The sequence below is a fragment of the Populus trichocarpa genome, chromosome 19, assembly GCF_000002775.5.
Source record: "Populus trichocarpa isolate Nisqually-1 chromosome 19, P.trichocarpa_v4.1, whole genome shotgun sequence".
Taxonomy (NCBI): Eukaryota; Viridiplantae; Streptophyta; class Magnoliopsida; order Malpighiales; family Salicaceae; genus Populus; species Populus trichocarpa.
This window is the reverse complement of record NC_037303.2, coordinates 205,060-349,238: the sequence shown is the minus strand read 5'-3', so window position 1 is coordinate 349,238 and position 144,179 is coordinate 205,060. Positions and strand designations below refer to the sequence as shown.

The 144,179-nt window shown below is 32.5% G+C and overlaps 9 protein-coding genes and 1 non-coding gene across 22 annotated transcripts; 5 read left to right on the top strand and 5 right to left on the bottom strand.

Annotated features, from left to right (window-relative positions):
- Positions 1–11,363: 11,363 nt before the first annotated feature.
- LOC18107961 (disease resistance protein Roq1) lies at positions 11,364–59,152 on the top strand. Of its 5 annotated transcripts, none has more exons than XR_008058163.1 (4): positions 11,364–11,524; positions 11,767–12,262; positions 12,373–13,465; positions 58,935–59,152. XR_008058163.1 is itself a non-coding variant. In XM_052449377.1 (3 exons), exons 2-3 carry the CDS (start codon positions 11,772–11,774, stop codon positions 13,409–13,411), a joined length of 1,530 nt encoding a protein of 509 aa, XP_052305337.1. In that variant the 5' UTR covers positions 11,364–11,524; positions 11,767–11,771; the 3' UTR covers positions 13,412–14,153. The 5 variants fall into 5 exon arrangements, 1 of the variants encoding a protein (XP_052305337.1); XR_008058162.1 differs by lacking the exon at positions 58,935–59,152 and adding an exon at positions 14,221–14,778; XR_008058161.1 differs by lacking the exon at positions 58,935–59,152 and adding an exon at positions 14,178–14,778.
- LOC7494229 (disease resistance protein RPV1) lies at positions 49,851–61,867 on the top strand. Of its 6 annotated transcripts, XM_052449368.1 has the most exons (8): positions 49,853–50,154; positions 50,443–50,938; positions 51,082–52,180; positions 52,279–52,554; positions 52,662–53,558; positions 53,850–54,396; positions 60,979–61,044; positions 61,727–61,867. In XM_052449368.1, exons 1-8 carry the CDS (start codon positions 50,049–50,051, stop codon positions 61,747–61,749), a joined length of 3,510 nt encoding a protein of 1,169 aa, XP_052305328.1. In that variant the 5' UTR covers positions 49,853–50,048; the 3' UTR covers positions 61,750–61,867. The 6 variants fall into 6 exon arrangements, with proteins under 6 accessions (XP_052305329.1, XP_052305331.1, XP_052305328.1 ...); XM_052449367.1 differs by lacking the exon at positions 60,979–61,044 and having other exon boundaries at positions 49,854–50,154; positions 53,850–54,462; XM_024591937.2 differs by lacking the exons at positions 60,979–61,044; positions 61,727–61,867 and adding an exon at positions 54,748–55,015 and having other exon boundaries at positions 49,854–50,154; positions 53,850–54,462.
- Positions 61,868–73,576: 11,709 nt separating this feature from the next.
- On the top strand, positions 73,577–77,782 carry LOC18107959 (disease resistance protein RUN1). The gene is made up of 6 exons (XM_006370802.3): positions 73,577–73,699; positions 73,988–74,483; positions 74,595–75,690; positions 75,790–76,065; positions 76,172–77,068; positions 77,363–77,782. The coding sequence occupies exons 1-6, from the start codon at positions 73,594–73,596 to the stop codon at positions 77,666–77,668; spliced, it is 3,177 nt and encodes a 1,058-aa protein (XP_006370864.3). The 5' UTR covers positions 73,577–73,593; the 3' UTR covers positions 77,669–77,782.
- Positions 77,783–82,628: 4,846 nt separating this feature from the next.
- On the top strand, positions 82,629–91,432 carry LOC7484082 (disease resistance protein RUN1). Of its 2 annotated transcripts, none has more exons than XM_052449366.1 (6): positions 82,629–87,171; positions 87,487–87,982; positions 88,112–89,204; positions 89,297–89,572; positions 89,680–90,651; positions 90,760–91,432. In XM_052449366.1, exons 1-6 carry the CDS (start codon positions 87,093–87,095, stop codon positions 91,354–91,356), a joined length of 3,513 nt encoding a protein of 1,170 aa, XP_052305326.1. In that variant the 5' UTR covers positions 82,629–87,092; the 3' UTR covers positions 91,357–91,432. The 2 variants fall into 2 exon arrangements, with proteins under 2 accessions (XP_052305326.1, XP_024447701.2); XM_024591933.2 differs by having other exon boundaries at positions 82,629–87,198.
- Positions 91,433–96,977: 5,545 nt separating this feature from the next.
- Positions 96,978–101,609, bottom strand: LOC7484083 (phosphatidylinositol 4-phosphate 5-kinase 1). Of its 2 annotated transcripts, none has more exons than XM_052449375.1 (8): positions 100,234–101,609; positions 99,983–100,147; positions 99,680–99,822; positions 99,353–99,369; positions 99,064–99,257; positions 98,811–98,938; positions 98,641–98,722; positions 96,978–97,506 (listed from the first exon to the last, which is right to left on the bottom strand). In XM_052449375.1, the coding sequence occupies exons 1-8, from the start codon at positions 101,319–101,321 to the stop codon at positions 97,194–97,196; spliced, it is 2,130 nt and encodes a 709-aa protein (XP_052305335.1). In that variant the 5' UTR covers positions 101,322–101,609; the 3' UTR covers positions 96,978–97,193. The 2 variants fall into 2 exon arrangements, with proteins under 2 accessions (XP_052305335.1, XP_002325695.2); XM_002325659.4 differs by having other exon boundaries at positions 99,353–99,463; positions 99,657–99,822; positions 100,234–101,607.
- Positions 101,610–106,359: 4,750 nt separating this feature from the next.
- On the bottom strand, positions 106,360–111,801 carry LOC7458868 (oxysterol-binding protein-related protein 1B). 2 transcript variants are annotated; one of them, XM_024591963.2, is made up of 10 exons: positions 111,142–111,797; positions 110,670–111,029; positions 110,489–110,579; positions 109,240–109,691; positions 108,573–108,728; positions 108,200–108,367; positions 107,988–108,128; positions 107,132–107,350; positions 106,896–107,009; positions 106,360–106,754 (listed from the first exon to the last, which is right to left on the bottom strand). In XM_024591963.2, the coding sequence occupies exons 1-10, from the start codon at positions 111,598–111,600 to the stop codon at positions 106,587–106,589; spliced, it is 2,328 nt and encodes a 775-aa protein (XP_024447731.2). In that variant the 5' UTR covers positions 111,601–111,797; the 3' UTR covers positions 106,360–106,586. The 2 variants fall into 2 exon arrangements, with proteins under 2 accessions (XP_024447731.2, XP_024447732.2); XM_024591964.2 differs by lacking the exon at positions 108,573–108,728 and having other exon boundaries at positions 111,142–111,801.
- Positions 111,802–113,374: 1,573 nt separating this feature from the next.
- On the top strand, positions 113,375–113,446 carry TRNAG-UCC (transfer RNA glycine (anticodon UCC)). Its single transcript has one exon. It is a non-coding gene; the product is annotated as a tRNA-Gly (tRNA).
- A 2,741-nt stretch (positions 113,447–116,187) lies between these two features.
- LOC7458869 (flavonol synthase/flavanone 3-hydroxylase) lies at positions 116,188–119,282 on the bottom strand. The gene is made up of 3 exons (XM_002325661.4): positions 118,699–119,282; positions 118,057–118,384; positions 116,188–116,584 (listed from the first exon to the last, which is right to left on the bottom strand). The coding sequence occupies exons 1-3, from the start codon at positions 119,163–119,165 to the stop codon at positions 116,372–116,374; spliced, it is 1,008 nt and encodes a 335-aa protein (XP_002325697.1). The 5' UTR covers positions 119,166–119,282; the 3' UTR covers positions 116,188–116,371.
- Positions 119,283–123,079: 3,797 nt separating this feature from the next.
- On the bottom strand, positions 123,080–126,011 carry LOC7458870 (G-type lectin S-receptor-like serine/threonine-protein kinase At5g35370). The gene has a single exon (XM_024591894.2). It carries the CDS (start codon positions 125,806–125,808, stop codon positions 123,211–123,213), a length of 2,598 nt encoding a protein of 865 aa, XP_024447662.1. The 5' UTR covers positions 125,809–126,011; the 3' UTR covers positions 123,080–123,210.
- A 1,234-nt stretch (positions 126,012–127,245) lies between these two features.
- On the bottom strand, positions 127,246–133,123 carry LOC18107958 (probable disease resistance protein At4g27220). Its single transcript, XM_024591922.2, has 5 exons — positions 132,958–133,123; positions 129,526–132,749; positions 128,960–129,106; positions 128,452–128,771; positions 127,246–128,230 (listed from the first exon to the last, which is right to left on the bottom strand). The coding sequence occupies exon 2, from the start codon at positions 132,741–132,743 to the stop codon at positions 129,576–129,578; it is 3,168 nt and encodes a 1,055-aa protein (XP_024447690.1). The 5' UTR covers positions 132,744–132,749; positions 132,958–133,123; the 3' UTR covers positions 127,246–128,230; positions 128,452–128,771; positions 128,960–129,106; positions 129,526–129,575.
- Positions 133,124–144,179: the final 11,056 nt, after the last annotated feature.

Genomic DNA, 144,179 nt, shown 5'->3' with positions numbered 1-144,179 from the left:
GAACGGAATGAGATGATTTTATTGAGCTGGACTGATATGCTTTATATAGGCAGATCAGTTACGTAAAAATAGAAACTAACAGTTGCTTCCATTATTCTAGCCACAGAATACTAACAACTTCCTATAATTAGCAAAACAATAATTGAAACTAACGAACTGCAAAAGAATAGGACAACTTTGCTGACTTGGTCAGTTTATTTTAACAAGTCTGGTGTTGATATTTTAACAGTCCTTCCGTCCATTTGCGACCATCTTTTGTATCTCTTCAATTGCTTTTTTCTCTGATATATCATATTGTTTTATGTAGCATTCAACACCGGATGCATCCCGTCTCTTTTGTTCATCCTTCAAATATATAAAGGATGTTATAATTGTTAGAAAAGAAACTTAACATGAAAAATTTATAAACACAAAAAAATTTAGAAGAAAGACAGTCATGAGTTGAACCTTGGTTCAATTTTTTTATGCACGAAAATAATTGAAAAATCTTGTAAGCTATTATAAGTATATCATAAGCTAAACTAATACTTTTGCACTTAAAAGATAAAATTTGTAAATAATTTTCAAAATTGGTTCCTTGCTTATATAAGATATGAGAATACAATTCTCGATGTATCTACTATGCTAAAAAGAATAAATTTATATTAAAACTAGTTTTTTTCCAAATTCTCATCTTCCTATTTTCTTAAAGATATTTGAAGGAATAAGATAAAAGTTATGAAAATAATATAAAAACAAGATAAATTCCAAGTACATGAGTTAAAGTCACCCATATTTGTTATTATTGTGTTAGGATTGTTGAATTTCAATATCAATTAGGATTTAAATTTATAAAATTTAAAATTCGTAAGAATTCTAATATTATTAAGACTTTACAGTATTAAGATTTGTTAAGTAATATTTATCTAGTTTTATTTATTAAGGGTAGAATAGTATTTTCAGTTTAACCTATATATAATTCCTTTGTATTTAGCTTAACTTAAGCACTCATAATAAACATATTATTGAGAATTCTAGCCTCCTTTTATGTTTGATCTGAATTACTTTAACATGGTATCAGAGCCTAGTTGATCGAACCCTTGGCTTGTTAATTTTATGGAACTCGCTGCCCTTGTAGAAATCATGTTCACCAATGTCAGAGCCGCTGCTCGTATCAAAATTGTTATCATCATCCACTTCATTCCCTGTAGGATGTTCCAGCACGCTCAATGCATTCCTTTGAAGCTTAACTTCAGATTTATTTTTCAAAACATCAGACATGGGTTGTTTGACCTATTAAAAGATGGAGGATAAAGATCAAGTTTTGTGCTTGCGGCTGAAGAATTAATATCTGAAACTTTATTTTAGATTCTTCAGCTTCTGCAATTTGGTATTTTTGTTCTGTCTCTGCAATTGTTTTGATATTTCGTCTTCTCTTCAGCTTCTGCAATTTGGTATCAGCTTCTGCAATTTGGTATTTTTGTTGTCTCCGCAATTGTTTTGGTATTTCATCTTCTCTTCAGTTTCTGCAATTTGGTATTTGAGTTAAGTTTCTGCAAAAATAATAATAATAAAAAAAAAATTGGAGTGATATTTTGTCTTTTGATTCTGTAAAATCTGGTATTTCGACTTTCCTTCAACTTCTGCAATTTGGTATTTCTGTTCTATCTCTGCAATTGTTTTGGTATTTCTTCTTCTCTTCAGTTTCTGCAATTTGGTATTTGCGTTCAGTTTTCGAAAAAAATAAAATAAAATTTGAGTGATATTTTATCTTCCGCTTCTGCAAAATCAGGTATTTCGACTGTCCTTCAGCTTCTGCAATTTGGTATTTCTGTCTTTCTCTACAATTGTTTTGGTATTTCATCTTCTCTTCAGTTTCTGCAATTTGGTATCAGCTTCTGCAATTTGGTATTTCTGTTTTGTCTCTGCAATTGTTTTGGTATTTCGTCTTCTCTTCAGTTTCTGCAATTTGGTATTTGAGTTAAGTTTCTGCAAAAAAACATTTTGAGTGATATTTTGTCTTCCACTTCTGCAAAATCTGGTATTTCGACTTTCTTTCAGCTTCTGTCATGGCATTTACTACCAAAGAGATTGTTTGGTTACGTTGGTTACTTGCTGATATGAGAGTTTTCTTTTCTCGTCCTACTCCTATGAATTGTGACAACCAGAGTTCTATTCAGATTGCTGACAACTCAGTTTTTATGAGCGAACTAAGCACATTAAGATCGATTGTCATCTTACTCGTCATCATCTCAAGCATGGCACCATTACTTTGCCTTTTGTTCATTCTTTCTTGCAGATTGCAGATTTCTTTACCAAGACGCATTCCATATCTCGTTTTTGTTTTCTAGTTGGCAAACTCTCGATACTTGTAGATGCCGCATCGTGAGTTTGAGGGGAGATGTTAAGTAATATTTATCTAGTTTTATTAAGGGTAGAATAGTATTTTGAGTTTAACCTATATATAATTCCTTTGTATTTAGGTTAACTTAAGCACTCATAATAAACATATTATTGAGAATTCTAGCCTCGCTTTATGTTTGATCTGAATTACTTTAACAAGATTATTATCGGTTGGAGTTTTAACAATTTTTGGTCATAGACTTGCAATTTGGAGTTTAGGCTAGCTTCACTCATGGCGTCCAACTTGCACATTACCTTGGATACAAGTAAAGCCCGCCCAAAACCCCTAGGAAATATATGTTTTTTACAAAGAAAGTGCTTTGAGTATTTCGAGATGATTGTTTGTTAGAAAATATTTTTTTGTGAAAAATAATTTATATATAAAGTGAATTTCTAGTGAATTATTTTATGATGTTTAATAGTATCATGAAAAAATAAATTGTAAAACATTTTCTAGTATTTAACTATGTCATGAAAAATAACTTATTAATATTTGTTTTTATATAAAGTGAGTTTCTAGAAAGTGAATTATTTTCTGATATTTAGTAGTGTCATGAAAAAATAAATTGTAAAACATTTTCTAGTATTTAACTATGTCATGAAAAATAACTTATTAATATTTGTTTTCAAGTTTATTAAAAGAATGGTGAGTAAAAATTTGACTGATAAAAAAATTAAAGGATGATGAAATTGAAAAAAATAATCTAATTTCATAAATTATTTTAAATAAAAAATAGCAATAAAAAATAGAGACTAAATCTTATAGATAAAAAAAATAAAAGTGGATGAAATTGAAAAAAAAATTAAATTAAATTTTATAAATATTTCAAGTAAAATACACAGCAATAAAAAAATATGGATCAAATCTGATAGATAAAAAATTTCAATTGACAAAAGGATAAGATAAAAATAAATAACAATAAAAAGAATGAGTATCAAAGTTGTTATAAAAATTAAATTAAATCAAATTTTAAGGGATAAAATTGAAAAAAATTAATTCAAAACAAAATATACAACAATAAAAAGACTAATAATCAAATTTAATATAATTAAGAAATAATAAGATATTTTTTAAATTTTTTTAATTCTCTAAAAAATATTTTCTACTCAAAGTAAAAAGAAAACACTTTCTTGAAAATCACGTGCTAATTAAAGTGCCAATATTTTAAATTTAAATATGTTCATGGTTATACATAGGATAGTTTATATGTATTTTTAAGAGGATAAATTATTATATATACTTAGTGCTTCAAATCAGTCATAAGTTATGCTAAAAACAAATAACACATGGAAAAAATTACTCAATCATAAATAATAAAATAAAATGATCGAAAATTAATTATTTGATAATTGAAATTTTATTTTAACAAAGGAAAACAACAATGTTGGAATTACTATTAGTTATTCTAGCTGTTGTTACTCATTTTTGGACCCAACGTGATGGAGACGTTGTATACCTCTTTTGAACTGAGTGTAGGAGTTTAACTCATGTTTGCTGGAAGATTGACAAAAGCAGAAAAAGAAATATTTTTTTCGAAACCCTGTTTGAGTTGTTTTCTGCTCTCTTTATCCTTCCCCTTTGCTGCCAAAATCATTAGGTTTCTTAGATTGACTAGGGGTCTTCATAATGCTAAATTCGTTCCTTCGTTATCTTGTTTTTAAGGTTGGATAAATCCCTCAGAATTTGCACTAAGAAAATGGTTCTGCTGCTGTCGCAATTTTTTGTTCTAACTTAGGCTCTGATTCTGATTTGGTTTCGTACGATATCTGACCATCCTAGCTATATTCTGTCACTCATGACATGTTGAAAAATTGACCTACACCTTTATTAGGTCCTAGGGTTTATTGTTCTTAGGGCAGATTCTCAGTTAGATTTGAATTCTTAGCATTGTCAGATCAAGAACCTTTTTGACCAACTAGATTACTGCCAGATTCTATTCTCTAAATTTTTTTATCTCACTTCGAATCCTTCATCAAAGTTGTATTCAGGGAAACGTAGATGAATTTGAGCTTTTGAATTGCTTGATTTCGATATCAGAAGCTCAAGATATTCCCATTTGAAATCTAGCGTGAAAACATAGAATCCTGCCGCGAGAAGGTTTGCAGCCGAGTTTGGTTGCAATTATGTTATTCAAAACGAATTTATCTCACTTTGAATCCTCATCAAAGTTGTAGTTCGAGACACCTAGATGAATTTGGGCTGTTGAATCGCTTGATTTCAATATCAAAAGCTCAAGATATTCCCGTTTGAATATCTAGTGTTGAAAGCAGGGATTCCTGGCCGCGAGAAGGGTTTTTGCCCAAGTTCGCGGGACTAATTCGAAGGATTTTTTTTTGGACTAAGGACTAAATCGAAAAGTGCTAAATTGAGGGATTGAATTGAAGAAGGACATTGAAAGCTGGAGAGGGGGGCTGGATCATCATAAATGACAAGATTTTTACCACACCGAATAAGGAAAATAAGACTTTGTAGTTGCACCCTCCATCTGACTTCTTTTCTTTTTTCTTTGCAAATTCCTGCTGTTTTTCCTTTATCATCACGCCTGATTTTTGGAGCTGCAACCACGTTTTTATTGCCTCATTTCAAATGGAGCAGCTGGCCCTATGGAAGGATAGAAAGAAGCCACATCATCCTCTAAAAAACAGGAAAGAAATCAGACATCAAAATCAGAATATGGCAGTTTCCTTTTTGCGTTTTTTTACTGCAAATCAGTAGGGATTTGCATCCTAGAATTATTGCATTAAATCTTTCCTAAATAGAGATATGTTAGACTATATATAAGCCCCTCTAATGACCTAGGAAGAGGTGAAAAAAAAGGCAGAAGGAGAGAGCATAAAAGGAGGAGAAAACCGGAGAGAAAGGAGCAGAAAAAAACAGCAAAGAGAAAGATAAGAAAAAACGCAGGAGAGGATAATGCAGATAACAGGGGAACAGGAGGTTTTCTTTCCTTGATCCTTTCGTCACTATGTGATATAAACTAAAGAAGATGTGAAAAGATGAAGAAGGAGAGAATTTACATGAAGGATGAAATCTTCACTGTGTATATAAAAAATAATTCACTGTCTTACTACCTCTTTACATGAAGCACTACTGTATTTATATACAGCTTTGTCGCACGTGTGCGGCGTCGCGACGAATATTCCACTTTAAATCTAATGTAATGTGTGTCCCTACTTATCTATCTTTATTTGGCAAATATGGGGGGACAAGAAAATCTAGTCTTCTATTGGTAGAAAATGGAATGGGAGTCGCCATCTAGTATTTTGGTCACTAGGAACCTTAACTGGTCTCAGAGATCGGGTACGGGGACTGGTTGCGTAAAGCGAAGGTGTTAGCACCCCAAATACGCCTTACCTAAGGTAAGCTGCATTGTTTGATTGTCTGATAAAAAACTAAGGTGTTATCCTATTTCAATTGTTGGTCTATTTACGGTTCAAGAAAAGTCCTCCTCAATAAGGAGGTCCTTATCTTATTGGGTAAAATCGTAACTGTTCTAACGTCTATATAAAAACTATATTTTTAATATCAGGAATACGTTTTACGTATAAATTCATAATTCCCAATACTAAAGGAAGACAAAAAGATTTTTTTAGAATTTTTGAAATATTGGCCTAGTTCTCGTGGTTCTAACAAACTTGTTGTTAAAGCCAAAGTGCATGCTAATACATATATTTTTTAAAATTTCTTTTGTTCTATGAAAATATTGATGATGTTTTTTTAATTTTGGAGAAACTAGGCAGTATGCATTAAAACAAAAACATCCTTTTTTATATATATATTTTTTTGATGCCTTGACAAAAACCGGGTATTTTAATACTGGATTTGTATCTTTACGGTATAAAAATACAAACCAATATTAAGCCATTTTGAAAAAAATATGCAAGAAAATCAAAAATATTTTTCAAGGATTTTTCAGAATTTTTTTAAATTTTTTTTGGATATATATCTATATATAAATAATATAAAAAACATTATAATAAATAATATATAATATTAGGTGGGCTGGGCTGGGCCGGCCCAACTAACTGGGCCGGACTCAGCCCAAAAAAGGTTGGGCCAATCTCAGCCCAGCAGGGATTGGGCCGATATCGGCCCAACAAAGTCTCCTATTTTCGTCTGGGCCGGACCTAGCCCAGAAAGTAGGGATGGGCCAGAACCAGTCTGGCCCAGAGAAGAAAAAACCAACAATGCTGGGCCAGAATCAGCCTGGCCCAGCAACATAACATCAGGGGGGGAATTATTTCCCCCTTCCCCTCCTGCTTGCAGAACGCTGTTCGTTTTGCATCTAGGGAAAAACAACGAAAGTGCAATCAATTAGGGGGGAGAAAAGTTACCTGGCGTGGAGGAGGTGGTGCGTTGCTGGTCTGGCTGCTTCGCTGGCGGTGCTGCGGTGGAGGCCGGTGGCGGTGTTGCGGCTCATGGGCGGCGGCTCCAAACAGTAATGTTACTGCTTCAGGAGGTGGAAAAAAAGGCTTTTGTTCTTCCCTTCTCCTCCGTTCTCCTCCTCTTCTTCTGCTGCGTTTCCTTTCCCCTTTTGTTTGGATTTAGATGGTGTTTCTTTCCAAGACCTGACCTCGTCTAGAGTCAGTATCGTTTTTCTTAACCCTTACGGTCCACTCTCCTTTACCTCTCACTGTCCCTCTCGGTCTGTTTTGTTTTTTTTTTGGTTTGCTTTCCCTTTCCTCTAAACCTCACAGTCCCTCTTCCGTTTGTGTCTTCCCCGGTTCTTTCCTTTTTGGTCAGTTTTCCTCCCTCTCAGTTTGGGTTTACTGGTGGTTCCTTTCGTTTCCGGTTCTCCTTTCCTCTATTCACTTCCCCTTTTCTTTTTTCTTTTCTCTCCCCCTCTCTCACGCGTGCCGGCGTTGGGGGTATTTATAGGGCAAAAGGGAGCGGGGGCGTCCCTATTGCCACCCTATGGCAGCGCATGGGGAGCAGGGCTTTGCTGCCCTGCCACAGCGCCGGTTTGGTTGGCCAATGGGCGCGGCTCCCTCGGTTTCTCATCATGAGAGTGCGTAGGGGGTCGGGTTTTGGCAAGCATGTGGCGTGTAGGGTTCATTGAAGAAAGAAGAAAAAACTGCCTTCCCCTGCTGCACGTCCAGGGGAAGGAGAAAGGGGAACAGTGTCGTTCAAAACGACATTGTTCTGCCCTTTTTTTTTAACATGAAACGGCGTCGTTTTATACAAAACGTGTCGTTTCATTTATAACATTATCGACATATATCATTAATTATCGACATCCTCTTATAACAAACACGAAACTTCATGTCACTTCATGATATACCCATGTTTTTAACATTTTACACTGCTTTAATAAATTGTTACAATAATAGCACAGAGAGAAGAATAATGGAGGGGAATCAAAATCTTTGCTTGATTTTCTGTTGTGCCCTTTCCCTTTCCCTTCTTTACATGGCAAACACCCCATTTTGATTTTCAATCAGTATGGAGGGGTCCTCTTTCTCTTTCCTTGCTTTTTTTAACGCGTGGAGGCAGCAGTTGTTGCCACCAAATTCCTTGCTCTATTTGAAAATTTTCCTAATTTTTTTTTCCTCTACGTACTGTTACCTTTTACCTCTTTTATAATTATTATGATTATTGCATTCCTAATAATTTGCAATAAAGATGATGAACACTTTTTAGTCAATTCAAAATAACAAGATAAGGTTTGTTGAGGCTTTTCTTGGAACCTTGCTCATGGATTAATTAGCGAGAATAAGAAAATGCTGTCCAAATTATACAAAATTTATTATTAATCATCAATATTTATTCTTGATCATCAATATTGAATAAAGGCTTATTTTCTAGTATAAACTATGATGAGATTGTTTATAAAAATAACTAAATTGAGGTTTTTCAATTACCTTTAAACATATCATAGTTTTAATAGGTGGATGGAACATTTTTTGAATTTATTAGAAAAAACATGTAATGTAAATTATAAAAAATATTTATTTTTCTGATATACATAGTAATAATAAATTAGATGATAGTAACTAGAAAATAGAAATTAGTTTAAATAAGTGGTTCCAATTTCTATTCTATATATCTAGGGAAGAAGTTCAAAGAATAGAATGGAATCAAATATTCTTAATAAAAGAGGAAAAAAAACACAAAAAAAAATAATATATGTTTTTAATAAATATAAAATATGGATAAAATTATAGAACAAGAAAGAGAAGTTAGATATTTCAAATTTTAGTAAGGATCAAATTGGATTGTTTAAAAGAGGAAAAACTGTCATTGACTGATTTAATTGGAAAGTGTTTACAAGAAAGCTAAAAGAATTAAAGTTTTTTAATTTTTATAATTATAATTTAAAATGGCAAGAAAAAAATCAATTATTTTTAAAATTGTTTTAAAAAATAAAACATCAACTATTTATATAATAGATAAATAAATCTATTAAAATAAATAAAAAAATAACTAGTAAAATCAAGCAAATAATTCAAAACTAACAAGAAAATAAATATATTTTCTAGGTCTGGTTTGAGTATGTTTTCTATCTTGATTGACTGGCTGACTTGATAAGTCTTTATGAAGTATAGATCAACTTTATTCTAAAAGTCTATTTGATATTTTTTTATTTATTAATAAAATATTATTTTTACTATACAGTTATTAGATCCCGGGTTAATCTACTAGGTCGGTCTAAATTTAATAATTTTGGTTCATAGTCATATAGTTAGTAGTTGCACTAAAGCTAATAATTAAAAATAATAATTAAATATCAATAATTTGTGTTGGCATCAAATAATTAAAAATGAGAATTTCATAGCAGAGGGTTTAAGAAATTTTAAAAGAGAAGGTTTTGTGTAATTATTAGATAATTGAAATCATCACTAATCTCCTTTGTTCATTTTCTTTTTTTATTACTCCTACCATGCTAAATATATAAAAAATATAGCATCAACTATTTATATAATTGCTAAATAAATCTAATAAAATAAATCGGAAATAACTAGTAAATAATTCAAAAATAACTAAAAAATAAATATATTTTCATATGATTTGAGTATGTTTTCTATTTTGATTCACTAATTTGCTAAGCATAATCGAAAGAAATTATTTGCTAATCACTCACTAATTCATCCATGATATGTTCAAAAAAGTTGGTTAAAAATTGGATAGCAACACTAGGTCTGTTTTATTGAAAACTAGGCCTGTAATTGATCAGGAGAAAACCGGTCAACCCACTAAGTAGATCTGGAACCTGGGTGACCCAACAAAACCTGGTAGAAATCTTTTTGGAAAGTATTTACAAGAAAGCTAAAAGAATTAAATTTTTTTAATTTTTATAATTATAATTTAAAATACCGATAAGTAATTGTGTTAATTTAAGCCATTATTCAAAATAACAAAAAATAAGGTTTGTTGAGGCTTTTCTTGGAACCTCGTTCTGGGATTAATTAGCGAGAATAAGAAAATCCTGGGCAAATTATACAAAATTTATTATTAATAATCAATATTTAATATTCTTCATCATCAATATTGAATAATGGCATATTTTCTAGTATAAAAATAAATAAATTGAGGTTTTGGACGGTACATCTTTTGAATTTATTAGAAAAAACATGTAATGTAAATTAAAAAAAATATTTATTTTTATGATATACATAGTAATAATAAATTAGATGATAGTAACTAGAAAATAGAAATTAGTTTGATAAGTTGAAATCCACGATCAGTGGAGATATCAAGTTTTTTTTATATAATATTATAGTTTTATTGATGAAGTGAGACGAGTTTAAATTTTATAATTTTTACACTTATACTATACTATAGGAATGCGGTTGTGTGAAAACAAAAAAAAAAAGTTTAGTGATAACTGCTTTAGCCCAAGAGCCTTTCATGGTTGCCACAGGTTAATTATTTAATCTCATGCTCATTGCCTGCAGCTAAGCTTCGGCAGCCACCAAGTTGCTATTAAGGTAAGTTCTCCACCTGCACGTTCTTCCTTTTCAAGCTAAGCGTGGGCATCTTTGGCTACATTTACTTATTCCCTGTTATTTATAAAGCTTATCATTTCAAGACAATAAAAGCTTAGCAGTAATTTGATATAAAAACTCATGATTATAAGATTAATCAAAAAACGTATAAGCTGACCGAACATTAATTAAAAAAAATAAAACCAGAATGCTTGAGTCCTTTATGAGTGGAAAGTGGGAACTATCCACTTTCCCATTCTCCACTGAGCGTGAAAGAGGGAACTACTGTGAGAGCTTTATGCCACTTTCTATCTTAGATGTAATGGCTTTGGCAAAAAGAAACAAAGAAAAGTTAGTGTTCGCACTGCTTTAGCCCAAGAGTCTTTCATGGTTGCCTTGGATTGCTTGACAGGAAGAAGTCTGAATGTTTTTAGAAAGAAGCAGTCTTCGTTGCCTTTCAAAACCAATCTCATGCCAGATTGGTTTGTCTGTCCAGTACTTGAGCTTGCACACTTCGTTTATATTCAAACAATATTCTACCGTTGCTTTTATTATTTATAATAATGTGATAGGAATAACATTATTATAAAGAATATGTTATACTCGCTCATGCCAAATTGGATGACAATGAGCATCCTTCTCCACGTTAGCTCATGCCATATTGGATGAGCTACCGTGGAGAAGGGAAAATGTTCATTATTAGAAAAACTGTCATTCACTGATTTAATTGCAAAGTATTTGCAAGAAAGCTATATCAATTACAGTGTTTTAATTTCTAAAATTATAATTTTAAATTGTAAAAAAAATTCAATTATTTTTAAAATTGTTTATTGAAAATTTTGCTTCAGGAGCTGTCAAGATTAAGTTAAGTTAATCTTTATTTTCAGTAACAATAAATAGCTAAATAAATCTATTAAAATAAATAAAAAAATAACAAGTAAAATTAAGCAAATAATCCAAAAATAACAAGAAACTAGGTCTGATTTCAGTATGTTTTTTTTTTATCTTGATTGATACTTGCTAAGTATTTTCTAAGTATTTGCTAAGCATAAATAGCATTAACGAACTTCAGAGTCCGTTTGATATTTTTCTAACTTTTACTATTTTACGTATTCCCGCAATAAATAAAGCCAGCAAAGGCAGATGTGTGTGTCTATATATACATGAACTGCTGATTCGATTTGAACACCCCATTTCTACGATTCAATAACTTCAGGTGCAATAATTTCTCTCTCCGATTGCTGCAATTTCATAGCTAACTCTTCTTTGCTTCTTTCTTGTTTTAATTTCATGTCTTTACCAATAACAACAATGTGAAAGCTTTGTTTGTTTCATGTTTAACTTCAGTTGCTATTGTCTTATGCTCTCTCATTATTAAGCTTAAATTGCTGTATTTTCTTCGATGATCACTTCACATGTATCAGCAATTGCTAATTGATTGTTCCTTAATTTCTGCAGCTGCCATGACAGAGCCAGAGTCTTCTCGCAGTAGACCGGTAGGGGCCTATGATGTCTTCTTGAGTTTTAGAGGAGAAGATACTCGCAAGACATTTACAGATCATCTATATACTGCCTTAGTCCAAGCAGGAATCCACACTTTTCGAGATGATGATGAACTTCCTAGAGGAGAAGAAATCTCCGATCATCTCCTCAGGGCTATTCAAGAATCAAAGATATCCATAGTTGTCTTCTCAAAAGGATATGCTTCTTCTAGATGGTGTCTCAATGAACTTGTAGAGATTCTGAAGTGCAAAAATAGGAAAACCGGTCAGATTGTTCTTCCTATATTCTATGACATTGATCCTTCAGATGTGAGAAAACAGACTGGCAGTTTTGCAGAGCCATTTGATAAGCATGAAGAGCGTTTTGAAGAGAAGTTGGTGAAGGAGTGGAGAAAAGCTCTCGAGGAGGCTGGAAAGCTATCTGGATGGAATCTCAATGATATGGCAAATGGGTATGCCTTTTTTCCAAATTTATGGAGTCAATATACTTTACATTTTCAATGTGAAACAATAAAATGCTTAATTGACTCGCTATCAATGACTGGCTTTTGTCTATGAGCAGGCATGAAGCAAAATTTATTAAAGAGATTATCAAGGATGTGTTGAATAAATTAGATCCCAAGTACTTATATGTTCCTGAGGACCTCATAGGTATGCATCGGCTTGCTCGCAATATTTTTGACTTTCTAAGTACTGCAACAGATGATGTACGCATTGTGGGCATACATGGGATGCCAGGAATAGGAAAGACGACTATAGCACAAGTTGTATTTAATCAACTCTGCAATGGATTCGAGGGAAGCTGCTTTCTTTCGAATATCAATGAAGCATCAAAACAATTCAATGGTCTGGCTCTTTTACAAGAGCAACTTCTTTATGATATTTTAAAACAAGATGTTGCAAACATCAATTGTGTCGATAGAGGAAAGGTTCTGATCAAAGAACGACTTTGTCGCAAAAGAGTTCTTGTTGTTGCTGATGATGTGGCTCATCAGGACCAGCTAAATGCTTTGATGGGAGAGCGAAGTTGGTTTGGTCCCGGAAGTAGAGTAATTATTACAACAAGAGATTCAAATCTTCTTCGTGAAGCAGATCAAACAAATCGGATCGAAGAATTGGAACCAGATGAGGCCCTTCAGCTTTTCAGCTGGCATGCCTTTAAGGACACCAAGCCAGCAAAAGATTATATTGAGCTTTCAAAGAAAGCAGTTGATTACTGTGGAGGACTTCCTTTAGCTCTTAACGTTATAGGAGCTCTTCTGTACAGGAAAAACAGAGTTACATGGGAAAGTGAAATTGACAACTTGAGCAGAATTCCAAACCAAGATATTCAAGGAAAGCTTCTAACAAGTTATCACGCACTTGATGGTGAACTACAAAGAGCATTCCTTGATATTGCATGCTTCTTTATTGGTAGAGAGAAAGAATACGTCGCAAAACAGCTAGGAGACCGTTGCGGTTACAATCCAGAAGTTGTTTTGGAAACTCTCCATGAAAGGTCTATGATTAAAGTATTGGGAGAGACGGTAACCATGCATGATCTATTACGAGACATGGGAAGGGAGGTCGTTCGTGAATCGTCTCCAAAAGAACCTGGATAGAGGACCAGAAATTGGAATCAAGAGGATGCATGGAATGTGCTTGAGCAGCTGAAGGTAAAAAAAAAATAGTCATGGAACACTTGACTGATCAAAGAAAAAAAATTATTTATTTTCTCTTATTGAGCTCCATAGTTTAAACTTTCTCTTTACACATAATTTTTAGTTTGGTATATATATTCTACTGTTTTTTATAATCTTTATATTTATATTTTTAAATATAAGTACACATAGCATCATTTGAATCTTTTGATTGAAAGTAAAAGCTTTATCTCGTAAAATCATCTCTAGAAGGTTTTATTTGGTCAATCTTCAAAAACTTAGGGATTAAAAAAAAAAAACTTCTTACTTGATTCAATTTGGAAACCTCAAGGAGAAAATTGAAACAAGTATAACCTCACGGGGAGAAGTTGAATTCTCCCCAAACTCAGGGGTTAATTAAAATTAACCTTTAAATTTCTATCCATGCCCAGTTGCCCACGAAAGAGAAGAGGTACATCCACGTGAAGCTCATTTTGGGTTTGGGTTAGTTGAAAATATCTAGTGGGTGGGCCTTTTTTTTCTTCTGTTTTTCTGTTTTTTTTTTGTTTTTATGCACAGAATACATGAAATAATAAATTTAAATCCAACAAATCCAATAGAGATATAATATTGTATACGATCAACATGAAAGAATTTTACGAAAAGAGATGAAAATATCATATATTATGAGTCTCTGCCAGTCATAATTGTATTGTTTTGTGTATTATCAATTATCTTTCTTGTATAGGAAATATCAGGTTGGATTTTGCTGATGACAAACTTAATCCTAGAGATTGCATCTGCGGTTTTTGACCAGACGGGTGATGCATTAATTGGCATGGTGTTGGCATTTGTAGCTTTGCTTCTTGCTGCCGTTGAACTCATTCACATGGCTCGAAAGGAAAGAACTAAACGGGAGGGCATGAGCCTATTGCCACGTTTTCATCTCCATGCAACTTATACTTTCGCAACTAGAAAGCCTGTTGGCACTATTGTTGAGTATTTTGGATTGGCTGGTGCTGTCTGGCAATGTGTTTATTCGACTGTGGAGTATATGTATACTCGTCAGAAGAAAGATAATCCAATTAAGATGTGTCTTCGACCTTTTATTTTCTTATTATGCGTGGTGATTTCCAAATTATTAGTCGACAAGAGTTCCGTTGTAAATAGTTCTTAGCAATAGTATTTTCTTTGAACTAGAAGGAATTGCTAGTATTGTGTTCTAAGGACTCTTTTTAGTGGGAATGAGTCAAAGATTTTGATTCCTAGATTTTCTTATCGAAGACCCAGACTTGTAATGCAATTAAGACTCTATATTTTAGACAGTGAGCATGAGTTGACGTGGACAATCTAGCTATTATTGATATGCGGTTCAGTAACCTCAAATAACTATGAAAGGGAAAAACTGTCATTCACTGATTTAATTGGAAATTATTTGCGAGAAAGCTAAAAAGAATTAGAGTTTTTTAATTTATAAAATTATAATTCTAAATTCTAAAAAAAATTCAATTATTTTTAAAATTATTTTAAAAAATAAAACATCAACTATTTATATAATAGCTAAATAAATCTATTAAAATAAATTGAGAATAACTAGTAAAATCAAGCAAATAATCCAAAAATAATAAGAAAATAAATATATTTCCTAGATCTAATTTGAGTATATTTTTTATCTTGATTGACTGACTTGTCAAGTCTTTATTCAGTATAAACAAACTTTATTCTAAAAGTCTGTTTGATATTTCTTCACTTATCTATGAAATATTACTTCTACCATAATAGAAATAAAAATTAGATGATAATATTTATTCTAAAAGTTTTGTTAAGGATAAATGAACTTTATTCTAAGAGTTTATTGTTTGATATTTATTTATTTATTAATGAAATATTACTTCTACTTTATAGTTATTGGATTCCGAGTCGATCCACCGGTTCGATAGGCGAACAATATATTCTTTGAATTTATTAGAAGAAATGTGTAATGTAAATTATAAAAAATATTTATTTTTCTGATATATATAATAATAATAAATTAGATGATAGTAATAAGAAAATAGAAATTAATTTGAATAAATGGTAGGAGTTTCTATTCTGATAAATCCAGGGAAGAAGTTCGAAAAATAGAATGAAGATAAAAAAAAAAGAAAAAATTTGTGTTACATTTTTATCTTTTATAATTATAATTATTGCATTGCTAATAATTTGCAAGAAAGAATATTCTTTCTCTGAAAAGGGCTTGAGAAAACCCTAAGCATAAATAGGAATCTCTTATAGGAATCTCTTTATTAAATCATCAAAATATCAAAGTCTATTTCCAAAAACTATTACTACAGTTTATACACACACACACACATATAGAAACAACTAAATAGAAAAGTTATTATTTTTTAAATAAAAAACTAGAAAAGCCTGATAATATTATTGAATAAAAAATAAAATAGAAATTTAATCAATTAAGAGTTAAAAAAATACTGTTTAACTGTTTTGTATAAATTCTAAAGTTAAGGAGTCTTTTGTGCTTGGTAAAATACCTCACAATAAAGTTAATAAATAAGAACACAAGAAAGGACCAAAGTTAATAAATAATAGCATGCACGAAACTTCATGATACCCATGTTTTCCACGTTTTACACTGCTTTAATAGATTGTTACAGCAAGAGCACAGAGAGAGGAACGGTACAAGACAGAACAATAAAGAGAGGAACGGACATCCTCCAGCTCATCAGATCCAGCTCAAGTTGTTGCGACCACCGCGAAAGGAACGCATTGATGTTAACGCGTGGACCCAGTCGCTGCAACCAGCACGAAAGTACCACTCCAAATTCCAGCTCATTTGTTTTATATATAGTAATAACAAATGGTTAGAATGCTTTAGTCCTTTTCGAGTGGAAAGTGGTGTGAATATGGAAAGTACTGTGAGAGCTTTATGCCACTTTCTATCTTTGATGTGATGGCTTTGGCAAGAAGAAACAAATAAAAGTTAGTGTTCGCACTGCTTTAGCCCAAGAGTCTTTCATCGTCGTTGCCTTGGATTGGATTGATTGATAAAAGAAGAAGTCTGAATGTTTTTAGAAAGAATTGCAGTCTTCATTGCTTTTCAAAACCAATCTCTGTATTTATTAACAAAAAGTCTAAATCGCGAGTAAAGTCTGAATGTTTTTTTTAGAAAGAAGCAGTCTTCATTGCCTTAATAAATTGTCACAATAATAGCACTGAGAGAAGAATGGGTAGACCCTCGAGCCGGGCCGAATTTTAAAATTATAGTTTATATATAGAAACAACTAAATAGATAAATTATTATTTTTTAAATGAAAAAACCAGAAGAGCTTCATAATATTTAATAAAAAAATAAAAATGAAAAAATATTCCTTTTCAAGTACAAACAAAATTATAAATATTTAATAATACTGTATAAAAAATTAAAAATTCTAACCTAAATTTAAAAAAAAATTGTCATTGGCTAATTGACTAATTGACTTGTGCTCTCTCTTGTACATTATTAGAAAAATTGTCATTGACTAATTGACTTGCAAAAGTATTTGCAAGAAAGCTAAAGAATTAGAGTTTTTAACATTTTTAAAAACATCCAATTATTTAAAAAAAAAATAAAGAATAAAACATCAACTATTTATATAATTGCTAAATAAATCTAATAAAATAAATCGGAAATAACTAGTAAATAATCCAAAAATAACAAGAAAATAAATATATCTCCTCAATATGATTTGAGTATGTTTTCTATTTTAATTGACTGACTTGCTAAGTATTTGTTAAGCATAAATGAACTTTACTCTAAAAGTCTGTTTAATATTTTTCTTACTTTTACTATTTTACTTCAAAGTTTCAATTTCATATTTTTTTACAATGTATATGTTATTTGATTAGTCTGATCATAGGGTATGTTAAGCATTGACTCGAAATTAGCACTTGAAATTATGGACTGGAAACTAGCTTAAATGCTGGCCACCAACCCTTTTTTGCTTGTTCCATAGGAAGAGTAGAAAATGTGATTTCTTATTCAAGATCGTGGATAATACGCTCAAGATTATGGGAAGGTGTTTTTTGTTTACTAGGAGGATTGGGTCGAAAAGAGGGGAAAAAGTGGCAGCCTTCCATATACGTTTAAGGAAACCCAGATTTTTGTAGATTTTAGAGACAAAACGACGTAATTTTCGTTTTTCTTTCAATATCAAAATTTTTTCTTCCCTTTTCCAGGCAAAACGCACCATTTCAATTAGTGTGAAAAGGTGTCATTTTGCTTTAGGTTTTCTTCATATGAAATAATGCTAAACACACCATGTGGAACTATGTTAAACGCAACATTTTAGCACCTTTTGTGCTCCGATCCCTAGAATTTTAATTCTTTTATTTTGATCAATTTTCAATTCTTTTCCTTTAATTTCTTTTAATTTGCTATTAACTGAATTACAATATGACCTTTAATTTCTTTATTTTTTTCATTTCAGTCACTGATTCTTCCAATCTTCATTTTTAAGCCAAATGAATTGCAGTTTCAATTTTCTTTTTTAATTAAATCTCTAATTGATTTTTTAAATTGGTTATTCATTTCAAACTCATTCTTGAACTGCTAATAATTTTAATAGATGTATGGTACATCCTATGAATTTATTAGAAAGAATGTTTAATGTAAAGTATGAACCACTTGCCATTAACTAGCTTTTTCAATTGGATCTTTTATTTAAATGAAAAGGAATATTTATTTTAATATGAAGAAAATATTTATTTTTTTGATATATCCACTACAACATTATCCAGTTTTACCGACGGATTAATTCCGTCGGTGACAGCAATGAAATCCGTCGGTGAAAACAATACCGACGGACTCACCGACGGACGTGATCCGTCGGTATAACAGTCGTCGGTAAATCCCATTTCCGTCGCTAATTCTGTCGCAAATAAAAAAACCCACCCACCGACGGAAACACCGACGGTAATACAGACGGATACGCGCGCGCCAAAAAAATTCCCCGCGGGAACATTACCGACGGATTTTCCGTCGGTAATGTTAAGGGTAATGACCGACGGATTTACCGACGGCTTTTCCGTCGGTAATTATGGCATGGCTTGTAATTTTATTGCAACTTTCTATGTAATACCGACGGATAATATCCGTCGGTAATGCCGTCGGAAGTTAATCACCGACGGATATTATCCGTCGGTGATGCCGTCGGTAAAGATGGCATGGATGGTAATTGTTCGGCAACTCTCTGTTAAATACCGACGGATAGTATCCGTCGGTATATCCGTCGGTAGGTATTTGAAATATATATAAAAAATAATTTATTAATTGTAAAAAACCTTAATAAACAAATAAAAATGCATTAAACATTAAAAATGTAAAAGTAATAATATTCATTACAAATTTAATGTGTTTAAAAAACAAAATTAAACTAGAATAGCGGCGGAGCTGGAGGAGGAGGCGGAGGAGGAGGAGGCTGGTTGTTCCCGGGACCAAACGGCCAAAAAGAAGTTGCACAAGTATCGTCACCCATCTTTGATCTCATCTCCATGACTATTTGACGGAGCTCATCATAATTCGTCGAGAGTTGTTGATATTGTTGTTTCAACGCAATGAACTCCTCAGACTGGGTGTTCAATACTGATGGAGAGCTTCCAACAGTTGAGACACTACGAGTCGAACGCAAGTTGTCAGCCGTAGTGTTGGAGAGCCCGTAGACCCTGTTTTTATCGGGTCCACCAGACGATCCCGCCTCCATCCACAAATCTGGATCGAAATCTGGATGGGTCGACGGATTGTCCCCATATCTCTCCCTCAACCGGCTATTATAGGTCTCCTGAAAATTCCATCGGTAAAAAAATCATCAAATGCAATTCAAGATGCAATTCAAGAAAATAATAACTTACAAAACAAAATGAATGAACGAACATACCACGAAGTGCTGAGCACGGTTGTCCACGAACTGTTGCACCCCTTTTTGGCGGTCTTGACTCCGCACATGCGTCTCTAGAAACAGCTCCATTGGACTCGGTTCACGTCCAAGAGACGCAGCCTGTAAGGAAAAAATAGGTTGAAAGTTAAATATATTATAAGGAACGAAAAATTAATTAACGATATATTTCAATAAAATTAATCTTACCATCCGCTTTGCATGTGCGCTGAATGGGACGGATCCGCCAGTGTGCGTGGTCACCGAACCATAAATTTGCCGGTTCCGGTTGTCGGCGCCAGACTGTGAGCGCCGTGAGAACCGCTCTGAGGTCACGTGCTCAATATATGCCATCCATATTTCCCCCGAGATGAATGGCGGTTTGAATTCCTGCCAAACCGCCACCTCATTCCATCCTTCAAGACCGTTATCCCTCGCATGTCTTTTTGATTTTTTTTGGGTGTCATACCAAAAATCACGCAACCTACTTCCATAGTAACAAATTAGAATTTAAAACATTAAATTATAAAACAAAAATAAATATTATTTTTGATGTTACCTAGTTGCCGCGAGATTCTCCCATACCCTCCTCACAACATTGTTGTCCGCCCTATCCCACTCAAATTTGTTCTGTGTATATAAATAATTCATATAAAATAAAAATAGTACAAGATATAAAATTATAAAAATCATTTATTAAAAATAAGTTGGAAGGGAGAAGAGGAGAAGAGGAAGGGAGAAGAGGAGAAGAGAAGTGAAAAGGAGAAGAGGGGGAGAAGAGGAGAAGAGAAAGGGAGAAGAGGAAGGGAGAAGAGGAGAAGAGGATAAGAGGGAGGAGAAGAGGAGAGAAGAGGGGGGGAGAGGGAGGAGACGGTGCGGGGGGGGGGGGGGGGGGTGGGGGTGGCGGTATATATAGGTAAATTCCGACGGAATTACCGATGACACTTAATTGCTGTCGGTGCAATTAATTTCCGTCGGTAATTCCATCGGAAATTAATTGAAATGCGCACCAAAAAAGTTCGAAAATCCCGCCAAACTTTTCGATCCGTCGGAAATTCCGTCGGTGATGGTGCAGACGGACACGTGTCAGACATGCGCGGTCCGTCGGTAATGCCGTCGGTATGGGACGTCGGTAATGCCGTCGGTGATGGTGCAGACGGACACGTGTCAGACATGCGTGTGGAAAACCCGTCGGTGATGCCGTCGGTATTAGCGTCGGAAAATCCGTCGGAAAGACGTCGGTGAATGTGGCAAAATCCCGTAATTTTTTTGCAACTCTCTGTGAAATACCGACGGGTTATAGTCCGTCGGTGAAAAGGTAAATTTTTCTTATGTTTTATATGTAACCCTCTCAAAAAATCTTGAATTGCAAACTAAAAAACACACACAACACAATAACAACGGCTGACCCTTAAAGAAGAATAAATATTTCATGTTTCAAATTATTACATTATAAAAATAAGGCTTTATAACATGTTTAGTTAGTCGGAATTTTCATCTTCGTTCTCCATTGAATTGTTATCATCAGCTTCATCGCACTCTTCAATTTCGTTATCATCTTCTTCAACAACATTCTTTTTTCCACTAGTGGAGCTCAGAACAACATTCAACTCCTCTGCGTCAACATCAACAAGACTATCGTTGAAAACACGAAAATTCGAATTTTCTTCTAAGTCAATCGACGGAGCAACTCGGTATGGTTCAACCAACTCACTAGCTTGAAAGACTTCATCTATCACACTTGTGTCTTCGTTCTCATCCTGAACAACCTCGACACGACCCTTGGGTTTTGTTTTTAAAACGGATAACCAATCAACTCTTGATCGGTCCTTTCTAAAGGAAGGGGTGTATGTGTAATAAACTTGTTGGCATTGCTTTGCGAAAACAAAGACGTCGTTTACGTTGCGGTGTCTAGCTTTTGAATTGATTTCAACGAGACCATAGTGAGGATCTACTCTGATTCCTCTGTCAGTTGTGTCATACCAATAACATTTGAATAAAAACACTCTATTTTGCTCGCTATGATATTGCAGTTCGATGACCTCTTCCAATCTACCGTAGTAGTCAACTTCAAACTCACTAGAAGTCGATCCCTTAATACAAACACCGCTGTTGTATGTCTTTCTTTCATGCCCGTATTCTTCAGTATGAAAGACATATCCATTGACAAAATATCTATTATAGCACTTGACTTTTCTTTCAGGGCCCAGACATAGTAAAGACAGTGAAATAGCAGCACTACCTCCCATTTGATAAACCTAGCTTGTAAATTAAATACAACAATAATCAATAAACGGATATTATGTAACATTGACTACAATTAATTACATTGCAAGAGATAATGAGTTTGTGCTAGGACTTACATGTTTTCTAAACCATGTGGCAAATTGTTCATCTTGTAATTGAAAGATCTGGGATTCGGTCAGCTGTGAGTTATTGGACAGTAAGTATCGTCGATGTTGCCTGCAAGGTTGTTCCAAAGTATATGAGCGTATGGTATCACAAAACATAAATAGTACACTCTTGACAAAGTTTAAGTCGAACATCTACTTACTTAATAAAAGGTCTTAGCTCATCACAGTTAAATAGGACATAATTGTGTGCTTGTCTGAACTCTATTTCAGACAAATATCTTCCCCTCACGGCATTTTTAGGTGTGGGTCGTCCAGGATTGGAGAATATTGACAAGTTCCCACTTGAATGCACTTCACCACCATCATCATGCCGTGGAACACAATTTATCCTCATTCTCAAATGAGGTTCGAAATAGTATGAGATAAATGTTGAGATCTCCTCAACAATATACGCCTCACATATTGACGCCTCAACATGCGCCTTGTTCTTAACCTTTTTTTTAAGATTGAACAAGTACCTGCATATATATATATATTAATAAAAAATTATCAATTAAAAACATTAAAATAAAAATAAAAACATTTAATTATAAATGTCATAGCAACTGTAATATCTAACCTCTCGAATGGATACATCCATCTGTACTGGACCGGTCCTCCAACTTTTACCTCAAACGGTAAATGTACGGGTAGATGCTCCATTGAGTCAAAAAATGATGGAGGGAATATCATCTCAAGTTTGCATATTGTCTCGACGATATTCTTTTCAAGCCTCTCAATGTGATCAACATTCAACTTGCTGGAGCATATATCTCTGAAGAAATGACTAATCTCCGTTAGTGCATCTCATATCCCCTTTGGCAACAAATCACGAAAAGCTAATGGGATGAGTGTTTGCATAAACACATGGCAGTCATGACTCTTCATTCCATATAATCTGCATTCCTCCGTATTAACCAGCCTTGATATGTTCGAGGCATGTCCATCGGGGAAACGCAGACTCTTAAGCCATTTGTAGACTAGTAGTTGTGCGTTTTTCTCTAGCACGAAGCTTGCTCTTGGTTTTGCGACCCGTGACCCATCACAAACCAACTCCATATTTTTACGGTTACAGAACAGCGCTACATCCAATCTAGCCTTGATGTTGTCCTTTGTCTTCCCCTTCACATCCATGACGGTGTTGAAAATGTTCTCAAACACGTTCTTTTCAATGTGCATGACGTCAAGGTTATGGCGGAGAAGATTGGTCTTCCACTAAGGAAGCTCCCAAAATATACTTCGCTTCACCCAATTATGGGTCAAACCAAAACCAGGAAACTTCTGCTTACCTGATTGGAGACCAAACACAATTTCACCGTACTCTGACACAACATCAAACAATTCTTCACCGGAAAGACGCGGGGGTGCAACATCATTTTCAACCCTGCCAACAAAGAAATCCATTCTGTTCTTTCTGTACCTGTGGTTATGTGGCAAGAAACGACGGTGACAGTAAAAAAAAAAAGCTTTACGCCCGTTTGTTAGCGTGAATGCCTTGTTGTTCTCCATACAATATGGACATGCTAGCTTTCCATGCGTGCTCCAACCAGAAACCATTCCATAAGCTGGGAAATCATTGATAGTCCACATCAAAGCCGCTCTCATAACAAAATTTTGTTTCCTCGAGATGTCATAAGTCAAAGCTCCAGAGGACCACAACTGCGTCAACTCATCAATCAACGGACGAAGACAAACATCTATATTCCGCCCCGGACTGCTCGGACCTGGTATGACCATAGATAAAAACATGAACTCCGGCCTCATACACATCCCCGGTGGCAAGTTATAAACCGTCAGTATGACCGGCCAACAAGAATAAGGAGCAGCAAATGACCCGAATGGATTGAATCCGTCTGTACACAACCCAAGACGCACGTTCCTTGATTCAGCTGAAAAGGGAGGATGCATACTGTTAAAGTGTTTCCAGGCTTCACCGTCAGAAGGATGAACCATCACTTCATCAACCGCATGGTGTGATTGGTGCCATGTCATGTGCTCAGCAGTCCTTAGTGACATGAATAACCTCTGCAGTCTAGGTGTGATTGGGAAGTATCTAAGTTTTTTATATGCCACGAGAGTCTTCCCTCTACCAGTTCTGGGTTTGTAACGGGAACGCCCGCACGTCATGCACTCGGTCATCTCGACATTTTCAAGGTAGTATAACATGCAGAAGTTAGGGCATATATTAATTTTCTGGTATCCTAAACCGAGGGGTTTCATCATGGACTTGGCAGCATAGAAGTTCTCTTTCAGCCTGTTCCCTTCAGGTAAAATGCTTCTCGCCCATTCAATAATCTTGTCATAACCGGCCTCACTCAACCCGTGATCTGACTTGATGGTGAACACCTGTGCTACGGCTGATAATTTACTGTGGTTCGTGCAGCCATCCCATAATGGTTCGTCAGAATCTCTCAACAGATCAAAAAACCTTGCTGCATCTGCATAAGGTTCTTCTTCTACGATTGGACATCCCCTGACATTATCTTCACTCATTCTCATTGCATCCATAACCATATTCCTGTAAGGATTACTGTTCTCATTTCCAACTTCATGCATGTTACTAGCACTAGAAGTTGACCCAACCACCTGTTCTTCCATGCTCTCATCAGGAACAAATAGTTCTCCGTGAGCATACCAACACAGGTAATCTTCCATGAACCCTTTGGTTAGAAGATGCATCGTTACAACATCTTGATGCAGAAACTTTAAATTTTTACACTTCCTGCATGAACACCTAATACCGCCATCAGTAAAATTCCTCGGAATAGATGTTGCGAAATTAATAAAACCCTGTACACCGTTACAATAATCCATCCTCCGCAATCCTTGGGGTGAGTCCCGATACATCCATGAACGATCATCCATGACTTCTATTGAACCTCTATAAAACATAACAAAAATATTGGTTTTCCCCGACATTATCCAACAAACTAAAACAACACTTATGTTAAATATTCATTATCAATTATCAACTATCAACGTTCATACATACAAATTTATACATATATAAATTTACAGAATTAATCACAACTTTGAAATATAATTGATAACAATTAAACAAGACACTTAAACAAGCTATTAATTATTTATTTCATCACAACGACACATTTAATTCGGTGTAATTCAAACAAAATTTCAACAATTTACAAACAAATATAATTTGACAAAATCTAAAACAACCTATAACAACTACAAAATTATACATTCATACTACCAGTTTCTTTGACAAATAACAATTAAACAAGTACAAACGTTAACAAAATACATATACTAAAACAATAAAATTCACAATTAAATATTAAAACTAAAAAGGATAGATTTACTTACAAAAAAATAATAAAATCTACAAGAAACGGATATTGTGACCACGTACAAGATATAAGAAACTTGAGTGCTCGTGTTGAGAATAGTGGAGAGTTTGGGATGGGTGTTTGGCTGCAGTTTGGGAGGAGTTTGGGAGGGGAGAGGTGGGATGGGAAAGAAGAAGAAGGAGAAACAGAGGATGAGAGTGTCGGCAGATGGGTGCATATAATGGTTTTTTCCGACGGAATCACCGACGGATTCCTTCCGTCGGTGATGCCGTCGGTGACAGCGCCACGTCACTGTACGGCTATCACAGTTTGAATCCCTCGGTACTTTTCGTCGGTAAAATCGCCTGACGTCACCATGCCGTTGCGTATTTCCAGACGAACTGTATATTCCGTCGGTGAAACCGACGGTATATACCGACGAAAATATTCCGTCGGTATATACCGACGGCATTACCGACGAAATTATTCCGTCGGTATATACCGACAGATTTTGAGACGGAATTATGTCCGTCGGTATAAATTACCGACAGAATGTTTCCGTCGGTAATTCCGTTGCTTTTCTCCGGTTTTCTGGTAGTGATCTAGTGATAATAAATTAGAGGATAGTAACAAGAAAATAGAGATTAGATCGAATAAATGGTACTAATTTGTATTCTGATATATCTAGTAATAATAAATTAGAGGATAGTAACAAGAAAATATGAATTAGATCGAATAAATGGTACCAATTTCTATTCTGATAAATCTAGCCAAAGAGTAGAATGAATTAAAATATTCTTAATAAAAAAGAAAAACAGAAAACACAGAAAGAAATAAAAAAAAATGCTCTTAATAAATATTAAAGATAGGTGAAATTAGAGAACAAGAAAGAGATATAGAATCTCTTTCTTAAGATTTCTAAAAACTTAATTACAATTACATTATAATTTCTTCCTTAAAATTATTCAAAATATAGTATTGTAATTACATAATGCTAGGTTTTAATATATAAGTTTTTATATTGTTGAAGAGTCTCTCCTAAAACAAATAATAAAAATATTGTTATGAACTGTTTTGAATGAATTGTTAATGCACGGACTATTTTGGGTCCTGACTTGGCTGATTTAACTTGAATGTATTATTTGATTGGTCCAAGTAAAGATCAACTCGAAATTTCTATTAATTTACAAAAGAAATTTCCTAGTACTTTATACTGTATATAATTTGAAAAATTGTGACTGACCAACTTACTTGCAAAGTATTGGCAAGAAAGTTAAAGAATTAGAGTTTTTAAATATTTAAAATTATAATTTTAAATTCTAAGAAAAAAATCAATTATTTTTAAAATTGTTTTCAAAAATAAAAGCATCAACTATTTATATAATAGCTAAATGAATCTATTAAAATAAATAAAAAAATAACTAGTAAAATCAAGTGAATAATCCAAAAGTAACAAGAAAATAGAGATATTTCCTAAATATGATTCCAGTTTGTATTTGCTAACATAAATAGCATACATGAACTTTATTATAATAGTATATTTGATATTTAAATAAAAACTTATAGATATTATATGGGTTGGAAACCCATTTTTTATTAAATTTTAAATTTTATATGTTTAAAAATATCTTTTTATATTTTTTAATTATTTTAATGTGATAATATTAAAAATAAATAAATAAAATTTTTCTAACTTTTACTACTTCTGACTTGCTTTGACTCGAAATTCGCGGTGCTTTTTCCTGCAAATGAATAGAAAGCATATCCTTTCTCTTTCTCCTGTATGAAGAATACAACTAGAAACCTCAATTAAATTTCCTTGGTTTACTCTTCAGATTACTTCTCCTAAACTCCTTTGTTCATTTTCTTTTTTATTACCCCGCTTCATGCACGAAACTTCATGCCAATTGTTAGATACTAAAAACAGCAAGAACTGTACTCAATTAGCAAAAAATAGATTTTTGACTAGAAAAATTCTATCAAATTCTCTACTTTATTAGTGTTCATTTTCATTCTTTTTTAACATATATTTTCCAATTGTTTAGAAAACTTTTATGTCAATCAATATACACCTACTTTCAACGTTTTACACTGCTTTAGTGCTAAAAAATAATTCTAGATATAGTTGTATTGTAATAGATATTATATTTCAAACTATTTTTGAAATATATTAAAATAATATATATTTTTTTTAAAATAATTTTAACATCGATACATTATAATAATAAAAATAATAATTTAAAACAATAAAAAAATTTAAAATATTTTTAAAATATGATTTTACTGCACTCCAAAACATACCATCCTCCCTCAGCAACCACCACGAAATTACCACTCTAAAAACTCTTTGACAATTATTGCTTGCTCTTTGACTATTATTGCTTGGCTAATGATTTGCAAGAAACTTTCTCAATTTCCTTCTATTTTCTTTTTATCATGGAAACTTTAAGTCACATCTACGCCTACCACGAAACTACCAATAAGTAAATTTCAATATGTAATTGTGTAGGTTGAATTAAAAGTGCTTTTATGTTAAAAAATAATATAAATTATATTTTAGATTTTATTTTAATAATTTAAATTTCTAGATGAATAGATTATATAGTTTTACGAAAAAATGCATTTTTTGAAATGAAATTATATTAAATTAAACATGCTCGAGATTGTTTGAATTATTAATTAATTATAATTAACTTTATGTTTTTAGAGGAAACAAATGGGAAGGACAAAATTAGCTACCCCAAACGATAGACCTAGCCCACTTTTCAAACCAATCCCCTGGTAAATAGAATGATGGTCCCATAAGTTGCTTTTTTTCTTTCTAGGCCGCCAAGCAGTTTGGTCTCCCTCACTAGACCACTTTAGCACAAGAATCACACTAGAGGATTTAAAAGTAGTTTGAAGTATCATTAAACCTGATAAAAATAAATAACTGATAATAATATAGTTGAGATTTAAAAAACAATTCATAAAAAAAACTATGTAAAAAGCAATTTAAAACCAATTAATCTTAAAAGCACCAAAATGAAACATGCCATGAAAAACAAATAAAAAATAAAAAAAATACTTGAAAAAAATTAATTCAACCCTTTTTTCATATAAAAAAAAGTAATTGGGTATTAATTTACGGTAAAAAGAGTTTATTAATGCAAAAAAAAAAAAAGAGTTTGAGGGTATTGATTTTATATTTTTTATTAACGTGGGTGTCCGAGTCAGTTTACATACACCTCGACTAATTCTACGGGTCCTGAAGCTAACTACCATGTAAGTCTCCAGTGATCCTGAGATTTATGAGACTCGAACTGGTAATCTTTAGGAAGCAAACTCAGGAGCTAGTCAGTTAAGTTACCCTGAGGATTGGATCTAGATTTTATTAAGAAAAAAACCGGTCGATCCACCGAGTCAATCTGGAACCCGGGTGACCCGACAAAACCCGGTAGAAACTTTTTTTTTTCAAATGTGTTTTTTCTTCTAGCTAGAGATTCATCTTTTTTCATACATGAAAATAAAAAAAAAATAAAAATTTAAAACAATAAAAATTTTAAAATATTTTAAAAATATAATTTTATTGCAATCCAAAACACACCCATGCTCCCTCAGCAACCACCACGAAATTACCACCCTAAATTCGGGCTCAATAATTTATTCCTTAGCAATTATTGCTTGCTCTTTGAAAATTATTGCTTGGCTAATAATTTGCAAAAAACAATTGCTTTTTTTCTTTCCAGCCAGCCAAGCAGTTTGGTCTCCCTCACTGGACCACTTTAGCACAAGAGATGTCGTTAAAAGAGTACCATAATGCAAAAAAAAAAAAAACAAAAAGAGGAGTTTGAGGGTATTGATTTTATTATTTGTTAGGTAACGATGTAATCTAATGTGTTGATATGGAAAATAGCACAAAGTTTTTGGCATGGCCATTGATGAGAAGTAAAAGCAGTAGCAGTCCATCAGGACCATCACCATCCTAACGCCGACATTCCATGTGTGAAAGTGTATTATTGTCATAAAGTTTTTCAAACTTTCAATACAGAGAGAGAAATAAATAAATAAATAAATAGAAAGCGCAAAAGAAACAATACGATAAATTTAAACTATACTAAAGGTCAGTTTTTCACTCTGTGTGAATCTACAGTGAAAGTTTGATTTTGCACATGGTAGATAAATTTAGGTTTAGGAGGATAAATTTTTTTTATATAATTACACTAAAGAAGAATATTAATTGGTAATTTTACATTTTTTTATAATATAATTATCAAATAACCCTTAAAAAAATTCCTTTTAGTTTAGGGTTTTTTTTTTCATCTCAATTACTTAACTGTCCCTAAAAAATAAACTCCTTTACTATGGATGTAAGGTCATTTTAGATTTTTGGCTATATTTTTTTTATTAACGTGAGTGTCTGGATAGTTTATACACACCTCGACTAATCTCATGGGCCCTGAAGTTAACGATCATGTAAGCCTCCAGTGACCCTGAGGTTTGTGGGACTCGAACCAGTGATCTCGAGGCAACAAACTCAAGGTCTAACCAGTTGAGCTACACCCCTGAGAATTGGGTCTAGATTTTATTATTTATGAGGTAACTATGTAATCTAATCTGTTGATATGGAAAATAGCACAAAGTTTTTGGCAGTCCATAGTCTTACAGCTAATACTAAAGTTTGTTTTTTTTCTAAATTAAAGATGAATATTTTTTGTTGGCATCAAATAATTTAAAATGAGAATTACAGAGCAAAGGGTTTAATCAAATATTAAAAGAGAAGGTTTTGTGTAATTATTAGATAATTGAAATCATCACTAATCTCCTTTTTTTTCATTTTCTTTTTTATTATTATTATCCCTGGCATGCACGAAACATTGAAACACCGCAATTTTTCATTTATTAATGCTCTTCCATCCAGCATTAATTCTTAACTATAATTTTTCATTTATTAGCTAAAATCCAAAGGATTGGTACACCAAAGGTGCGTACTTTGATGTGTATCACGTGTTTGTGGGGCTGTTATTTCATTCAAGGTGCGTACTTTGGTGTGTATCACGTGTTGGTTGCATTTACTGAATATGATAGTGGGAACTTATTTATCAAGAATTAAAGCAGTAGTTGCTTATGGATAATTAGCTCTTCCATCCAGCATTAATTCTATTATCAATTATAGTTCAGTCATAAAGTTTTTCGAAGAGAGAAATAAAAAGGAAAAGGAAAAGGAAACAACCACCGCTCCATCTTTCCCTTCTTTCCATGAAAAAAGGAAACACCCCATATGATTTTGATTTTCAATCAGTGTGAGTGAGAAAGAAAGAGAGGATTAAATTTGATTTTGATTTCGAAGAGAGAATTAATTAAATTTAGAATTAATTCTATTATGTATTTAAATGTGTTTAGTTACCTTGTAAACCGTATGGTAGAGTCCCTCAAATATTCTGGCCACAGCAATATTTTAGGTGGATTGTATGGGGCTTGCAACCACTCTATTATGCCAAGCAATATTTTGTCATAGAACCCTTTGGCCCTCTAAATTACCCAAAAAGGACAATAATTGAGCACAAGTGGTACAGGTCAGGGTTAAACTCAGCTTGCTAGAGCCAGTTCTCAATTTTAGGCACCAGTTCTCAATTGAATTTTAGCAAAATCAAGGATCCAAGAATTGGCCTCTGTAACATGGTTTGTATTCTGAACCAATCTGGGCTAGGATTTGAAACAAATGTAGCTATTTTTTCTCCTTTTATTATTAAAAAATATATTCATGGATTAATTTTCGTATAATTTAAGAAAGTAAGTCCTTTAATCAAATTTTAGATGTGGCCATCCTCAATGTGTTAAAAGTAAATGTTAATTACCAAGTTGTTGCAAAAAGACATTCCCTTTCTTGTCATAAAGTTTTAAAGAGCTATCAAAAACGTACTTCGTGTATTATTGTCGTAAAGTTTTTCAAGCTTCCAATATAGAAAGAGAAATAAAAAGGAAAAGGAAAAGGAAAAGGAAACAACAAGGAATCTTTCTTGTGCGCTTTCCCTTCTTCACATGGCTTCCTCGATCGATGTAAAAAAGCAAACGCCCCATTTGATTTTCAATCAGTATGAGTGAGAAAGAATGAGAGTCCTCTCTTTCCTTGCTTTTTTTAACGCGTGGACCCAGCAGTGGTTGCCACCAAAATCCTTCCTCAATATTTACCAGTACTACACGCTTGAGAAATTTCCTTGCTTTTTTTCCTCTACGTACTGTTACCTTTTACCAGATTTCCCAGAATAGCCCCTTCGTGGGCTACTTTATTCTTCACGGGTTCTTCTATTGCCAGATTCTCTCATGCAATTAAGTTTTTCTTTCCGTTTCCAAATTTGATAGCCCCAAAACCTCATCATTGAGTAGGTTTTGTTTTAGTTTAAGCGTGATGGAGACGATACTAAAAATAACAACAACAAAAAAACAGTTTTGGTGTAAATATCAATCGAAGGTTTGGGTGCAGTCCTGTTTGTTTTTGTATTTTAAAAATATTTTTAAAAAAATTAAATTTTTTTTATTTTTTTACTTCAAATTAATATATTTTTTAGCCATTTTAGATCATTTTGATGTGGTAATATCAAAATAATTTTTAAAAAATAAAAAAAAATATTATTTTAATATATTTTAAAATAAAAAACACTTTAAAAATAACTCCAACAATAATCTCAAATATTCTTTAAAGACACAATTTAAGTCACCGTAGGGTCAAATAGGTCAGGCACTGTGCTGCATGGTTATTACTACTTTTTAGCCTTTTTTTTATATATATATATATAAACATCTTTTATTTTTCTTATCGGTTTCTCTGTTTCTCATTAGCTTTATGACACCAATTAACAATAATCAAATTTAAAAAATAATTAATTTGTCCTTTTAAAAAATAATATTTAATCCTTATGTTTTAATATAAAGTTAAACATGTGGCAGTAGAAATGAAGAAGATGCCACACCACTTAAGGGCCCAAAGCCAAATTTAAAAACAGGACCATCAAACACGTGTTAACCTCTCAAGATAAAGGATGCAAAACTTGGAACAAAATGAAAAAAGTGCAATGCTGATGAGTTCATCAAACCATGACCGTTCCAGGTGAAATACAAAGTTTAGATCAGTGCTTGTCAGTTGTGTGTTGAACTGAGAAACAATAATTTGATTGTTATTTCAGTACAAAAGTAAGAGCAGAAGAGGCTTTTATATATATATATATATATATATATATATATATATAGCCTATACAGAGACTAATAAGGAAAAACTCATTACACTAATCTAGAAAATAATCATGGACGATTTACAATCAAGTAAGGCTAATTAGAAAACTAAATATTCTATGATTCCTATTCTGTGATTTCCATATTTATTCTTCACGTTAACACTCCCCCTCAAGTTGGTGCATAGATATCAGCAATGCCCATCTTGTCAAGTGATTTATGAAAGATTTTGCCCGAGACAGCCTTTGTAAGTATATCTGCTAGCTGATCTTCTGATTTTACAAATGGAAATTGAATCACGTTGTCTTCAAGCTTCTGTTTAATGAAATGCCGATCTACCTCAACATATTTGGTACGATCATGTTGAATTGGGTTGTGCGCAATTGCTATGGCTGCTTTATTGTCACAAAACATGTTCATTGTATCTTGAGATGAACATCCAATTTCTTCCATTAATCTCTTTAACCAAAGTAGCTCACATAGTCCTTTGGTCATACCTCTGAATTCAGCTTCTGCACTTGATAAAGTAACTACCTTCTGTTTCTTGCTTCTCCAAGTGACTAGATTCCCGCCCACAAATGTGAAGTAGCCGGATGTGGATTTCCTGTCAGTGATGTTCCCTGCCCAATCTGCGTCAATGTAACCATTGATGTGCAGATGTTGATGTTTCCTGAACATCAGTCCTCTGCCTGGAGAAGACTTCAGGTATCGTAAAATGCGAATCACAGCACTCATATGATCTTCGCTGGGGTAATGCATAAACTGACTTACCAAACTCACGTCATATGCAATGTCTGGTCGAGTATGAGATAAGTATATTAGTTTTCCCACAAGGCGTTGATATCTCTCTTTATTGGTGGGAGCCTGATTAGGAAATTCTCCCAAACCATGGTTTTGAACTATTGGTGTATCAGCTGGTTTGCAGTCAAGCATTCCTGTTTCAGACAGCAAGTCAAGCACATATTTCCTTTGGGATAGAAATATGCCTTGTCTCGATCGAGCCACTTCAATCCCCAAAAAATACTTTAATCCTCCGAGGTTCTTCATCTCAAACTCGGTTGCTAACTGCTCTTGTAATTTTGAGATTTCTTCTCTGTCGTTTCCTGTAATTATCATATCATCAACATAGATTATGAGAGCTGTTACCTTTTCTCGTTGGTGCTTCAAGAAGAGAGTGTGGTCTGAATTACTTTGCTTGTAACCGTATCTCCGCATGGCAAAACTAAATCGTCCAAACCATGCTCTCGGGGATTGTTTTAAGCCATATAACACCTTTTGTAGCTTGCAGACCACCTTCCCTTGCATTAGGGAAGTAAGGTCAGGTGGAACATCCATGTACACCTCCTCCTCAAGATCTCCATGGAGAAAAGCATTTTTCACGTTAAATTGGTGTAGTGGCCAGTCCAAGTTTGCAGCAAGAGATCAGTACTCTCACAGTATTTAATTTCGTTATCGGTGAGAAGGTTTCTTGATAATCTATCCCATATGTCTGAGTATATCCCTTCGCCACCAGCCTTGCTTTATATCTTTCTACCGAACCATCTGCTTTGTGTTTGACAGAGAACACTCATCTACATCCCACAGTTTTCTTTCCTTCAGGTAGTGGTACGAGGTTCCAAGTATTATTTTCCTGCAGTGCTTCCATTTCTTCATATATTGCTTGAATCCATTTAGGATTATTCAAAACTTCATTCACTGTATTAGGGACATCTTCTGTAGATAGTTTATGCGCCAATGCCTTGAGGGTTCAGACAGCTTCTGAGTTGAGACATGGTTGGCAATTGGGTACTTGGATTTGCTCATTCCATGATCAGGTGAATATCGTTTTGGAGGTTGTCCACAATTATGTCTGAAAGGCAAGTTATAGCCAGCAGAAATATTTTGAGATGAGTTTAGAACTTGTACCTCATAAATATTCTCAGGAGATTGAACTGATTGTGGTACTGTCACGGCATGGAAGGGTTGTTCATTGGAGACTTCTCCAGTTGCTTCCATTTGCTCACTAGTTTCTGCACTCTTCTCCACTGTCTCGGTCTCAACGTGCTCATCATTTTCTCCTTGTTCCCTCATTAATTCTGTCTCTGTATCAATAGCAACATGCGGCTGGATAATATTATCTGAGATATGCTCACTATCTCCCCCTGCATTCTTCACTGTACTGTCAGTAAAGCCCGGCCAATATTCCCAGGCCTGCTCTGCACTTAGGAGCTCCCCCTGACAAGAGGAGCTAGAAGATAGGGAAGTGAATAAATGCTCAGATTCAAGGAAGGTAACATCCATGGAGGTATAGAGTCGTTTTGTAGCTGGATCATAGCATCAGTATCCTTTCTTATGAGCTGCATACCCAAGAAAAACACAGCGGACAGCACAAGGGTCGAGCTTGGTTCGTTGGTTTTTGTGTATATGAACATATACAACACAACCAAATGTTCTGGGCGGAAGCATGAGAACTGACGGTAGGATCACATGGTGGCCTAGAACTTGAAGCGGGGTCTTATAGTCCAGAACTCTTAATGGCAGTCTATTCAGCAAGTATACTGCAGTCACCACTGCATCAGTTCAGAACCGTTTGGGCACATTAGCAGCTGTCAAGAGAGCTCTAGTGATCTCCAAGATATGTCGGTTTTTACGTTCAGCAACACCATTCTGTTGTGGCGTTTGTGGACAAGATGTCTCATGATGCATACCATGTTCCTGAAAGTATCGGTGGAATTGTTTGTTATCATATTCCCCACCATTATCGGATCATAGAATCTGTAGTGTTGCAGAAAATTGTGTTTGAATCATATTATGGAATGAGCGAAATATGTCAAACACTTCATGTTTCGTTTTCATCACATACAACCAAGTCATTCGTGTACAATCGTCAACAAATGTGACAAACCAGCGAGCTCCAGAAGAGATAGTAATCGGGGCAGGGCCCCAAACATCAGTATGAACAATTGCAAATGGAGTGGCACTCTGATTTAAACTTATTGGGTACGATACACAATGACTCTTAGCTTTAATACAAGTTTCACACTGAAAATCTGCTTCACGAAATTTCGTGAATAGTTCTGGAAATAAACAGCGTAAATACCGAAATGAGGGGTGTCCCAACCGATTATGCCATAACCAAATCTGCTGTTCCTTATTGTCGACGATGTGTATGTTATTTGCTCGACCACAGCTGAAGTCATCCATGTAATACAACCTTTCCCTCTTAGTACCACGACCAATAATCTCCTTGGTGAGAATATCCTGAAACAAGCAAAAACTAGGATACATTAGTGCACAACATTGTAATTCCTCAGTCACTTGTCCTACAGATAACAACTTATTGGACAGTGATGGAACTAGCAGGGTATGTGGTAATGAGAAAGAAGGAGAAAGTGCAACTGTTCCAGCCCCAGTCACTGGATATGTCACTCTATTAGCATTAGCAATGCATAGCCGTTTTGGTTGAGTGGTGTCAGACAAATCACAGGGATCATACGTCATGTGGTCTGTTGCTCCAGAGTCAATAATCCAGCCATCATGATCATGTCTTCTCTTCTGAGAGCAAAAAACATAACCTTGATTACCTGGGTCATTCTGATCAGTCTGTTCTTTAGCCGAGATAGGAGATTCTTGTGCAGGTACAAGTGATAGTGTAGGTTCCATGCTTATAAGGGCTGCACGACCAGGATGTTCACTACGCCTGGCTTCTGGTTTTTTCTTCGCCTTGAGTTCGTGCCACCAATCTGGATAACCATGTATTTTGAAACATGTATCTTTGGTGTGTTTTGTATTTTCACAGTGTGTGCAACCTGCCCCTTCCCCATGTGATTTTGTAACTGGCCTTCCATTCGCTGGCATTAGAAAGGATAAACGATGTTGAGGTTTCTGTCCTCCCCTTGACAGCATAGCACCTCCAGATATGACTTCTTCATTTTTCAGCATCACAGATTGCCTTAGGTCTTCTCTCCTGACTTGCGCATAGGCTTGTTCTACTGTTGGAAATGGCTGCATCTGGAGCACATCTGCTCTAATATTGTCAAGTCTGTTATCAAGCCCGTCTAAGAATATATAGACTATGTCCTCTTGCAAAAGTGAATTATATTTCTGTATGTCAGTATTGCACTCCATAGGGTTTGGATGCCGGAAATCAATTTCTCTCCATAATCCCTGCAGATTGTTGTAATATGTTTCAATAGATCCTCCTCCCTGTTTCAGCCTAGTAACTCTTTTTTTGAGTGTATCAGTGCCATCAAAGTAGGTTGTTGCAATGTTATCCCAAACAGCTTTGGCTGTTGAAAATCTGATGAAGTTGCTTATAAGTTTTGGGTTCATAGAGTTGATCAGCCATCCCTTCACCATTGCATTTTCAGTTCTCCACTTCCTGAATGTTGGATCTGTTTGCAGAGGTTGTGGAAGGTCTCTATTTATGTATCCCAACTTGTCTTTTCTTGAGATATACATGTCAACAATTTGGACCATAATGCATAATTGTTGTCATCTAACTTGATTCCAATCGGTGCAGCAGGTTCATGGCTGGCAAGTTGTGTCATCCCTGCTGTCAGATCTGCAAGGATTGAGTTCTCCCCTTCATAAGTTTTCACCCCAGCAGAAGGGGTTTCCATTCTTTTCCAGAAAAAATTCTATGGCCCTAGAATCTCTGTTCTGATACCATGTTGAACTGAGAAAGAATATATTTGATTGTTATTTCAGTATAAAAATAAGAGCAGAAGAGGCTCTTATATGTATAGCCTATACAGAAACTAATAAGGAAAAACTCATTACACTAGTCTAGGAAATAATCATGGACGATTTACAATCAAGTAAGGCTAATTAGAAAACTAAATATTCTATAATTCCTATTCTGTGATTTCCATATTTATTCTTCACGTTAACATTGTGCGTCCATGGGAAGAACCTTTCATTAAGCAGACTTAAAGATAGATGCTTCAGTTGTCCATCACATTAATAATTTATTTTTTTGTGCTCTAAAACGGACTGGAATAGAACAGGCAAAAGTTTGTTTCTGATGAGAAATAATTTTTTTATATAATATCAAAGTTTTATTAATTAAGTGATTAATTATAAGTTTAAATTTTACAATTTTTATACTTGTACTATATAATAAAAATTAAACATAAAGTATTGATGTTACATGAAAAAAAAGAAGTGATAATTGCTTTATCCGAGGAATCTTTCATAGTTGTATTGCCTAGGCCACATTGATTTTTATCCACAGTCTTACCACTACATTATAATTATAAACGAAACTAAATATATATATATATATATATATATTATAGCTCCTTTGTCGCTTTACTGTTCATGTCACTGCTTATAGCCATTGTTGTTTTTCTTGGTCCTTGAAACTTTTACCTATTTTCGTTTTGGTCACAAAACTATATTATTTTTCTTCATTTACATCCTTGCAAGTTCTATTAACACGGTTCCGTTTGCTGTTATCTACTTCGATTTTCATGTTCTCGCCTGTATCATATATCTTTAAATATTACTACAATGAATTAAAAATCAATTTTTCTAACCCTCCTACCCATAAACCGATCCTTGCCACAGGTTAATCATATAATCTCATGCTCTTACCTACAGCTAAGCATCGGCAGAACCAAATAGTTGCTATTAAGGTCAGTTCTCCACGTGCATGTTCTTCCTTTTCAAGCTTAGCTGTTTTTTAGAAAGCTTCTAATTTAGTTCAAGTCAATAAAAGCTTAGCAGGTTGATACAAAAGTTCATGGCCAAGTAAAAGATGTTTATTTTGGATGAAATAAATATTCATATTGGAACATAATATTCATCTCTCAAATCCCTAATCCAGTTGGTATATTCATGATAAAATCCAAAGGATTGGTACTTTGGTGTTTGTGGGGCTGGTAAATGGAAGAACAGATCAAGAGATGAAATCCCTCTATACCGCTGTTATTTCATTCAAGGTGCGTACTTTGGTGTGTATCACGTGTTGGTTGCATTTACTGAATATGATAGTGGGAACTTATTTATCAAGAATTAAAGCAGTAGTTGCTTATGGATAATTAGCTCTTCCATCCAGCATTAATTCTATTATCAATTATAGTTTAGTCATAAAGTTTTTCGAGGAGAGAAATAAAAAGGAAAAGGAAAAGGAAACAACCACTCCATCTTTCCCTTCTTTCCATGAAAAAAGCAAACACCCCATTTTGATTTTGATTTTCAATCAGGATGAGTGAGAAAGAAAGAGAGGACAAGCCGTATTTTGTCCTTGAACCCTTTGGCCCTCTAAATTACCCAAAAAGGACAATAATTGAGCACAAGTGGTACAGGTCAGGGTTAAACTCAGCTTGCTAGAACCAGTTCTCAATTTTAGGCACCAGTTCTCAATCGAATTTTAGCAAAATCTGGGCTAGGATTTGAAACAAATGTAGCTATTTTTTCTCCTTTTATTATTAAAAAATAATATTCATGGATTAATTTTCGTATAATTTAAGAAAGGAAGTCCTTTAATCAAATTTTAGAGTGTTGCAATTACTACGAAAGGAACGCAAAAAGACATTCCCTTTCTTGTCATAAAGTTTTAAAGAGCTATCAAAAAGTACTTTCGTGTATTATTGTCAGAAAGTTTTTCAAACTTCCAATATAGAGAGAAATAAAAATAAAAAGGAAAAGGAAAAGGAAAAGGAAACAACAAGGAATCTTTCTTGTGCGCTTTCCGTTCTTCACATGGCTTCCTCGATCGATGTAAAAAAGCAAACGCTCCATTTGATTTTCAATCAGTATGAGTGAGAAAGAAAGAGAGTCCTCTCTTTCCTTGCTTTTTCTAACGCGTGGACCCAGCAGTTGTTGCCACTTGCCACCAAATTCCTTGCTCAATATTTATCAGTACTACACGCTTGAGAAATTTCCTTGCTTTTTTTCCTCTTACGTACTGTTACCTTTTACCTTTTATAATTATGATTATTGCATTGCTAATAATTTATTATTAATCATCAATATTTATTCTTGATCATCAATATTGAATAATGGCTTATTTTCTATTATAAACTGTGTTTGAAATATAGGTTGATGTTTTTAAATATTTTTTAATGATTTTAATATGTTGATAGTAAAAATAAAAAAAAAAAAACTGGTTTTGTTTTCCAAAAGAAATTGACAGTCAATTACTTGTTTACTATGTTTTTAAGAACCAAAATAAATAAATAAAGTTTTTTCTTTCCGTTTCCAAATTTGGTAGCCCGAAAACCTCCTCATCGCTGAGTAGGTTTTGTTTTAGTTTAAACGTGATGGAGACGATACTAAAAATAACAACAATATAAAAAAAATTGGTGTAAATACCATTTATTTTTGCATTTTAAAAATAATTTTTTAAAAAATTAAAAATAAATTTTGTTTTTTATTTTAAAATAATATTTTTTTAATATTTTTAAATTATTTTAATATACTGATATTAAAAATAATTTTTAAAAGATAAAGTTTTTAAAACATAAAGTTTAGCCTGCAGATCTTCCGCTGATCCCATCTCATTGTTGTATGCATCCAAGCTAAGCCAATTCAAGAAAGAAGATTTGAAGAATACCAGCAGCAGCAGGAGTAATAAATTAACATAACAAACCATCTAGGTGGTGGCCAGTGATAAAAGCCTGAGACCAAGAGATTTGTTTCTTTTGTGGTCTCAGATTCGAGTCCTGTGATTGCTCATATGATTGTTACTGGAGGCTTACATGGTCGTTAACTTCAGGGCCCGTGGGATTAGTCGAGGTGCGCGCAAGCTGACCCGGACACCCACAATAAACTAAAAAAAAAAAAATTAACATAACAACATTATGGCAGAAGGAGGGACGACCTCACTGCAAGGGCGGAGGCATGTTAAAGGCTTGAGTGCGCTATAATTTAGATCAAAACTTTATTAATATATTTTGATTAGTTTTATGTAAAAAAATTTGTAATTCTTGATTGAATTATTAAAAAAATTTAAAATTTACCTGTAGCCTTCTAATATAATATTTTAACTTGGGTTAAAATTTCAGAATATTTTGAGAAATTCAGAAATTTGATGAAAAATCATAATTTAGCCAGTTTTATGTTATTGAACGTAATTTTCAATCCAATCATCAGATTGAACTGAAATTTTACGAGGAATCTTAAAATATATTGAATAAAATATAGTTAAAATTTTATGATGAACAGAGCTTGATAGTGCTAACAAAAAAAACCATCAAATAAAAACAAATCAAGAATAAAATGATTATTTCCATTAAAAAGTAAAATAAATTAACTCTTCCTTCATTTTATACGTTGCCATCCTTGCATTAGAGTACACTCCCACATGCGTTGTGGCAGCGGTTTGCTCTGTTATTGTTCTCATTTCTCTTATTGTTGAAAGATCCTTGGGAAAGACATTCCAAGGGTGCCGTGTTTCTTGTTCCCTTTCCCTTCTTTACATGGCTTACTCAATGAAAAAGCAAGCACTAATGCACCTTCTCCACAAACTACCCCCTATTTCGCCACTATATAAATATATTATGGAAAACAAGATAAAAAGAAATCTTTTGGTACATATATAAATATATTATGGAAATTAACATGGTATCAGAATATCTGTGAAGTATTGCTGGGAAGTCATAATTTTTGACACGCCTAATCACAGTCTGTTTCTGGAAAAAAGAAGAAGCGGTTGGTGGAAATTTACATCATTTGATCTTGACAGTATCAGATTAGACAATTGCATGGAAATGGTCTTCTTAGTTTACCGTGTGAAAAATCATGTCATTTACGGGACTGCTGGAGAGAGTGTCTATTGATAATTTTACCTTCTTTTCAAATCTTTGACACTACTTGCATTGACCGGTAATTTCGCTCGAAAATTTCTAGTAATTTATAAAGGAAATTTCTACTGTATATGAATTGAAAAACTATTATTGACTGACTTCTTGCAAAGTATTCGAAAGAAAGCTAAAGAATTAAAGTTTTTAATTTTTAAAATTATAATTTAAAATTGTAAGAAAAAAATCAATTGTTTTAAAAAATAAAAAATCAACTATTTATATAATAGCTAAATCTATTAAGATAAATCGAAAATAACTAGTAAAATCAATGACTTGTATTGACGAGTGTGTCTATATATACATATAGGAACTGCTGATTCGATTTGAATATGTTATTTGATTAGTCTAATTCATGACTTGCATTGACTCAAAATTACCACTAGAAATTCATAGTTTCGTGGTGCTTTCTCGGCCTGCAAATGAATATAAAGCATATCCTTTTATCCTATATAAAGAATACAATTAACCTTTTTATCTTTTATAATTATAATTATTGCATTGCTAATAATTTGCACGAAAAAATATTCTTTCTCTGAAAAGGGCTTGAGAAACCCCTAAGCATATATAGTATATAATCTCTTATAGGAATCTCTTTATTAAATCATCAAAATATCAAAGTCTGTTTCCAAAGACTATGACTACAGTTTATATATAGAAACAACCAAATATAAAAATTATTATTTTTTAAATAGAAAAACCAGAGAGCTTGATAATATTTAATAAAATAAAATAAAATAGAAAAATTATTCCTTTTTAGGTAGAAAAAAATTATAAAGATTTAATAATACTAAATAAGAAAAATTAAAATTTCTACACTAAATTAAAAAAACAAAAAAAAACTGAGAAAATATTTATTATCCCAATAGTTCTTATATTAAAATCTCATTTATCATATGTTATATCTATCAAAATAATAATAATAATAACTTGTGACGTGAACTAAAGCTATATGCGAAAACTAGAAAAACCCGGTAGAGACCGGTTCTGTTTTTTCAAATATGTTTTTTCTTCTAGCTAGAGACCCCTTTTTTTTATATATTTTTCTATTGGTTAGTAAACTATTTCAAAGTTTATTATATAAATACTAGAAGAATATTTTATTTTTTCAATATGGAATAAAAAAAATTATTTTTGTTTAAATACCTCAATTTAAAAGAATTAGATAATATCTTTTTAATATGAGATAAAAAAAAACCTTTTAAAATAATCTTTTAAACTTTATTATATGCAACATGTATAATCTATATTCATATGAATTGTTTCTTTAATTTTTTTCATATGAAATATTAAAAATCAAATATTTTTTTTTTAATTTTTTCGGGTTAATTTAGATCAATCTGTGTAACCCAAGACTCTATTTTTTAGTCGGGTCAAATTCAGCTTGGGTTCCATAACTATCAGTAAATTTATTGAAAAAAACGTAATTTTTTTGCTTTTATAAAAATGAAAGGCAAAGAATTAAATTAGGACATATATCACTAATTATTTACATACTCTTATTACAAACACAAAATTTTATGTCACTTCATGATATCCATGTTTTCAACGCTTTACACTGGTTTAATAAATTGTTACAGTAATATCACAGAGAGGAACGGTTCATGAAAAAACAATAATGGAGTTGAAGCAGAATCTCTGTTTGATTTTTCTTTTTTGTGTTTTCGGTACACTGGTCAACAATAGCTTGGAAGAGTTTGGAATCAGTAACACATGGACCCAGTTATTGTGGAAACTTTGCAGAGGATCTGCACTCTGCAGGAAGAAAATGATTTTAATAGATGTACTGTACATCATTTGAATTTATTAAAAGTAACGTGTAATGTAAAGTATGTACTGTACACCTGCTTTCAACGTTTTACACTGCTTTAGTCGTCCAAAAAAAAAAAAAAACCATTAGATGCTATAAAACAAGATATATACAATTTAATTTGAGAGTGTAATAGATATTATATTTCAAAATATTTTTGAAATATATTAAAATATTAATTTTTAAAAAAATAATTTTAATATCATATATTAGAACAATAAATAATAATTATAATTTAAAAAAATAAAAAATTTTAAAATCTTTAAAAAAATAATAATTTTACTGGACTCCAAAACACACCCATGCTCCCTCAGCAACCACCACGAAATTACCGCTCTATATTACAGCTCAATAATTTATTTTAGCAATTATTGCTTGCTCATTCACAATTATTGCTTTGCTAATAATTTGCAAGAAACTTTCTCAATTTCCTTCTATTTTCTTTTTATTATGGAAACTTTAAGTCACATGTGCGCCTACCACGAAATTACCGATAAGTAAATTTCAATGCGTAATTGTGTAGGTTTCAATTAAAAATGCTTTAATTTGAAAAATTATGTTAACAATAATATAAATTAATTTTTCTTCATAAAAAAAGTAATTGAGTATTAATTTAGGCTATAAAAATAAAATAATAATAAAAAAAGAGTTCGAGGGTATTCATTTTATTTCATTTTACTATATAATCTAATTTGTTGATGTGGAAAATAGCATAAAGTTTTTGACATGGCTATTGGTGAGAAGCAAAAGCAGTAGCAGTCCATCGTTATACTAAAGGTCAGTTTTTCACTCTGTGTGAATTTACAGTAAAAGCTTGATTTTGAAAGTGAGATGAAATTGGAATATTTTGATTGAAATTTAATTAAAAATTCAGAACAGAGTGAGATTTGAAATGAGACAAAAAATCATTCTGTTTTTTAAATTTATATGAAATTTTTTAGCTATTCCAGACAGACAAAATGGAATGGAATTGAGAACCTTGGATGCAATATGCTTTTTAATTAAAGATATATTTAAATAATAATTTTTAAAAAAAATTATTTTTTTTATTTTAGTACATTAAAAATAAAAAATATTTAAAAATAGTAATTTAATATTTTCTTAAAAAAATATTTAAAAAACACTTTTAAATTTTTTTGAACTGTACTATTCCTTGAAAAAACTCAAACTCTAAATAACATCTACTATTTTCAGAATATCTGTAAGAGATTGCTGGGAAGACATAACGTTTTGCCTAATCAGTCTCTTTTGGAAATTTATACCATTTGATTTTGACAGTATCAGATTAGACAATTGCATGGAAATGGTCTTCTTAGTTTACCGTGTGAAAAATCAATATTATTGTCCGGGAGGGAAGTAAGGTTTTTTTTTTAAAAAAAATTATTTAAAAATATATTAAAATAATTTTTAAAATCAAAATGATTTAAAAATACTTAAAAAAAATCTAAGACTAAAAATTAATCTAAATGTTTTTGAAAAATAATTCAACCAAAGTGCCAAATATGATCAATATCGATTATCTTTTATGTAAGATTATCTTTTATCTTTGACAATTATTGCATTGCTAATAATTTGCAAGAAAACATACTTTCTCAATTTCCTTTTTTATTATGTTAGTAGATGCTAGATGCTGTTTATTTTTGTGTTTTAAAAATATTTTTAAAAAAATTTAAGATTTTAAATTAATATTTTTAGATATTTTAAGGTGCTGATTTTAAAAATAATTTAATTATTTTTTTTAAAAAAAAATCATGACACGGGTATAAAAAAAAAATTATGGTAGATATAGCCTCATCTTCTCTGCTTGTAAAATTGGAGCAGATTATGGACTTAAGCGAGCAATTACCGCTCGAAATTCCTAGTAATTTACGAAGGAATTTTCCTTGTTGTTTCTCTGTACAGTATTAGAAAAATTGTCATTGACTGATTTAATTGCAAAGTCTCTGTAAGAAAGCTTAAAGAATTAGAGCTTTTTAAAATAAAAAATATAGAGAGAGAAATAAAAAATAAAAATAAAAAAAGGAGCAAAAGGAAACAACCCCCATCTTTCTTGTTCCCTTTCCCTTCTTTACATGGCGTCCTCGATGAAAATAGCAAACGCCCCATTTGAATATATAATTAAAGAAAGAAAGAAAGAGAGGAAAATTTTTTTAGTGAATTCAAAAGCCCTTCGCCCCGGAAAGAAAGTTTCTTTTAACAAAATAAGGTTGTTGAGGCTTTTCTTGGAACCTCGCTCAGGGATTAATTAACAAGAATTAAAAAATCCCCTGCAAATTACACAAAATTTATTATTGATCATCAATATTGAATAATGGCTTATTTTCTAGCATAAACAAAAATTGATAAAAGATATTTATTATTGATCATCAAATTGTGGTAGCTGTTGTGGTTGTGGAAAAAATTATTTTATAAAAAATATTTTTAGTTGAGGTTGATTTGAAAAAATAGGTGTTTGGTTAAAACTGTGGTTGAAATTGAAGTTGAAGAAAAAATAGCTTAATGTGTTTGGTTAAGAATGCTTTTAAAATTGAAGTTATAAAATAATTTTTAAAAAATATATTAATACTGATGATTTTTAATTTAAATATTATGGATTTAACTATTGCTATTATATCATGAAATAAATCATACTTTATATAAAATATTTTTTTATTATTCCATGAAACCATTTATAATTCCATTACGTATACATCCGACAAAAACTACAGTTTTCATAATATTTTTAGCATATAATAAAATTAGATAAAATATTATCAGGTATAAAATTCACTATAAACTAGTTTTTTTAAAAAAAAATGTTAAAAAAATAACACACTAAAAAAAATTAACACACTAAAAAAAAAAAGGTTCACGCAGGCAAATGAACATTGCAAGAGAATTGCACTGTTCACTATTTTTAAGTGAACAGTGCAATTGTGTTGCACTGTTCACTTGAATAGTGTACATTACGTACTGTTCATGTTAATTGCACTGTTCATTGAACGGTGCAATTAACATGAACCGTGAAAAAAAGAGTAAGAAATGGCTGCTTTTCCTTTCCTGCGTTTCTAACATAGAAATTAAGTGAGGCCCAGTGAACAGTAAATTAATTTTTTCATTAACCAAACAGCTGCGAACTGCGTTTTAAATAAAACGCAGCCGCAGCTACAGAGCCAAACGGGCTCTATATTTTGGAGTGACGTAGATATTATGTTTTAAAATCCTTTTTATTTATAAATGTATTAACATTTATTTTTCAAAATTTATTTTTAATATTAATATATCAAACTAATATAAAAATATTAAAAAAATAATTTAAAACAATAAAACATTCAGCAACCACTCTAAATTCCAGCTCAATAATTTATTCTTTAGCGATTATTGCTTGCTCTTTGACAATTATTGCATTTCTAATAATTTGCAAGAAAACATACTTTCTCAATTTCCTTGAACTCATTTGACCCAGCTATCGAGTTATTTTTTCCGCTCATCTTTTTTTCCCACAAACTCACCAAGACAGCACCGGATTATTTTAACTCAGTGATCCTTCCAGGTAGGCCCAGGCCACATTGATTGTGTTAAAAAAAAAATCTAATTCAGCTTAGTATCAACTACATTATAATTATTTAGGAGGATAGTTGAACCATACTTTTTAAAAAAATTAATTTTTTTTTATAATTATACGCCATCAGCAACTACCTCGAAATTACCACTCCAAATTCCAGCTCAATATCGATCAACATGCGGCTAAAATTGATAAAAGACACATAATGATGGTATTGTATATTTTGAGACTAAATTGAGGTTTTTTAATTATTACTTTAAAATATATCATGGTTTTAATAGTTGGACGGTATATTATATAAATTATTAAAAAATATTTATTTTTATTATATATGTAGTAATAATAAATTAGATGATAATAACAAAAAATAGAAATTATTTTGAATAAATAGTACCAGTTCCTATTATGATATGTATAGAGAAGAAGTTGGAAGAATAAAATGAAGTCAAATATTCTTAATAAAAAAAACACAGAAATAGTTAAAATATGTTTTTAATAAATATAAAAGATGGATGAAAATATTAGAAAACATGAAAGAGATACATAATCTCTTTGTAAGATTTCTAAGAACTTAATTACAATTACATTATAATTTCTTCCTTAAAATTATTCAAAATATATATTATTCTAGGTTTTAATGTAATTAAAAAGGAAGTATTTGTAAGTGTAAGAATTTTTGACACGCCTAATCACAGTTTTTTTTGGAAAAGAAAAGAAGCCAGGCTATGAAAATAGGTTTGTGGAAATTTACGTCATTTGATTTTGACAATTGCATGGAAATGGTCTTCTTAATTTGCCGTGTAGAAAATCATGTCATTTACGGGACTGCTGGAGAGAGTGTCTATTGATAATTTTACCTTCTTTTCAAATCTTTGACACTGCTTGCATTGACTGGTAATTTCGCTCGAAAATTTCTAGTAATTTATAAAGGAAATTTCTACTGTATAAATTGAAAAACTATTATTGACTGACTTCTTGCAAAGTATTTGCAAGAAAGCTAAAAAATTAAAATTTTTAAATTTTTAAATTATAATTTAAAATTGTAAGAAAAAAATCAATTGTCTTAAAAATAAAAAAATCAACTATTTATATAATAGCTAAATCTATTAAGATAAATCGAAAATAACTAGTAAAATCAATGATTGACGAGTGTGTCTATATATACATATAGGAACTGCTGATTCGATTTGAATATGTTATTTGATTAGTCTAATTCGTGATTTGCATTGACTCAAAATTACCACTAGAAATTCCTAGTTTCGTGGTGCTTTCTCGGCCTGCAAATGAATATAAAGCATATCCTTTTATCCTATATAAAGAATACAATTAACCTTTTTATCTTTTATAATTATAATTATTGCATTGCTAATAATTTGCACGAAAGAATATTCTTTCTCTGAAAAGGCCTTGAGAAAACCCTAAGCATAGTATATAATCTCTTATAGGAATCTCTTTATTAAATCATCAAAATATCAAAGTCTGTTTCCAAAGACTATGACTACAGTTTATATATAGAAACAACCAATTATAAAAATTATTATTTTTTAAATAGAAAAACCAGAGAGCTTGATAATATTTAATAAAAATAAAAAATAAAAAATTATTCCTTTTAAAGTAGAAAAAATTATAAAGATTTTAATAATACTAAATAAGAAAAATTAAAATTTCTAAACTAAATTTAAAAAAACAAAAAAAACTGAGAAAATATTTATTATCCCAATAGTTCTTATATTAAAATCTCATTTATCATATGTTATACCTATCAAAATAATAATAATAATAATTTGTGATGTGAACTAAAGCTATATGCGAAACCTAGAAAAACCCGGTAGAGACCCGTTTTGTTTTTTCAAATATTTTTTTTCTTCTAGCTAAAGATCATTTTTTTTTATATATTTTTCTATTGGTTACTAACTCATTTCAAAGTTCACTATATAAATACTAGAAGAATATTTTATTTTTTTGATGTGGAATTAAAAAAAATTCTTTTGATTTAAATACTTCAATTTAAAACAATAAGATAATATCTTTTTAATATGAGATAAAAAAACCTTTTGAAATAATCTTTTAAACTTTATTATATGCAACATGTATAACCTATATTCATATGAATTGTTTCTTTAATTTTTTTCATATGAAATATTAAAAATCAAATATTTTTATTTTTATTTTTCTGGGTTGACCTGGATCAATTTATGTAATCCAAGACTCTATTTTTTAGTCTGGTCAATTTTAAGTTGGGTTCGATAATAATGATTAAATTTATTGAAAAAAACATAATTTTTTTTTTGTTTCTATAAAAATCAAAGGTAAAGAATTAAATGATGACATATATCACTAATTATTGACATACTCTTATTACGAACACAATATGATACCCATGTTTTCAACGCTTTACACTGCTTTAATAAATTGTTACAGTAATAGCACAAAGAGGAACGGTTCAAGAAAAAACAATAATGGAGTTGAAGCAAAATCTCTGTTTGATTTTTTCTTTTTTGTGTTTTCGGTACATTGGTCAACAATAGCTTGGAAGAGTTTGGTATCAGTGACACGTGGACCCAGTTGTGGTGGAAGGAAGAAAAATGATTTTAATAGATGTACTGTATATCATTTGAATTTATTAGAAGTAACAAGATATATACAATAAGATGCACTGAGGGTATTGGCCTGGGATACGAGGGGCTTGTCTTCTCTTGTTGCTTCTGGATTCGAGTTTTTATGTGTATGTCTGTCATTTTTACGGTGTCTTATATGTTCATTGAGTTTGCAGGGTGTTCAGTGGGTCGTGGAATTAGTCGTGGTGCGCGCAAGCTGACTCGGACACCCACGTAAATAAAAAAAAATATATATATATACAATAAGATGCTATATTAAAATATTAGATGCTATTTTTCGATCTTAGAAGTAACATGATTTTAATATACACCTTCTTTCAACGTTTTACACTGCTTTAGTCGTCAAAAAAAAAAAAAAGACTATTAGATGCTATAAAACAAGATATATACAATTTAGTTTGAGAGTCTAATAGATATTATATTTCAAAATATTTTAGAAATATATTAAAATATTAGTTTTTTTAAAAAAATTATTTAATATCATATATTAGAACAATAAAAAATAATAATAATTTAAAACAATAAAAAATTTCAAAATCTTTTAAAAATATAATTTTACTGGACTCCAAAACACACCCATGCTTCCTCAGCAACCACCACGAAATTACTACTCTAAATTACAGCTCAATAATTTATTCTAGTTATTATTGCTTGCTCTTTGACAATTATTGCTTTGCTAATAATTTGCAAGAAACTTTCTCAATTTCCTTCTATTTTCTTTTTATCATGGAAACTTTAAGTCACATAATATATGGCTGATTTTATATGAATATATTATTTGATTAGTGTTGACTCTACTATTGCTGCATTGACTGGAAATTTCAGTATTCAATATCCTATATCATTCTACGTTCATAACGATAACTCTTTGTTATATTTAACTTACACTGCAGCTAACTTCTCTGTCCCATTGCAGCCATTTCATAGCTAACTCTTTGTTATATTTAACTTGCTCTTCTTTGCTTCTTTGCTTCTTGCTCATAACGATAACAAGAAAGCCTTACGTTCAGATAGATAATCATTGACCAGTTCATCCTATACCATTCAATTTAATTTAGAAATGCTGAAAGAAAAACGCAAGCAATCCAAAGATGAAGACAACGATTCATCCTCGCGAAAGAGAAGAAAAGCTGACCTCAGTAAGCCTGTCAGTTTTGTCTCCACAGGTAAGGCAGATGCGTGAGTCTATACATGTAGGAACTGCTGATTCGATTAGAATATGTTATTTGCTTAGTCTGATCATAGGATAGGTTGAGTCTACTACTATTTCTGCCTTGCTTTGACTCGAAATTACTGGTGTTTTCTCCTGCAAATGAATAGAAATCACATCCTTTCTCTTTCTCCTATACAAAGAATACAATTAACCTCATTTCAATATCATAGCTTTGGAATTTCATAGCTAACTCTTTGTTATGTTGCTCCATTGGTAATTGATTGTGCCTTAATTTCTGCAGCTACCAGGACAGAGCCAGAGTCTTCTCGATCTAGACCAGAAGGGGCCTATGATGTCTTCTTGAGTTTTAGAGGAGAAGACACTCGCAAGACATTTACAGATCATCTATATACTGCCTTAGTCCAAGCAGGAATCCGCGCTTTTCGAGATGATGATGACCTTCCAAGAGGAGAAGAAATCTCCGATCATCTCCTCAGGGCAATTCAAGAATCAAAGATATCCATAGTTGTCTTCTCAAAAGGATATGCTTCTTCTAGATGGTGTCTCAATGAACTTGTAGAGATTCTTGAGTGCAAAAAGAGGAAAACCGGTCAGATTGTTCTTCCTATATTCTATGACATTGATCCTTCAGATGTGAGAAAACAGACTGGCAGTTTTGCAAAGGCATTTGATAAGCATGAAAAGCGTTTTGAAGAGAAGTTGGTGAAGGAGTGGAGAAAAGCTCTTGAGGATGCCGCAAACCTATCTGGACGGAGTCTCAATAATATGGCAAATGGGTATTCCTTCTCTCTCTAAGATTCACTTGCACACGTTTATGGAGTAATTTTACATTACATTTTTCAATGTGAAGTAATAAAATATTTCTTTTTAGCATACTTAATTGAGTCGCTATCAATGACTTGCTTTTGTCTATGAGCAGGCATGAAGCAAAATTTATCAAGAAGATTATCAAGGATGTGTTGAATAAATTAGATCCCAAGTACTTATATGTTCCTGAGCACCTAGTAGGTATGGATAAACTTGCTCATGATATTTTTGACTTTCTAAGCACTGCAACAGATGATGTACGCATTGCGGGCATACATGGGATGCCAGGAATAGGAAAGACGACTATAGCAAAAGTTGTATTTAAACAACTCTGCGATAGATTCGAGGACAGCTGTTTTCTTTCGAATATCAATATTGAAACACCAAAAAAACTTACAGGTCTTGTTGGTTTTCAAACGCAACTTCTTCGTGAAATTTTAAAACAAGGTGTTCCAAACTTCGAATGTGTTGATAGAGGAAAGGTTTTGATCAAAGAACGACTTCGTGGCAAAAGAGTTCTTGTTGTTGCTGATGATGTGGCTCATCTGGACCAGCTAAAAGCTTTGATGGGAGAGCGAAGCTGGTTTGGTCTCGGAAGTAGAGTAATTATTACAACAAGAGATTCAAATCTTCTTCGTGAAGCAGATCGAACATATCAGATCGAAGAATTGAAACCAGACGAGTCCCTTCAGCTTTTCAGCTGCCACGCCTTTAAGGACTCCAAGCCAGCAAAAGATTATATTAAGCTTTCGAAGGATGCAGTTGATTACTGTGGAGGACTTCCTTTAGCTCTTGAGGTTATGGGTGCTTGTCTGTCTGGGAAAAACAGAGATGGTTGGAAATGTGTAATTGAAAAATTGAGAAGAATTCCAAACCACGATATTCAAGGAAGGCTTAGAATAAGTTTTGACGCACTGGACGGTGAAGAACTACAAAATGCATTCCTTGACATCGCTTGCTTCTTTATTGATAGAAAGAAAGAGTACGTCGCAAAAGTGCTAGGAGCCCGTTGCGGTTACAATCCAGAAGTTGATTTGCAAACTCTCCATGAAAGGTCTCTGATTAAAGTATTGGGAGAGACGGTAACCATGCATGATCTATTACGAGACATGGGAAGGGAGGTCGTTCGTGATAAGTTTCCAAAAGAACCTGGAAAGAGGACCAGAATTTGGAATCAAGAGGATGCATGGAATGTACTTGAGCAGCAGAAGGTAAGAGCTCAATGCATACATGAAAGCATAGTCATTCGTATTTTCTAGTCAAACTTATTTCACATAATTGAATGAAAGTTGTATTGTTTTTTTTTTAGGGTACGGTTGTTGTAGAGGGTCTTGCACTGGATGTCAGAGCATCAGAAGCTAAAGCACTTTGCGCAGGATCATTTGCAGAAATGAAACGCTTAAATTTACTCCAAATCAATGGAGTACATCTCACCGGATCCTTCAAACTGCTTTCTAAAGAGTTGATGTGGATTTGTTGGCATAGATGTCCTTTGAAAGATTTTCCATCTGATTTTACCGCAGACTATCTAGCTGTTCTTGATATGCAGTACAGTAACCTCAAAGAACTATGGAAGGGAAAAAAGGTGCGAAACATGCTACAATCCCCGAAATTTCTCCTGTATGTAATTTATATTGACATCTTATGACTTTCTATGATTAATTTTCATTATTTTACCCTCTATTATGACAGATCCTCAACAGGCTAAAAATCTTTAATCTTAGTCATTCTCGGAACCTTGTTAAAACACCAAACTTGCACAGTTCAAGTCTAGAGAAACTAATTCTGAAAGGTTGCTCAAGTTTAGTTGAGGTGCATCAATCAATTGGACATTCGACGAGCCTCGTTTTCTTGAATCTCAAGGGATGTTGGAGTCTGAAGACTCTCCCTGAAAGCATTAGGAATGTAAAGTCTCTTGAAACTATGAAAATTTATGGGTGTTCACAACTTGAGAAATTGCCAGAAGGCATGGGTGATATGAAATTCTTAACTGAGCTATTAGCTGATGGGATTAAAACTGAGCAATTTCTCTCTTCAATTGGGCAATTAAAGTATGTCAAAAGGTTATCATTACGTGGATGCAGTCCGACTCCACCAAGTTGTTCTTTGATTTCAGCAGGTGTTTCAATTTTGAAATGTTGGCTGCCAACATCATTCACTGAATGGAGATTAGTGAAACATCTTATGCTTTCTAATTGTGGTTTGTCTGATCGTGCAACTAACTGTGTTGATTTTAGTGGTTTGTTCTCTCTAGAAAAATTGGATCTAAGTGAAAACAAATTCTCTAGCCTGCCTTATGGGATCGGCTTCCTTCCCAAGCTATCGCACTTGGTTGTTCAGACATGTGAATATCTTGTATCAATCCCAGATCTTCCCTCAAGTTTATGCCTTTTGGATGCATCTTCTTGCAAATCATTGGAAAGAGTAAGAATACCAATCGAGTCAAAAAAAGAACTATGTGTAAATATATTTCAAAGTCTTTCGTTAGAAGAGATTCAGGGCATCGAAGGTCTAAATAATAGTTTCTGGAATGTTAGTATTGAAAGACGCAGTCATTCACCAAATAAATTACAGAAGAGCGTTCTAGAGGTACTATTTCTTTCAGTCTCTCTTGCATAAGAAGAAACACACACAATTGGCACATATTGATTAATGTCTAAAATCGCAGCATTCCTTGAAATTAATATGTATACAGGCAGTTATTATTATTATTATTATTATTATATTTTAAAAAATAAATATCATCTTTAATAATATTTTCTTATTTTTCTTATTTAATCTAAAAAATTAAATATTATCTTTAATAATATTTTTTATTAAATATTTAAGTCTTTGGTTTTCTTTTTTATTTCTTGATTTTATGATAATATATTTATACAGGCAATGTGCAACCGTGGTCACGGGTATCGTATTAACTTCAGTCTAGAACATGATGAACTACATGAGATGCCAGATTGGATGAGCTACAGGGGAGAAGGATGCTCATTGTCATTCCATATACCTCCAGTCTTCCATGGCTTAGTTCTTTGGTTAGAGAAGGGTACTCATATGTACACATACACTAACATTATTATTATTATAAGAAATAAAAGCAACGGAAGAATATTGTTTAAAGATAAACGAGCACAGATAGGAATACATATATTTATGCAGGGATGGTTAAGATACATAAGTAGAAGTGAAATGGCAATGGAAGATTACTGTGGAGACGAATTGGAACTATACATTTCTTCAGAGCCAACAGACTATGCACTGCGCAAGGGTAAATCATTGAAACCAAGCGTTAAAGAATGTGGGGTCCATGTGATCGCAGGGAAGTCAGATTCATTAAAAAAGTCGGCAGTGGAAAGAGATACAGTGATGCTTTCACCACCGCTGTATCATCTGCTTCCTCATCCTCATCGTGGTTCAATTACAACGTCTACACCTAAGCAATGGTGTGACTTTTTACTTGCGGAGCTGCAAAACCATAGCCTCGGTTTATTGCTTCTTGGTAAGAACAAATATTTCCTTTAGTTATTTTTATTCTATTCTATTTAATTTATGAGATTAAATATTATCTTTAATTATTTCATTATTACTATTTAATATAAAAAATTAAATATCATTTTTAATAATAAAAAATTAAATATTTAAGGCTTTTTGGTAAGAATACATATTTCCTTTAGTTATTTCTATTTTATTCTATTTGATGGGAATTTGTTCGTAATAACAAAATGCACATGTTTAACTTTCTTTTCAAACTTGGAAGTTTTATTGAATTTGATGGCTTTTGAAGGTAGAGAAGACTTGGAGTGAAGAGTACAAGATCATTTTATATAGAGATGCTTGAAGTTACTTCAAATTAGTACGGTACTTCTATCTGATGTATTGATATGTATTTGTTTGTTTGAAGATTATTTTCCAAGCTTGGAAGTTTTATTGAATACTCTTTGAAATCTTTTCCATCCGCTTTTATATTTTTATATTGGACAACCTAGTTGTTAATTATTATCCATGATGTAATTTATATTTTCAAGTTATAAATTTTGATGAATATTGTTTCATTTTTTTCCTCATTTCAAAAGTTGAAAATCCTTATTTTAGTTAGAAATAAATTGGTTTTCTAGGAAGAGATTATTGATTGGAAACAAGAGCAAAAGAAAAAAGCAAACACCCCATTCGATTTTCATTCAGTATAAGAGTGAGAAAGAGAGACGCCAAGGTGGTTCTCGAATATTTTGTTCTTTTTTGTCTCGCTCACTGGGGTAAATACTTCATCATTTAATGTTATAATTTAAAATAATTGATGAAAAAGAATTTTATTCAATCCCAATCCCAATCCCACATTGTCTGTAGAAGTATTTACTTTTGACTGTACACTTTGTTATTTTCCAATCCCTCCCCAGTTCTGCAACCATTTCTCTACTTTCTATGCTCTTGGCTTGCTAAAAACTAAAGAAAACACATTGCTCTAGTTGCCTGCCTTCACTCTTCAGATTGCTCAACAAATCCCTTGAGACCTTCTCCATAGTTAACACATCACATAATGGCTACTCTAAAAAATTTAGCCATAAACATTGAACACCTTAAGCAATCAACGTGCCTTCCTTCACAATATGCATCACCCATAAATCTTTCTTTTGGGATGTCGCCGGGAGTTTAAATTTCCGAGTGTAAAAATTACTCAATGAAAAAGCGAGCACTAACGCACCTTCTCCACAAACTACCATAAATATATAAATATATTATGAAAACAAGATAAAAAGAAATCTTTCGGTACATCTATATATATATATTATGGCTATGAAAATAGGTTTGTGGAAATTTACATCATTTGATCTTGACAGTGTCAGATTAGACAATTGCATGGAAATGGTCTTCTTAGTTTGCCGTGTGGAAAATCATGTCATTTACGGGGCTGCTGGAGAGAGTGTCTATTGATAATTTTATCTTATTTGCATTGACCGGTAATTTCACTCGAAAATTTCTAGTAATTTAAAAGCAAATTTCTACTGACTATTATTGACTGGCTTCTTGCAAAGTATTTGTAAGAAAGCTAAAGAATTAAAGTTTTTTAATTTTTAAAATTGTAAGAAAAAAATCAATTATTTTTAAAATTGTTTTCAAAAATAAAACACCAACTATTTATATAATAGCTAAATCTATTAAGATAAATCCAAAATAACTAGTAAAATCAGTGACTTGCATTGACGAGTGTAATGATCTGGAACCACTCGCAATAAATAAAGCCAAAAAAGGCAGACGAGTGTGTCTATATATACATATAGGAACCGCTGATTCGATTTGAATATGTTATTTGATTAGTCTAATTCATGACTTGCATTGACTCAAGATTACCACTCAAGATTTCGTGGTGCTTTCTCGGCCTGCAAATGAATAGAAAGCATGTCGTTTTAACCTCATTTCAATATCCTTGCTTTACTCTCCAGCTAGCCTGATACATATGAGTCTCAAGACATACGGCCATTGATAGAAAGGAGTGCTGAAGCAAAATATTTTTTTATCTGTAGCGACCTCAATAATGTTAAAGCGTGGACCACCATGAAATTACCGCTCCAAATTCCTTGTTCTTTCTATATTATTAGAAAAATTATCATTGACTAATTTAATTGGAAATTATTTGCGAGAAAGCTAAAAAGAATTAAAGTTTTTTAATTTATAAAATTATAATTTTAAATTGTAAAAAAATTCAATTATTTTAAAAAATAAAACATCAACTATTTATATAATAGCTAAATAAATCTATTAAAATAAATTGAGAATAACTAGTAAAATCAAGCAAATAATCCAAAAATAACAAGAAAATAAATATATTTCCTAGATCTAATTTGATTATATTTATTATCTTGATTGACTTACTTGTTAAGTCTTCGCTAAGCATAAATGAACTTTAATCTAAGAATCTGTTTTATATTTCTTCATTTATTAATGAAATATTACTTCTACTGTATAGTTTTTGGTTCCGAGTTGATCCACCAGATTAATAGGTGAACAATATATTTTGTCTCCACAGGTTATAACATCATTTCAATATCTTTAAACAAAATCTTTGTTAAACTGCACCATTGGTAATTGATTATGCCTTAATTTCTGCAGCTGCCAGGACAGAGCCAGAGTCTTCTCGATCTAGACCAGAAGGGGCCTATGATGTCTTCTTGAGTTTTAGAGGAGAAGACACTCGCAAGACATTTACAGATCATCTCTACACTGCCTTAGTCCAAGCAGGAATCCACACTTTTCGAGATGATGATGAACTTCCGAGAGGAGAAGAAATCTCCGATCATCTCCTCAGGGCAATTCAAGAATCAAAGATATCCATAGTTGTCTTCTCAAAAGGATATGCTTCTTCTAGATGGTGTCTCAATGAACTTGTAGAGATTCTTAAGTGCGAAAATAGGAAAACCGGTCAGATTGTTCTTCCTATATTCTATGACATTGATCCTTCATATGTCAGAAAACAGAATGGCAGTTTTGCAGAAGCATTTGTTAACCATGAAGAGCGTTTTGAAGAGAAGTTGGTGAAGGAGTGGAGAAAAGCTCTTGAGGAGGCTGGAAATCTATCTGGATGGAATCTCAATGATATGGCAAATGGGTATGCCTTTTCTCTCTAAAATTCACTTGCAGACGTTTATGGAGTAATTCTACATTACATTTTTCAATGTGAAGTAATAAAATATTTCTTTTTAGCATACTTAATTGACTTGCTATCGATGACTTGCTTTTTTTCTGTGAGCAGGCATGAAGCAAAATTTATCAAAGGGATTATCAATGATGTGTTGAATAAATTACGTCGCGAGTGCTTATATGTTCCTGAGCATCTGGTAGGTATGGATCTTGCTCACGATATTTATGACTTTCTAAGTACTGCAACAGATGATGTACGCATTGTGGGCATACATGGGATGCCAGGAATAGGAAAGACGACTCTAGCAAAAGTTGTATTTAATCAACTCTGCTATAGATTCGAGGGAAGCTGCTTTCTTTCGAATATCAATGAAAGTTCAAAACAAGTTAATGGTCTTGTTCCTTTACAAAAGCAACTTCTTCATGATATTTCAAAACAAGATGTTGCTAACATCAATTGTGTCGATAGAGGAAAGGTTATGATCAAAGATCGACTTTGTCGCAAAAGAGTTCTTGTTGTTGCTGATGATGTGGCTCATCTGGAACAGCAGAATGCATTGATGGGAGAGCGAAGTTGGTTTGGTCCCGGAAGTAGAGTAATCATTACAACAAGAGATTCAAATCTTCTTCGTGAAGCAGATCGAACATATCAGATCGAAGAATTGAAACCACATGAGTCCCTTCAGCTTTTCAGCAGGCATGCCTTTAAGGACTCCAAGCCAGCACAAGATTATATTGAGCTTTCGAAGAAAGCCGCTGGTTACTGTGGAGGACTTCCTTCAGCTCTTGAGGTTACAGGAGCTCTTCTGTACAGGAAAAACAGAGGTAGATGGGAAAGTGAAATGGACAACTTGAGCAGAATTCCAAACCAAGATATTCAAGGAAAGCTTCTAATAAGTTATCACGCACTTGATGGTGAACTACAAAGGGCATTCCTTGATATTGCATGCTTCTTTATTGGTATAGAGAAAGAATACGTCGCAAAAGTGCTAGGAGCCCGTTGCCGTCCCAATCCAGAAGTTGTTTTGGAAACTCTCAGTGAAAGGTCTCTGATTAAAATATTGGGAGAGACGGTAACCATGCATGATCTATTACGAGAGATGGGAAGGGAGGTCGTTTGTAAAGCGTCCCCAAAAGAACCTGGAAAGAGGACCAGAATTTGGAATCAAAAGGATGCATGGAATGTACTTCAACAGCAGAAGGTACGAGCTCAATGCATACATGAAAGCGTAGTCATGTGTATTTTCTCAATGCAAACATGAAAGCATAGTCATGCGTATTTTCTTGTCAAACTTATTACAAATAATTGAATGAAAGTTGTATTGATTTTTTTTTTAGGGTACGGATGTTGTAGAGGGTCTTGCACTGGATGTCAGAGCATCAGAAGCTAAATCACTTAGCGCAGGATCATTAGAAAAAATGAAATGCTTAAATTTACTCCAAATCAACGGAGCACATCTCACCGGATCCTTCAAACTGCTTTCTAAAGAGTTGATGTGGATTTGTTGGCATGAATGTCCTTTGAAATATTTTCCATCTGATTTTACCTTGGACAATCTAGCTGTTCTTGATATGCAGTACAGTAACCTCAAAGAACTATGGAAGGGAAAAAAGGTGCGAAACATGCTGGAATCCCCAAAATTTCTCCAGCATGTAATTTATATTTACATGTTATGACTTTCTATGATTAATTGTCATTATTTTACTCTCTCTTATGACAGATTCTCGACAAGCTAAAAATCCTTAATCTCAGTTATTCTCATCACCTTATTAAATCACCAAAGTTGCACAGTTCAATTCTAGAGAAACTAATTCTGAAAGGTTGCTCAAGTTTAGTTGAGGTGCATCAATCAATTGGACATTCGACGAGCCTCGTTTTCTTGAATCTCGAGGGATGTTGGAGTCTGAAGACTCTCCCTGAAAGCATTGGTAATGTAAAGTCTCTTGAAACTATGAATATTTGTGGGTGTTCACAACTTGAGAAATTGCCAGAAGGCATGGGTGATATGAAATTCTTAACTGAGCTGCTAGCCGATGAGATTAAAACTGAGCAATTTCTCTCTTCAATTGGGCAATTAAAGTATATCAAAAGGTTATCATTGCGTGTTTCAAATTTGAAATGTTGGCTGCCAACATCTTTCACTGAATGGAGATTAGTGAAATATCTTAAGCTTTACTGTGTTGATTTTAGAGGTATGTTCTCTCTAAAAGTATTGGATCTAAGAGGAAACAAATTCTCTAGCCTGCCTTCTGGGATCGGCTTCCTTCCCAAGCTATCGTACTTGGTTGTTAAGACATGTGAATATCTTGTATCAATCCTAGATCTTCCCTCAAGTTTATGCCTTTTGGATGCATCTTATTGCAAATCATTGGAAAGAGTAAGAATACCAATCGAGGCAAAAAAAGAACTATGTGTAAATATATATATGAAAGTCTTTCGGTAGAAGAGATTCAGGGCATCGAAGGTTTAAATAATAGTTTCTGGTATGTTAGTGTTACATCACCAAATAAATTACAGAAGAGCAGTCATTCACCAAATAAATCACAGAAGAGCGTTGTTGAGGTACTATTTCTTTTAGTCTCTCTTGCACAAGAAGAAACACACACAATTGGCACATACATTGATTAATGTCTAAAATCGCAGCATTCCTTGAAATTAATATGTATACATACAATTATTATTTTAATTTAAAAAATAAATATCATCTTTAATAATATTTTCTTATTTTTCTTATTTAATCTAAAAAATTAAATATTATCTTTAATAATATTTTTTATAAAATATTTAAAGTCTTTGGTTTTCTTTTTTATTTCTTGATTTTATGATAATATATTTATACAGGCAATGTGCAACCGTGGTCACGGGTATCGTATTAGCTTCATTGTTGATGATCTACTTGAGATGCCAGATTGGATGAGCTACAGGGCAGAAGGATGCGCATTGTCATTCCATATACCTCCAGTCTTCCATGGCTTAGTTCTTTTGTTTGAGAAGAGTACTCATCTTTACACAGTCACTAACATTATTATTATTATAAGAAATAAAAGCAACGGAAGAATATTGTTTAAAGATAAACGAGCACAGATAGGAATACATATATTTATGCAGGGATGGTTAAGATACATAAGTAGAAGTGAAATGGCAATGGAAGATTACTGTGGAGATGACGAATTGGAACTATACATATATTCACAGCAATCAGAGTATGCAACGGTCATTCATTCGAACCCGTACACGTTAAAGAATGTGGGGTCCATGTGATCGCAGAGAAGTTAGATTCATTTGAAGAGTCGGCAGTGGGAAGAGATACAGTGATGCCTTCACCACCGCTGTATCATCTGCTTCCTCATCCTCATCGTGGTTCAATTACAACGTCTACACCTAAGCAATGGTGTGACTTTTTACTTGCGGAGCTGCAAAACCATAACCTCAGTTTATTGCTTCTTGGTAAGAACAAATATTTCCTTTAGTTATTTTTATTCTATTCTATTTAATTTATGAGATTAAATATTATCTTTAATTATTTCATTATTACTATTTAATATAAAAAATTAAATATCATTTTTAATAATAAAAAATTAAATATTTAAGGCTTTTTGGTAAGAATACATATTTCCTTTAGTTATTTCTATTTTATTCTATTTAATTTAAGAGATTAAATATCATCTTTAATTATTACATTTTTCTTATTTTTTATTTTTTGATTTTATGATAATATTTTTCTTGATTAATATAAAAAATAAATATTATCTTTAATAATTAGATCTATCGAATATCACTCAAAAAAATAAATTATATCTTTAATAATTATTTTTTGAAAAACAAAAAGCCAACAATCACTAACATATTTTATTAAAATCACTTTAGTTTATTTAGGAAATATTGAAAACTGATTTTTGTTTTTTTACATTTAAATAAAAAATTGAATAATGTTTTTATATTTTATTTCAAATTAAATATTTTAAAACAAAAATAAAAACAAAATGATATTAACCTTTTTTATTATAAAGTAAGTTTCTTAATTAAAAGTGAAGGGGATTTGTTTGTAATAACAAAATGCATATATAATCATGCACGGTTAACTTTATTTCCAAACTTGAAAGTTCTACTGAATTTGATGGTTTTATAGGTAAGAAGGAGCTGGATGGATGAGTTATTTTACATAGAGATGCTTGAAGTTACTTCAAATTAGTACGGTATTTCTATCTGATGTATTGATATGTATTTGTTGGCTTGAAGATCATTTTCCAAGTTTGGAAGTTTTATTGAATGCTCTTTGAAATCTTTTCCATTCGCTTTTATAATTGTGTAGGTTTCAATTAAAAGGGATTGAATTAAGGAAGTATGTTAAAAAATAATATAAATTATATTTTAAAATTTATTTTAATAGTTTAAATTTTTAGATGGATAGTTTTTTTGACAGGTAAAAGATATAGTTTTACAATAAAATATATTTTTTGAAATGAAATTATATTAAATTAAGCATGCTCGAGATTGTTCAAATTATTAATTAATTATAATTAACTTTATGTCTTTAGAGGAAACAGAAGGGAAGGACAAGATTATCTTCCCCACACCAATAGACCTAGCCCACTTTCCAAACCAGTCCCCTGGTAAATAGAATGATGGTCCCATATTTTTCTTTCCAGCCCGTCAAGCAGTTTTATCTCCCTCACTGGACCACTTTAGAATGGGAATCACACTAGGAAATTTAAAAGTAGTTTGAAGTATCATTAAACCTGATAAAAATAAACAACCAATAATAATATGGTTGGGATTTAAAAAAAAATTGATAAAAAAACTAAAATAAAACAAATTAAAATAAACAAAAAACTTGAAAAAAATTAATTCAACCCTTTCTTCGTAAAAAAGAGAAGTAATTGGGTATTAATTTACGGTCAAAAGAGTACAATAATGCAAAGAAAAAAAAGAGTATGAGGGTATTGATTTTATTATTTGTTAGGTAACTATGGAATCTAATCTGTTGATGTGGAAAATAGCACAAATTAAGTTTTTGGCATGGCCATTGGTGAGAAGCAAAAGCAGTAGCAGTCCATCAGGACCATCACCATCCTATCGCCGACATTCCAAGTGTGAAAGTGTATTATTGTCATAAAGTTTTTCAAACGAAACAATACGATAAATTTAAACTATAGAGAGATAATTAAATAAATAAGTAGAAAGCGCAAAAGAAACAATACGATAAATTTAAACTATACTAAAGGTCAGTTTTTCACTCTGTGTGAATCTACCGTGAAAGCTTGATTTTGCACATGGTAGATAAATTTAGGTTTAGGAGTATAATTTTTTATATATAATTACACTAAAGAAGAATATTAATCAAATAACCCTTAAAAAAATTCCTTTTAGTTTAGGGTTTATTTTTTTTCATCTCAATTACTTAAATATCCCTAAAAAATAAACTCTCTTTACTATGGATGCAAGGTTATTTTAGATTTTCTGCTATTTTTTTTTAAAAAAATTCTCATGTAAGATTAGAGGTGATTTGGTATTTTAATATATAAATTAATATTAAAATTCAAAAGCAGTTGGTGTCTCCCACACCTTTTGGATGGCGCCTACGACTTCCACACAAAACCGAATGTTACCGTCTAAGGCAGCGTTTGATGCGTTTCACCACCGTTGTCACGGTGGTGGCACACGTGTTCTCTGATGGCATGTAGAGGAGCACGCGGAGGAGCTCCTTTCTCTTTTTCCTCTCTCGACCTAGAAAATCATGTTGACCATTGAAAAAAAAAAAAACAAAGAAAGTCTAACTATTTATTTGTTAAGTTAAATTAGGTCCTTATTCTTTTGATAACAATGCATTTGGTCTTGAGCTATTTATTAAGTTAGTTGTTTTTTCATTTTCATTAATTTACACTTTGTTTTTATATTAGATTTAATCCTTATTCTTTTAACTGTGATGTTTTTTGTTGTCTTAATTCCTTTATTGAATTAAATTGTCTTTGAATTTTATCTCTTGATATTTTATTTTTATATCAAATATGATCCTTATTTTTTTATTGTTATTTTTAGTTATTTTTATTATTTTCTTAATTGAAATTGTTTTTTAATTTCATCCCTTATGATTTGGTTTTATTTACTTTATGTATCAAATTTGGTTCTCTTTCTTTTCAAATCTACATCTTTAAAAATAAAATTTAATTTTTTTCAAGTTTATCCCTAATTATTTTGGTTGGTTTAGATTTTATATTGTTATTTTTTATTTTTCTTTTACATTGTGATATAGCCTTATGATTGTGTCACAAATTCTAAAAGTTGGACAGGGATGACTTCAATTATTTTTAGAAATTTTCATTCTTCAATTCAATTATATATATATATAAAAGGTTTGACGCTTAATATATTTTTGTATTGATTTTATCATTTTATAATTTGATTTATAATGCAGTCCTATTATATATGGACCAGGACAACAATATCATTCAAATGTTAGTAATAGAATAACTTTTACATATTTTAATATTTAAAAATTAAAAAAATACAGTGTAACTGTTTTGTATAAATTCTAAAAGTAAGGACTCATTTGTGCTTGGTAAAATACCTCACAATAAAGTTAATAAATAATAACACAAGAAAAGAACAAAAGTTAATAAATAATATATAGCATGTCTTACACTGCTTTAATAGATTATTCCAGTAAGAGCACAGAGAGAAGAGCGGTTCAAGACAGAACAATGATGTATAAATTAAAAAAATATAATCTCTTATAGGAATCTCTTTATTAAATAATCAAAATATTAAAGTCTATTTCCAAAGACTATTACTACAGTTTTTATATATATAAAAATAGAAACAACTAAATAGAGAAATTATTATTTTTTAAATTGAAAAAGTTGAAAAGCTTGATAATATTGAGTAAGAAATAAAATATAAAAATAATTCCTTTTAAATAAACAAATATAAAAGTTTAATAGTACTGAATAGAAAAAAAAATAGAATTTCTAAACTAAATAAAAGTAACTGAAAAAAGTATTTATTATTCCAAAAAAATTGATGTTAAAATCTCATTTATCATATTTTATATCTATAAAAAGCTAATTTGTCATATGGAATAAGTCTATATGCTAAAATCAGAAAAAACAAATGTAACAAAAAAAAATTCCACCAAAGGCTGTGATTAGCAGATTATCTGATGGAAAGATGATGAACATTTTTTAGTCAATTAAGTTCATTTCACATGATTTTTTTATTCTTGTCAATTAATCTTAAAGCAAGATTCCAAGATAAGCCTAAAAAATATTTATTATTAATCAACAATATGGAATAATAACTTGTTTTCTAATATAAATTATAATTTGAAATAAAATTGATAAAAGAGTAAGGCGCATTTTGTATACAAAATTAATGACGGAATCGTATATTTTAAGACTAAATTAAAGTTTTTCAATTACATTTAAACATATTATGGTTTTAATAAACGTACGATGCATCCTTTGATTTTATTACAGGGAACGTGAAATATTGTAAATTATGGAGGGGAATCAAAATATTTGTTAGCAGTAACCTCAGTAATGTTTAAAAAAAATTGTTGTGGAAACTTTGCAAAGGATCTGAAGGAAGAAAAATGATTGAATTGATAATAATTTGCAAGAGAGAATTCTTTCACTGAATAGAAAAAAAAATATTATTTTTAAAATAAAAACAATAAATATAAAAATTATTATTTTTTAAATAGAGAAACTAGAAAGTCCTGATAATATTAAATAAAAAATAAATACAAAAATTATTCTTTTCAAGTAGAAAAAATTATAAAAGTTTAATAATACTGAATAGAAATAAATAAAATTTCTAAACTAAATAAAAATATTTATTATCCCAAAAATTCTTATATCAAAATCTCATTTATCATATTTTGTATCTATAAAAAACTAATTTGTCATATGTACTGGGTCCATATGCTAAAACCAGAAAAAAAAATGTAACAAAAAAAAAATTCCACACAAGGCTGTGATTAAGAGATTAACAAGATGATAGATATTTTTTAGTAAAATGAATTCCAATTCAAAATAGCAAAATAAGGTTTTTTGAGGCTTTTCTAGTATATAAAAAAATCAAATTATACAAGATTTATTATTAATCTTTGATATTTATTATTGATCATCAATAATCAATATTAAATGATGACTTATTTTCTAGTATAAACTATGTTTGAAATAAAATTGATAAAACACATTATATATAATTAATGATGGGATCGTATATAAAAATAATTAAATTGAGATTTTTCAATTACCTTTAAATATATCATAGTTTTAATCGGTGGTGGACGATATAACATATGTAAATTATAAAACAAGCATTTATTTTTCTGATATATACATAATTGTCGCACCCGAACATCGCGGCGACCTTAAAAATAATATTTCATGGAAAAGAACAGATTTCTGGCATCCTGTTCTTTAATGGAGAATGGTCTCGTTTAAGGAGTCGCCACCTAGTATTATGGTCACTAGGAACCCTAACTGGTCAACAGAGATTCTATGGTACGGGACTGGTTACGTAAAAGAGAAGATATTATCACCCCTTAAACGTTCTGCCTGAGGCAGACTGCATTGCTGGTTTTGTCTTAAATTGCTAAATGTTTATTAGTTTACGCTATGATAATTTGCTTATAATATTCCTGACTCTGGCGTCAGTGAATATTCAACTACGAATATCTCCAACTCTGGCGTTGGTAAATATTACGTAGTTATAAAATAAATTAGATCAATATTTTTTTATTACCTACTCTAGCAGTGAATAAATAAATAAAAATAAATTTATTTTTAAACATGCACATATTTTTTTATTTTTCTAGCTAAATAAAATAAATATAACGAATAAAAATAATATAAATTTAAACCGGTATTTTTATTCCTGACTCTGGCATCAGTGAATAAACCAATAAATTTACATTATTTTTATTTATGCATACACATTTTTATTTTTATTTTTTTCTAATAATGAATAAAAATAATATAAATTTAAACCGATATTTTTATTCCTGACTCTGGAGTCAGTGAATAAACCAATAAATTACATTTTTTTTATTTTTTTCCTAGGACTATTTTTCCTACATTTTTTTATATTTTTTTATTTTTTTCCTAGGACTAAGCTTCACACGTGTATGCAAAAGTAGTGAATTAAATTGGCCTATGTACAGTACCCATGCAATTAGAATTGCAAAGCAAAGGGAAATGAAGAACTTACCTGTGCAGGAGGCGAAGTCGAAGACGGTGGCGAAGGTGTGCTGAATTGCCAAAGCTACCTTCTCTCCTTCTCTGTTTTTATTCTTCGTGCGCTTCTCCTCTGGTTTTGCTTTTCTTTACTTTGATTGCTTCTCTTATTCTTCCTGTCTCCCCCCCTGTGTTTGCTTGTTCTCAGTTCGCTTGTGTTTTCTTTTTTTATCTGTTGTTCAGGGAATGGAGGAGCTGGTGTAAGTGGAGACAAAGCAGCTGATGCCTGAGAGGGCGTTGTACTGCTGCTGGAGCTGGAAGAGGCGCGCGTTGCTGGTTGCTGATGCATGCTCACGGTGCATGGAAGTGGCTGAGTTGCTACTAATCTTGACGATACTGGTTTCGTCCGCTGTAAAAGTTTTCGTGCCCCTGCATCCGATCAAAGCTTGTGCTTTTCCAAGCAAAAGCCATGGTCCCTTGAAACTCAGCAGATTTTCGGAGCAAGGAGGATCGCATGCCAATGTAGTTCATGGTTCTGGTTTAGAGGCAGACGTGGCGGAGATTAATGGTGATTGGGACCACAGCCTAGAAGGTGACCGGGAGGAAGATGATCTCGAGCCTTTATTTGCTTCTTCTTTTTTTGTGAGGAGTTTGCAGATCCCGGGGGTTGAGAATGAAGAATGAAAAATCAGTTTGATGGGGAAGAGATTGAGGCCAGGCAAGAAGGGAGGAAAAGTCTGGGGGGAGGGGGCAGCGGCGGCTAGTCTAGGACTCGGCCGCGCCCCTTTTTTTTTTTGTAAATGTCTTTTGTTTCTTTTTTTTTATATAGGTTTCTGGTAATGATCTTCTCCTGGGTTTTTTTTTTGTGTCGTTTAAGGTTCCTCTCTAATCGTCTTCCTCTCCCCTCCGTTTTTCATACCCTGAGATCTGTATTTATAGTGCCAGAGTCCCTTCGCTTGTGAGAAACCAAGTTTCAATCAAACTCATTCTATTTTTTGAAGTTTGAATTTGATTAAGAATCAAATTTGAAAGCGGATAACTATCATTATCTTAAAGACAAGGATTATCTCGAAGATAAAGATTATCTTGAAGATAGGGATTATCTTGAAGATAAAGATAGAATGATAAAAGCACATTGTAGTCCTTAATTTTCACGGAAGTTGACAAATCACACTTTTCATCGAAATAAATCTCTGATCTTTTAATTTTTCATTTTAAACCCTGTAAAAATTAAATTAAAAGTCAAAGGGCCAAAATTGGGTCATGACAGTTGCCCCCTCTTTACAATGCTTACGGTGCAAATGCATTAGAAAATTTATTTTCTTTTGACTTTGTATAGTAAGTTTTGTAAAGAAAAATAATTGTGAAAGCCCTTCCTCTTTTCCTCCTTTTTTTTTTCTTCTCTTTTTTTTGATTGATTTTTTTGCTTTTTTTTTTTAAATGGTCTAATTGTTCCAGGCGACCTGCCTGATAAAGAATAAAATGCGAAAAGGGTTTCGCGAGTGGTCTAATTGTTCCAGGCGACCTGCCCGATGATTGAAAAATACGAGGATTTTTTTTTGTGATGGTATATTGTAATGGGTTACCGGCCCAGATGGTCACATTGTAATGGGTTACCTGCCCAGTATAGGATGGTATATTGTAATGGGTTACCGGCCCAAATGGTCACATTGTAATTGGTTACCTGCCTAGTATAGGATGGTATATTGTAATGGGTTACCAACTCAGATGGTCACATTGTAATGGGTTACCTGCCCAGTATAGGATGGTATATTGTAATGGGTTACCGACCCAAGTGGTCACATTGTAATGGGTTACCTGCCTAGTATAGGATGGTATATTGTAATGGGTTACCGACCCAGATGGTCACATTGTAATGGGTTACCTGCCCAGTTGGTCACATTGTAATGGGTTACCTGCCCAGTGGATGGTATATTGTAATGGGTTACCGACCCAGATGGTCACATTGTAATGGGTTACCGGCCTAGTTGGTCACATTGTAATGGGTTACCTGCCCAGTGGAAAAATACGAGGATTTTTCAGATGGTCACATTGTAATGGGTTACCTGCCCAGATGGTCACATTGTAATGGGTTACCGGCCCAGTTGGTCACATTGTAATGGGTTACCTGCTTAGTGGAAAAATACGAGGATTTTTTTTTAAGACATGATAGGGCTCGAAGGCGCATTATTCAATAGATGGAAGCTCGAGGGAAATGAGGGCTTGAAGGCGCCCTCAAAAGAAGGTAGGATAGGAAATGCACTACCTTTGATGGTCGAGGGCTCGAAGGAGCGCTCGAATGGAGGTAGGATAGGAAATGCACTACCTTTGATGGTCGAGGGCTCGAAGGCGTGCTCGAAAAGAAATAAGATGAGGGCTCGAAGACGCGCTCGAAAGGAGGTAGGATAGGAAATGCACTACCTCAGGAGTGGAAACTGAAAGGTGGTGGGAAAATAGAGAGATTTTTTCAGGTGGCCTAATTCTCATGGGCGGCTTGCCCAGGTTGAAAAATTCTCAAAAGTGAAAATTTTTTCAAAAGCAATTTCAATGTTCGCCATTTCAAGTTGGCCTTCCGCTTGATGGATTCCGTCAGAATTTTTTTCTAATAAAATTTGCAAAACTCATTGTCCAATGTCTCAAAGTTTAAATGATATGCATGCATCTTTACCTGATTTGAAATATAGGCCCCCCATTTCTTCTTAGTCTTCTCGTGGCTTGGTTGGTGAGATCTTGCTATCTGATTTGAGTCATCTTTGTCGTTTGGCTTTCTAGCCCACTCGAGTTAGCCCATATAAGACTTTTTCCAGATTTGTTTGCACAACTCAGCCTTTGTGGTGCCCATCGTGACCCACTTGCTTGCTAGAGATTTTCTGTCTCGTCAAATAGTTTGAGGGGATCATTCATTACTCCTCGTCTCACTGATAAAAATATTTGGTGTCACTTGCTGAAAGGATCAAACTGTCTTTCGTAAACCAAAATGCCCCCTTGTCTTGTTGTAGGAAATGTTCCTTCTTTTTTTTTAGAACAGATAGATTTTTCTTAAGCACAATATTGCCCCCTTGTACTAGTCATTGCCCCCAAGTGTGCCCTGTCAGCGACTTAGACAAATAATGGTTTTAAGAGACCATTCTCTCATTTCTCTCCTTTTCAGTTTGGTGAAGGAATATGGGTTTAGAATGAATCTTGAAATCTTGATCTTGCATTTTGAAAACAAAAAATTATTTCGATGTGAGTCTAAAACAATTTGCTTTTGAAATCTTGCAACTCCTTGGTTATTTTCTTTCTTGGAAAAGAGATTATTTGCTCTTGTGTTTGGCAATGAGATCTTTGATGAAAATACGTCATGAGATGACCTTTTGTTTTTATAGGTTTTTAAAGTGGAGGGCTCGAGAAAGAGCTCGAGGTTTTGTATGAGAAAAACTTGTCTCTTTTTTTAACATTTATTTTTATCAGCATCAATAATAATGAGTAGCTTATTCTTGATGTCATGAATCTTATGAAAAAGTATTCTTTGCATTTTGAGAGCATTGTTTATTGTTCTAGGTTGCTTGCTTGCTTGATTAGAAAGGACTTCTACAGGCACATAACGTAGGCTGTGGTTTTTGGCTATGAAAGAAAAGGATTCATAAGGCTCAAAGAGTGTTTCAGGGTTTCAAAGAATGAAGATCACAATCAACAGTTTGACTCTTGACGTCATTCATATTTTCTTTTGCCGCTCTTCTTTGATTTGCCTTTTTTTCTTTTTTCTTTTTCATTGCTTTGCTAGAGCATACTCACTTTATCTTGGTTATCACTTTTTCTTGTGATTTGGGCATGCCCCCTAGCATTTGAGTTTCTTGGGCTCTTTTGCCTTTTGACTTTCTCACGGCTTTATTATCTTTCTTGATCATTGAAATTTCACTTGCCCCCAGTGTGGGGTGTGATCCTAGTCGGGATTTTTTCATGAAAGAAAAATTATTCAGGCTCAAAAAGGGATCGCAAGGGATGTACTTATTTCAGAATATGAAAGGAATAACAAAGATGGCATTTCCTCATTTCAAGCGCAAGCAGTTAAGATCAATAAACTTTGACCTCATCTAGTGTGATAGTTTGGTCTTTGCAAAGATGCATTTCAAGGGTCATGAGCAACAAGTTCACTACATACCATTATTCATACATTTAAAAACACATGATTCAAGAGTCGTGGGGTAAGGGTGTTTATTTATTTCTTTTCTCTTTTTTCTTTTTTTCTTTTTGGTTTATAATTTAGTCACCTCATTGATGGAGTTACTTGATTAACACGTAGAATGTTAAAAATATGGTTTTTGAATAAACATCAAGTTATTTTCGGAATCAAAATGCAAGATCAATTTTTTCAAAACTCTAATAGGGAAACTGATTTTTGGTAACAGAGACAAATTGCGTCTATGAGATCGCACAAGGCTTCAAAGATGTGTTTGTGAGTCTTTATAAGAAAACTCTCTCAGAAAAATGAATAATGCTAATCGTACACACGATTGAATGACAAACTCATTATTTTCATTGAAACTTTGGAAAATAAGTTCAACAAGAAAGAACTCATGACAACATCTTGGGCTATGAATACTGGCATGATAGCATATAAAGGGGCTAAACATTTAACAATCATTGATTGGAATTTCTGGAATCATTCATTCTCCTTGACAAGGGCATCTCTTCAATAGTCAATAATATCACCATAGCTTTATCTTCAAGATAGTTGATTTCTAAAAATTGGTGTGAAGCAATTAGCTATAGGAACGATAACTGTCTTGGCAGCCACCTTCAGTGAAACCGTTCTTCTTAGTTAGGTTAGCAATCTTACATAACCCAATGGCTTGTTCAATCCTCTCAGCTATAACAACCAGGTCAGTGAAATGTTGCGCAGAGCTTCTAACCAAGTATTCAAAGTATGAAGCTTTAAAGTTGTTGGAAAATAAACTGATCATCTCTTTTTCCAACATAGAAGGGTTAACCTGTGCAGCTACCTCCCTCCATCTTCGAGCGTATTTCCTTATGGACTCCTTATTGTCCTTCTCCATAGCTTGCAAGTTTAAACGATCAGAGTCCACGTCTATATTGAACTTATATTGTCTCATGAAGGCATCAACTAAATCCTTCCATTTTTTAACCTTGGTATTTTCCAACCGCATATACCAAGTGAGGGCAACGTCACTCAAATTGTCTTGAAAGAAGTGAATTAACAGTTTCTCGTCATAGACTACCTCAACCATTTTGTTGCAGTATGTCTTGAGATGAGTTACAGGGCATTGAGTTCCTGTATATTTGATGAATTCTGGCACTCTAAACTTCTTAGGAATGACTACGTTAGGTACCAAACACATCTCAACAGCTTTTATATGGTCATGTAGGCTAGTTCCCTCGAATGCCCTCAGTCTTTGTTCCAAGGCAGCCCTTTTATCCAGGCCATCTTCTTTTACCACCTTGTTCTTTTGAGATTCCTTTATTGTAAGGTCAATGGTAGATGACATTCCTATGGGATATGCTGGTTGAGCAAATTGGGAATACATAGACTGTTGAGACACCTCATTTGCCCCCAGATTCTGTGGATTTACGAGCATAGGTTCAGGCTGAGCTGTAGATTTTGCTTCTTCATGTTTAGATCTCAAGGCTTGTTCGAGTAAGCTAGTAAGCCTGGCAACTTTCCATCTCTTTTCGGTGTGGGGCTTCCAACTGGGCTCTTTCTTGTAAAAAATTCCACACAAGGCTGTGATTAAGAGATTAACAAGATGATAGATATTTTTTTAGTAAAATGAATTCCAATTCAAAATAGCAAAATAAGGTTTGTTGAGGCTTTTCTAGTATATAAAAAAATCAAATTATACAAGATTTATTATTAATCTTCGATATTTATTATTGATCATCAATAATCAATATTAAATGATGACTTATTTTCTAGTATAAACTATGTTTGAAATAAAATTGATAAAACACATTATATATAATTAATGATGGGATCGTATATAAAAATAATTAAATTGAGATTTTTCAATTACCTTTAAATATATCATAGTTTTAATCGGTGGTGGACGATATAACATATGTAAATTATAAAACAAGCATTTATTTTTCTGATATATACATAATAATAACAAATTAAATGATAGTAACAAGAAAATAGCAATTAGTTTGAATAAATGGTACCAGTTCCTATCATTATATATTTAGGAAAAGGTTCAAAGAATAGAATAAAGTCAAATATATATTTTTAATAAAAAAGAAAAAAAAACACAGAAAGAAATAAAAATATGTTTGTAATAAATATAAAAGATGGATAAAAATATTAGAGAATAAGAAAGAGATATAGAATCTCTTTGTGAAATTTCTAAAAACTTAATTACAATTATATTATAATTTCTTCCCTAAAATTATTCAAAATATAGTATTAGAATTATATAATGCTAGGTTTTAATAGTTAATTAAAGAATCTTTCCTGAATCAAATAATAAAAATATTGTATAACGATCTTTTGGATGAATTGTTAATGTAGCTCTTTGACTGTTTGGGGTCCTGACATAGCTGATTTTATTTGAATATATTATTTGATATCTCATTGCTGCATTGACTGGAAATTTCAGTATTCCATATCCTATATATTTAACTCGTTATATTTAGTAGCTAACTCTGCAGCTAACTTCTCTGTCCCATTGCAGCAATTTCATAGCTAACTCTTTGTTATATTTAACTTACTCTTCTTTGCTTCTTTGCTTCTTGCTCATAACGATAACTTGAAAGCCTTACGTTCAGATAGATAATCATTGACCAGTTCATTGACCAGTTCTTTGTTAATTTAGAAATGCTGAAACAAAAACGCAAGCAATCCAAAGATGAAGACAACGATTCATCCTCGCGAAAGAGAAGAAAAGCTGACCTCAGTAAGCCTGTCAGTTTTGTCTCCACAGGTAAGGCATATGCGTGAGTCTATACATGTAGGAACTGCTGATTCGATTTGAATATGTTATTTGATTAGTCTGATCATAGGATAGGTTGAGTCTACTACTATTTCTGCCTTGCTTTGACTCGAAATTCCTGGTGTTTTCACCTGCAAATGAATAGAAATCACATCCTTTCTCTTTCTCCTATACAAAGAATACAGTTAACCTCATTTCAATATCATAGATTTGGAATTTCATAGCTAACTCTTTGTTATATTGCTCCATTGGTAATTGATTGTGCCTTAATTTCTGCAGCTACCATGACAGAGCCAGGGTCTTCTCGATCTAGTCCAGAAGGGGCCTATGATGTCTTCTTGAGTTTTAGAGGAGAAGACACTCGCAAGACATTTACAGATCATCTATATGCTGCCTTAGATCAAGCAGGAATCCGCGCTTTTCGAGATGATGATGAACTTCCGAGAGGAGAAGAAATCTCCGATCATCTCCTCAGGGCAATTCAAGAATCAAAGATATCCATAGTTGTCTTCTCAAAAGGATATGCTTCTTCTAGATGGTGTCTCAATGAACTTGTAGAGATTCTTGAGTGCAAAAAGAGGAAAACCGGTCAGATTGTTCTTCCTATATTCTATGACATTGATCCTTCAGATGTGAGAAAACAGAACGGCAGTTTTGCAGAAGCATTTGTTAAACATGAAGAGCGTTTTGAAGAGAAGTTGGTGAAGGAGTGGAGAAAAGCTCTTGAGGAGGCTGGAAATCTATCTGGATGGAATCTCAATGATATGGCAAATGGGTATGCCTTTTTTCCAAATTTATGGAGTCAATATACTTTATATTTTTCAATGTGAAACAATAAAATACTTAATTGACTGGCTATCAATGACTGGCTTTTGTCTATGAGCAGGCATGAAGCAAAATTTATCAAAGAGATTATCAAGGATGTGTTGAATAAATTAGATCCCAAGTACTTAGATGTTCCTGAGCTCCTAGTAGGTATGGATCGGCTTTCTCGCAATATTTTTGACTTTCTAAGTACTGCAACACATGATGTACGCATTGTGGGCATACATGGGATGCCAGGAATAGGAAAGACAACTATAGCAAAAGTTGTATTTAATCAACTCCGCTATAGATTCGAGGGAAGCTGCTTTTTTTCGAATATCAATGAAACATCAAAACAATTCAATGGTCTGGCTCTTTTACAAGAGCAACTTCTTCATGATATTTTAAAACAAGATGTTGCTAACATCAATTGTGTCGATAGAGGAAAGGTTCTGATCAAAGAACGACTTCGTCGCAAAAGAGTTCTTGTTGTTGCTGATGATGTGACTCGTCAGGACCAGCTAAATGCTTTGATGGGAGAGCGAGGTTGGTTTGGTCCCGGAAGTAGAGTAATTATTACAACAAGAGATTCAAGTTTTCTACATAAAGCGGATCAAACATATCAAATCGAAGAATTGAAACCAGATGAGTCCTTTCAACTTTTCAGCTGGCATGCCTTGCGGGACACCAAGCCAGCAGAAGATTATATTGAGCTTTCGAAGGATGTAGTTGATTACTGTGGAGGAATTCCTTTGGCTCTTGAGGTTATGGGTGCTTGTCTGTCCGGGAAAAACAGAGATGGTTGGAAATCTGTAATTGACAAATTGAGAAGAATTCCAAACCGCGATATCCAAGGAAAGCTTAGAATAAGTTTTGACGCACTGGACGGTGAAGAACTACAAAATGCATTCCTTGACATCGCTTGCTTCTTTATTGATAGAAAGAAAGAGTACGTCGCAAAAGTGCTAGGAGCCCGTTGCGGTTACAATCCAGAAGTTGATTTGCAAACTCTCCATGAGAGGTCTCTGATTAAAGTATTGGGAGAGACGGTAACCATGCATGATCTATTACGAGACATGGGAAGGGAGGTCGTTCGTGAAAAGTCTCCAAAACAACCTGGAGAGAGGACCAGAATTTGGAATCAAGAGGATGCATGGAATGTACTTGAGCAGCAGAAGGTAAGAGCTCAATGCATACATGAAAGCATAGTCATGCGTATTTTCTAGTCAAACTTATTACAAGTAATTGTATGAAAGTTGTATTGATTTATTTTTTAGGGTACGGATGTCGTAGAGGGTCTTGCACTGGATGTCAGAGCATCAGAAGCTAAATCACTTAGCGCAGGATCATTTGCAGAAATGAAATGCTTAAATTTACTCCAAATCAATGGAGTTCATCTCACCGGATCCTTCAAACTGCTTTCTAAAGAGTTGATGTGGATTTGTTGGCTTCAATGTCCTTTGAAATATTTTCCATCTGATTTTACCTTGGATAATTTAGCTGTTCTTGATATGCAGTACAGTAACCTCAAAGAACTATGGAAGGGAAAAAAGGTGAGAAACATGCTGCAATCCCCAAAATTTCTCTATTATGTAATTTATATTTACATGTTACAACTTCTTAAGATTAATTTTCATTATTTTGCGCTCTATTATACAGATTCTCAACAGGCTAAAAATCCTTAATCTCAGTCATTCTCAGCACCTTATTAAAACACCAAACTTACACAGTTCAAGTCTAGAGAAATTAATTCTGAAAGGTTGCTCGAGTTTAGTTGAGGTGCATCAATCAATTGAAAATTTGACGAGCCTTGTTTTCTTGAATCTCAAGGGATGTTGGAGGCTGAAGAATCTCCCTGAAAGAATTGGCAATGTAAAGTCTCTTAAAACTCTGAATATTTCTGGGTGTTCACAACTTGAGAAATTGCCAGAACGCATGGGTGATATGGAATCCTTAACTAAGCTGCTAGCTGATGGGATTGAAAATGAGCAATTTCTCTCTTCAATTGGACAATTAAAGCATTGCAGAAGGTTATCATTGCATGGAGACAGTTCGACGCCACCAAGTTCTTCTTTGATTTCAACAGGTGTTTTGAATTGGAAACGTTGGCTGCCAGCATCTTTCATTGAATGGATATCAGTGAAACATCTTGAGCTTTCTAATAGTGGTTTGTCTGATCGCGCAACTAACTGTGTTGATTTCAGTGGTTTGTCTGCTCTAGAAAAATTGGATCTAACAGGAAACAAATTCTCTAGGCTGCCTTCTGGGATCGGCTTCCTTCCCAAGCTAACGTATTTGTCTGTTGAGGGATGCAAATATCTTGTATCAATCCCAGATCTTCCCTCAAGTTTAGGGCATTTGTTTGCATGTGATTGCAAATCATTGAAAAGAGTAAGAATACCAAGCGAGCCAATAAAAGGACTATTTATAAAGCTAGATGACAGTCATTCGTTAGAAGAGTTTCAGGGCATTGAAGATCTAAGTAATTGTTTCTGGTATATTCGTGTTGATGACCGCAGTCATTCACCAAGTAAATTACTAAAGAGCGTTGTTGAGGTACTATTTCTTTCCGTCTCTCTTTCGCACAAAAAGAAACACACACAATTGGCACATACATTGATTAATGTCTAAAATCTCAGCATTCCTTGAAATCAATATGTATATAGGCAATAATTATTATTATTATTATTATATTTTAAAAAACAAATATCATGTTTTATAATATTTTTTATTTTTCTTATTTAATCTAAAAAATTAAATATTATCTTTAATAATATTTTTTATTAAATATTTAAAGTCTGATTGGTTTTATTTTTTATTTCTTGATTTTATGATAATATATTTATACAGTTAATGTGCAACGGTCGTCACGGGTATTTTATTCGCCACACTCCTAGTGAGATGCCAAACTGGATGAGCTACAGGGGAGAAGGATGCTCATTGTCATTCCATATACCTCCAGTCTTTCAAGGCTTAGTTGTTTGGTTTGATAAGGATGATCATTATTACTTCCACACTGACATTATTATTATTATAAGAAATAAAAGCAACGGTATTCAATTGTTTGAAGAAGAACGAACAGTACCAGAAAATGAAAACAATACCTCCAAATTAGTAGAACGAACAGTATCAGAACGAACAGTACCTCCAAATTAGTAGGGTACATCTCTTTTTGCCGAGTTGATATGAATTCGTTAGCTTGATGAAAACAACCGAAAGTTCTGAAAGCATCCTTAATTAGTATAATTAGTAAAGTCTTGTTAGTTTTGGCTATAAGTTTTTGTTATGTATTATTGCATGGTTTTTATTATTTGTTGGCCCTTGTTTTTTTTATATACAACTTTTATTTTTATTGTCGGTTTGTCATTAGCTTTATGGCACTAACACTTATTAATAATAAATCTTGGACTATTATTAAATAAAGGAAAAATAAAAACATTGTTAAAATACCAAACTTGCATATTTCAAACTTAGAGAAAGCCGATGATAATAATCCAATTTAGAAAATAATTAATTTGTCCTTGTAGTATTAGAAAATAGTATTTAATCCTTATGTTTTCATATTCATCTATGATTTAATCTCTTACATCCATTTCATTTTCTTATTATTTTAATCCAAAAAAAACTAAAAATCACATATCATGAATACCAATTAGAACGGAAGTGAAGACCAATTAGAAGACTATAATCCATAATTCTCTCTGCTTCTAAGAATTCACAGTCCCTATAAATTTGACTGAGAAAGAAAGAACTGAAGACAAACACATGTTAACCTCTCAAGATTAGTGCCTCACAAAAGAACAAGATAAAGGAAACACCGCAATTTTTCATGATAAAATCCAAAGGATTGGTACTTTGGTGTTTGTGGCGCTGGTATATGAAAGAACAGAGATCAAGAGATGAAATCCCTCTATACCGCTGTTATTCCTTTCAAGGTGCGTATCAGGTGTTTGAAAAACTTCCTCAACTTAAAGTAGAAAGGTCTTGTTTACAACGTTTTTTAGTCCTTTTCAAGTCTTCCAATGTGTTGCATTTACTGAATATGATAGTGGGAATTTAGTTATCACCTACTATCTTCTAAGACGCATCTCTGTCTCCTCTTCTTCTTTATAAAATTATTCCCTTCTAGTTCTCTAATGTACTTGATGTCCCGGAAGTGTGGCTTCTTCATATGAAGAATACGTTAAGATTCAATTATGATTTTAGATTCCATTGCCTACAAATTTGAACCATGATAATGTAGCATACGGACCAGTCATGCCTATCTACATTAATTAGAATAGGCCTCCACCCTCTTAGGTTTTTATTGAGATTAGGGATTCTATTGTAGCTCTTTTTTCTCCTTTTATTATAACAAAATAATATGTATGGATTAATTTTCGTATACAGAAACTAAGTCCTTTAATCAAATTTTAGATTGACCATCCTCTATTTTTTAACTGTTTGATACTTGTTTAAAAAAAATACTAGTAATGAGGGCATGAAATTAAGAAGGTGTGTGGGAATGTGGTTGTGGTTGTTTTTGAAAATATATTTTACTTAAAAATATATCAAAATATTATTTTTTTTATTTTTAAAAATTATTTTTAATATTAACATATTAAAAATAAAACGGTTAAAGATAAAGTCCCAAAACATATTCTGCCCTTCTCCCCAATGAACGTGGGCAGGCTTGACATTTACTCGTTTACAAAACTGAGCCCAGTGGCAAAGAGGCCTGCTTATTATGCCTTTAGCTGAGACTGCTGTAGAAATAAGTAGGCCTGATCAATTGGACTAAATTTTTGTTTTGCTGTAGAAACACGTTTTTCCTTTGTGAGAAAAAGCAAGTTCAAAAAAACAGAAGAAGCAGAATTTGAAAAAAAGAAGAGAAAAAAGAAAGATGCTTTAGTTTTTAATCCATAATGTCCAAAGTGACTGGGTAGATAAGATCCAGCCCATTTGGGTCCATCAAAGTCATTTGTGGTAGCTTATGACTAATGTGCCCAAAGGATGGCGGTTCAGTAACGGTCCAAGTAAAGAAACTAATCTGGAAAAGGAAATCATGCCCATCAGAATTCAGAAGATCATTCTGCGTCCATTTCACATTAGCAAAATGAATCAAAACACCCATTAGAATTTTGAAGTCATGTATCTTCGATGAATTGCAAGCCATATCCAAAAGTTTCATCATCCATATGCCAAGCAGCATGCATGCATGCAAAATATGGTGAGACAGAGTCATCAGATAAAAAAGAAAAATAGTAGTGGAATAATTCTTTTAATATTTAAAAATTAAAAAATACTGTGTAACTGTTTTGTATAAATTGTAAAGTCAAGGACTCTTTTGTGCTTGGTAAAATACCTCACACTAAAATTAATAAATAATAACACGAGAAGGACCAAAGTTAATAAATAATAGCATGCACGAAACTTTACAATACAGTAAAAAAATTGTTACAGTAAAAGCACAGAGAGAAGAACGGTTCCATAAAAAGATGTGGTAAGTCTAATGTTGGGAGACTGCTCTTCCAAGGATCCTACGGTTGCGAGCCATGTGAATGCAAAAGGAGCCAGTTGTTGCAACTCCAAATTCCTTGCTTTTTTTCCTCTACGTACGTGTTACCTTTAACCTTTTATAATTATGATTGTTGCGTTGCTAATTATAATTTGCAAGAAAGATGATGAACATCTTTTAGTGAATTAAGTTCAATTCAAAATAACAAAATAAGGTTTGTTGAGGCTTATCTTCGAACCTCATTTTAGGATTAATAGACGAAAATCAAAAAGTCCTGTGCAAATTATACAAAATTTATTATTAATAATCAATATTTATGATTGATCATCAACATTAAATAATGGCTTATTTTCTAGTATAAACTATGTTTGAAATAAAATTGATAACAGACACACAATTAATGATGGTATTGTATATTTTGAGACGAAATTAAGGTTTTTCAATTAATGCTAAAACATATCATGGTTTTAATAGTTGGATGGTACATTATGTAAAATATAAAAAAATATTTATTTTTTTGATATACATAGTAATAATAAATTAGATGATAATAACAAAAAAATAGAAATTAGTTTGAATAAATAGTACCGGTTCATATTATGATATATCTAGAGAAGAAGTTGGAAGAATAGAATGAAATCAAATATTAATATAAAAAAAAATATTGAAGTAATGAGTACATGAAGCAAGATAATTAGTGGTTGAATATAGATTATAACTAATTATTTGTTCTGATGAAGATTACCAATTAAATACAAACAAAAAAAATGTTTCTAAAATAAAAGGATATGAATTAACTATAGAAACTAAAGAGTGGATCGGTTATCTTTAACGTTTGCAAATAATTAAAAGAGATATAAATTTTGTGATGGGTTATGATTAACGCAGAAGCAAATAAAAGAGGAACAGAAATTATAAGCAAATATTGTTTCCTGGGCGGAAGTGTTTGGCACTGTCGATAAAAGTTTTTTGAAAAAAATTAATTTTATTTTTATTTTTTTATTTTAAATTAATATATATTTTATGTTTTCAGAATATTTTGATGTATTAATATCAAAAATAATTATTCAAAAATAAAAAAAAATCTAACCATTAGAGCTTCTCTCTCAATCGTCTTTCTTTTTTTTAATAACTAGATTATTAAAATTACAAGAATTAAGTTAATATTTCAAAAAATTTCAAAAAAATATTTTGTTTTCTTTTAGTATCTGGGATTATGAATTTATACGTAAAATGTATTCTTGATATTAAAAAAAAAGATAAGGATCTTCTTACTGAGGAAGACTTATCTTGAACCTTAGACATACTAATTAGAAAACATGACAATACCTTAATTTTTCTCAGACAATTAAACAATGCAATTGTGTATTTGGGGTGCTAATATATTTTTTTTTACACAATCAGTTTTCATGCTCGATCTCTAAGATTAATTAGGGTTTCTAGTAACTAAAATACTAAGTAAATATTTTCTAGTAAATTAATTTCAATTCAAAATAACAAAATAAGGTTTGTTGAGGCTTATCGTGAAACCTTGTTTTGGATGAATTGATCACGAGAATGAGAAATCATGTGTAAATTATACAAAATATATTATTAATCATCAATATTTATTATTGATTATCAATATTGAATAATGGTTTTTTATAATATAAATTATGTTTAAAATAAAATTGATAAAATTAAAATTCATGAAACACAATTAATGATGGGATCTACATCTTTTGAATTTATTAGAATGAACGTGTAATTAAAGGACGAACCACATACCATTACATGCGTTTTCAATTGGATTTTTTATTTAAATGAAAAAAAATCTGTTTTATATGAAAAAAATATTTATTTTTTTGATATACCTAATAATAATAAATTAGAGAATAGTAACAAGAAAATAGGAATTAGATAGACTAAACGGTACCAATACTATATTCTTAATAAAAAAAATATTTTTAATAAATATAAAAGATGGATGAAAATTGTTGCTACTCGATTTTTTACCTATATTTTAAATAATTTTTCAGAAAAAAATCAAAATAGTAAAAACACAACGAAAATCTCAAAAAATGTATTTTTGATATATTTGTATTGTTTTTAGCATTTTTAATATTATCTCAAAAAAATTTTAATTTTCAAAAGTATTTTAAACGCGTTTAATTTTTAATGCGTAAAATTTACAATTACTGATTTGCCTTATTAAGTTGATATTGATATGATTTGTTTTTAAAAAAATTCAAAATATAACAAATAAAAAAATATCAAAATTTATATATATAAAAAAAAATGAGGAACCAGTTTGGAAATCTAATAAGATTTTGGCTATAAATACAGTGAAAAATGTCAACATCCGGGGGGAATTGAGAGGAATAGTGGCGTAGAAAATTTTGGGGGGAAACAAAAGTAAAGAACCCTAGACCTCTTCCTTTTGGCAGTGTGGTAGTGGTTGCTTTTCAAATAATTTTTCGTGCCGAAATACATGCCAATGATATTTTTTTATTTTTTAAAAATCATTTTTGACATCAGCACATCAAAACGATCCAAAAAATACAAACCACACTCAATTTTAACAAAAAAAAAAACAAATTTGAAATTTGGTGAAAAGCAGGTTGAACAGCAGAGCCAAACATGCTAGACAGGAGCCGCCGCCTCCCTCTCAAAAAATCCAGAGAAACCCTCCCTCTCTAAAAAAAAACAGGAGAAACCCTACTTTGGGGTTTTGAACTTTCGGCTTCTTCTCCCTGCAGCCGGACAAGGCTGCCCCCTCGCTTTGCCAAAAACGAGGAGAACCCCACAAAACACACAGACCCCCCCCCCCCCCCAAAAAAAAAAAAAAAAACCATCCCCAGAGAAACCAACCCCCAGCCGGCGACCCCCAGCCTTAACAACAAAGAAAGACACGGCTGGTCCCCCCTCTCCACTGATCTTCTCCCTCACCAACCTTCCCCTCTCTCGGCCGCTCACTTCCCCTCCGTCAAAAACAGAGACCGGCCGCCCCCCCCCTCTCCTTTGAGGCCAGGAACCAGAGAAACCAGAGAGCTCCGGACAGGCCTCCCTCTCCCTCGACCACAACCTCCATCCTCCCTCTCTGTAATCCAGCCCCCACAAACCCACAAGACAGCCCCGGCTCCCTTCCTCATCGCCGTTTTCTCCAACTCTGACCGACCCCTCTCTCAGCCACCGAGAACGCCGCCTAGCAGCCCGCAGGCCCTCGTCCTCACCAAGACCCGAACCGGCCACCGGCAGCTGTACAGACACGACAGAAGCTCCGCCGCCGGCCGCCCCTTGCACATACCGTCGGCCACCTGAAACAGAAGGTGAAAAAAAAAGAAAAAAACAGATCTGCAGAAGAAACAGATCTGAAACAAGGGAAGACCGAAACAGATCTAAAGAAGAAGAATAAAAATCAACTGCTTTGTTGCGTTTTTGGTTGTTCTTGCAGGTCACTGCCGAGGAAAGGAAGAGGAGGAGAAGTTAAGCCAGATCCACATGTTCACAGTTTCTGCTTGCGGTGACGCGTGAACCCACACGCCGCCAGTGGCATGGTGCGTGGAGAAGACGCTCCGCCACTGTTCCCATCCCCAGAACCCTTTCAGCACTGTTCCCGAGGTTTTTTTTTATTTAATTTTCAGATGTTGATATGTGTTTTTAGATTATTTTTATTTGATTTATTTTGAATTCTTGGTATTTTGTAATATGGAAATGTGGGTGCACGAGAAAAACATAATAAAAAGGAATTTATGTGTTTGTATTTTTTTTATGTAAGTTATTGAATTATAAAATCAGAAAGATAAAAAAAAATAAATTTAATGTTTTAATTTGTATATGGTCAAGTATATGATGATAATTAAAATTATGTTGTATTTTTCATATTTTTCATAAAAATATAAGAACATGTTTCTATATATTTTCTGGTGGAAGCTTTAAAATTTGATTAATATTTTATTTTTTAAAATTGTATCTTCAAATTAAATTATGAAGCAACTTATCTCAGGTAAGATGTGTTAGAGGTGTTAATATTTTTTCAATTATAATCAATTTTTTATCCTTGAATCTTTGACAAGACTAACATATCCAGGTTTTTTAGTAGGTGATGACTTTCAAGAACAAGCAAACGAAGAAAATCACTAATTGACGCCGTGCAGGGAACGTGCGACAAAAATATTAGAGAATAAAATTGAGATATAGAATCTCTTTTTTATATTTCTAAAAACTTAATTTCTGTTGTAACCTATTTTTGAGTCCCACACTAAAATGGAGAATAAACAAATTTGGAAGAAATCTAAAAAAATAATAGCAATGAGAAGAGGATGCCGAAACACCTAGAAAATAGCTAGAAATTGGTTGAGGAGGTTCAAAAATACAAAAATTAAAATTTGACAGTATATATTTGACTGATGAGAGCTCTATTGAAAAAGAAAATTTAATTTGAGAAAAAAAAGTTTAAAATCAGATGTTTATGGATTTAATTAATTTTATTGAAGGATTTATAAAGAGTTTGATTGCAAGAAAAATTGATTTTTAAGTCAATTTAGACTTTAATTGAAAGAAATTAAAGTTCTGAGGTCAAATTACAATTTTTAAGAGTTAATTTGGTCAAATTAGGAGTTTAATTACATAAATATTAAAGTTTGATGGCTAATTAGGGACTTGTTTAAATAAATCCAAAACTAATGACCAAAAGTTCTATAACTCTAGATATAGTTAACAATCTGATGAGTGTTCAGACAGTAACAGTTCAATGTCGAGACAGTAACAGTTGGACAATAACAGTTAGACAGTAACAGTTCAATGTTTAGACAGTAACAGTTGGACAGTAACAGTTCAATATCTAGACAGTAACGGTTGGACAGTAACAGTTCAATGTCTAGACAGTAACAGTTCAAATTAGACAGTAACAATTAGACTTTCACGTGAATACTATATGTAAGAATATAAAAGAACTGAGTCATGCGAACACTTGCACGTTGAGACACTTATGCAATTTAAAGTTCTTCTGGTGAATGCAATTACAATAAATACCATGTTCAATGTAAATAAAGTCCAGCGTATTTACAAGATTAGCTACAGCTAATGGCATCCGTGATAGGATTGCCGGGAAATGAATTACAAGAGTAGCTTGGGCTAATAATGTCCATGTTGGGACGCCCGAGAACGATTGATAAGACTTGATTTGTAAAGGGTATCAATGTTTGAATGACTTGGGAAATTGATAAATATAAGTTGACTGTTATAATTCTTATGGATCCGATAGAAAATTTATACTTCATTCGTATACCTTACATGTGCACATATATATTTCTTTTGCAAACATAATGGTATGTTTATTTATGTAACAAGGCCATCAAATATCCAAGGAGATCATTAGTTTAGGGCTCTATTTTGTCAATCTTATGTAAATATTTAACTTAAGCATAATGGAATTAACGTGTTTATGCAGTATGCTTTTGTGTAAACCTTGATGTATTTATAAAAGTCCAGCTTAACATGTAGTACATTAGTTATCTTGTAATTAACCCTCTTGAAATGTTTAAGAATACTTAATAAATTGTAAATGCTCTCTTTGCATGTTATTCCCTTTTCTTTTAAATTTTATGACATGATATATAGGCTATGTTCATATTGAACTTACTAGTAGGATATATATATATATATATATATATATATATATATATATATATATATATATATATATATATATATATATTGTGTGGATTGTATGAGTTGTTGAATATTGATAATTGAAATAAGGTCTGGAATTATGGGACCTTGTGATGATGGGTTGATTGAGTAAATTGGTAGTAGTCGATAATTTGGAATGTCCTAAATACAAACGAAACTTTGCCGAATTTTTGGTAGATTTAAAAAAAAAAAATTACCCTCAAATTAAGAACATATGTTGGGATCTTTTAACGTTGATCAAGTCGTACAGTCGGGTCTGTTACATATACCGTAAAGATACAAATCCAGTATTAAAATACGTGGTTTTCACCAAAATATTGCAAAAGTTAAATAAAAGAAATATATTATTTTCATGCATATGGCCAACTCTTTAAAAAAAAATTATCATATCGTATTTTCATACCATAAAAAAAATCTCAAAAATATTTGTTAGCATGCATTTTGGCTTTAATAACTAGTTTGTTAAAGTCATGAGAACTATGCTAACATTTTAAAAATTTCAAAAAAATTATCTTGTTTTATTTTAATATCCGGGATTATGAACTTAATCGTAAGTCGTACTCCTAATATTAAAATTAGTTTCTTTGGTTGATATAGAACGGTTAGGTTTTACCCAATTAGATAATAATCTCTTTATCGAGGAAAATTTTTCTTAAACCATAGACAGACCAACAACTAGAAAACACAATGATACCTTAGCCTATATCAGACAATAAAACAATGCAGCTTACCTTAGGTAGGGCGTATTTTGGGTGCTAATACTTTTTTTTTACGCAATCAGTCTCCGTACCCGATCTTTGAGACCAATTAGGGTTTCAGTTACCAAAATACTAGGTGGTGACTCTCATTTTTCCATTCCACTGATAAAAGACAAGATTTTCTTGCCTCCCTATATTTGCCAGATAGACATACATGAGAGTGGATGTTATTCACCGTGACACCGCACACGTGTCACAATTACAATTCCATTATAATTTGTTCCTTAAAAGTATTCAAAATATAGTATTAGAATTACGTAATGCTAGGTTTTAATATATAATTTTTTATATTGTTAAAGAGTCTCTCCTGGACCAAATAATAAAAATATTGTATAACTCTTATGTATGAATCGTAAATCCAGGGATTGTTTTGGATCCTGAATTGGCTGATTTGATTTGAATATATTATATGATTAGTCCATTTATAGGTTAACTCTACTATTGCTGCCTTGCATTGACTTTACTCTGCAGCTAACTTCTCTGTCCCATTGCTGCCATTTCATAGCTAACTCTTTGTTATATTTAACTTTCTCTTCTTTGCTTCTTTCTCGTTTTAATTTCATTTCTTGCTCATAACGATAACTTGAAAGCCTCACGTTCAGATAGATAATCATTGACCAGTTCATCCTATATCATTCTATTTAATTTAGAAATGCAGAAAGAAAAACGCAAGCAATCCAAAGATGAAGAAAACGATTCATCCTCGCGAAAGAGAAGAAAAGCTGACCTCAGTAAGCCTGTCAGTTTTGTCTCCACAGGTAAGGCAGATGCGTGAGTCTATACATGTAGGAACTGCTGATTCGATTTGAATATGTTATTTGATTAGTCTGATCATAGGACAGGTTGAGTCTACTACTATTTCTGCCTTGCTTTGACTCGAAATTCCTGGTGTTTTCTCCTGCAAATGAATAGAAATCACATCCTTTCTCTTTCTCCTATACAAAGAATACAATTAACCTCATTTCAATATCATAGCTTTGGAATTTCATAGCTAACTCTTTGTTATGTTGTTCCATTGGTAATTGATTGTGCCTTAATTTCTGCAGCTACCATGACAGAGCCAGAGTCTTCTCGATCTAGACCAGAAGGGGCCTATGATGTCTTCTTGAGTTTTAGAGGAGAAGACACTCGCAAGACATTTACAGATCATCTATATAGTGCCTTAGTCCAAGCAGGAATCCACGCTTTTCGAGATGATGATGACCTTCCAAGAGGAGAAGAAATCTCCGATCATCTCCTCAGGGCAATTCAAGAATCAAAGATATCCATAGTTGTCTTCTCAAAAGGATATGCTTCTTCTAGATGGTGTCTCAATGAACTTGTAGAGATTCTTGAGTGCAAAAATAGAAAAACCGGTCAGATTGTTCTTCCTATATTCTATCACATTGATCCTTCAGATGTGAGAAAACAGAATGGCAGTTTTGCAGAAGCATTTGCTAACAATGAAGAGCGTTTTGAAGAGAAGTTGGTGAAGGAGTGGAGAAAAGCTCTTGAGGAGGCTGGAAATCTATCTGGATGGAATCTCAATCATATGGCAAATGGGTATGCCTTTTTTTCTCTAAGATTCTCTTGCACACATTTATGGAGTCATTATACTTTACATTTTTCAATGTGAAACAATAAAATACTTAATTGACTCGCTATTAATGACTTGCTTTTGTCTATGAGCAGGCATGAAGCAAAATTTATCAAAGAGATTATCAAGGATGTGTTGAATAAATTAGATCCCAAGTACTTCTATGTTCCTGAGCACCTAGTAGGTATGGATCGGCTTGCTCACAATATTTTTGACTTTCTAAGTACTGCAACAGATCATGTACGCATTGTGGGCATACACGGGATGCCAGGAATAGGAAAGACGACTATAGCAAAAGTTGTATTTAATCAACTCTGCTATGGATTCGAGGGAAGCTGTTTTCTTTCGAATATCAATGAAACATCAAAACAATTTAATGGTCTGGCTCTTTTACAAAGGCAACTTCTTCATGATATTTTAAAACAGGATGCTGCAAACATCAATTGTGATGATAGAGGAAAGGTTCTGATCAAAGAACGACTTCGTCGCAAAAGAGTTGTTGTGGTTGCTGATGATGTTGCTCATCAGGACCAGCTAAAAGCTTTGATGGGAGAGCGAAGCTGGTTTGGTCCCGGAAGTATAGTAATTATTACAACAAGAGATTCAAATCTTCTTCGTGAAGCAGATCAAACATATCCGATCAAAGAATTGACACGAGATCAGTCCCTTCGGCTTTTCAGCTGGCATGCCTTTAAGGACACCAAGCCAGCAGAAGCTTATATTGAGCTTTCGAAGGATGCAGTTGATTACTGTGGAGGACTTCCTTTAGCTCTTGAGGTTATAGGAGCTTGTCTGTACGGGAAAAGCAAAGATAGATGGAAAAGTGAAATTGACAACTTGAGCAGAATTCCAGAAAACAATATTCAAGGAAAGCTTCTAATAAGTTTTGACGCACTGGATGGTGAGCTACAAAATGCATTCCTTGATATTGCATGCTTCTTTACTGATGTAGAGAAAGAATACGTCGCAAAAGTGCTAGGAGCCCGTAGCTGTTACAATCCAGAAGTTGTTTTGGAAACTCTCTGTGAAAGGTCTCTTATTAAAGTATTTGGAGAGATGGTAACCATGCATGATCTATTACGAGAGATGGGAAGGGAGGTCGTTCGTAAAGCGTCTCCCAAACAACCTGGAGAGAGGACCAGAATTTGGAATCAAGAGGATGCGTGGAATGTACTTGACCAGCAGAAGGTAAGAGCTCAATGCATACACGTAGCCATGCGTATTTTCTAGTCAAACTTATTACAAATAATCATATGAAAGTTTTATTGTTTTTTTTTTAGGGTACGGATGCTATAGAGGGTCTTGCACTGGATATGAGAGCATCAGAAGCTAAATCACTAAGCACAGGATCATTTGCAAAAATGAAACGCTTAACTTTACTCCAAATCAATGGAGCACATCTCACTGGATCCTTCAAACTGCTTTCTAAAGAGTTGATGTGGATTTGTTGGCATGAATGTCCTTTAAAATATTTGCCATCTGATTTTACCTTAGAAAATCTAGTTGTTCTTGATATACAGTACAGTAACCTCAAAGAACTATGGAAGGGAGAAAAGGTATGAAACATTTTACAATCCCCAACATTTGTCCAGTACATAATTTATATTTACATGTTATGACTTTTTATGATTAATTTCCATTATTTTGCTCTCTATTACGACAGATTCTCAACAAGCTAAAAATCCTTGATCTTAGTCATTCTCATAACCTTATTAAAACACCAAACTTGCACAGTTCAAGTCTGGAGAAACTAAAGCTGGAAGGTTGCTCTAGTTTAGTTGAGGTGCATCAATCTGTTGGAAATTTGAAGAGCCTCATTTTCTTGAATATGGAGGGATGTTGGAGCCTTAAGATTCTTCCCGAAAGCATTGGCAATGTAAAGTCTCTTAAACGTTTGAATATTTCTGGGTGTTCACAACTTGAGAAATTGCCAGAACACATGGGTGATATGGAATCCTTAACTGAGCTGCTAGCTGATGGGATTGAAAATGAGCAATTTCTCTCTTCAATTGGACAATTAAAATATGTCAGAAGGTTATCATTGCGTGGATACAATTTCCGTCAGGACTCACCATCACCTACATCCTGGGTTTCCCAAATTTCATCATGGCTTTCACCGTCATCTACATATTGGCCTCCATCAATTTCTTCTTTTATTTCAGCAAGTGTTTTATGTTTGAAACGTTCGTTGCCAACATCTTTCATCGATTGGAGATCAGTGAAACGTCTTAAGCTTCCTGATGGTGGTTTGTCTGATTGCTCAACTAACTGTGTTGATTTTAGGGGTTTGTCCTCTCTAAAAGAATTGGATCTATCAGGAAACAAATTCTCTAGCCTGCCTTCTGGGATCGGCTTCCTTCCCAAACTAAAGGTCTTGATTGTTCAGGGATGCAACAATCTTGAATCAATATCAGATCTTCCCTCAAGTTTATACACTTTGGGTGCATCTTATTGCAAATCATTGGAAAGAGTAAAAATACCAAAGCAGTCAAAAAAAGAACTATATATAGAACTACATGAAAGTCATTCGTTAGAAGAGATTCAGAACATCGAAGGTCAAAGTAATATTTTCTGGAATATGTATGTTGATGACCACAATCATTCATCAAATAACCTTAAGAAGAGCGTTGTCGAGGTACTATTTTTTTCGGTCTCTCTTGCACAAGAAGAAACACACACAATTGACACATACATTGATTAATGTCTAAAATTTCAGCATTCCTTGTAATCAATATGTATACAGGCATTGTGCAACGGTGGTCACCGGTATTATATTTACCCCTTTCCTGGTGAGATGCCAAATTGGTTGAGCTACAGCGGAGAAGGATGCTCATTGTCATTCCAGATACCTCCAGTCTTCCAAGGCTTAGTTGTTTGGGTTGCTCATAATTTCAATTACTCAATTGTTACTATAAGAAATAAAAGCAATGGTATTCAATTGTTTGAAAAAAAACGAATAGCAGGACCTGGGAGATGGATAATTTACATAAGTGAAATGGCAATGGAAGATTACTGTGGAGATGATGAATTGGAACTATACATATATTCAGAGCCCAACGGTGTTCCACTGCAACGCGTACACATTAAAGAATGTGGGGTCCATGTGATCGCAGGAAAATCAGATTCATTTGAAGAGTTAGAAGTGAAAAGAGATACAGTGATGCCTTCACCACCACCATATCATCTGCTTCCTCATCCCCACTGTGGTTCAATTACAGCGTCTACACCAAAGCAATGGAGTGACTATTTATTTCCGAAGCTGCAAAAACATAGCCTCAATTTAACGCTTTGTGGTAAGATGGAATATATTTTATCATTTTTTAATTTTTTAATTTTTTAATTTATTAGATTTAATTTTTATTATTTTAATTATTATTTATTTTATACGAGATAATTTATAAAATTATTTTTTTTAATTTCATTTTCATTCAACTTTTTAATTTATAATATTTTTTTCTTATTATTTTAATATACTTAAAAAAATATTAATTAATTATTTCAGCTCATTTTTCATGACATAACCAAACACTTCAAAGTATTTTTCAATTTATTTTTTTATAAAACTATCAAACATTAGAAAATAATTCACTTTTCAGAAATTCATTTTTTAGAAAATCACTTTTCAGCAAACAAAAAAAGTCTTAATTTAAAAAATAAATGTTATTTTTAATAATTAGATCTATCAAATATCACTTAATTATATCATTATTTTATTGGTAGCAACTTCTGAGTCTTTTAAGCCAAAAAAAAAAAAAATAGTAGCTAGGAAAAGCTAAAATCAGCCAGGAATATTTAGAGTCAGTTTGATTTTATTGTTTATTCTTTGATTTCTTGATAAAAATTTTAAATTCTTGAAAACTTATATGTTTTGATTTTATTTCTTTTTAAAAAACAAAAGGCCAACAATCACTAACATAATTTCTTAAAATCACTTTAGTTTATTTAGAAAATATTGAAAACTGATCTTTGTTTCTTTACATTAAAATAAAAAATTGAATAATATTTTTATATTTTATTTCAAATTCGATATTGTAAAACAAAAATGAAAATGATGTGATATTAACCTTTTTTGTTATAAAGTAAGTTTCTTAATTAAAAGTGAAGGGGATTTGTTTGTAATAACAAAATGCATATACAATCATGCACGTTTAATTTTCTTTCTAAACTTGGAAGTTCTATTGAATTTGATGGTTTATAGGGGTACCAAGGACGTAGATGGATGTGAGAGCATAAGATCATTTTACAGAGAAATGCTTGAAAATACTCCAAATCAGTACGATACTTCTGTCCGAGTTGAATTTGAAGATCATTTTCCAAACTTGAAAGTTCTATTAAATGCTCTTTGAAATCTTTTCGATCTGATTTGAAATTGGACACCCTAGTTGTTATTATCCATGATGTAATTTATATTTTCAAATTACAACTTTTGATGAAAAATATTTCCTTCTTTTTCTCACTTGCCCGCCATATTCTCAACAAAATGAAAATCCTTGATCTTAGTTAGAAACAAATTGGTTTTCTAGGAAGAGATTATTTGTTGGGATATATTATTTGAGTTGATTCTTCATCATTTGATGTTATGATTTAAGATAATTAATGAAAATTACTGATATATAGGAATGTTCAGAAGGCATCCTTAATTGTTCTAATAAGTAAGGTCTTGTTAGTTTTTCAATGTATTATTACATGGTTTTTACTACTTTTTGGCCTTTTTTTTTTGTATATAAAACTTTTGTTTTTCTTGCCGGTTTGTCATTAGTTTTATGACACTAACACCAATTAATAATAAATCTTAGACTATTATTAAACAAAGAAAAAACAACCTTTTTTTCATTAAAAAAAAAGAAGCAACTTGGTATTGCAATAGTGCTAAAAAAATTGAGAATCAAATTAAGAATTTTAAAAAAATTAATTGTTTCAATCTATAATGATTTGTGAGAGAATGCATAATGCAAAGTCAAGAGAAAAAACTCCACACAACTTTGAAACCCTTTGATGTGTTGATTGAAATTGGCAAGTGAGTTTACTCATCACATATTGTTATATTGGTTTTAAGTCCAAATAGACATTTAAAAAGGGAGTTTTTCATGAATGCAACTGTAAACCCCGGAAAAATAAAAATAAATAAAGTTGCTTAAATTGAAAACTAACTATATGAGAAATAAAAGTGAAGAAATTCATGTGTATGGTTAAATAAAAGACAAGAATTCAGAAATTTAAAGGAAATGGGGCCTAAATGCAAATAAGAGAAAATATAGAGTATAAATACTCTTTCCTCACCAAAAATCTGCAGGAACCAAAATGAGAGAAAATAGGGAGTTTTATACCCATTATTGCAAAATCAAGAGAGAAACACTAAAATTTCAAGAACCCATCCAAGATTAAGAGTTTATAGATGGGATAAACACTTGTGAGCAAGTGATTAACAAGAAATTGAACAAGAAGAAAAGAAAGGAGGGAGTTGAAAATCTTCAACTGGTTAAAGATCAAAATCTTGATTCGTACCGGGTAAGGTGTTCTAAACATGATCTTAAAAATTCATTTCAAATTTGATAATGAATTGATGCCTTGATTTTGAATCATAGGTTAGGGTTCTTAGACATGAATTGAGGAAAAAGTACTTATTGTTAAAATTAAGTTAATTCATGTGTGTGGTATGTAGTTTATGAAAGTATTATGTGAAGGGGAGGGGGAGACGAATCTGGACAGACTTGTCTCCTGATTTTCGGTGAGATTTCAGGTAGGAGGATGAGGGAATTATGATAGGATTCCTCATAGAAATTGTAGATTTGGATGTTAGCTAACCAAGAAAACTGATCTTATTCAATTTGGAGATGTAGAACTCCAGTTATGGGTTACCAACCGAGACTGAGTCGTGACTGATTCTATAGGGCTGTAGAACTGATGGGTTGATAAGCAATTTAGACTATCATGTAGGCAGAACTGGGTTCTCCTTCCTTCAGAGAACTTGTAGCCTCATGTCTTATAACTATTGGATAGTAACAGTTCAATGTCTAGATAGTAATAGTTGGACAGTAACAGTTCAATGTCTAGACAGTAACAGTTCAAACAGCAATCGTTGGACAACAACCGTTGGATAACAACAGTTGGACAGTAACAGTTCAATGTCTAGACAGTAACAGTTGGACTGTAACAGTTCAAACAGCAACAGTTGGACAGTAACAGTTCAATGTCTAGACAGTAACAGTTGGACAGTAACAGTTCAAACAACAACTGTTGGACAGTAACAGTTCAATGTCTAAACAGTAACAGTTTAAAGTTAGATAGTAACAGTAGACTTTCACGTGAATATTATATGTAATAATATAAAAGAATTGAGTCATACGAACACTTGCACATTGAGATACTAGCTTTGAAAATATATCTGATATATGTATGTTTGTTATTACGAGGAAATGAACATGCATAGAAAGTAACATATGAGTAATGAATGAATATGGATTCTCCATAATATCGGCTTGAAGGAATCATAACCAAAAACTTCCTTTTGATTCAAGAGGAGCAACCAGGATTGGATCTTCTATTAGGGGAGGTCACGAGACAGGCGGAGCAGGTGCGTGATTTTTCCCTCCTATTTGCACTTATACAATTTAAAATTATTCTGGTGAATGCAATTATAATAAATATCGTGTTCAATATAAATAAAGTCTAGCGTATTTATAAGATTAGCTTCGGCTAATGACATCCATGATAGGAGTACTGGGAAATGAATTACAAGATTTGCTCCGGCTAATGACATCTATGATAGGATTGCCGGGAAATGAATTACAAGAATAGCTCCAGCTAATGGCATCCGTGATAGGAGTGCCGGGATATGAATTACAAGATTAGTTCCGGTTAATGACATCCATGATAGGACTGCCGGGAGATGGATTATAAGATTAGCTTCGACTAATGGTATCCATGGTATGATTGCCGGGAAATGGATCACAAGAATAGACTTTACAAGGTCACCCAGTTCATGCAAGTAAATAAGAGTATTCAAATTAAGAATATGCAAATGAGTGTCAATTGGGTTTAAAAGATTTACAAGCAAAATATAAGTTGTCTGTTAGAATTCTTATGGATCCGATAGAAAATTAATACTTCTTCCATATACATTACATGAGCAAATGTATATTTCTTTTATCAATATAATGATATGTTTATTTATGTAACAGGTCCATCAAATATCCAGGGAGATTATTAGTTTAGAACTCTACTTTGTCAAGCTTATGTAAATATTTAACTTAAACAAAAGGGAATTAACGCATTTATGTAGTATGGTTTTGTGTAAACCGATGTATTTATAAAAGTTCAGCTTAGCATGTAGTACTTTAGTTATCTTGTAATTAACCATTTTGAAATGTTTAAGAATACTTATTATGTTGTAAATGCTTTCTTTGCATGTTAGTATTCCTTTTTCTTTTAAATTTTATAATATGATATGTGGGATATGTTTATATTGAACTTACTCGTAGGATATATATATATATATATATATATATATATATATATATATATATATATATATTGTGTGGATTGTATGAGATGTTAAAATTATGATGATTGATATAAGATCCGGAATTATGGGACCTTGTGATGATGAGTTGATTGAGTAAATTAATAGTAGTCGATAACTTGGGATGTCCTAAATACAAACGAAACTCTGCCGAATTTTTGGTAGATTTAAAAAAAAAATTACCCTCAAATTAAGAGAATATGTTGGGATCTTTTAGCATTAATCAAGTCGTACAGCCGTGCTGTTATAACAACCCTTTATATATTCAATAGGAATGATGGGAGATTTTAATGTGTTGTGAATGCATTCATTTATATATGGATGGTTTTGCTAAGAATTGGTTGGTAAAAAACTTAATTTCGTTATATAAAAACCGAAGAGAGAACAATAAATAACTAAGAATTGAAGTGAAAAAAATAATTTGTGTGTATATGCTAATTGAAATGAAGATTAAAATAAAAAAGACAAAAAAAAAGGACTCGTTAAGATTTTATGTAAGTGTTCAACATATTTTTTCTTATTTTATTTTTTTTAATTGGATTACCTTTGTCTTTCATGTCAAGTAAAATTCTGGTATATAACACTAAATTAAAAAAAATAAGAGGTGAATTAAAGGTCTAAATAAATCAACTACATTTGATATACTCAACTCTCAGCAAATTGAAATTTCAAGGCTATTCGTATCTTGAAAACACAATCTCAATAATCTTAATGTGAGGAGTGATTTCTTTTCTATTATTTTTTTTTCTTTGGATCAAAAGGGTCTTATTGAATTATTATTTGTTAGGTAACTAAGATTTGTTGATGTGAAAAATAGCACTAAGTTTTTGGCATGGCCATCGGTGTGAAAAATAGCACTAAGTTTTTGGCATGGCCATCGGTGAGAATCAAAAGCAGCAGCAATCCATCAGGATCATCATCATCCTATCGCTTTGCCGTACTGTTTATCTTCTTGGCATTATTCAAAGGAACGCAAAAGGACATTCCAAGTGTGAAAGTGTATTATTGTCATAAAGTTTTTCAAACTTCCAATATAGAGTGAAATAAAGGGCAAAAGGAAACAACCCCCATCTGTCTTGTTCCCATTCCCTTCTTTACATGGCTTACTCAATGAAAAAGCAAACACCCCATTTGATTTTCAATCAGTATGAGAGTGAGAAAGAGAGAGGCCAAGGTGGTCATTGAATATTTTGTTCTTTTATGTCTCGCTCAATGGGGCAAACCATCTTTTTTCAAAATTTTGAATAGCATGCCATCAAAAAGAATTTTGTTCAATCCCAATCCCACATTGTCTGTAGAACTATTTACTTTTGACTGTACACTTTGTTATTTTCCAATCCCTCCCCAGTTCTGCAACCATTTCTCTACTTTCTATGCTCTTGGCTTGCTAGAAACTAAAGAAAACACATTGCTCTAGTTGCCTGCCTTCACTCTTCAGATTGCTCAACAAATCCCTTGAGACCTTCTCCATAGTTAACACATCACATAATGGCTACTCTAAAAAATTTAGCCATAAACATTGAACACCTTAAGCAATCAACGTGCCTTCCTTCACAATATGCATCACCCATAAATCTTTCTTTTGGGATGTTGCCGGGAGTCTAATTTCCGAGTGTAAAAATTATGTATAAATTTCCATTCTTTCCTTCCATCCATTACTTGTCCTCTATGAAGATTCTATGTATGAAATCTCGGAATCTTTTCGAGTATAACTTGGGATCAACAGCTGAGATAGACGTGGGATCCACTTGTAAGGACTTGTATGCATGCTCTAGCTTTTTGCTGATATCATAATCCTGGAGGATGTCAATGATACCAAAGTGAAGAACTACATCGAAGATCTCATTACCATTATGTGAAGGTGTTGAATTGTTACTTCCACCCCCCATGCACTGATCCATTTCAGTAGTCCTCATTACACGCTCGGCTCTTGCAGGCACATTTGCCCCCAGCCGGATGAATGGCCCCCTGGAACAGATTTCATATGAGTACTACAGGCATGCAGCGCCGGATAAAATCTTGACATTGCATCACACAATCACCAAAATTCAAAGTAACAAAACGAAGAACAAAATGTGATAACAATAACAATGATCACTCAACCACAGCCGAATCTTACGCTTTGAAGACACTTTTCATCATTAATTTTCCTTTTCACATTGATTTTCAATGTTCCAGACAGATAAAATAGCATTGATTTACAACCATGGTTTTAAGGCATCGTTAGTGGCAAAAACATTGTAGGACAGAGCAGACTTAAAGACCAATGCTTCAGTTGTCAATCACATTAATAATTTATATTTGATCGTCTAAAAGGGCCTGGAATAGGACCAGGTAAAAGTTTGTTTCTATCTAAGAAAGCAAGAAGGTCTCCACAAACTACCCCCAATTTCGCCACTACAGCCTAAGTCACTTTGAGTCATTCCAACAAATAGGAATTGAATTCAAAGGAATAAATCATTAAATGCAGGGCTCCTATGTGGGAAAGGGAAAATGATTCACTATTAAAAAAGAAAAGCTCAAACACAAATTATAGCTTCACTTTTTGTGAATTATATCTCATATTTCATTGGCTATATGTGGATGATTTATTGATATTTTAAGAAAGAAGCAGTCTTCATTGCTTTTCAAAACCAAACTATGGGTCCATAGGCAACTAAAGTTAAACATGTGGCACATGCTTAGTAGAAAAGAAGATGCCACACCACTTAAGGGCCCCAACATTTAGACTTTTGATGGCAACCACAGCTAAATTTAAAAACAGGACCATCTGAGAAGCCGGCATACAACAACAGGTCAAAGATCCAATTTCCAAAAATAGACTATGTATCATGTAGTTTAACATCTCTAAGCATAATTTTTGCAATAATCATCTATGCTTGACCATTCATATCTTTCACCACAGTTCTCTGTCACCACTTCACATGCACACATTCCCAAAAAAGAGATAGCATGGAAAAATGTCTTTGCTTGTCGTAAAAAATACAAGGGCTAAAACCTAACATAAGGAAAATAGATTTGGGAAAAGGAAAGCAGAAACAAAGCAAGGCACTAACAATTAGGAGGGGCAACAACATGAATTCAGAAAAGGAAAATACATACCGGCCTTCCATGACCCAATCCATATTGGGCAGCAAATGATAACCCCGCATCGATGTTTCCTCGTGATGTGAATTTCTTTTTTCTGATACAGAAACACAAAACCAAATTACCTCAAGGTCGATTGTTGTAAATTTTTAAGGGAGCAGAATTACAGGATAAAAGAAATTTACCAAAATGCTTGTCATTTGGCGACATCATCTCCTCACTAGAGTAATCATCACGGAAGTGTAGACCAATTAGAAGACTATAATCCATAATTCTCTCTGCTTCTAAGAATTCACAGTCCCTATAAACTTGACTGAGAAAGAAAGAACAGAAGACAAACACATGTTAACCTCTCAAGATTAGTGCCTCACCAAAGAACAAGATAAAAGATGCAAAACTTGGAACAAAATGAAAAAAGTGCAATGCTGTGGAATCTACCTAATGAGTTCATTAAACCATGACCGTTCCAGGCGAAATACAAAGTTTAGATCGAGGTCCTTAAGTGTGGTTGTTTCATCAATTTCACCCTCAAGCTTGTCAGTCGTGCGTCCATGAGAAGAACCTTTCAAGTCAAAGCGTTTATGGATACGGTACTCGGAACAAAACAGGTTTCCCATTACAACAAAACGAGTCTGGAATTACATTGCATTGTGAACAGTAATTAGAATATGATTATACATTATGTAGAAAGAACATCTCAATGAAAACTGCACCATCGTGATTATACCTTTTGACCTCCCACTGGTTTAACACAATGTACACCAAAGAACTTCGTTACCAAGGAGTTCTTGTACTGGCAAACATGTTGGTAGTAACTTGGAAGCATCTTAATAAGAACCTGAATATGGTTCACAATAGGTTGTGAAAATCTATCCACATGATAAAATTTAAAAATAAGTGTCTAAGACTTAAATTGTATATAGAACCAAATTACTCGCCCTACATATTGCTACTTGAGTAATAATCACTTTCATACATTTGCTGCTTTGTAACATGTTGAATTGAGAATTTAGGGTAGCTAAATTACTAACCTTGACTTCAGATTTTTTCACAGTTTTGATCATGAAACGATCATCTTGAGTTAGATAAAAGAAGCTTCCACTCTTCCCAGGGGAAGAAAATTCTCTAAGTGCATCACTTCCACAAATCGCTAGCATGTAATTCACTGGATCTATTGCAAACAATTCCCTCAGATGTCTAAATACCAAACAAACCAACCACCACCATAACATAAGAAATCAGAGACAGATTCAATATCTCCTTTCTTAGACATTCAACAGAAGATTAAAAATGAAGTAATAAAACATTATAAGTTCCAAAAATCCGCAAAAAAAATAAAAATTCCTGAAAACAATACCTGAATACCATGGGACAGTAATCCTTCCATCTGAAATCCACAGATTGATGTGGAGGCGTAGACTTCGATCCTTCCGGTGGAAACCTTGTCCAGAACTTTTCTTTAGGATCAAAATCACTGTGTCTTAGTTCCCTCATTATTGCATCATGCTTCCCCACAGAATGCCTACCCAAAAAAAAAGGAGACAAATTATTAATCCAAACTCTATAAAATCCCACCAAAAAACCCCATATTGACCAGTACGAGAGTACCTGATACCCAGTTGAAGATTAAGCATCAAATCATAATTCTTGTGCCCTTTCGAAATCGTTTGTCCTTGTTTCTTATTAACCTCACCATCAACAGAACTACAAGGACTTCTACCTGGCTGCAGCTGCTGCTGCACATTACCCTCACATCCACCTCCATTATCATCATTACCATCTCTATAAAACATAGAAGCCTCCACATTATCAACAATATCACAAGTAATATCACCAGCCTCCCCATCCAACTCCCAAATACAAATCCGAGGAAAATTCCCATCCACTGATGACCTCTTCCTCCCTCCCCCAGCCCCAACTACTGGATCCAATGCCACCCCTTTAAAATCCTCTCCACCACCACCAACAACTCTCCCATTCACATTCCCACTACCAAATGTAAACATTCCTTTCCCTTTAGGCACCCCATTTTCCCAGTACCCTTCATACCTCTTCCCATTAGCCCAAACCAATACCCCTTTCCCAGATATCACCCCATGTTTCCACTCACCAACATACTCATTCCCATTACACCACCTATACTTCCCTTCCCCATCCTGCAAATTAAACTTCCACAAACCTTGATAAACATCCCCATTGGCGTACCTTTTCTCACCAAAGCCATGCTTTTTATCACTCACCCAATTTCCACTATAAACTTCACCATCTACACCAATAAAAGTACCGTAACCATCCATTCTCCCTAACTTAAACTGACCTTCATAAGTAGCTCCTGATGGCCAAGAAAACTTCCCACCTCCATTAGCCTTCCCTCTCTTCCACTCTCCTTCATACATACACCCATCACACCACAAATACTTCCCCTTCCCATGTGGCACACCATCCACCAACCCCCCAGTATAAATATCCCCATTGGGCAGCACCTTCTCCACCAAGGAACAGCCGGTGTCAATACGAGAATTGATGGTGGTGGTCGTCGCGTCACGCGTGGGAGTCACGCGCCGGTAGTTGGGCTGGGATCGGGTTCTTGTGGTCACTAGATGGCACGGTGAGGGGACTAGCAGAGACACATCTTTGCTGTTTTTGGCTTTGATTTTGGGGTTTTCTGATAGTGTGGCCAGAAGGGTCTCTTGCATTTTGCTTTTTATGCCGGTAAATGCACCGGCGGAAACATTTCCGGCGACTGTGCTATATTCTTTAACGGTTTTCTTGCTCTTTTGTGAGTCAAAAAACAAAAAAATGTAGCTTTCCTGTTGCTTTGAAGAATGGGCGAGAGAAATGGCAGAAAAAAACAGTGGAAGGGAAGAGAAAAAGCAAAAGACCAAAGACAGAGAGAGAGAGAGAGGGAATGGGCCGTCTTTTGTTGTTGTTTTTGGTGTCTGTCTAGGGAAGGTTGTCAGCAGGCTTTGTTGCAGAGAGGGATCATTTTTTTGTGTTTTAAGAAATATAGTGACTAAAATGGGATTAGGCTTTGGGTATTTTTAGAGTGTGTTTGGTATTGCGGTTGCTGTTGTGGTTGTGGTTTGAAAAAAATTGTTTTATAAAAAGTACTTTTAGTTGAGGTTGGTTTGAAAAAATATATGTTTGGTTAAAACTGTGGTTAAAACTGAGGTTGAGTAAAAAGTAGTTTAATGTGTTTGGTTAAAAAAATGCTTTTCAAATTAAGGTTATAAAATAATTAATATATATATTGAATGTTTTTCATTTATTTTACTATTGTTATTACATTATGAAATAAATAATACTTTATATAAAATATTTTATATTGTTCCATTGAACTATTTACAATTCCATCACGTATGAAATACATCCGACAAGGACTACAGTTTCATTGGTTTCGTAAGCGCGCAACAATATCAGGTAAAATATCATTAGAAATAAAATTAGGACTGTAATCAAATTCTATAAATATTACGTCATCAAGTTATCTTATTCTAATTTATATAGTGTTATTGAATAATGTGAAACACTAATTTTTTCAAATAAAACACAATTAAAAATAAAAAATATTTTTTTTACTAGGTCGAACCCGGTTCAATATATTTTTATAGTTTTGGACCGGTCTGATCTCCACTGTTCACGTGAACAGTGGAGACATTCTCCACTGTTCACGTGAACAGTGGAGGAACTCTCCACTGTCCACTTAAGTGAACAGTGGAGAGTGAATTTAATTCACTCTCCACTGTTCACTTAAGTGGACAGTGGAGAGTTCATTCTCCACATGAGAAGACGCAGGCAGGACCGCAGGAGAAGAACACAGGAGAAGCAGATAAAACCTGCTTCTCATGAGCTGAGGTTCGACCTCAATTATTAGGCGGGACCCATGTGAAAAAATGTGTAGTTTGGATTAACCAAACACTTTAATTCAGCTTTTGTTTTCTGCCGCAGCCGCTGCCGCAGTGCCAAACGGGCACTAGTAAAACCTACACGGTTCAGGTCGGGTAATAAAACAATATTATTTTAATAAAAAAAAATCAATAAATTGAGAGTTGGTTAAATAACCCGTGAGCCATTTCAGATTTTATAACGGTGATTTCAGGTGTGTGAGGTATTGTTGAGGAATTTAGGGTTTAGTTGGGGGTATTTTAGGGATATTTGGGAGAAAGGGAAGAAATAATCAAGGTGGGAAGAACATTTCTTGATTTATGTAAATTGATTAATTTAAAGATGGTTTGATTGATAATGCAACCCACAAACATTTGTAGAGTGTAATTGACTAAAAAAATGAATGAAAGAGATCATGAACAAATCATTCTTTATTATTTAATAGATTTGTCAAAGTTTCTATTTTTATTTTAAAACTTGTTTCAATTGGCTTTTTTTTGTGTTTTTTTAATATTTTAGATATTTTTTTAAAAAAATAAAGTAATTATTATTGTATATATTTAAATTAAACTAGATATGATAATTAACAATCAAATTAAAGTTTATATGATTTTAGTGATTTGTATATTTTAAAAAAATAGATTAAAAAATGAAAAAAAAAACATATAAAAATAGAAATAGAAATCGTATCAATTTAATATGGGATATTAATAAGTATATGTGAGTAGTTTAGTTTAATAGATGGAGTACACGATGGTAGGTGTTCCAAGGTTTTTTTTTTTTTGGTATATTCTCTTTTTTTTTCACTTTTTGTGATACTAAATCAAATATATTATTACTAGATATAAAATAATTTATTAATTACTTAATTAATATATTCATAAAAAAATTATTTTTTTACCGATTTAAGATTTTTGTTATTTAAAATTTGAGATGATAATGTAGAATAATTTTGTTTGGACCGACAACATCTCCAGCATATATACAATACTTTTTTAATTTTTTTAGTAAGGTAGTGCATCTTAGTTGTACAAGACAATGCATGTTTTATCCAAGCAAATTAATTTACTTAGACTTTTCTTAAATTCTTCAAACCCTAAACATGATTTGCATCTCAAATTTATTCTTTAATGAAGTTGATTAGAATTTGATCAATTTCACCAAGGAAGAGAAAAAAAAAACTATTATTATGCTCCCAATCTCTCCCTCAACTATAATTATAAAACTCGATTTAATCATCAATTTAAAATAAAATTCAATATTAAAAAAATTAAACTAAATTAATCAGAATTGATTTTATTTTTTTTTAAATACAAAAAATAGTTAATAAATTAAGAATTAAGTTTTATTCTTTATAACTTGGGTTTTTGACCAAATTAAGGTATATTATTTTTATTTATTTTTAATTTATCCTCTAAAGGTTTGAACATTGCTCTGTTTTTTTTTTTTTTTGTACTTTCCATTTTATTTCTCAAAGCTATAGTGGTATATAAATTTCTCTAGCTGGTGTTAAATTTTCTGTCCAGACTTTAAACAATGGCATGTGGGAAGAAGACAAGAGAAGTGTCAGCCAGTAATTACCATATATACAGAAACTGTCAGAATTAATAAGGTATACAGAACCATTATAAAAGCTAATTTTTAATGGCATTTTCCTTGGTGGATAATCCATACAAGAAAGGGCATCAATTAGAATAGGTGTCTTAGTTATAGGTATATGCCCTAACTATTCTTCAAGTGTCTATTTACAACATTGTCATTGTAAATATTTTCTTTAAAAATATTTATGGATGGCAATAGATAATAACTTGGTACAAGAATTGTGTCAAAGGTTAAGTGAATTGATCGAGTCAATTTAAAATATTATAAATAATAAATTTATTTAATTATTCTTTGTTCATGATTTAGTTCAAAACCTTATATAATTTTTTAAAAAAAATTATAAGTTTGAGAGAAGAAATTTGTTAATCAAATAAGGATAGTAATTTCACCAAAATCCAATTGATATCAACTAGAATGGTTAGGGAATTTTTAGACCTAATCAAATTCGGGTAAAACTTGAAGGTAAAATCTCGAGTGTTGGGTTGGGTATGAAAAATAATTTACATAACCTAAAATAAATAAATAGCCTTAAAATTTGAGAAAATTACATATATACTAAGTTAATTATGTATTAAATAATTGTAAACTATAGTATTTGAGTTTGGGTTAAGAATATTCATTAAATACCTGAAATCTTATCGGGTTGGTTTTTAATACAAAAAATCCATACACGATCGGGTTTTGTGTTCGAGTGGAGTTTGAGTAGGAAAAAACTTGACCAACGAGTATCCATAGCCATCCCTGTAAACAAATGCATGTATATCCATGGGAGTGAGTTTTCGAAGATGTTCAAAGGGCAAGCAGAGAGAGAGTGCTTTAAAAAAATAGAGGGACCAATGCTTGAGAACATGCATTGCTGAACTTCTTGCTTGATTTCGCCATGTTATGGAAGCATAAAAACCTCACAATACTGCTTCACAGCTCCTTTTCTGTGCTATCATGCCATGAGCATCTGGTGACAAGAGGCCTTGCAAGGACACATCAAGGCGATGCTTGATTTTTTTTTCTTGCCTCTTTCCATGGCAGGGAGGTGCCCTTGAGTGCGCGGCATGGTCTGTACATGTACAATACTTCCTATATCTATACAAGTATGTCCTATGTAAGAGACTTCGATTGTTTTTTTTTTTCTCTCTCTCTTTTTTAACAGTAGATGAAGGACTAGCATATGTTGATTTTATTTTATTAAAAATACTAAATAAATAGAATAAAAAATCCAATTTACAGGCCTAGCCGCCATGGAAAGAGGCAAATCAAATAACTTCGAATATCCATATGTCCTATGAAGCAAGCCCCTACCCGGCCTAGCCCGATTTATTTAGTATTTTTAATATAAATATATTTTAAATATAACACATGATTTATAATTCTTATGTTTAGGATTTTAATGTATAGATTTGAAATTTAAACTTGATATTTTTATGATTTATAAATTAATTTTTAAACTTGATAGTTTTAATTTTGAGAAATTAATGAAAAAACATAAACATAATATAATAGATAACATGTCTATGAAATTTTTTTAATATGTTAAAATTGAATCAAAGTAATGGATGTTAATGTTCTAAATTAAAGCAATTTTGTTTTAAAAAAAATTAATTAAATCAAAGTAATGTATGTGAATATTCTAAATTAAAATCCGTTCGATTTTGGTGCCTGGATATCACTATTTTAAAAAAATAATTTGATTTTTTTATTTTAAATTAATATTTTAATGTTTTTAGAATGTTTTAAAGTTAAAAATAAATTTTAAAAAATAAAAAATATCATTTTAATTTATTTTTAAATAAAAAATATTTTAAAAAATAATATTTACAAACATTATCTTAGTGTATTAGAAGAAGCAAAATCCAACTCTAATATGATCTACAAGTGACCAACCCAAACTTAGCACCTGGAAACCAAGAGCACATTTGACAAAAAAAGAATTTTTATTTCTTTAAGTTCTTAAGAGTTCTTTTTTTTTCTTCTAATCATTTTATAAAACATTTTATAAAATTCCTAAAACCAAGTTTTTGAGATTTGAAATTAACATGAAATCATTTTAACATATATTATCAAATACTTTTACGATCATAACTACAACCACAACTAAAAGCCTAGGCCCTGAGCCTTTTTTTCTTCTTCAGGTTCGCATTCAAACGAATAAATTCATCGAAAATTTCCTTCTCTGTCTCGACATTAAAATTCAAAATGGTAATATAAAAATTAAACTCTTATCCTAGATGAGCTAAATATTTCGATCCAGACTCAGACAAGAACTAGATGTATTTCTAGGGTATGAAGAACCATCATTACATTGTTGCTGTATACTGTAAATGTCAGTTGATCCTCGCAGTACTTCTGGAAACAATTTTTTTTTTCTTTTTTCCTTTGAAACAAATTTATTTCTCTTTGAAAAACAACTAAATATATTCATGAAAGAGGAAATAAAGAATGGTGTAAATCAAAAGAAAAGAAAGGTGCAGATTATGCTGCTAGTCAAAATTTTGATCAGGGGATACTTGGTCAAAGATATCAGGACATGATTCCCAGTTGCCCCTTTCCTTGGCTTCCCAGTAACCACCAACATAGCTATAAGTTTCACCACCTTTCTCCTTCACAAACCACCGAGGCTTCCAGCCTCTCTCTTGCATCTTCCGTGCCTGTCATTGTTGAAAAGAATTCTTATTATCCTCTAATTTACTACATTTCATAAACAGTAGTCGGTAGAAGTGTATTGCAAGTGTGTGTACACATGCATTGGTGTAAATACAGCAAGATCACTCCTTGATGCATGTATGTACCTGTCGTTGCCGCTGCTCTAGTCGTAACTTCTCTTCATTGGCCTTTGTATACTCTCCATTTTCCAAGCATCTCTGATCAGGTCTCAGCCTGGAGTCTGTTGATGGCAGTTTCTCCTGCGTATAAATTTAATGTCAGCAGCTACGAATGGATACCTTGTTCTCTACTGCAGAGGAGCAGTGAGACATGGCATTTCTTGTAAAGAAAGATATTTATCATATTCAAATCTTTCACCAACCTTAAGCTCCGGTGTGAGCTCATTCAGAGTTATAGCAAAGCGTGTTAGATTATATCTGGTCAGATGCTTTGATGGTTTGCTCCGCTTCCAGAGCAAATGGGGCTCTGATCCGTTTGCATTCCTTGAATCACCATTAATTTTATAGTGCATGCTATCATCCCATTTGCCAAATAAACTTGCCACTGTTTTACCATTCTTATCTTGAACACCACCTAGTACCTAGAGAACAAATAGTATTGCTGCAATTAATGGTAATGCCTAATCATGATTCATTCACAAAATGAGATAATGCAATAAGAACCTGATATGAGGGAAAACATCAACAGACAAATATTAATAGTCTTATGGGTGACAAGCTAATGGTCAAATGATTTTTCACCAAGCAAGCTTGATATCATTAAAAAAAATGTGTTGGAAATTGTTGCATGAAAGGGCAGAACCTCTAAAGTAATGTGCACGGGTATACAAATTTGACTATACAACCAACAGAAAAGAATAAGCCAGGAATCAAACTATCATTAGAACAAAAAACCTGAGCTTAGCCTGTAGGATACAAGTTTAACAAACTTAAAAAGCAAAAGAGACCTTGGAGACAAAACATCAGCGAAATATTATACAGCATGATGTGGACCTTAAGTGGACCTGGAAAAAGAAATTTTTAGAAAAAGAGATATTTTCTAATAAATCTACGAGGATAGAAACTCCCAATATATTCCAGGAACACTAGCGTCACTATTCTTTCAAGCAGTCAAGTGCTTCAGCAGTACAATGACTACACCTTAGTTGCTTTATTAAAATGCAATTCAAGATGGATCATTTACTTTGATGAAAAATATGGAAATGGGGATATTGGAACCTGGTGGGGATTCCTGTCAATGAGTGACTGCTCTTTGAATTTTAGCTTGCAGGAGTATTTCTGATTCCCCTGTATCTTCATTGTACCATAATGATCACAGTATAGTTTCCCTAAAATGAGGTTGTAAATGGATGTTGTCACCTGATAAGAGAAAGACAGCTTAGCAGGAATCTTATAGAGAATGGTAAGAGCTGTAAAATGCCAAAACAAACCTTACTCCACTGGAAAATTTCTCCATCATCAAACTCTAGTGTTAAGGTGCCAACAGGATCAAGTTGAATTGAACGACCCCAAAATTTACTTTTTAAATCACTTTCACCCCAAAATTTCCAGCCTCGACCCTCACAATGGCAGGCAACAACCATTGGGTGATGACTAACCTGTTTCAAGATGAGCCACATTGATATGTTAAAAATCAATAGTGGCATTTGCTACTTACTGACAATGTGTAAATGTGTGCAAATACGCTTTCAATTACATAATATTTTTCTTTACAGAAGCAACCATAAAAAGGCATGTCATATTAGACGTGTACAAATAAAGAATAACAATTGCTTAAGGTGCTTCTAGCAGTGACAGAGACACCTTCTCAGAGATAAAGCGAATGCCTTTATCAGGATAATCAGCCTCGTATGTTTCCCCTAGTAGTGGATTGAATGGCTTGCAATGTCTTCCATCAGTAGAGGCATATCCTGATACTGCAAACGCTGCCACATTGAGTGCTCTCATAAGGCTATTACCCTACAAAAAATATGCCAAGATCGTAAGCACATTTATTAAGAGAACAGTATAGGGTGAGAGGGTGATTTGTCCAAAATTCTTCCAAGAAAACTAAAATACTGCACACTTGGCACTGAGAGCACTAGGATTTAGGACCACACTTCCACACACAAGCACAGAGACCATGCAGCAGCAACAGTCTGATTAATAGTAGTTCACAACAGAGCATTTAAAGTATAACTTCCATCTCCATAGCTTCTTAAGAAATCATGTGATGGCTGTAATAAAACAATAATAGGCGCAAGCAACAAGTCTCTTTGTTAGACACTAGTTTCAAGTAGGCAAAATCATAACTTTGCTTCTGCAAGACAAGTAAAACTAGCATGGTTTCAAAAATAGTAAACGATAGTGGCAGGCATACCCCAAAAAGTTTGTAACCAGCAACGGTACATTGACTAAATGACAAGTATGTGGTTTTTTTAAAATCAACTATCAGAAAAGGATAAGAAACAACAAGAAAGGATGAACCTACCATTTTACCAAATTCATAGGCTCGATCTAGAAGGAACGAGTATTCCAAATCCTCAAAACATTTCTGTAAAGAAGAGATGGGCTCATTGAAATAAACTGGAAGACAAACTCTAGTAAGATCCTTCCCGATATTATCTTTAATCATTGACCAAAGACTGACCCCCTTCTCCTTCTCAACTGGGTCAGGCAATTTCTTTCGCCTCATAACACAAGGGTAGTTAGATCCAACAAATTTGATACAGGAATCCATGCCATCTTCAATATCAAGCGGGCCTTCGTCTTCATCAGAATCATATGGTGTTTTCTGAAATTCAGATTCAGCACTTTTAAACGAACTTGATGAAAGAAAATCTTGAGTATCAAGGAATTCATCATCATCATCTTCATCATCTGTTTCCTCCTCTGCAGCATCATGTCTGTCATGATCATCATCGGAGCCACTTGCACTTCCCTCTACATAAATTCCACACAAAGAGGGTCAAAAGATAAAGTTAAAATGGATGACACAGTTCAAAAGGAAAACAGAGAAAGAGGCTAAATATTGAAGACACAAGCAAGAGACAGAGGGCGAGAGCCAGGTGTTGGTTTTCAATTATCCATGAGAAATCAATTAGAAATAGGTATGCATGTAAATGAGTTTGATTTAAAACATATATGGCAAATTGTGCAACAGTAACAATGGATGAATATAGCTACTAGTATAGCAATGAACTTGGGAATTTTGAAGCAGAGAAACTTCAGACAAGGCTAAAGTAACAGGCCACGGGAATTCATCATAAAAGCAGATAGACGCGCCTCATTTAACCCATTCACAGACAGCTCATCATTCGCATACAAGGCGCCATGCAAGGCAGCTGAAAGTATTTCATAGCATCCATTTTCAGAACAAAGGAACTTCTAACTAAGCAAAACTATAATTCAACCAAACAAAAGTTAACTATAGAATCCATGGCTGATCCTCCAAAACATTTCTTTTTCCATATAATCAGCTGCTAAAACAAATAAACATGCACAAGTCTTGCATTCAAATTTCAATCTAACATGAAGGATTAACAAACACGTCAGCTTTAATTATTCCATAACCCACTATTAATCTATCATCATTACAGAACGCAAATTAAGTTGTTTCACATTCAAACAGACAAACACTAAGTTCCAAGGTTCAGTGTCTGTTAGGGACCAGCGCCAATTGGCTGACAAGACATAATGTTAATTGTAACCATATGAAACTAAGTTTTATCAAAACATACCGGCGGATTTCTGTTGCCTTAATCCAGACATATTTTCATGCTGCCTTTGGCTTTCATCAACAACCGTGTCCTCCAAATCTACTTTCTCCGACTAAAAAAATATACAGCCATACACGAATTAAAGAAATAACAAACAAAATCACTTTAATACTGAAATGGGTTTTCTGATTGTACTTTATACCTCTAATTGGCGCAATGTGTCGACAAGCAGAGCCTGTTTCTGCTTGAGGACCACAAGGTGGTTATGAAGAAGTGAAAATTCATCCCTCATTATTTGTTCACTTTCTTTTATAGCCTCTTCACTCAATCCTTCATCCATCAATCTTTGCCTCAACCTTTTCGTCGAAACCACCACCAGCCCCCCATTTCCCGTCAGCTCACCACTATTTGGTACCCGCGGATACAAATCCTTCACCGCCTGCAAGGCCTCCATCCATTCCACTCTCTCCTCCCTGCTCCCCGCCCTCAAATGCAACGTTTTTGTCCCCGTAAATATCGAAAACCTCTTGTCATCCGATCTACTCTCCTTGATAGAAGAAACCTAAAAACCCCATAAAAAACAATCACCAAATCATCACAAATTCAGTTAATTTTTCTATTTCTGAGCACTACTAAGCAATTTGATTATAAAAAAAACGTTTTTTAAAATTCACCTTGAGATGAATTTCCCCAATGGGATTTCCAAGGCGAGAGATCCAACGTGAAATATCTTCTCCAGGGGGAGTATTTTTCTTACGGTGGTGGTGGTGGTGGTGGTGGTGGTGGTGACGACCATTGGTTTTGTAGTAAGATAAGACCCCATCATCGAGAAGGAAAAAACGAGGACGCCAACCTTTACCATAATTCACCCACTTCTGTAAAATGCCTGAGATTTCTTTATTTTGAAGGGATAATAAAAATTGGGTTTCTCTTATTGATGGTAATCGAGAGATTGATTCGATGGCGGAGGATGATCGGACACTACGGTGGCGGTTGTTGCGGTGGGGGTTGAGTGATGATGATGACGAAGAAGACGACGAGGACTCCTCATGGCTGTGGCAACGGTTTGAGAAAGAACGGAAGGATGTCGCCGTTGATGATGATGACGACGACGACGATGGTGGTGGCGGCATGGTAGTGATTGAGTATTTTTATTTTTTTTGTGTGTGCGCTTTGTAAATTTAAAATGATAAAAAGAAAGAAAGATTTTTTTGGGTTTTTTTATAGTTGTTTTTTCCTAGGATTTTTGTGCTTCGTGTTAATTAAATTTTTTTTTTTTTGGAATAAGAAATTTTTAAATTGAATTTTGAGAAAATAATTAGTGAGGAAAATGGAGAGGTGGAGACAGCTGGGTTTGGATTTTAAGGGAGAGGTGGGGGAGCTGTTTTATATATATTTTAGTGTAGTGGGGATGTACAAAATGGAAGATAGACAAATGTCATGATCACGTATTTTCTTTTTCTATTTTTGAGAGATGAATATAAAAATAGGTTGATCATATAATATAATGTTTTTGGGAATTATTTAAATTTGATTAAGTGTATTTGGTAATATAATGTAAGGTATTTTTCAAAAATATATTAAAACAATTTTTTTATATTACTATATTAAAATCATAAAAAAAACATATAAAATGATCAATTAATATTTTTTCAAATAAAAAATAATTAAAAAAATATTAAAAAAATTAGATTCAATCACAAAAACAAAGCAAGTATTCTTTGAGTTTGATTTGCTAATTTGAAAACTCATTGATTCAAAATCTAATTTAGACTAAACTTGAAATAAATTAAATAAAAAGTTAATATGGTTAGATTTTCTCAACCTAGTTAAAATTATATTAATTTGATAATTCTTTTCAATAGATTAATTGTGAGATATTAAAAAATTAAAATAATATTATTTTAAATTTATATTAAAAAAATAATAAATAAATAATGAGTTCAACTAGTGACCTTTGGATCCAATAATTAAATAATTGAAACTATTTCATAACGTGAATAAGCAAATTTAGAAATTGAGAGTTTTCTGGATGTGTCTTCCCTTTACAAAAAGAACAAATTTCCTTCCAAAAAACCTTGCAAAAACCAATTACTTGAGAGATTTTGATTGATATGTGCAATAATAATAATAATAATAATCAAAGTGAGTTTATGATATTTTAACTAATAAGAAGAAATCTCAAGAGATCTCATATTTGAGTCTTTTTTTTATAATAATAAAAAAAACTAATAAGAAGAAATAATATTTATAAATATTTTTTTATTATTATTCACGTGAAATATTCAGTAAATTTACACACATCTCAACTAAATATATATCTTTTAATTGAATGAGACTATTAATCTTGTACTACAAAATGAAGGGAAACTCCTTGTCAATTATCTCCCCTAATCCTTCAAGTTTTTTTTTAAGAGGATGTTGTAGTTCTAAAACTATTTAGGTGTTTGATTTTAAATATAGTACATGCATAATTACACACATAATTTTTGTGAGAAGAATTTGAAAAAAATATTAGAAATTATTTTCAATATAATCTTCCCTTGCCTCCACAAAAATAGGACCACCTTGATAATTAAAAAGAAATCTAAAGTACCATGTTTTTGTAAGATTGATTGAGTAAAAAATACACTAGAAAATCTTATTGATTAATTAAGGAATTTATTATTTAAATTCTTAATCTCAAATAAAAAATGATTTGTCTCTTAAAATAACTATAGAAAGCTTAATAAAAACGCAAGTTTAAATTATAGAAAAAATCTCTGTTCTACAATACTAAAAAGCAAACGTTGACCCCTCCCTTGTTCCCTCCCTCGGGCCAAATCTCAAATGTCGCACGGTGAGAACAAACACCGATGCATGTGAAAATTTAGTATTTAATATTGTATAATGCCTAAATAGACAACTGCGTTTGTAGTCCAACGGTTAGGATAATTGCCTTCCAAGCAATAGACCCGGGTTCGACTCCCGGCAGACGCAACTATCTATTTTGGAGGATGTATTGTTTTTAGTTCCCGGTTTCGATTATAAAACAAATATGATAACAACAATATAATTAGGAATTAAAAAAATTATGATTATTAAACAAATATGATAATTCATGGTTTGGTTATGATTATAAAAAAAATATTATAAAAAATATACATAGGAATGATTATAAAAATATATAAAAAATTATGATATTTCCTAATCAATAAAAAAAAAAGTATTTCACAACAACAATAAAAATAAATAAAATAAAATTGTATGCACATAAATATAGGTGGATATATGTGTATTAAGTTTAAATAAACTGGGAGATGCGCTCCATGCTCATAAATGTTAATTAAACACCTACTTTTATAAGTAAAACCTTTTCTTCCTATAGAAACTTATATAAAAAGATTTGAGATAAAAGATTTTTTGTTTTTCAGGGCACTACAAAAATGTTGCTCTGAATCAAAAAGCCATTCTTGGACATATGGCTGCTGTTGTTGATGAGTGGAGACATGAGCTTGTGCTTTTCAACGAGGAGGTAGTGGTAAGAACAGAGGATTATCATAACATTTATAGCATTTAGATGCAGTGTGTGTCCAGACTTGTCCAGGTTTCAAAATTACAATTTGAAGCACTACCTCTACCAAAACCACGACAGTGGTTGCTAAAATGACACCCCTTGCCATTTGTTTGAAAGAAATTTCCTTGGCCACAGTTTGCACAGACAGATGGTTGTCGTGAAGCAACATGAACTAACTAATGCAGGAGAGAAAGGAGCAGGCTGTGGGTGATGCTGAATTCGTGCCTCAAAAGTAAGTAATATAGAGTAAACATCTTCTAATGGGAGTGAATCATCACGGGCATAGATTGTAGTTACAAGAGACTCATATTTTGGTCTTCAAAGAGAAAAATATGGCAGAGGAAGAGAACAATGCAGCAGAGGATGGTGGTGAATTAATTCTCTTCTTTTTGGTATAAAGGAATAAAACGTGAGTACAGTCTGTTTTACATACATTGTATTTCGAAAACTTTTTTGAAAAAATTTAAATTTTTTTTTATTTTTACTTCAAATTAATATTTTTTATGTTTTTAGATTATTTTGATGTGCTGATGCCAAAAGTAATTTTTAAAAAATAAAAAAATATATTATTTTGATGTGTTTTAGAATAAAAAAACACTTTAAAAAACAACCATTACCACACGCAGGATATAACTATATATAAAAAATATTAACTATTAACTTTTCATAATTGTATTTGTTTTTATAGTTATAGGATTTCTTAATTATGAAGGCTGATTTATCTTTTATTTACATCTAACTATAATTTTCATGTATGATGGGTTATTATTTTAAAGTGTAGTAATTGTTGGAGTATTTTTTCTATAATATTTGATGTTAGCGTTACATGAATCGATCAAGATTTGGTCAGGAGATGCTGTGATGATGTTGTTGCTGCTCCTCTGCTCCTGTGGTGCTGCTTTAATCCACCAAGCCGGTACAAGTTTTATAACACTCCTTCAATGTGATTCTATGTCAATCCTCCATTGTTATCTCTGTAACTCAACTACAACTCAAGTTAATCAATGATATGCATTATTTCAGTGCAATTATTGATTTGATTAATTTGGATAGACCAAAAGAAAGGGTTGGCTTGTTGAAATAATTTATTCCATTTCTAATCTTAAATTATTGTTAGGCACATCATGTGTGAATCAATTACACCTCAACTAGTTAAATTATTTCTCGAAAATCACGAAGTTTGCAAGTTCATATAAAGCGGCAGGAATTAATTATAATCAACATGATAAACATGAATCTCATGCCTAAGAACAGATCAAATTAAAATAAGATTAAGAAAAACCTTGTGATCACACTTAATTAATTAATTAATTATCAATATTCAAGCATTCCTATAATTGACTGAAACCTTCTATTGTTATATATTATGTCCGGGATCAATTAAAGAGTTGTTTATATATATATATATATGTCAGGTCAATTAGTGGGAAGCCATCAATCCCCAGGTACTCTTCAAACAAAATACTGCCATATCTACATATTAATTGATTTTAAAAGAATATTGGAAAATAATCCATAAAAAAATTAGAAATCTTTTGCTAGTGAAACGTGCTTTCAATGAACAAAATTTAAAGACTTCTAGAAGGCTTGACTATCTTGTATGAACACACTACATGTTATAGTTGTTAAAAAATTTGGTTGTATCTAATGGATGGATCCAAGAAATCCTAAATCTGGAATCCAAATCTAATTAATTTTTTATTAATTAAATTAACCAGATTAAATTCAATTTAAATCTAATTAAAAAAATATTAAAAAAATTAATAACAAAACAATATTATTTTAATAAAAATAATTTATTCAGTAACTCGTGAGTTGCAGCTTGAAAACTATGTTTGGCAAGCGAAAGGAGAGAGATCACAACTACAAATCTACAAAGAGTAAAATCTGCTGCTCTTTGAGAGGTTATAGTTAATTTCAAGCATATGATAAAATTAAAGTTATTTATATACAATTTTTTATTTTTTTTAAATAAAAATAAAAGAAACCTCCAGTGCACAAGCCATCCACAGATGAAACCCAACAAACTAACTTGAGGGATTGGTATACGATTAAGAATTTTTTTTTTTTTTTTGTCATTGATGATCAAAATACCAATAATAGTAATAATCTTTTCATGAATTTATTAAATCTTGATGCTCTACAAAAAAAAAGATTATTATAATTCACCCATAATTAATATTTTCCATAATATTATGATCACAACTGAAAGAACACGATTATCATGAGTGCCATCCAGTACTGGCATTAATTCAATACATCAGGGCAACCAACATCTCTAAAATGACATCGTAATTATAACAAGCCCTCATTATTATTATTATTATTATTGGAAATTATTTATAGGACTACTGGGGGAGACGATTGAGTTTACAGTACATGTAATCCTCGAATTTTTTGGCCTTGAACTTTGGAGGATTGTCTTTCTTGATGAGGTGAGGAAGAGGACCGACCACGAGCTCGCCTGGAGGCTCCAAGAAAACTGGCCATGACATCCTTGCCTTATCTTTAGCCACCGTGGTTCTGTGCAAAACAGCCTTGTACTTACCATTGCTAAGGATCTGCATGCCAGCAATTGCCGATTTTATAATATTTGAAAAACTATTATAAGCACAAATAAGTCAAGAGAATTTAGATCGATAGCCTGTAAAACAACACTGCCCGTGCATGGTCTAACGCAATGCAATGAATATTTTTTTTCCCTAAAATGTTTTTGTGAAGAATTAATTATATACAAATTTGAAACCGGTAATAACTACGTTGTTTTTAAGATATTAATTCTCTTACCACATAAAAAAAATTATAATATTCTTTTATAGTTAGCTTCATGAGTATATGGTTCTTGGAGCTTGAATTTGAAGATTTAATAAGAATTTATAGCTATATAGAAAAGTTTTTAAATCCATCTCCATTTATAATTAATTAATTTGATCCAAAATTTAAGTTGAAAATTGAATAAGTTAATCCAAAATAATATATTTTTTAAATTGACATATTAGTTTAATCAAATCGATTATTTGGTGGGTTAATTTCAAATTAACCTTTTCAAATAACTTAACCTAAACTAAAAGTCAAAAGGATGAAATTGTTTGTTTTTACGTTTCAAAAATATTTTTGAAAAAAAATAAATTGAATTTATTTTTTACTTTATTTCAAATTAATATTTTTTTAGTGTTTTTAGATCATTTTGATGCGCTGTTATCCAAAATAATTTTTTAAAAATAAAAAAATTTTATTTTAATGTATTTTCGAGCAAAAATACATTATAAAAAACAATTACTATGATACTCCGAAACACACAGAAACCTCATATTATTGAATTGTCTGAATTTATAGCAAAGTTATTATCACACATTTTAGGTTTCAGCTAAGTCAGGATTGGATATGCACGTAGAGATAAACATTAATTTATACAAAAAAAAAAAAAGAGAGAGCCAAATATCAGTAATAGATAATTTCTGGTAAAACATAGCCATGTTAGGTATGCCACGAGCTTTGTGCCGACGTCCTCCTTTTTTCATAAATGAACTACTCTTAAGTAAATAACAGCGTCATTAATTAGTAATTATACTCTTAAGTAAACAACAGCTTTCATTAATTAATTAGTAATTACCCCTCTAAATGTCAACTGGTTGTGAGTAATAAATTGCTATTAAGGCATCCGTTTCTGTGAGGAATTAATACATGGTCAAACTAAACTATACTTTCAACACTTTTAATTAATTTGTTTATTATTTCATTAAATTAAGGTGTAAAATAAAATCCAATATATTGGCTAAATATTGATTTATTGGCAAATTGCTGATCTAATTAATATTGTCAATGAACTAGTATTTATATCCTCCTCCGTTCAAAATCGAATCTTAGTTGGTTTATAATCTGACTTGGAAAAGAAAGAAGAAATTATATAAAAAAGGTCAAATTGTCCCATAAAACTAATCAAACAAGTAAAAACGGCAAAATTTAATGAAAGAAAAATTGAGAGAAATTAAATTGACTTAAAAATAGATAAATTAAGGACCAAGAAAATGACCTCAATTTGATCGCCAATGTGAATGATCAAGGCATTAGGAATGTACTTAGCTTCAAACCAGTTCCCGTCCTTGAAGATCTGCAATCCGGGGACCTCGTTAGGCACAAGAATGGTGAGGGCAGACAGATCAGTATGGGCCGCCACCCCCAGTGTGAGGTCAGGACGTGGGCATGGCGGATAGTAATTTATTTTGAGCATGTATTCGATTTCTTCACCACCGGCACCTTCTTTCAATGCATGGCCTTCAAGCCCTAACCCTAAAGAGAGGGCTGTGAAGAGTTTATCTGTCACCTCCCTCATATACTTTGCATACTCCTCATTGACTTCCCTGCACATAAATAGTAAACCATTATCATGGCTAGGAAAACTAAAAAATCAAAATATCTATAGCCTTAGTGTGTGAATATTGTTAATGCTTAATTAGAAACCATCATGTAGAGAGAAACATGCTTAATTAGAAACATGGTTGATTTGATCTTCACTATCGTCGAGTTGTTGTTCCAGAGAAATTAACCACAGATGCTCAAAGCTCATGAATGTTTTTTAAAAAATTATAGTAAAATAAGGAAACAATTCTAAAGAAAAGAAAGGAAGAAATTAAGAAAAGGGGAAAGAGTTTAAGAGGGTAGCTAGCGAGCAGACCTGTAAGAAGGGGGGTTATTAGGCCAGAACTGGTAATTGATGGAAGAAGGAGGCCAAATGATATGAAAGAGATGATCAACCCAAGATTTCTTTACTTGGGGATTATTCTGCAATTTCGATCCATACCCTTCAATGCTCTTTGAATCATGAGGCTTAGCATACACCTCTTTCTCTTCTTGAGGGAGTTCAAAGAATTTCTTACCAACATCTTGTAGTTTGGCAATGAGATCGCTTGGGATTCCATGGTTCACAACTTGGAAGATCCCCCATTCCTTGCTAGCATCGGCAATCAAACGCACCAAGTTTTCGGGATTAGGATCATTGAGATCAATGGTGGGAATTTCAGGGACTCGGCCATCAAATGTGGTTGTTGCTGGCTGCTCCTTCTCTGGCCAAATGAACTCTTCAGGAATTGTTTCTTTGTCAAATGACAAGGAAGCAATGGCTTGAACTCTATCAAACTCCATGCTCTCTTCTTGTTAATTTCTTAATTTTTATATAGAAATATAAATAGAAAAAAAAACTTGCCCTCAATAAATAGAGAGACCTAAGGTATGATCAGCACATTACAAAGGGTTACGAAAGTAAAATTCTTGTGATTCACCAATTGAGTTACATTAATTAATTGTATGGTAATAAAGGGTACATTTTGATTCTTTGCATCTTGTGTTTGGCAGAAAATTAGTCCTAGCTAGTTTTGCAATTATATTGAAATTTATAATTAATGAATTATAGGTTAATAATTCGAAGTCTCAAATTTAAATATTTATTTATAACAAAGAAATATTAAAAATAATTGTACAAATTAATAACTCAATCACAACCATCTCAAGGAAATGAATACCTAATTTCAAGATGGATGGAGGGGAGAGTAACCTAAATCAAGCTTTCATTTTTTAAGTGAAGAATGCCATGTGGGATAAACTTGTTAGTGTTAATACTATACCACAGAAATGGCATGACTCTATCACGAGAGAGGGCGTTTGAATAGAGTTTCTGAAAAATTTTAAATTAATATATTTTTGATATTTTTAAATCATTTTAATGTGATAATTTCAAAAATAATTTTTTAAAAATAAAAAAAATATTATTTGCATACTTTTCTGAATGAAAAACACTTTGAAAAAACATTACCTTGTGCTTAATTTTTTTTATCAAATAAATGGGGATGGTGAGATTCGAACTCATGACCACTTGATCAATAAAGCTCTGATACCATGTCAAAGAACCATCTCAACCCAATAGCTTAAACTGTTAGGTGAGGTCCCAAGATATGATTTATATTATTTTTTAACACACCCCCTCAAGTGAAAGCCCTTTGGACTTGAAACTTGCACAGACCCACATTAACTTGTACTTAATTTTTTTTTATCAAATAAATGAGGATAGTGAGATTCGAACTCATGACCGTTTGGTGAACAAGACTCTGATACCATGTTAAAGAACCATTTCAACCAAATAACTTAAATTGTTAAGTGAGGTTTCAATATATAATTTATATTATTTTCTAACAAACCACAACTACACTCCCAAACACGCTATGAATACTTCACCTAATCTAGCCCCAACCCGATTTTTTTATATATTTATTTTATGAGTTGTAATTTTGTTGAGCTTAACGTGGCATGTTTCGTTGTTTGATATGACATGGATGCTGTTAACTGGGTTGGCAAGGCTTCTAGTGTTTTTAGGGCTAGTTTGCATATATTGTTAGGAAAGCATCACTTCAGCGGTTAGGCAAACTCTCTATTTTCTCTAGGTGTAAAGAATTCAGGACAGACGCTGGAGTCTGCATAAAACAGTGATCCAAGCTCAGATTCACCTGTGATTGATAACTACTATACGCTTTACATCTTTGCAAATATTAAGACAGCTACCTTTGAATCTTCATGGATTGAATAAGAACCACAGCATCAGGAGCATTGAAAAATATCTGTAGAATATAATTAATGAATTATTTAACTTGTTTTGATGATTATGAAATGTTTTTTTTTTTAATAGTGATTCTAATTAAAAAATATTTTCGCTAAAATAATCAAGATGCATGCTAATAAAATAATTTAGTTTATATTTGAGAAGTATATGTTTTCTACTTATTTCAAATAGCTTAAATTTCTTACAAACTTTTATCTCTGTTTTCGCTTCTTTTTATTAGCAAATTGTGATTCTAATAAAAAGCAATATTGTTGTTTTTTAAAAGATTAAAAAATATTTTCATGATAATATTAATTAAAAACAACTTTTTAGTACTCTAACACAGCAAGCGGATGATATGTTATTCACCTCATTAAAACCAAATAAAAGGTCATCCACACGGGCGGAGCCAAGCATGCTCATGCGTTTAGTAAGTTGTCCATCTGCCAAGCTCTAGCTTTTTTATATATTTTTATTTAGAATTAAATGCAGTACAAAAACCTTGACATTAATTTTTTAATTATTATTAAATTTTGTCAAGTTTTTAAAATAATATTAAAGGTTTTCATATAAATATCAATATTTTGTTTCCAATTATTCTGTGCCTAACTTAAAAAAAATATCATGAATAACCAATTAACATAAAATTTATGTTTTTTGTTAAAAAGTTTTAGTATATTATTTTTTATATAATTTTATTACATTGATCATTTTTTTAAAATCTTCAATCATATATAAAATACTAAGGTTTTGTTTTAATATATAGATTTTTAAAAATTTGCATTTAAGGCCATGATGTATTTTTGTTTAGAAAGCAATGCTTGCAATTTATAAAGCGTCATGACATTAGGCTAGTTTTTAATTTTAAGAGTGTTTATTTTTTTTTATTGTATTATTAAATAAAAAATTAATTTAGAAATACAATGTAATTAAAGCTAGTCGGGTTCATAACATGAGTTATAGGTTTGACATGTTAGATTAGGTTGGCCCGTATCTATCAAAGATGTCATCTGATATTTTAATTATTTATGTACTTACTGCATATTAAATATTGTGTTTATAATTAAAAAATTTCTTGTAAATAGAAATTATATTAACAACTCTTACATATTTTTTTATTTAATAAAATTAATATTAAAAAATTGAACGACATAACTTAATCACAATTTAAAACCTCTTTAATAGAAAAAAAAAACATAATTTTTAGATAGATGAGGGATGAACCTAATGGTTATGGATGCCTGCAAGTCAGATTTTTTTATAATATTCAAGTATTCAATAAGTATTCTTATTTACTATTATTTATTAATTAATAAAAAATAAAATAGTTAATATATATATATATATTATGTTAATATTGAAATATGTATATATCTGTTTAAAAAAAATTCTAAAAATTATATAAATATATCCATATAATATAAATATATATATTTAGAGTTAAGTTGATGCAAATATCAAGTCTAGTTTAATTAATATTCATTTCTAATTTATTATATATGAATTAATATAATTATTCAAAAAATATCAATTTATTTGTATTAGATCATATCAATATTCATCTGTTCGGATTAACTTGTGATCTCTGTTTTTAAAATAAAAAGCAATGCCGCGTAAATTGTTGTTGACAACTTGACATGGCAGTGTTACCTAACCACATAAAGTACTTGACCCCATCAATTAATATTATCTTCCCATTTTGTTTTCTGCAACATTAATAATAATAACAGCTTTAGCTTTGTATCAAAGAAGCTAGGAAATTATACGTTTCAATGGAATGACAATTTCATGGATATTAATTTTGATGCGTTCCTCTAAAATTAATTTTTTTTTACTAAAAATTAATTTTTTGGTATTTTTTGGATCATTTTGATGCCCTGATCTCAAAAATAATTTTTTAAAAATAAAAAATATATCATTTTGATGCATTTCGGCACGAAAAACACTTTGAAAAGCAACTACAATCACATTTCCAAACAAACTATTAGTGTCATATAATCTGGTTCATCTAATATTTATATTTATTAGGGTCAAATTTTAGATAGAAATTTTTTATTTAATTTGATGCTCTGTTGAAAATATAAATTAACTTGTGATTTAATAAAAAATCTAGTCAAAACTTGATGATTTTTTTTTATTTTTTTTAAATGATTCTATTTTTTCTTCTTTTTTTATAAAATGAAAAAAAACTAAATTAACTTGGTTGATTTAAGTCAACCCACTTGATCCATAATTTAAAACTTGTCCAAATCAACCCGAATTAAATTAAAAACTATGATTTTACCTATATATAAATCCATCCAGAACTCTTTTTTTTTTTTTTTTCATTTAGAACTTGTTGGAAGTACTGATGAAACTTAGAATAATGAGGATGAAGATTACTATTTGTAGGTTTTTTTTTTTTTCTACTCATTTTTGGAATGATGAAGCACCATCCAAAAGCAAGGTACAAAAATAAAACACAATATAACCATGCTGAAAGAAGCTAGAACATAAACTGTTAAAACACTAGGAACAAAATATTTTCCCGAGGAAAAAAAACACAGACAGATACATTTTTGTACAGAGGCATGCTAAAAAAGCATGGATCCTTCAGTGTTATCTAGGACCAGAAAGCTGTTGTGCAGACAAGTAAGACATTGAGGTGTAAGAACTACTGGTGCCACTAGTGAGGTTTGCTTGAGGGAACAAACCAAACTCATTTCGCTCATTAGACCCTTCAATTCTAGACGCCTCACTGAACCTCCTGCCATAGAATCTCAAGAAATTTAATGATTCCTGCCTTGGCTCAGCCAAAGGAGTTATACCTTCCAACATGCCAACAACATTAACCATTGTTGGCCTCAGCGTAGGATCTTCATGTAAACAGCACAAGGCCACCTTCACTAGCTTCTCAACCTCCTCGTTCGCCACCCGTCTTTCTAGCCTGGAGTCTGCAAGCTCCGAGTACCTTTTTTTCTCATGCATTTCTAGCGCGTGTAGGGGGAAATACGCAGACCTAGGTTCCCAACCTGAAGAGGATGAAGATGTTCCATTTCCTTCGCTGCTATCGTTTTCTATGCTTCGGCTTTGCGGCTGTGCTGCGCTGTTTTTCCTTCCCCTTACAATTTCTAGCAATACCATTCCATAACTATAAACATCAGCTTTATCTGAGATCGTAACGCCCGCTAGCCATTCTGGTGCAAGATAGCCTCGTGTCCCTCTCATTGTAGTGAAGAGACTGGATTGTTCAGGGGTTAGCAGCTTCGAAAGCCCGAAATCGGAGATTTTAACCTGTAAATTGTCATGCAAAAGAATGTTCTCTGGCTTCACATCACAATGGATGATCTTGCGCTCACAATAACTATGCAAGTAAGCAAGTCCCCTTGCGGTTCCAAGAGCAATCTCAAACCTTTCTTGCCACTTCAAAACAGGTCCATTACCAAAGAGCGTTCTGTCCAGTGAGCCTCTGTTCATGTACTCATATACCAGAAACCTCTGTCTCCCTTGTGCGCAAAACCCTTTCAATTTAACAAGATTAACATGACGAGTGCTTCCTATAATCGCAATTTCGGTGCAGAATTCCTTCTTTCCTTGCACACCAACATTGGTAATCTTCTTGACTGCCACAACGGATTTGTCAGGCAGAGTGCCTTTGTACACGGTTCCAAAGCCGCCACTACCAATTTGAGTGCTGAAACTTTCTGTTGCAGCCACAAGGTCTTCATAATTAAACCTTACTGGCAAACCCGGGATAGAAATTATCTCAAGCTCAGATGAAGAAGAATCGCCACGGCCTAATTTCAACTTAGCAGTTCTATACAGTCTATTCCTTCTCCAACAAATGAACCCTAAAACAACAATGATAATCAAAAGGATTCCAGATGAAGGTAATAGAACCAAACCTACAATTGGAAATTTTGCAGATTCATTCACTTTGTTTGCACGCGAAGATACAACTATAGTCTTCACGTAGCCTAACCGTTTGCTGTTGGAGCTAGAGGCTTCCATGATAGACCCCAAAGGGTTTTCAAGAAGATAACAAGAACCTGAGGAATTTCCATAGAAGATGCCTAAACAAGAACAATTTCGGGTGCAAAGATCTTGGCAAGCTAATAAATTGATATCCCGTTTAGCAGGAGCCATAAAACCATTAGCAAAATAGTCTAATTCAGAGCCTAAATTGACATAGAAAACAGAAGAATTCAATTCTTTTCCATTACTACAACCTGAAGGCAAAGCAAGTGAAGCATCTGTCGGCGTGCAGCCACTTTTTGAAAGAGGATCACCATGGAAATTTGGTGGACAAGAGCATCTTCCTGAACTGCATAACCCCATTTTGTTACAACTGAGAGGAATCTGACATTCATCAGCAGGGCTCACAAATTCCTGCACCCAATTTTGATCAACAAATTTTCTAACACTAAGCTTCCCATCAAACCCTAACTTGGCAACTCTAAAATCTGCAGGGCCCAAAGTAAGCTTAATCACAACAGTTGATCTATCACTTCCAAGCAAAAACAAACCTGTATCATTCAAGGCCAAAAATGAGACAGGCACCTTTGAATCCTGTGAACCTTTTGGCTCCATTGATAGCTTCCAATAACTCATTCCATTCCACTGCAAAACAGCATCACCACCAGTCACTACAAGCCTGTAGTCACCAACTGACATGTCATTCTCAGCGTTATAACAGTCCACTGATGTCCCAACAGCCAAACTCTGTCCCATGACAATAGTATCAGTTGGTTGATCAAAACTCTCCCATAAAGAAACATTGTTCCTGTTAAGTAGTACAAGGTTTCCTGAATCCCGAAGCTCCATAGCAGAAACCTGAGAGCTTGGGCTTAATCCTTCCGTTGACCAAACTACAGATGTAGTACTAGAATTATAAGTACTATTAATGGCAAGACCATTTGTAGTCAAATATAGCTTATCAGAATCTGAAATGGGGTGGTTCCTGTTAGCTATCCAAATGATAGCATTGGACTTAACATGAGTGATACAGAAATAATATGGAGGATTCTCTTCGGAATTGGATATGGAGGCTGTGAAGTTGCCATTAGAAGAGATCAAGAAAACACCAGACTGGTCAATGAAGAAAAAATGTGAAGCAGTGAAGGGTTGTTTGATGGTTTGAACAGTGCTGGGGCCTGAGATGCAGAGATAAGGAAGCAGTGTGGAAGAAAAGAAGAGGAACAAGAAGGAGGAGCCCATAAAGACAGAGAAACCAAGAGAAGATTATAGAATGGGATTTGAGATTTGATAATCATTTGTTTTTTTGAGGTGTTAGGAAAAATTTAGATTTTGAGAGTTCAGTGTTCACATTTGACAAAGGTTTACTGTTTGAGAGATGTGTGTTGACCCCGTGAGAGAGGAGAATTTCTCCGCCAAGTTGCGGTGGAGGTGGGCTGGCTGGTCAATGGTGGGTGGCTGGCGGGTGATAAATAAAGGCAGCAAACATGGAGGCATAGGACAAGGTGAATGTCATTGAGTTGACCAAAGGGGATGTATTCTCATGCCTCCACTTGACAATAATTAGTTGTTTATTGGGTAATTAATTTCCAAAATTATATGTTAGTCAACTTAAAATTAATTTTTTATTTCTGTAAAACATTTCATTTGCTAAATAAAAAATGTAACTAAGAAATTAACTATTAGTTGTATCACACTAAGCTTCAATTGATTGTTTTAGAGTTTATAAAATATATTTTCTCTCTTGATTTTTAGAATTCATATTTGAGGATTAAAATTTATTAAATTTATTTGAAGGCATCACTCCAACATAAATACATTTTTAACCATCTTTGACCTATGAACAGAGCTTTGAATCAAGTGATGACAGGCCAAGTTCAATAACTTTATTTCAAAAAGCTTAGCAAATTGATCTGGCTAGGCTAAGGCTAGGGCATGGAGCACATGGATGGTGCTGAGAGCCGACAATTCTTTACGCGACAAAGGAAAGTTTGACTAATGTTTTTGGTTCACATAGTTTTGAGATTTCTCTGTCCTGCTCTCCAACTTGCAGAAAACATTAACTCTGCTGCTAGAAGATCACAGATGCAATAAGGCCTCAACAGCTACCATAACATTGACTTTTGTTTTGCTCATTAATGAGAGGATTTCTTATGATTGAATTCATTAATGACCATCATGAACTGTCCTTCAATATGGGCCCAAAGACTTAATTAGAAAAATATGACTTTGTTTTTTTTTTTTTTTTTTGAAATTGATGTCTTATTGGATTTCATTTCTAATTTTTTTTCAGTATATTAAGAAGCTGTGGTAAATTATTCTTGTATTGCAAGAGAATTATGCAATGTGATTGTTATTTTGAGTAAATCTTTGCACGAGACAAACTTTAGTACATTATCTTTAATTTCATCTTTTTCTTATTTTTCATGATCTTCTCAATAATTTATTTATCTCTTAATAACTCTGGAGTTGATTTCATTAAAAGTCATTACATTTAGTTTTATTATATATGATACTATATGATATTAATGAAGTATATTAATTATGTATAGAGCGTATGTAATTTTAGATGATTAAAAAATCAATAGATTCATAACTTGTATTTAATAAGAATAATTACATTTATGAACTTGTTTTGGTTAAGCAAATATATAATAATAATAATAATAATAATAATAATAATAATAATAATAATAATTTGATAATTAGATAGTATTTGTATAATCACAATACACTATACATGTTTTAACCACAATATTTTGAAAAAGAAGAAGTAAGGACACTTTGATATTTAAACAATGCCCAGATGCCAACAAACACGAAAACAGAGAAGAAAAGATGGAAGCCTCAAGACACGAGATTTCTTAAACATCATGGGGACCAGAATATGGGATATCTTAGGGGTTTTGGTGAGAAGTATGCAGCTTCATAACCATTGTACATAGGCTCAAAGCCATTACAGCAACTAAAGAAACCAGAAGATGTGAACTAGAAGTCAAGTTTTTATTGGGAGATGATATTGATCGAAGCCATCATGACCATATATGACCATGAATGTGTGAGCACAACTAAAATGGAAGACAGCCTTGTATGTGCATAAGAAAGTGTGTCCAAGAAAAACAAGCTAAAAGACAGGCTTGACAAAAAACCATACATCAAAACGCATTTCCCTCCTCCTCCCCAACCGCAAGTACTAATTGCTAAAATCATCGCGCCGCCAATAAAATGAAGACAACTAGAGTAGTACTTAGAACCAAACCAAGCCAGCCATATCACTATCAGTTCAATAATCACCAAGCATCCATTACTATGCACAGACCGGGGCTAAAGTGGAACCAAGGGAAACAATCATGTAAGTGAACTGGAAGAAGAGCATGGTTGCCGGTGTTCATGTATTTTGCTTTGGCTATGGTCTTTTCAATATACTTTTGATGATTATCCAAAAAAAGCATGGTTGCCAGTGTTCATGTAAGATGTTCAGCAACAGAACAAAGAGCCACTCACTTGGCACATATCAGATATTTGATATTTTTTTCTCGGAATGTAATGATTTGAAGGAATGAAGGGGATACTGCAGAATCATATTGCGCAGGATACATTGTTGCGGCTAAGCATGAAGATGAGAATATTTACTCATCAGTTGTCTTAGCTGCGGAGAGCGCACCTGCAGAATACCCTTGTCAGGTTAGTGAGCAGGTATTACTGAAGCCACTTGGACTATCAGAAGAAGCATTTGATAAACAGAGGAATCAATAAGAAAGGAAGTCTTAAGAAAGGAAGCATTAAATGCTTATGGTTGAGGCTAATAATTCATTAAAATTAAATTAAAGGCAGACAAAGAGATTCAGAGAAAGAGAAATACAATCTAACATTATATCCCCCTACCAAAACTCGACAAAGGAACTCAGGACATCCTTGGCATTAGGATTCTCCCACTCCACCACTGACTCCAACCATTATTTTGGTTTTATTTTCGTTCTTCTAAGAGAAGTGGGAGGAGATGGTTGCCCTCTCTATGCATGAGACCAAGTGAATCACAAGCCTGAAAAACACCAACGATAGTCCTTATCAACTTAGCAGCCTCTCTATCACCATAAGCAGAACAGAGGACATAACTGAAACAGCGCAAGAGTGATTCAGAATATGCTTTCTTTCCTACCCTTATTCATTCATAAATAAGAGGCTTGTCATCCTTTACCATCCTCCTACAAAAAGATCACCAAGTAATTAAAAGCCATAAACTTTGAAACCAATCAAACTCTCAAAATTAATTAACTTCGATTTTTTGCGGGTTCACTCAAAAATACTATCCATCAAGCATATCTGGAATATTCATACAAATCAATCAGAATTAAGACTAATAATTCAAAACCAAAACATATATAATGCTTACCAAGCCGTAAGGGATCTACCTTAATGATGTCCCACAACCATGCAAGGCCATGAAGGACATCCTTAGCATCAGGACGCTCCCACTCCACTACTGATTCGCACCATTCTTTTGCTTCCTTGTGGATCAAACTTAATGCAGACAATAAGGCTTGAATAAGGAAGAGAATTGGTTATAAGTAGACAGAAAGATTCAGAGAGACAGAAAGAGGTTATGTACCCAGATATCCCACAACAATTAAAAGGAATCATTCCAAATCCACCATAATCATCGATCTCAGAAGAATGTCAAGCAATCAAACTCTTATTTTATTTAAAAAATGTTTTAATTGCCTTTATTTTCAATACAAAAAACTTTCTATTAATAAAAGAAATTGTTTTAGTAAAAAATTCATGTATTAGAAAAAAATAATTCGTTTAACTTAAAAATTTAAATCATATCCTTCTCTAGAAATATATATATATTTTAATTGTAAAAGATTTTAAAAACTATCTCATTACGTGTAATTAAATTAAAGGCATATTGAGAGGATGAGAGAGAGAGAGAGGAATTAAAAAAACGGTGCGTACCTGTAATTCAATATTATATTATATGAAAGGCATAGAGCAGAGTTCGTCTCCTATAAAAACTTTACGAAGGGACGAAGGACGTTCTTAGCATTAGGATGATCCCACTCCACTACAGACTCCCACCATTCTCTTGGATATATAAAGATATTTTGAAGAGAAGGGAGAGCAGATGGCTGGCCATTTTCAAGCAACGGAAGACAAATTGGCATTCTCTTCAACTTCTGACAATTTGCTATCCAAATATGTTGGAGAGAATCACAGACCAGTTTTGCACTACAAATGCTTTTCAGTTCTGGTAATCCCCTCAATTCCAGATTTCTTAACTTTGGGAGTTTGAATTCGGTGCTGCTACTGCTGCTTTCTTCAACCATAACCGCTTCTTCTTCTGATCTTGTCCCTACTATCTCCTCCATCTTCTCACAATAAAAAACTCTAATCACTTTCAAGTTTACGAGGTATGGTAGCAAGAGAATAGGGAACAACTTCTTCATACTTCTACATCCATAGCAATTAAACTCTTTAAGACCAGAAAATATACCATTATAAGATGGCAATGGTAAGGGAGCAGAGCAGAACCAAGAAGATGAAACCAAGCTCTCGATGCTATTGCTATCCCATATCTTGATAACCTCCAGATCAGTTGCATACTTTATTAGAGAGGAAACATCACATGAACATTTATAAATAACCAGTTCTTGAATGTCATTTGGGAACATGACCTGAAAATCTCCATCCCTATTGATACTCAAATTACACAAGGCAATTGTTTTACTTGTGTGATAATCATCCATCATTCTACTATAATCATCTTCATCCAGCAGTCCTACAAAGATTTGGTATGTGCTTAGTGATTGGGTCTTGTCCCGAGAATTAAGATACTCCACAAAGTCAGATTGACCTTCAAAATGGCATACCACAGTTTCCAACTCCTTCAAGCATCCTACTTCCTTTCCTTTGACTATTATCGGACAAGTAAGAAACGCATCCTCTAATACAAAGACTTGTAGGTGAGAGAGTTTAGGTAATATCCCATTAGGAAACTCCTTTTCCCCAAATCCATTCATCCTAAGATATCTCAGGTTGGATACACATTCCATGCCTTGAGGCATCTTTTCAAGTGCAGTACGAGAGAGGTCTAACCTCTTCAGTGCCTTGAGCTTTTTTAATGATGGTACAAGCCTTAAGTTCACACACCCTTTGAGCAATAATGCAGTAAGACTCACCAATTCAGAAACAGAATCAGGCAAATTTATGATATTTGTATGAGACAGATTAAGAACCTTGAGTCCGTGCAATTGCTCAAAAAAAGAAGCTGCAATAAATTCCAACCCTTCATTATTGCGTAACAACAGAGTTGACAGATTGGGACACCTTGGTGAATGGCTGGATGGAATTTCCTTGAAATAACAATCCTTCAAAGAGACTCTCACTAGATCTTCTTTCCACATATCCACATCTGGTATTTCTTCCTCATATTCCCTGACCATAACTGGAGAGTTCATTTGGAGTATTTGGAGGGCCATGTCCCTAATCAAGTCGTGCATCTTGACACATCTATGATGATAACGATCAAAACAACTTTCCAGTAAACAAACATTTTCAAGTTTATTAAGCATCGTGTGGCCCTCGTCAAATGCTGCTTGTCTGCTACTCGTTCCTTCAACTATTCCCTCATCAATCAAATAACATATCAACTCCTCCCTTTCAATCTTATGATCTTCAGGATATAATGCACAATACAAGAGACATTGTTGTAGTGCTAAATCATTTTCTAGCCGATCATAACTCAACCTCAACAACTGGAATACCTCATCTTCCATGTCTCTAAATTTTGATTCTTTCAATTTCTTCAATGTATTTCTCCACTCATGTAGGTCATCCACTCCCCTCATGCTTCCTGCCATTGTAATAATTCCCAATGGCAAACCGGCACATTCCCTTGCAACATCTACTGCAATTCGTTCCACTTCTGGAGAAAGTGCTATGTCATTTCCAAGCCTCTCAATAAACAAAATCCAAGCTTCTTCCTTCAAAATAGGCTGCACTTTGATTGTGTGTTGGGTTTTCATCTGTTGACAAATTCTTCCTGATCGAGTTGTAATAATCAACTTGCATCCCTTAACTTGGTCAGGAATTCCCAGCTTTTGTAAGTCAAAAGCCTTCCACAGATCATCTAAAATCAAAACCCATTTCTTTTTCTTCATTAATTCTTTTCTCAATATGACCGCTCTGTGCAGCTCCTCATCTTCATTAGAAAGATCTAAACCAATACATCTTGCGAAACTTTTCTGCAAACTGTTTATGCTGGTATCTTGTGAAACAGTAATCCAGAAAACATGATTGAAAGTGTCTGGTCTTTCTAGAAGCTGATTATATATGTGTGTCACCAACGTCGTCTTACCCACTCCGCCCATCCCATAGATGCTAATTCTTGAAACTTTATCATGCATTAACCAAGACCAGATAGTCTTCTTGTGGTCTTCGAATGCTTGACCCACCAGCTTTCTCGTTGGTAGTGCATCTCCTTTAATCTCATTTGTGTTGCTTGCAAACCCTCCAGAAGAGCTAGCTGCTGCGCCAGGCTGCACTAATCTTCCACTATTCTTCTCCACATCCTTCTTCTCTTCCTTCTCCTCCACTGGTTCTGTCCTCACTCTAACCATGTCCTCCACAAGATTCAGAATTACATCATTGTTTACTAATGGAGCACGGGGTCGATCATAATATCTTCCATGGTCAAGACACAATGGATCTGTTGGCTGGGATGGATCTCCTCGAGGCTCATCAGCTTGATTAATTGATGTTCTCTCATGAAAGATACCTCTCAGAAGCTCAATGTCTTCATCAGTGAAGCTACTCAGCCAATGTTCGCGCTCTCCAACGAAAAGAGCATCTCCTTCTTGTGCCATCACTTCATCATTGTTTTGTTCTTGGGCAGAAGCTAAAACTGCAATAGTGACCTTGTTATTGCTTGAGCCTGCTACGGTTTTAAGTTTTTTTTCTGGAGGGCCATCCATTGCTGCACGGACTACATTTTGAACTTCTTCAGGAACTTTCTCACATATTTTAACACCCCACCCTTTCACTCCTGACAAATGCCATTTGATCCTCGAAATGGAAGTATTCTCGGAAAATAAATGCCCACAAAATTTACACTTCATGCCACCATTATTCATATCTTCAACATCATTCCAAAATGGATCATTTGATCGAACCATTTTTTCCTATAGAAAATAAAAGTCAAAGTATTGAAAAAAAATTAATGGAAGTTAAATTAATTGAAAAAAGAAAGTGTAAAACTAAACTAATTAAGCAAAAACAGCAGAGAATAATAGTTACAATCTTTTCTTTACTTAAAAAGACTCAAACAATAGTTACATGTGAAAACAGAAACACCAACAGAATGAAGAAGATGAAGTTTAAGTACTTTACCTGGATTGAAGATGTTCTGCAAGAGCTGATTTGCTTAAGCAGTAACCAGAAAAGAAGAGCAGAAAGCACAGATGAGAGAAGAGTATGTGGCTAACAATAGCTTGGAAGAGTTTGATAACTGTAACCTGTTCAACCTAAAAAATGTCATCTTGTGGTCCCAGTTGTTGTGGAAACTTTGAAAACTTATATAATTCAGAATGACTGTAACCTGTCAATGTTCGAACTTAGAAATTACATATCGATTCTTCAACTTTACATGCAGAGTGCTAAGTAATTATGTTACACTTTCAAATTTACTTTTTATTATAGTATAAACTAAAAGATGCGGTTATTCTACTATTCACTATCATATGAAATATATATTTTTTTTCTAATTTTAATATTTAGTTTATTAGAGATTGAGTTTCATAATTTATTATAATTTATTTTATATATGGTTAGCACGGTCTCATAATCCGTGTCACAGGTTTGACAGGTTGACTTGAATTTTTTTTGTCTTTTAATTATTGATTTTTTTAAAAAATATTTATCCTTTAACATTGGGTTGATTAAGAATTACATTTCATGATTTATTTTAGTTTGGTGGGTTAACTCAGTTGGCTATAGTTTTTTTTTTCTTTTTGAATTGATGTTTTAAAAAAACAAAAATCCATCTTTCAACCTTGAATTGATTAGGAATTAAACTTTATCATTTATTTTGATTTGCTTTTTATATATAAGGTTATCTCGATCTCATGACTTGGATTATAGGTTTGACAGATTAACCCAGTTGACTTGAGTTTTTCTTGTTTTTTTTAATGGACATTTATTTTTCAATTTCATCCTTTAGAATTGAGTTGATTATGAATCAGGCTTCATGATTTATTTTTGTTTGTTTTCTATGAGATTTATCTCCGTCTTATGACTCGGGTCACGTGTTTGGCGAGTTAACCCGTGTAGACTTATATCATTTTATTGTGTAATGTTTTTAGATTGAAACTTTTTCAATTTCAACCTTCAACAATGAGTTTATTGAAAATTAAGCTTCATAATTTATTTTGATTTATTTCTATGGGGTTATCACAGTCTCGTGATATTGGTTGTGGATTTGACAGGTTAACCCATGTTGACTCAAGTCAATTTTTGTTTATTTTCTATGAGATTATCTCAATCTCATGACCTGGGTCATGAGTTTGGTAAATTAACCCAGGTTAATTTTTTTTGTTATTTTTTTATTTTTTTTTCAACTTCATCCTTCAATATTAGGTTGATTGAAAATTGAGTTTTATGATTTGTTTTGATTTGTTTTATATGAGTTTATCATGGTCTCATGATCCAGGTCATAAATTTGACAGGTTAAATCAAGTTGGCCTGTATCAATCTAATAAGTTTTCATTTCAATATTATTATTTTTTAAAAAAAATATTGTCTTGAATTTTTGTAAATCAAACTAAGTTTTTACTGGTCATCCAGGTTGTTTTTTGACTCATTAAATTGATCAGCTCATATCAGGTCAAACTCCACATATTTTAAAAATTTATTTACTAGAAAAATGCTAACAATGTGCGGATGTTTCTTTTGTATATTAAAAAAAATTGATTTTACCCATGGTATTATTTATATATAGGATAGTGTATTGGACACCACCAAAGACAAAAACTCCAAGCTCATGAGATAAATGCCGATGCTTCCTTTGACGTTAACAGCTATGTCGTTTGATGGGAGGGAGATCATCAACAAATCAAATTGGAGCTTAAATTGAGGTCCTGAATGAAGCTCATGTTAACGTATTTTTTTTTTCACTTTTGTGAATTTGCTATGAGCTCTAAGGATGTGAATTTCATTTCTTAACTTTCTAGGTTCAAATTTTGAGGTTAGAAGAAGTTTATGAAATTTATTTGAATATACCAGACAAATGTAGGGGTTTTGTTTTACCTATAATTATTATACTTGGGAGTGTTTGGTAAGATGAATAAATTATAGGGGTGATCATTTTCGGTTCGGTTCAGTTTTTATCAATAAAAGTAACCAAACCGATTTAAAAAAAAAAAAACCGAAACCGAACCGAAACCGGGTCAAACCGACCGGTTTCGGTTGGGTTCGGTTTTTTAGGGCAAAAACCGGTTTGGCTCGGTTTTTCCGGTTTGACTCGGTTTTGGCTCGTTTTTTTCCTGTTTGGCTCGGTTTTGACTTGGTTTTTTTCCGGTTTTTTTTCGGTTTCGGTTCGGTTCGATTTGGTTTTTTTAGTTTTTTTCTTATAAAACCGAAACCGAACCGAACCGGCCGGTTTTTTCAAAAATTTTATCGGTTTAATCGGTTTTTTTTGTTTTTTTGCTCACCCCTAATAAATTATACAAAAATCTAAAATAGTGCAGACATTAACTGTTCATACACTCACATTATGCTATTTTATCCTTAGTTGACATACTCACAAAGCTTGGGCTTGGAGGTAGGAAAATTAATTTTATAAGATTTATTAGTCATTATAATAATAAAAAAGGATTAATCGGTATTTTTATATCTTTCATCCATATTGTAATTACTTAATCACTCTTAAAGGAAAAAAACATTTTTCTTAGGTCAATGGACTTTTTAGGTTTTTCAAATTTTTTGTCAAGTGCAATTACCGAAATGCCCATAAAAAATAATATTTCTTAGCTTTGAATACAATGACCTTTAGTTATTTAGTTATGTTTTTTTTTATTTTCATGTGGAGTTAGTGGTGATTAAATCTTTTAATATATATAAAATTATATTTAAATTAAAAAGTGGTTGGCATATACCTAGCACGCATTAGAAAGTGAGCACTGCTCATGCCATTTGGTTGGTGCGTGTGGCACCAAAGCAACTCTGAACATCACCGTTCGAGATGGTGTTTGATGCGCCTCACCACCCCATCACTGTCATGAGGCGTGTGCTATCAGATGATCGGCGGCTGAGCTCTGACAACATGTTTATTCTTCCCTCCTGCTTTCCTCTCCCTCCCTCCTAGAAATACATGATGTCCATTGCAAGAAAACAAAGAAGTCTAGTTATTTGTTTGTTGATTCAAATTAGATCCTCATTCTTTTTAATATAATGTATTTGGTCTTGAGTCCTTTATTAAGTTTTTTTTTCAATTTCATCCCTATATATTTGATTTTTATATTAGATTTGGTACTCATTCTTTTAATTGCAATGTATTTGGTCTTAAATCCTTTATTGAATTTTTTTTCAATTTCATCTCTTGACATTTGATTTTTATATCAAATTTAGTCATCATTATTTTTTTTTTTAGTTTTTCTTATCCTTTTCTTAATTGAAATTGTTTTCAATTTCACCTTTAATTATTTTTTATGTCAATTTTTTTTAATTTGTTTTCTTCAAATTTATATGTAATTCTTTTGGTTGGTTGAGAATTTTACTTTTTTATTTTTTTCGAGTTTGCCTTTTATGTCATGATCCGACCACATGATTTGTGTTACAAGTTTTGAAGGTTAGACTATATTGTCTTCGGTCATTTTTTTTTAATTTCATCCATCATCACTGAGTTTGTTGAAAATTGATATTCTTTGTTTTTTTTTTTACATTTTCTTTCTGTAGAGTTATTCCGATATCATGTCTTGGGTCATGGATGCAACAGGTTCACCAGGTTTGACTTGGACATTTATTTTATTTTATTAAAATTTTCCCCTTCAATATTAGGTTGGTTTAAGAATTGAGTTTTGTGATTTTATTCAATTTACTTTCTATACAGTTATCTCGGTCCCGTAACTAGATTATAGATTTGATTTGATTTTTGCTATAGCTAGATGATAAAAGATTATCATGTTCGGTTCTTTTAGAGGATATATTTTTAGAATTCACCTATGTGATAGCTTAGAGATAATCGGGTCAATTTCTATTTTTCTTTTTATAATTTTTTATTTATTAAGAATTGAGATTCATATTTTTTTCATCTTTCTTTCTATGCAATCATCCCATTCTAATTTGATGTTTTTACTTTCTTAATTAATAAGATCATTAAGACATTTTAGGAATATTGTGAGGTTATATTTTCATAATATTAACAAGCATTTATCTTTTGTATTAAATCATTTTTTTTTTTGCTTTATTTGTTATCAATATCTTATTTTCTAATCATATTATTAAATTAACCAAGTTTATTAAATTCATTTGAGTCAATGACTAGAATCTTATATATATATATATATATATATATTTTAGAATATATATTTTTAAACATAGGTAGACCGTGACATAACACAGGCCACCTATCTAGTATTGACTAGACCGGATAATTTTTTTTTGATATATATATATATATATATATATATATATATATATATATTTTAGAATATATATTTTTTAAAATAGGTGGACCGTGACATAGCACAGGCTTGAAAGTGTATCTTTGGACAATACAAAAATCAATTTGTCATGTCAAGGTGGTTCTAGAAGAGAACTTTTTTTGTCCCATTACAAGGAGTAGAATAAGCTTGTCAAATTCTCGGCATAAAGATTATGATTTATAAAATAATTATACTGCCTTTCATATAAAATATAACATGGTAGAACATTGGTTATCTTTTCTTTGTTTCTCTCTCTGTTGTAGGGTGAAAAAATAGCTTAAATTGAAGTCCGAAGCTCATATAATTTAATTGCAGTAATTACTGGCTTTTGTATCACAAATATTTTCATTTTAGAAAAAACTACAAATCAATTCTCAAACTAAGCCAATCCTCGCTGTTGTGCGGGAATGTAAGGACTATATTAGAGGAGCTTTTAATACCCAAGAGATGAACAGTTTGATTGTCATGTTAGTGAAAACATTATGGCTGCCCCCACATGAGCAAACATTATGGAAATTGAAATATTTTGAGGCCTCATATTGGTTATTGAAACAAATGTTTTTGTATGCAAGAAAGCAAACCATTCAGAGGGGTCAGCTATTTAAAAAAATAGTATTGGTATTAAATTACTTTTTATTGATAAAAAATTATCTTTTAATAAATAGTTGGTGAATTATGTGTTCAAATGGACATTCATTTTGAAAAGGAAGTTGAAAAAAATCAACTGAATTGAAAAATAAAATAAAATGAAAGAGTATACCTATTCATCAATTTACATATAAGTTGAGTTGATGGTGAAAATCAAATCGTAAATATTTATTCTCTCATAATGTTTTTACTGATGAAGTGTACACAAAGCCCAGAATTCAAGATAGGACTTGGCTTGGACTTTGAGAGTAGACCCAAACCTTGGTTGGGTCTAAGCTGGTCCAGAAAATATAAGTTGATTTTAGACCTATTCCATTAACAACAATTTTGGATAGGAATGTCTTTATTTTTATTTAAAAAAAAAATTAGTTTATTTTCAAGTCCCTAAATTTATATTGAAATTTAAATTCTAATTTACAAGCTTTTTTAAAATGTACATATTGATATCTATAATATATTTTTTAAGCTTGACTTGAGGGCCAATCTAAGACAAGTCCTTGTTCACGAGTTGGGTAGATTGACTCGAGTTAATCTGGTCAATTTAATTTTTTTTATATATAGAAAAATAATATCATTTTAAAAAAAATTACAAAAAAATCAACAAGTTTTAACTAAATTTTTCTCGGGGTTGACCAGGTCATAGATCAACTCATGTTTATGTCCAAGTCATATATAATTAATTTTTTTATTATTTTTATTGAAACTTGGTTGATTTAAATTTCAAATTACAATTCAATCTGCTGGATTGTAACAGATTTTAAAACAGTGCTATGTAGCAGATGGAGTATGCTTTTTTACTAAGAATTATGTGTGAGTAGAATAAAGTTTTAAAATTTGAACAATTTTATAAATTTTGAAAACCGGAGAAAGGAAGTCCAAAACCTTCCCCTATTTTAAGTGCGAGTCCTGTGTTTGAAATGTGCGTATGTATCGAGTGAGTCTTGAAATTAAATTTTGTATAATCCGATTTAATTAGCAGTGAAGAATTGGTCATCCTTGTTTGATTATTGGGTTTAAGTCCATCCATTAGTTTATTTGTGGCTTACAGTGCTCAAAAGTATATAATAAGTGTTGGTTTGAGATTGGGGTGCATTGTTTTTTTTTTAAATAATTTTTTACTTAAAAATATATTATAATTATTTTTTTTCAGATTTTATTTTGTTCTTGATATTACATTTAAAACTATCAAAAAATATTAAAAAATTAATTTAATATTTTTTCAAACAAAAAATATTTTTAAAAAACACCAAAAAAACAAAAGTCTTCCATAACACCTTTAAGTTTATAAATTTTGAGTTTCGCATAGATTTAATAGAAATCTTAGTGAACAGGTAACTCTAATGTTTTATTATACAACTCAACAATATAAATATTTTTAGACCGGCTCTCAAATTAAATTTTATTAGGATGTACACTATACATGATAATATATATATATATATTAAATAAATTGAACAAAATAAAAAAATCAAAACTAATCTTAAAATAAAAATTTAGAAGAAATTATTATTTTTAAACACAATAGGATATTTTATCGATATTTATTAATTTTATAATATTGTTATGATATATTGCTAAATGTTATATTTAATATTTAAATATAAATTAATTAATTTGTTCAAGTGATAATGAATAAATTTAATATAGATTTTATGATATTAACACTAAAAAGCATATAAAAGATAACAAGACAATTGCTATTTTAATAAAGACAGTCGAGCCGTGTTTATCCATTTATTCATATGTTGACCTAATTATTCAATAACTGAAGTAGCTTCTTGAATCCATCTCCAAACTAGTACGGAATTCATGCTTACAACAGGTAAGCTCTTGTTTGTGATCAAGAGGATGGTTAAATTTTATTTTTTTTTAAATATATTTTTTATATTTTATTTAAAAATTCAGTTTTTAAAAAAATATTGTAATACATTTTAAAAAAAATCAAAAAACAAAAATCACCTGACACACAAGGAATTTTTTAGTGTTTTAAATAATTTTAATGTGTTGATATTAAAAATTATTTTTAAAAAGTAAAATAAAAATATTATTTTAATATATTTTAAAATAAAAATATTTTAAAAATAACTGATATTAAATATACAATAATCAAACACTATCAACATTGTTGATTGATTAAATCAGTGACAAAACCGTAAAAAAAAAAAAAAAAAAAACGACCGTGAAAAAACGCGCCAAAGAAGAGCACGAGAAAAACGAGGAGCGTGATATAACTGTGCGGTAAAAGAGGACAGTTTGCCTGCCAATATGAACGAGGGCGTGGTCCTAAAAGAAAACAGAACACCAGCTGGAGGACGTGCGTGCAACCTATCGAAGGGAATAATGTGATAGACGGTACAGATCTGTTTGTTATTCATGATGTAATGCATTGTGGATTGATTGGGTCCCATTAGAAAGCATGGTAGAAGCATGAAAGTAGCGGTTATGATTTGTTAAAATCTGGATGAGACGTTTGTTTTCGGGTAAGTGTAGATGATGTCAGTTTACTATGCAATGCGTGGCAGAGGATAAACGGGGGAAGGCACTCCCGGTAGTGGCGGTATGGGACTGTAAAAATTAATTAATCTCACCCCATCACAGTCACTCCTTTTTTTTTTTTTTCTATTAATGTGATATTTTTTAATTAATTTTATAAATTTTAAAATTAATAATTATATAAGTTTTTAATAATTTTAAAATTTATGGGACTTGAATTGGGAATCTTTACAGAACAAACCCAAAATCTAACTAGTTAAGTTATACCCATCAGAGTTCATCACAATCACTTTTATAATATAGTTATGGGTGTTTAAAATAGCTTCTTGTGTTTTTTAAAATTATTTTTTTAAAAAAATAACATAAAACTAAATAATGATTTTTTATGTATTTATATCAAAAATAAAAAAAATTATTTTAATATATTTTTAAATATAAAAATAATTTTAAAAGATATCTTGTACCGCAATCCTAAACAATCCTATAAAACCTAAATCAAGGTTGGCATTGGATCAATTCCAAGAAACAGATAAAAAGGTTCAACTCAAGTTAATTCATAATATTTTTTAAATAATAAAAAAATATCATTTTAATTAGTTTTTTTATAAATAAAGTAAAAAAAATAACAGCTGAGTAGTGATTAGGTTAGACTCAAGTTTACCGAGTTATAGCTCAACCTTAATTTTAACCACATAAACAGAGTTTTTTTTCTTTATCTTTTTTCTTCCGGCTTGACTAATCTATGTCTTGGATCAACAGCATGCATTCTGATTTTATAACTGTGTTTTATAATAATAGTGCGAGTTTTTTAGTCAAATTACAAATTTACATTTTTGAACAAAAATATTTTTTAAAGTATAATTCTTGTTGTGTCCCGTATGTATCTAAGTGAAAAAAACATTTTCTCTTGCCAAGCTGATTGGGTAAAATGCCTTGATATTGAGAAAAATCCGAGTTGAATCAAGCTAAATTAATACATACAATTATCTAGTTTATTAAACTCGAAAAAAAATTTAAACTACGATATGTTGAAAGGACATTCGTGAAGAAAAAAATAACTTGATTTTGTCATGTTTTCTTTATCCCTCGTTTTTAAGGGGATAAACAAATTGACTAGCTAAAGATTAATATTATCGGGGCATAGATAAAAATCATCTTCACAATTAGTGTATGTTTATTGTTATAGCCCTTCTGACTAAACACGAGTAATTTTATGGCTTTTATAAAGTAATCAATATATTTTATTAATTATTTTATTGATCTGTTTTGAAGAAATAAAGAGATACAACCAGAAATAAAAAATACTAGATAGAAATATTTTTTTTTCTTTTTATGTCTTTCTTTTCAAAATAGATTCTAAAAAATAACTAAAAGAATCATAAATTTTTTCGAGTAAACACCGTGGACTACAACAATGATCCAGGTGAATTTTTTTGTCATTCAAAACTGTACATCTTGGTACTTTAATTTTTTTTTAAATATGATAATTTTACATTGCAGTAATACGGGTTTGGGCTTGGCAAATTATTTTGTCTACCTATAAACGCAAATGTCAAGGAAATATTTTTTATGGTCAGCTTGAAAAATTAAATTTAAATTGTGTAAATTTGCTATCACATGGTCAGATGCACCACTGTCGAGTAACCATGTTGGAGTGGTGGATGGGGTGTTGGTTACAAAGTTAACACGTGGCAGCCAAGGGGAGGTTGAATTTTGTGCTGTTGAAGGCTCAATAGTAGAGGACTGAATCGGTATCAGCTGAAAGGAGAGACATCATTTGGCTGTGTGGCCTTGAATGCCACAGATTTGGCAAAAACCTTGATATTGTCTCGATGGAGGTCGGGTATGACGATAGTGAGGGTGAGTGTCTGAGATGAAGGGAGGCCTGGAAGTGGTGTTAGTGGGAGAACGCCAATATTAAGGATTTGCAGGGGAGGAATAAGGGGGGGCGATAATTGGTGTTTGGTCGGGGTCCATGCCATGCATGAGTTGTCTTTTGCGTAGGATTGGCTGTAATGGGGAGGGGTGTTGAATTGGATGCTTCAAAAGAAATAAGCTTTTCATGAAGTTCATCAAAGAAAATGGGTGTGTCACGAGCTTTTACTGCATGAACAATTTCTTTGTAGTCATCATCTAGGCCATCCAGAATTTTGTCATTGAGATCTTCTGGATCCAGTGGCGCACCTAATATAACCAGTTCATCAGCATGGGCTTTAACAGAGTCGAGATATTCAATTATGGCCCGAGTTCCTTTGGTTGGGTTTTTGAGATGGTTTTTGACTTGTTTGATGTGACCACGTGAAGGTTTAACATACGTGTTGGCAAGTATGGTCCATGCTTCTTGAGCAGTCCATGCACAAGCAATAAAAGGAATAATGGTAGGAGAGAGAGAGCCAATTAAAGCATTAAGCAGTAGTTTATCCTGACGAATCCAAAGTTTGTGTGAACCCCGGGAAAAAAAAATAAAAATGAAGAAATTCATGCATATAGTTAAATAAAAACAGGAATTCAGAAATTTTTGAATATAAATTTCCAGGCGAAATAATTCGAGACATTATAATAAACCCGGTATTGTTGAGGGTTGGATTTAATTGAAGAGAATAATACACTTAAAGAAAATGAGGCCTAAATGCAAATAAATGAAATTATAGAGTATAAATACCCTCTCCTCACCAAAAATCTGTAAGAACCATAAGGAAAGAAAATAGAGAGTTTTGTATCCATTCTTGCAAAATCAAGAGAGAAACACTAAAATTTCAAGAACCCATCCAAGATTAAGGATTTATAGATGGGATAAACACTTGTGTGCAAGGGATTAACAAGAAAATTGAACAAGACGAAAAGAAAGGAGGGAGTTGAAAATCTTCAACTGGTTGAAGATCAAAATCTTAATTCGTATCGGGTAAGATATTCTAAACATGATCTTAAAAATTTATTTCAAAGTCGATAATGAATTGATGCTTTGATATTGAATTATAGGTTATGGTTCTTAGATATGAATTAGGGAAAAAAATATTTGTTGTTAAAATTAAGTTAATTCATCTGTGGTATGTAGTTTATGAAAGTATCGTGTGAAGGGAAGGGGGTGATGAATCTGGACACACTCATCTCCTGACTTTCAGTGACATTTCGAGTAGGAGGATGAGGGAATTAGGATCGTGTTCCTCATAGAAATTATAGATTTGAATGTTAGCTAACCAATCAAACTAGTCTTGCTCAATTTGGAGATGTAGAACTCCAGTTATGGGTTACCAACCGAGACTGAGTCGTCACTAATTATGTAGGGCAGTAGGACTGATTAGTTTATGAGCAATTTTGACTATCTTTGAGGCAGAACTGGGTTCTCCTTCCTTCAAAGAACTTGTAGCCTCGTGTCTTAACTTTATAACGAAATCAATCTCACTTAAAATAGAGTTTTAGAACTCTAGATATAGTTAAAAATCTGATGAGTGTTCAGACAATAACAGTTCAATGTCTAGATAGTAAGAGTTGGACAGTAAGAGTTTAAATGTCTAAACAGTAATAGTTGGAGAGTAACAGTTCAATGTCTAAATGGTAACGGTTGGACAGTAACAGTTCAAATGTCTAGACAGTTTAATGTCTAGATAGTAACAGTTGGACAATAATAGTTCAATGTCTAGACAGTAACGGTTGGATAGTAACGGTTGGATAGTAACAGTTGGACAGTAACAGTTTAATGTCTAGACAGTAATAGTTGGATAGTAACAATTGGAAATTGGATAGTAACAGTTCAAAGTTAGACAGTAACAA

Coding starts and splice junctions, on each gene's coding strand:
- LOC7458870 (XM_024591894.2), bottom strand. CDS start 125,808: ATGGGCTCCTCCTTCTTGTTCCTCTTCTTTTCTTCCACACTGCTTCCT.
- LOC7494229 (XM_052449368.1), top strand. CDS start 50,049: ATGCTGAAAGAAAAACGCAAGCAATCCAAAGATGAAGACAACGATTCA. Junction 53,559..53,849: donor TACAGAAGAGCGTTCTAGAG/GTACTATTTCTT, acceptor ATATTTATACAG/GCAATGTGCAACCGTGGTCA. Junction 54,397..60,978: donor TTCAATTACAACGTCTACAC/CTAAGCAATGGT, acceptor CAACGTCTACAC/CTAAGCAATGGTGTGACTTT.
- LOC7484082 (XM_024591933.2), top strand. CDS start 87,093: ATGCAGAAAGAAAAACGCAAGCAATCCAAAGATGAAGAAAACGATTCA. Junction 87,199..87,486: donor TGTCAGTTTTGTCTCCACAG/GTAAGGCAGATG, acceptor TAATTTCTGCAG/CTACCATGACAGAGCCAGAG. Junction 89,205..89,296: donor ATGTACTTGACCAGCAGAAG/GTAAGAGCTCAA, acceptor TTTTTTTTTTAG/GGTACGGATGCTATAGAGGG.
- LOC7484083 (XM_002325659.4), bottom strand. CDS start 101,321: ATGCAAGAGACCCTTCTGGCCACACTATCAGAAAACCCCAAAATCAAA. Junction 99,464..99,656: donor TGAAAAAATCTGAAGTCAAG/GTTAGTAATTTA, acceptor AACCATATTCAG/GTTCTTATTAAGATGCTTCC. Junction 98,939..99,063: donor TGGTTTAATGAACTCATTAG/GTAGATTCCACA, acceptor TTTCTTTCTCAG/TCAAGTTTATAGGGACTGTG.
- LOC7458868 (XM_024591963.2), bottom strand. CDS start 111,600: ATGCCGCCACCACCATCGTCGTCGTCGTCATCATCATCAACGGCGACA. Junction 111,030..111,141: donor TTGGGGAAATTCATCTCAAG/GTGAATTTTAAA, acceptor TGGGGTTTTTAG/GTTTCTTCTATCAAGGAGAG. Junction 107,010..107,131: donor AGCTCACACCGGAGCTTAAG/GTTGGTGAAAGA, acceptor ATTTATACGCAG/GAGAAACTGCCATCAACAGA.
- LOC18107961 (XM_052449377.1), top strand. CDS start 11,772: ATGACAGAGCCAGAGTCTTCTCGCAGTAGACCGGTAGGGGCCTATGAT. Junction 12,263..12,372: donor CTCAATGATATGGCAAATGG/GTATGCCTTTTT, acceptor GTCTATGAGCAG/GCATGAAGCAAAATTTATTA.
- LOC18107958 (XM_024591922.2), bottom strand. CDS start 132,743: ATGGTTCGATCAAATGATCCATTTTGGAATGATGTTGAAGATATGAAT.
- LOC7458869 (XM_002325661.4), bottom strand. CDS start 119,165: ATGGAGTTTGATAGAGTTCAAGCCATTGCTTCCTTGTCATTTGACAAA. Junction 118,385..118,698: donor AATAACCCCCCTTCTTACAG/GTCTGCTCGCTA, acceptor ATTTATGTGCAG/GGAAGTCAATGAGGAGTATG. Junction 116,585..118,056: donor ACATTGGCGATCAAATTGAG/GTCATTTTCTTG, acceptor GCTGGCATGCAG/ATCCTTAGCAATGGTAAGTA.
- LOC18107959 (XM_006370802.3), top strand. CDS start 73,594: ATGCTGAAACAAAAACGCAAGCAATCCAAAGATGAAGACAACGATTCA. Junction 76,066..76,171: donor AACTATGGAAGGGAAAAAAG/GTGAGAAACATG, acceptor TCTATTATACAG/ATTCTCAACAGGCTAAAAAT. Junction 77,069..77,362: donor TACTAAAGAGCGTTGTTGAG/GTACTATTTCTT, acceptor ATATTTATACAG/TTAATGTGCAACGGTCGTCA.